This window comes from Osmerus eperlanus, chromosome 16 (genome assembly GCF_963692335.1).
Source record: "Osmerus eperlanus chromosome 16, fOsmEpe2.1, whole genome shotgun sequence".
Classification (NCBI taxonomy): domain Eukaryota; kingdom Metazoa; phylum Chordata; class Actinopteri; order Osmeriformes; family Osmeridae; genus Osmerus; species Osmerus eperlanus.
The window spans coordinates 10,386,291-10,522,697 of record NC_085033.1 but is presented as its reverse complement, the minus strand read 5'-3'; the positions used below and the strand labels follow the sequence as shown (position 1 = coordinate 10,522,697).

Here is a 136,407-nt window from a genome sequence, read left to right as displayed (position 1 = left end):
AAGACACCTGCATTGTAAGGTAGTCATGCTGTAATAGCCTACTGGTCAAATCAGTGGAAAGATCACAGTGGTTAGAGCACGACTGTAGATCAAGAGGTTGCATGTTCCAAACCCTTCCTGTACTGTGTGTTGCTTGGGATAAAAGCATCTTCTAAATTATTATTAAGATAATTATTATTATTGTCATAACATGTTTTGTGATACATGCGACAGAAAAAGTAGCATTATACTCTCAATGGCAAACACACTCAGCCACAAAATGATTAAATCCAAGTGCACAGATACCACAATGACATCATTTCATTCAATTAAATTAAAGAGTCTCTGTATGCAAATGAGCACAGTCTCTAAACAGGTCTGCATGTTAATTAGGCTGCATGCTTTGACACCTCACAGGACAATGAGTCATTGTCCTGAGTGTTTGTCAACCTACTGAGGAGTGCGATAACATTGAATATCACAGCTGGGTCATCATCAACTGTTACACTGAGGAACTTATCTGTTAGGTTCAGTGTGGCATTTCCATCTTCACAAAGGCTTTACCTAGACACAAACAGGGTCAGTTATCCCGAGGAGACAAATCCATTCGAAAGCTTTTCTGGTTCTAGAACATTTTTACAAAGAAAGGTTCATACCAAGAATCATTTTTGTCTGTTTTCTTCCTCCTATCTGAACCGTTAATTCTAAATAATAAAGAGGTCACCTCAAGCATTGTGTACCTTGTTCAGGCTGCTATGTGTACCCCTGAAAACGAACGTGAAAAGGCTCCTCTGTAATGAGTCACAGGGAGGTTGTCCACAAATGAACAGTTTCTTTTGACAAGCAGTCATCGAAATCTGTCCACTGAAAAAATGGTGGTTGTTTAGAGTTTGTTGAGCTGCTCGCCTTGAACTGCTTCCTGTGCTCGATTTGACAGTGGCAGCAATTATGTCTTACTTGAGACAGCTCTGTTTGTACACAGCTTGTCTGAAGCGGAGACTAACATTGTCATTGGATGTCACCGGGGTTTTTAACACAAGTCTGTGATTGAGTAAAAAGAGACTGAAATAAGGAAATGGGTGTGCATGTGATTGATAATAGAGTTAAATAATGTGTGACAAACAATAGTCATTAGGCCTACCTTATTAACCAGAAGTAAAAGTAGGGGATTTTTAGTTTTTCATAATTTTTTCATATATTGTGTAAACAACTGAGATGAACAGGTTGTACCTCAAGGCTTAGTCTTATTTGCTACAAGTCTTATCTTGTATCCCAGGCTGCTGTGAATGTGATTTCAGGGTGTAAAATACACAGTTCTCAAGCTGTCCTTTCTAAAACAAATGAATAGTTTATGTCGTCTCTCCATGTCTTCCTCACCCTAAGGCTAACAGTCACCCTAGTGTTAAACCCACATCTCCCAGTCTATCGCTTCCCCTACGTAAAGTTTGGTGTGTTTGTTTGGTTTGTAATACGCACCCATGATCAGGTGCTGACAAGCTTAATTAACGACCGAAATAGACATGAGGACGGAACGAGAGACAGATCTTTGTGAAACTCGTCTAAAATGTTGCTTGACAGACTTACGCACCACCCAGCAACTGTGGCTGTTTCCCGATACACACACAAAACGCTGATTTGGAACAAATATTTGGGAGATCGTGTTCATTTCCGTGTTGACTCCATGCGGTTTCGATCTCGCGTTCACTCCTGTTGTGTGGTAGCAGTACACAGCAGGACATGGTACAGTCCCAGGAGTCACCAGACGGCTGTCTACAGTGTCTCATACCATGAACTGCAGAAGAGTTTTCTCTGCATTGCAAAGATAAAGCAGAGGATTCACCAAGCCTATGGTGTTTCATGAGCAGTGTGAGTGACATCACTCAAAGCGCCCAGCATCACTCCCTATGTCTTATAATCGCTATGACCCCTGAACCCTGAGATCATCTGGTGCTTGAATTGACAGTGGCTTCTCTCTTCATTAGTCTTCATGTTATCTCTTTTACCCGTCTCTCTTTCTTTCTTTCTTTCTCTCTGTCTCTTTCTCACACTCTTCTCTCTTTCTTTTACATCCTCTCCAGCTTCTTCTCTCTTCACCCGGCTTGTGTTGTGTGGGAGTTCACATCATGTAAAGTACTATGGAAGGTCTCGTATATTGATGTGCCCTCCAAGGCAAGTGTTTATCCTAAATTAGAACATAAATAGACCGGTAGGGGATGTCTCTCTCCGGTTCAAACAGCTTGAAGCACTGAGCAGATGTTGTAGAGGTGGTTTGAAACCCTTCTCTGGTAGCCCTGCAGAAATGACCATTTGGTCTTGTGGGAGATGTGTGTGTGTTTGCACTGTAAGTCACACTCACACACATGCACACACCCACACACACACTTACACCCACACATAACGATAGCTGAGCCAGACGTTTGCTCATTTGCATTGCAATAGGGCACAACATTCCAGTTCCTGGTCACAATACAGCAGGCAAGAGAGAGAAGCCCCATGTAGGCTCCCAGCGAGTTCAACCTGCCATAAAACTGCAGTTCTCACGCTTTCTCCTCCGAGAAACACCAAATAAACACCTTCTAAACAAACTCACAAGCACACAAATAAACAGACAAAAACACAAACACACGTATACAATGCACACAAAGGCCCAACAGGAAGCCTATTTGGAAATGCTATAAAAACACACACACAAACAAATAAACACATAGGATACACACACACAACAGAGGTAGAGACATCACTGCAGTGTCAAACACCAAGGGCACCGAACCAGTGGATATGTTTAGTTTGCTGATTGTGAACAGCAAAATAACCAGACCAAACCTATCCAAACCAGTCCAAACCAGTCCAAACCAGGCTAAATCAGACAAATTAAACAAGACCAGACCAGACTGGACTAAACTATACTATTATAGAGCAGACTAGGCTAAACCAGACAAGGATGTGAACCCATACAAGATGAGAGAAGACACAGTCATTGTCTGTGTCACAATGTTGTGTTCAAGGTACGTTGGAACCCCATCTCTGGCTGCTGCTTACGTAAGAAGGACTTCCATATGGTGTGAGCGCTGGCCTGGGACAGTGGCTGCTCCGGAGAAACACATGGCCGTCCTACTGAGGAAAGCGAGAAAAACACACAACACACACACTTAATATCTATTATCTCTCCCTGTTGAGATTAGGGCATGTTGCTGCAGGGATTATGGGGGATGTGGGGTGGGGCAAGGGGGGCAGGGTAAGGGATTGTATGGGAGGGTAGCAGTTTGTAGGGGTGAGAGGGGGGAAGATGGGTGGGTGAAGGTGAGAGGGGAGGAGAGCGTGCGGGTCTAGGGCAGTTGGTATTGTGGCCCATGTTGAGTGGCAGTGGCCAAAGCTTCTGTATGAGAGGTCCAATAAGACATAGCAATGCAGATCTACAGCACTAAAGAATGGATGTTGAATTCCCTTTATTTGAAATGTCATTTGATTTCATTGTGTACAGTGATTACACACTATTGTGTACAATCATAGCTGGAGCTGAGCTTGTCGATTGGCTCCATTTAAGGAACCAAGAAGAACTCGATTGATTGCAATACCTGAATCTGTGTTATAAGCAAGCTGATGTCATTGTGTATGCAACCTTGCAGCCCACAGTATAGACTCATTTTCCCCCTATAAACAGACTGATCAATAGAAATTGATGACCAAATCATTGTAAGTTGATGACCACCGGCTCATTTCATGAAATGCTGCCTGACTGCCTGGTTGGGTGGCTAGGCTCCCTGGCACTTGCAGTAGTGGTAACTTGAGATCAGTCCAGGAAATATTGCTTTCTTCTGTGTACAGCGTTGTACTCCCTGAAACATCCATTTTGCTGCAACCAGAGAAAAACGACTTAAAAGACTCCATACAAAAAGGTAGACACCAACTCCTACATACATTTACATTTAGCAGACGCTCTTATCCAGAGCGACTTACAGTAAGTACAGGGACATTCCCCCGACGCAAGTAGAGTGAAGTGCCTTGCCCAAGGACACAACTTCATTTGGCACGGACGGGAATTGAACCAACAACCTTCTGATTAATTGCCCGACTCCCTAACCGCTCAGCCATCTGCCCCCCATGTGTAAGTCCAAAGTGATCGTTGACATGTGGATTGATCAAATGATGTGTGTCTGAATATTCTAATTAAACAAAGTGGGAGGTGGAAGCATAGCTCTTCATTAGCAAACTGCAGACTGGGTCTGTTCCTCAGATACCGCCGGGCATGAGCTGCCCTTATACTACTGCCCTTCCCCAGTGTAGAAGCCGGTCTGCCTACCTGCCTGCCTGCCTGCCTGCCTGCCAGTCTCTCTCTCTCTCTCTCTCTCTCTCTCTCTCTCTCTCTCTCTCTCTCTCTCTCTCTCTCTCTCTCTCTCTCTCTCTCTCTCTCTCTCTCTCTCTCTCTCTCTCTCTCTCTCTCTCTCTCTCTCTCTCTCTCGTGTCACGCGTGTGACAGCCTGTGGATGATGACATTCTCCTTTCTTCACCTCTAATTGGTCCTGTGGGAGTCTTCAGGACCCACTACGGGGCTGTCGGCTGTGGCAGGGCCACATGCACGCACACGCACACGCAGTCTCTCGGCTCCCCTTCCCACACACAGTCACACACTGACACCCTCACCGTCGCCCTCACAGGTGTGGCTGGTCCTGGTATAGTCAGGCCGCCAGCAAGCACTCTCATAGACACACACACACACACACACAAACCTTCACACACGACACCCTACCCAGTCCCCTGGGGGCCAGTTAAATCCCCTATGGTAGATGTGATGTATTAAAGTCAGTGAAGCAGTGTGTCCTGAAGGTCAAGGTAAGAACCACCAAGGGTGTTTTTTTTGACCTGCTGTCCACAACAGAAGAGGAGTCTGTGTCTTTAACTACAGTATACAGGATGTATTTAGATACAATACAAAATGGCTTATTCAATGGAAGCTAAAGTACACACAGAGATCCATACGTACTATACGCAGACATTTGCATTCATGATAAACACACACTTTAGGATGCCTCCAGTTTCTTTCATGTGTGAATGATGTGTAAATGAGTTAATCAAAGTCTTTTGTTGTGGGACACTTTTGTGTGTGTGTGTGTGTGTGTGTGTCCTCTATGGTGTTGCATTCAGGTGACTTCCCCCAGCAAGATGTTGTCATTGGATTTAACAGGTCACAGAGCTGTGGAGGAGCGCTCCTGGGGCTTGACTAATAGGGTTCTCCTTGTGCATGCACACACACCCTGCTCTCGCACACTGTACACACATACGCTCACGTATAAATACACACATTTTACTGCTCCAGTTGGCTAATAGCAATGTAAAGGATTTGTCCCTGGGACAAAAACCCACTCTGGGCTAAAGTCCCTTCAGTAACTTCCCACCCCTCAGTTTCAAACCTCCAAGGCATTATAAAGCTGACTGATTCTGACAGCTAATCAATACTGTCTAGTATCTGCTGTGACCTGATTCAATTAAGGCCATTCATAAAGCTAGCCTAATGGTTTTAATGGATGGAAAGGTAGAGCAGCAGTAGCCTCAGAGTGGAAAGGAGGAATGTTTTGCTTGTTTCACCATCATAATTACACTGTGATTCACTGCCTCAGCGTGTATGACTGTGTGTGTGTGTGTGTGTGTGTGTGTGTGTGTGTGTGTGTGTGTGTGTGTGTGTGTGTGTGTGTGTGTAAGCGTACATGTGCGTGTGACAGAGAGGGAGGGCCATGTTGACCCTTGTCCTTCGGGGCTGATGGAAATAAACATGTTGATTGCAGTTCAGCCAATGACAAGCATGCACGGTTGACCAAAACAGGAGATCTGGACTGAGCCTGCCCTCTTCACCCACCTGATTCTGAATTGATTGGACTGGTTCTGAAGCACTCTCAATAAAAGGATAAAGTGGATGACTCAAATGTAAATCTAAACATTGCGATGTGGGTCAACCTGCTGGTAAAACACTGAGCAGGAAATTGATTTAACCTCTGTCCTCATACTCCTGCCTCACACATAGTTTCACCACTGATGGTTTCAATGACAAGAGAGAGGCTGGGAGTCTTGGGAAGGGTATACATTATGTATGTGCATCATGTGGGCTTGAGGGTTTGAGTATGTTCGGGCTTACAGTAGTTTGATCTGGTCAGGGCAGGTACAAAGTGCTGTTAGCCACCATATAATTTGCATTCTATTATTAAGATGTTGCATAGCCCAGAGCTTTGATAGCTGAAAGCACCATAAGTCGTGTAATTGCTCTGTTAGCGGTTCTGACCTGCAAAGTGGTTCATGTGACGTGAATTCTGATTGATTCATTGATTTTTGTGTGTTTGAGTGCAAAGGCTTTTAGTGGTTGCAGATTAAAGGCTGGTTTATATCAGAGGCGGGGTGGGGGGGTCTCTGCTCCCAGGTCGTATTCACCCATTACATGACAGGAACAGTTTCTATTGATTCCTAAACTATAATTGAGTCCTTGAAGTGAAATGTTTGAAAGTTGACAAAGATATCTGAAAAACCTTTCACAGACAAGCGTCTCAAAAAGGTTTTAAATTGTTCTCATTTAAAAATGGTTGTCTGTGATTATTTTTTCATATGTGTTTTACTTTTCAGTTCAACTATAAATGAAACTATAAACCCAAAACTACCAGTTATATCAAATAAATATAACTACAAAACGTTATATATAAATCTTCTCTCTTTTTTCTTCATCAACAGGTTTCCATCCATTCAGAGGAGGGAGTATGAGGGAGGCTTCCCTGACAGAACCTAAACATCTGCACAGATAGAACACTCCACCAACACCATTGAACAGAGGAAAAAGAGAGAGAGAAAGAGAAGACGCCAAGATGAGAACGGTCTTGCTGGTCCCTCTGTGGACCACGGTGGCCCTGGCCCTAGTACTGTCTGTGCCTGTGCAGACCATGTCTCTCGTCAGCCAACCAGAGACTGATGCCAAGCCAGCGACTGGAGGGCTGGAGGTAGCAGGGGACCGCGTGGGGCCAGTCCCCCAGAATGATGAGCGCTTCAGCGAGCTTCAAGCTCTGAAGCGTGTCCGACGAGGCTGGATGTGGAACCAGTTCTTCCTCCAGGAGGAGTACACAGGAAGTGATCACCAGTATATTGGCAAGGTGGGACCTGCAAACCAGTCAAGGCGAAAACGATATGCAAATGCTGTAACATGTTTTGGGGTGATGTTTGAACAATATCAACTAAACACCTGTTGCAATGCCAACTGAAACACACAGTGGCTCATAAATACAAAACACAAGGTATCCATCAATGCCTAGGACTGTGGTAACCCTTCAATCTCAAGACCACCCATTAGGCAGATGAGAGAGGAGGAACAGTCTAGTTCATGGGATACTTTAGGCCTGTAGGGCATAACGTGTCAAACCAAAACTGAAAGAGATGCATGATTGCCTGAAGAAATGAAACAGTGCTTCACTGTGTACCCGACAGCACGAACAGCGTGAATACTATTATTTCTACCTTTTGAAAAGACCAAACAAATCGAGCTCCAACCTGAGCTTGTGAATTTGGGTTTTGGATGTCTTTATATTGGACCCCCTATGTAGTGTGTTTCATTGAGGGCAAGGTGGATGGCAGGATGGCTGGATGGGGTCTGGTGCAGGAGATGAGAGACAGGAGAGTGAGCGTGTAGCTGCAGAGGCTACAGAGGCTCTGGGCCCTCCAGCCCGGCATGTTCTCACAGTCAGACTCTCAGACCAGCCGCACACACAGTAGGTCTCGGATATGACATGATCAAAGAGGCTGGAGATATAGAGGGAAAGAGAGAGAGAGAGAGAGAGAGAGAGAGAGAGAGAGAGAGAGAGAGAGAGAGAGAGAGAGAGAGAGAGAGAGAGAGAGAGAGAGAGAGAGAGAGAGAGAGAGAGAGAGAGAGAGAGAGAGAGAAAAAGAGGGGGGGGACAAAGAGATGAAGAGTGTATGAAAAAGAGATAAGGTAGACAGGTGGAAAGAAAGAAAGAAAGATAGACAGGAATGAAAGAAAGAAAGAAAGAAAGAAAGAGCTAGGACCGAGTGTGTGTGAGCAGGGCAGGGTCTCTTTTCAGAAAGCCCTGAAGAGAATGATCCACCTTGTCACAACCCTCTTTTTCTCCACAAACCTGCCGTGTTACTGCACATATAATGAGATGTGCTCTGTCACATGCTCTGTTCCAGTGTTGCCTCTTTCCCGGGGATATATGTGACAGAGTGCGAGTGCATGTGTGGCTATGTGCATGTGCGTGTTTTTGTGCCAGATTCATACATATGTAGGAGTTTGTGACGGCGTCACTCATGGTGGTGTTGACTATAGAGATGACTGCAGTGACATTTGTACTTCGGAGCACCGATCTCGATGTGCGTGGCGGAGTATGAAAGCATAAGCTTCGTACGTGTGGCTGTAATGGCCACGGGCACAGGAATACACTGTATGATAATGAGAAGGCTCGACTGTGTGCTTGGGGGGGAGGGGGGTAAATCTATGATCTATGATCATTCTTCTTTGCCCGTGCTGAGGTGTCATGCCTCTGTTTTATTTTCTTTCAAAGACACTTCCTTCTCTATCCCCTCACCACCGTAATTTCCCTAGAGTGGGTTTGTTCTGCAACCTGCTACACTACTGCTCGATGTGCTGGTTCGTAGCTGGACCTGGCTCGGGCTTTCAGAGATAATGGATGGGAGGGTCCAGTGAGAGCTCAGGGACACATATCGACCGCTCTGATAGCTTCTCTGATTGGACAGGTGACGTATGGGTGTGATACATCTGGTGCAGTGGAAGATATAGTTAGACGACTAGAGCCAGAGGGTGGGTGTAGGTATGATGTACATACAGTCACACAGGGTTCATTTGAGAATCAAGGAGATCGCCTGTGTTTGATTAGAGTGCAGGCTGTCTCATCAGAGATCTGGTTGACTGTGTGTTGATTCTGCCCTTGTTCTTTGGATCAAACGGTTCTTAGATCAAAATCTTCTAACAGGTTCTAGCCACCCCAACCCCAAGCAGACGTGAAGGTTGCCTACAACCTTTAGCCTTTATCTCATAAAGCTAGCTCAATCTTAGCTAAATATGAATGTGCTGACTCTGTGTTGTGTTTCATGAACTATAGCTCCAGTCAGACATGGACCGGGGTGACGGCGGTGTCAAGTACATCCTGTCTGGTGAGGGCGCGGGCTCTTTGTTCGTCATTGACGAGAAAAACGGCGACCTGCACGCCACCAAGAAGCTGGACAGGGAGGAGAAGGCCTTCTACACCCTCCGGGCAACTGTGGTGAACAGGAGCACAGGTCACAAGCTGGAACCGGAGACAGAGTTTGTCGTCAAGCTCCACGACATCAACGACAATGAGCCTAAATTCGCTAAGGAGGTCTACACCGGAACAGTACCAGAGAGGTCCAACATTGGTGAGTCACTCACGATATCTCCATCTGGTTGTTTGATTTAGGTATGTGTGTCAGAAATATTATTGATTGATTAGTATTGAAGACATTTGATAAATCTCTCTCTCCCTCTCCCTCTCCCTCTCCCTCTCCCTCTCTCTCTCTCTCTCTCTCTCTCTCTCTCTCTCTCTCTCTCTCTCTCTCTCTCTCTCTCTCTCTCTCTCTCTCTCTCTCTCCCAGGCACGTCAGTAATCCAGGTGACCGCCACTGATGCTGATGACAGCATGTACGGAAACAGCGCCAAGCTGGTGTACAGCATCAGCCAAGGACACCCTTACTTCTCTGTCGATCTCACCACAGGTCAGTGGGCTTGCGTAGCGGAGGTGGTTTCGAAAGACCAGGCCGGTGTGCAGGGACAGTAACACAGTGTCAAGAGATCCAGGCCGAATGTCTTTGGCGAGGATGTATCACGCTGCACCTGTAGTTCCTCTCCTCTACAGGCCTCTCTTTTCTTCCTAATGACCTGTCTAGTGAAGAGGATGTGAGAGTGGACTGCCCCCTTGCTTTAGTGAAAAGAAAAATGAATGTCTCGATGAAAGGAATTGTGTGTCTGTGTGTACGCGTGTGTGTGTGTGTGTGTGGCAGGGAGCGGTTGATGTATTGTAATGCACTACTCAGAACCGGGCCATTAGTGCATTCCCAACCTCCATTTTCACTGTCTAAAGCAGAGCGACGACACATTTAATCATTTATAATGTGCACCCTGGAAAATCTCCTCCACTGTTCTGTGTTTTAAACAAAAGGGAGATGGCCTCAGAAAAGGCTGCCAGATTATGACAAGGCTTAGCAGCGATATGCCTGATCCCAGTTGTGACATGCCAGAGGTTGTCCCTGTCACACACACACACATTTACACACAGACAGGACTTGAAAGCCTAAGAGCTTTGGAGACGAGAAGAGATGGGTCCCCCGTGGGCTCGGGGGTTAATCTCTAAAACAGAAGCTCTTATTCACAGAAACGCTCCGACAGAAGCTATTGTACGAGGCAAAATGACCGCCTGACTGGCAGACTGCTTCGCTTCTGTCCATGTCGGGCAGTACTCAGTGTATCATGGACGCTTAGAGGAGGGAACAGCCCCCCGCTCAGCTCCGCTCACGGCTGTGTTCAAACATCCTACGTACACGTTACCTGTAAATGATCTGTTGACGTTCGTGGAGAAATGACATTGACGCTGTTAAACATGGATGTCAAACGCAATGTCGTACAATTTTTCTTAAAAAAATTAAATTAAATTAAAAAAGATACAAGAAGGAGTTCATTGTGGAACGTAGTATGGAATGAGAAAACGTACCGCTCGCAGAAGCCTGTTCTTTCGAGCTAGAGTATAGTGTCCTAGTCACAAAGAAAGGGCAATGAAAGCCTTCGCTGTAGCTTCACATACTGTAGCAGTGAGTGGTCGATGATGTGGATTCACTAAACTCTTCAGTTTGCTCGTTTTCTGTGTAGGCGTGATCAGGACAGCCTTGGGTCCTGATGACATGGACCGGGAGCAGCGCGAGCACTACCAGGTGGTGATCGAGGCCAAGGACATGGCCGGCCAGAGGGGCGGCTTGACCGGATCCACGGTGATCAACATCACTCTGACCGATGTCAACGATAACCCACCACGCTTCACACAGAGTGAGTATTAATGTTTCGCACACTGTTTTTATTGACCAGGAAAAGCCTGTATTTCCCCAGAGACCAATCACTGGGAGTACTCCCAGTACACTTTGGAATTGGCAGGATGAAACGAGGTCCTCTGGGTGTGGGCTTCAGCTGTGCTCACCCCATGGGGACGTCATTCAGAACTGTCTGCTGCACACAGTGTCATCTCTCAGCAGAAGAGGTGGTAGCTGAGTGTCCATCGAGAATGAGGACATGATTAAACAACCACAGTGCTGGCCCAGTTCACAAAGTCATTCAGTTTTTTTTTTTTTTTGTAATCCAGATTAAATCAACAGAGTACTTCTCTCCCCCTCTCTTTCCTCTCCTCTTTGACACTCTCTCACTTTCTCCCGCTTCCCACTCTAACCTTCTTTTCCTCTCATTCTGACACTGCCAATGTTTTCTCTTTCTTTATTTCCCTTTCCTCACCCTGTGTTGTCATGACTGGCTGCTGTCAATTGATTGCACCCGGGGATCTGTTGGACAGATTGCTTTGGCATTACAAAATAAGTCCCTTCATGCTAGATGGTAGAGGGAAGGCTGATCACAAACACTCACACACATACATAAACACACACACACTACAGTTTGAGGTGGGACGTGGCTGGGAGGACCATTCGCCTCTTTGTATTCAGTCCTGTCGGAGACAATATTCACACTCTTACATGTGTTCCACGGTTGTGTAACACTGCCTTTTGGTTCAGGCTTCAGAGCAGGAGTTGTCCATGGTGGTAAATCACACTGAATGTTGAACTAATGTTCTTCTGAATGTGTGCGTGTCAATGCCTCCAGGCATATACCAGTTCAGCGTTCCTGAGTCGATGAGGGCAGGGACTCCCGTGGGGAGAATCCGAGCCACAGATAAAGACATCGGCAGCAATGCCGAGATGGACTACACCGTAGTCAGCGGCGACGGCATCGACGTGTTCGACATCAGCACAGACAAAGACACACAAGAAGGAGTCATCGCTGTTGTCAAGGTAAATACCATCCGCTGCCAGTCAGCATCTAGACTACACGGACATGTGTCACGGCACAATGCCAGTGCTCCAGCATCAGTTGGGTTGGCTAACTCTGCGGCGTTCTGCAGCCCCTAGACTACGAGAGGAAGCGCTCGTACACGCTGGAGATCCAGGTGCAGAACACGCAGCTGGACTCGCGCTTCCTGTCCGTGGGCACCAAGGACATGGCGACGGTGCGCGTCAGCGTGGAGGACGTGGACGAGCCGCCGCTGTTTGAGCGGGCCAGCTACATGATGGAGGTGAAGGAGGACGCCGCCGTGGGCATGGCCCTGGGCTCGGTCAGCGCCGTGGACCCGGACGCCTACCGCAGCCCAGTCAGGTATGGAAAGAATGTTCCGGAACGTCAACTCTTCAAGTCCGACCTGCTGGCTAGCACGCGGTGCCAATCCTAGGCTAGAATTGTGGAAAGGCGTCATAGAGGAAGATGTGTGGGTGCATGTGTGTGTGTGCTTCCTAAACCCACCTGTGAACTGAGCAAATTAAATCATGGTCCCATGATCCCTAATTATCGGCTTGTTGCCACCCTCATGGGTAGTCAGGTAAAGGGCATCGAGGTGAAAGAGAACCCGTCCAGGAGCTGCCACAGGCACACTGTACTCTGTATCTAGTTGCTCTGTTGCTCTGTAGGGATCTGTCCCTCCATCTACCTGACTGACAGGGTAGGCAAAGTAGACAGAGAAAGAGAGACTAAGAGGTAGAGAGACTTTGAATAAGAGCAAATTACATATTACCACCGTAAATCGAACCCTGATGACATTCTTTGTTCTCATAGCGCTGCGGTACGAGCAAGAGCTTAGGTCAAGTGGAATCAACCCCACTCAAGGGGTTCGACTACATTCAAGAATAACTCTTGACTGCATGCTTCACGGCACACTCCGCCTCGTTCTTTCTTTCTCTCGCTCTCCCTTTCTCCTCCTCCCTCTCATTTGGGGTCTGGGCTTCTTGCAGGTATTCGATCGACAGGCGCACAGACCTGGACCGGGTCTTCAACGTCCACCCGGGGAACGGCTCCGTGTTCCTGCTCAGGTCTCTAGACCGAGAGGAGGCGGCCTGGCACAACATATCCCTCATCGCAACAGAGTTCAGTGAGTGACCTGTCCCAACGACATGCCTATGACTTCCAGCGCACTGATGAGGCGCCAACATCCTCATTAGAGTGAGGATCCAACCTGATGGTTGTGTGTTTCGGTCTCCTTTCACAGACAACCCCCGCCAGACCAGCCGGGTCCCTGTGTACGTGCGCGTGCTGGATGTCAATGACAACGCGCCCGTCTTTCCCACCATCTACGAGACATTCGTCTGCGAGAGGACCAAACCCGGCCAGGTATGGACACCTCCCCTGATGAACCCCTTACAAATGCTCTCCACGTCCATGTGACAAATGCCCGCCTACGTTTATATACTCACATGGTGCTCGTTAGTACTTGTAACAAGTGTTAACCTGGTCATTGAAGTGTGTTCCTAGTACAATACCACAAAACCATCTATTTGACCACAAATAGGGGGTACATTATTACCAAATACTACCCGGCAGGTTTGAATGCAGGCAGTCGGGTGTCTATTAGTCCTATAGCGTCTCAGGTGGCTGTGACAATAAGACATGTCCATCATTCCAGCACATGCATATGGAGATAAAGCTTGGTGATGACAGCCCACCCATCTCCTGCTGTGTGATTGGTCCCCTGGGCCCTTCTCTCTTCTTCTATGGTGTCTGATGAGCTAATCCGTCATAGAGGATGACAGGAAGCTGTCACACATCAAGGACGAGTTTGAATAGGTGGCTCATCTCCTCTCAGACTCTTTCATCCCCCCATCCATCTAAAGTCATAATTCATTTTGGAGGAAGGAATCAAGCCAACCCTGCTTCCCAGTGGAGTGCACTCGTGCGTGTGTGTTTGATTCTCTGTTCACGTTTGGGACTGTGTCCTGTAGATGAGGAGGATTTACATGAGGTGTGTCTCTGTTGTCCTGTGAGCAGAAGATCCAGACGGTGAGCGCTGTGGATGCCGACGAGCCCCAGAGTGGGAACAAGTTCTTCTTCAGCCTGTCCCCAGAGGCTAACTACCGCAGCAACTTCACCGTCAGAGACAACGGAGGTGGGTAGATCCCCCCCCCCACATACACGCTCCACATTTCACACATTTACATTTACATTTAGTCATTTAGCAGACGCTCTTATCCAGAGCGACTTACAGTAAGTACAGGGACATTCCCCCGGGGCAAGTAGGGTGAAGTGCCTTGCCCAAGGACACAACGTCAGTTGGCATGACCGGGAATCGAACTGGCAACCTTCGGATTACTAGCCCGATTCCCTCACCGCTCAGCCATCTGACTCCCTCCCTTCACACACCTAGACTTTCACACACCTGCTTATTGACATGTTCACATCACCACCTGGTGGGTTCAGTGATGTCATTGTGTTTTTGAGGGATAAAATTATATTGGGTAGCTGCCCAATGTCAGATTTTAGAAGTGCATGCCATTTGTTGTATAACTGCCTTAAAAAAGTTACAAATGCCCATCTAAATATTTTGTCAACAATGCCATGGACAACAATTTTGCAGTTATCTGAGCAATCGAGGAAGTAAATAATTTAACCATGACAACAGTCTGTCCAATGTGTCCTCCAAGTTCCACCTGACACAAATATTGTTGTCACCGAGCAGATAACACAGCAGGAATACTCACACGGAGAGGGAGCTACAGCCGCCTCGCCCAGAGCATCTACCACGTTCCCGTGGTGATGACGGACGGTGACTACCCGATGCAGAGCAGCACGGGCACGCTCACGGTGCGCGTGTGCACGTGTGACCGCGAGGGCAACATGGAGCTGTGTAATGCAGAGGCCCTGACCAGCTCAGCTGGCCTCAGCACCGGAGCCCTCATCGCCATCCTGCTCTGTGTCATCATACTGCTAAGTGAGTACAGCGTGTGTGTGTGTTTGTGTGGTGTGTGTGTGTGTGTGTGTGTGTGTGTGTGTGTGTGTGGAGCTGTCATCATCATCCTGCTGTGTGCTGAACGATGGCAAGATGGCTGGGGGTGAACATGAGTGTGTGAGGGGGTGGGTGACATGATATCTGAAAGCAGAACCATCAGGGGGTTGTTGAAACCAGCCAATGGGTGACATGAAATCTTGGCACTCACAATCAAATGGATTGCATACTTTAAATTATGAAAATGACAAGAAATACTGAAACTTTTAGTCAGACAAAAATCTCAAGGTTTTACAGATGTCATATTACGTATTTGATCTCAATCTTATTTATTATTTCCACATAGCCATGACCTCCATGAACTCAGCCAAGCGTCATATTTTACAGATTGCACACAGGAAAAAGTGCACCTTGAATATATGGAAATTAATACAATAGACCTGTCACCTTTTCTAAATTACCTACAATCCCATGGGATGCTGATCTATTCAGCAAAAGAGACTGAGAGATGGGATCTGGGTTATGCATGCATGAAGCAGCTAGTGCTCACATGGCGTGTTCACTGCAGCATGAGAGCTGAGTGACCAAATGGAACCAACTAGCCCTGAAAGGCAAAACACCCATCCAGCCTAATATACCTCAATTCTTTTCTTAACCTCTCTCTCTTTCTCTTTCTCTCTCTCATTGTCTTTGTCTCTCTCTCTCTCGCTGCCTTAGTCTCTCTGTCTCTCTATCTCTCTTTCAGTCTCTCACTCTCTCTTTGAGATATGAAGACCACTATGAATGAATGTTTGATGAAATGAATCATTCCAGTTTGCCATTTGCAGTGATCACGCTGTGCATGGGGTCGTTTTGGGCCGATAAACCTGATGTTAAGCTCCCCTCTCCCTCCCCCTCTCCGCCAGTGATCGTGGTGCTGTTCGCAGCCCTGAAGCGCCAGAGGAAACAGGAGCCGCTGATCATCTCCAAGGAGGACGTGAGGGACAACGTGGTCAGCTACAACGACGAGGGCGGCGGAGAGGAGGACACGCAGGCCTTCGACATCGGCGCCCTGCGCCACCCCGACGCCGTGGAGGAGACCAAGCAGCGTCGCGACATCATCCCCACCGACACGCTCCTGTACCCGCCCCTGCGACGCCACGCCGCCACGCTCGCCGTCCCCACGCAACGGGACAACGCCGACGTCAGGGACTTTATAAACCAGAGGGTTCTGGACAACGACAGTAACCCCACGGCCCCGCCCTACGACTCCCTCGCCACCTACGCCTACGAGGGGGCGGGCTCTGTGGCGGAGTCGTTGAGCTCATTAGGCTCCTCCTCCTCCGAGGGTGACCAGGACTATAATTACCTCAGCGACTGGGGGCCGCGCTTCAGGAAACTGGCAGACATGTACGGGGCAGAGGACAGCGACCGAGACTCCTAGCTAATGCAGTTCCAGTACAACACTCATACACACACAGACACACACACTTAAAACACCTACATACACTCTGCAGACATAGTGACTCTGGACAGGCTGAAGAGGAGGATTAAGTCAGCCGAGTATTTTTTTTACTAAGTGCCCTTCTGTTGCCCTGGAAACTGACGGCCATTGTCTTTGATGTCCGATACGTTGGGTGTTTTCAGTTTTTTTACTCTTTGTGCTAAACAGTCTTCATAGACAAAGTGATTCTCACTTGGAAGTTCTGGGTTACAGAAAAAAAACTTTTGGATTTATATCGTTTTCTGTTCTCCCAGTAAATTGCATTGAGATGAAAAAAAAATATTTGTTTCTCAGTGCTTTATGTCACTGTCAGTATTTTGCCAGATTGCTAACATTTGATGTGGATTTAATAGACATTGTGACACTGATTCAGTATTGTGAGAACAATATGTTGCTGGGCTTCACGTTTGCTTAAAAAATCTTGAGAGACACTTCTTATGCAACAGTGCTTAGTTTAGGCTGTATTACAGTAGCCCACGGATTCTGCAACACTCCTTTCTTCAACCCCCCAAACTTTTAGAGCACAACTGCAACATGTCAAACCTTTTGAAAGAAGTAGTTAAAAAGAGAAGACAGTACTGTGCATAACCAACAAATTACTATTACTGACCCCAAGTGTTTACAGGAAATCAAGGAATGCAGTATCCAACAAATACCTTGTATAGCTTTTAAACTGTATATGCTACCTTATTTAATTAGCTCACACATTGCACATTTTTGTTCTGTATTTCAACTGCTGTCACCAAGGTAAAGAACTGTAACTATTTTTATGAACAGAGACATAATTAATTTGTGTTGTTGTGTTTACACTGTTCCAACAAGCAAGTTCAAAACAAAACAAATTCATTGTTTTTACCGGTAAGGCTCTGATTTTTGCTGGGCAGCTAAAGCATGTACTGTGGCAGACAGCTCAGACGGTTGAAACGTTTGTTTTCATAGGACAGAAGGAGAAATAGTAACTGTTTCTTGGAAAGCATCATGGAAAAGGAACCACTATTAACCAGTTCCTGGACGTTAGTGAAAAGTTAGTTTTATTTTATTCATGGTCATATTCCCGTTGATTTGCATATCGTTTTTATTTTGTTCTATTTTGGTTTTGGTACCTGAACCGGTCTCTTTTCCTAGTTGGCACATCTTGTAAAGGCTTAAGTTCACAAGTTTTAGTTATTTGATTGTGTTTGGCCACGTAATGGGAAGAGGGACACATGTAAAGGTCCTCCCCGGGCTTTAAAACCCTTCCCAGGAGCACGCCTGGCGAGACCGTCATGCTACCACACATGGGCACGAGGAAGAACATCTTTTGCTGTACTTCTCAGAAAAGTCCATAATCTGACCATCGGGATATTATAATCTGCAAGAGGTTTGTAAACCGCCCAAACAGCACAGTTTAAAACTAAAAGCTTCATATTTAATTTAGCTCCCAACTGAAATTATCAACCTTCCTGCCTAGACCTTGAAGACCTTGAAGAAGTGAGTACTAAGTGTACACGTTACTGCAGGACCGTTTACTTGCATTTTAAGTGGCGATAAACCTTTTGGTTCCTTGAAAGAAAGCAGAATTAGTCATGCCATAATTAATGACAAATATTTGTATGCTGTATTGATCTATCAGAAATATGATGGTTGGAGTGGTACTGCCTTTTAAAAGGTTCAATATCAAAGAGAATTATTTCAATTGAAGCCAAAATTAGCATAAATTATTGCTTTGCCACATTAAAAGCATTGGTATGTTAGACTGTGTTGTCAGTTTGGTGCAGCAATTGGTTGGCTATCAAGGTGTTTGTCTGTAAGATGTTCTGGTGGTGAATGAAACTGTGAACCAGTCAGAGCTGCATATTGTGGCAGTGATTCAGGAGCTTAGACGATGTTCATGTAAACTGCTTTTTTATATTGTTGTTCTTTTTTTGTACCAAATATTTATAGGACACACAACAACAATGATGATGATGATTAATTGATATTCTTGAAAACAAAAGATTTACAGTTTTTTGATGTATTTTGGAGGTGTACAATTTGATGTGGGCAGTCAGAAGTCTTACTATGGTGTTTAAATGTTTAATTTTATCATAATAAACTTTTACAGTAAACCACAACAGAAGTGTGGTCCATGGTTCATGCTTTAGAGAAAAAGGAAAATGCTCTTTAAGCAGCAGCCAATTTAGACGAGTGCTCGTTTAACTAATTAGAGTAATCCATAATTTGATTTTAAAGGTGAACCATTAATCTGCCAAATCTGATTCATTTACATTTAGAGAGAGCTGATTCATTAGAGGCTGACTCTGACTCATTTACATTCAGAACCAGATGATTCATTTAGCAACTGATTGTGGATGATCATAACCTGAGCCAGATGGTGCTATTTCAGCCAATGCCTGTGTTAATTGAATCATTTTAGACCTTTGCCATTGTGTAATTTGGTATCGTTTCTCTTCTGTTGATGACCCGCCTTTTTCTCTCCCTCCATCACTGCATCCAGATGCAGCAGCTGCAGTTGTAAGTGTAATACAAGGATAGGATTGTTTTGTATTCAGAATGTTGACAATTATATACAGTAAATCTGTGATGAATAATCGAAAAATACATCCGGGTAAAATTTGAACATCCACATCACATACGCTTTCAGAGATGAGAAAAAAACATATGATAATAACAACATATAATAATAACAACATATAATAAAACAAAAATAACAATTAAACGATGATACAACATTGAATAACCCAGAGTAGAAAAGGATTAATCAAAAAATTTGCAATATAACGGAACTATGTCACCCCCATTTTGATACACTATATGGAATGTTTTAAAGCCTTTTCCTCCTAGCTATGGACGATCTTTGGACCCATCTGCCGAGAATGAAAGACTTTCAGCTAAATATACGCAACACAATGAGCTTGCTAAATGCACATGAACCTTGTACACAAGCTGTTCCAGCTGAGGAATTAGTGGAGAGATGTGACTTGTCCAGTAGGGAGTCAGGTGGCTGAGCGGTTAGGGAGTCGGGCTCGTAATCTGAAGGTTACCTGTTCGATTCCCGGCTGTGCCAAATGACGTTGTGTCCTTGGGCAAGGCACTTCACTTGCCTCGGGGGGAATGTCCCTGTACTTACTGTAAGTCGCTCTGGATAAGAGCGTCTGCTAAATGACTAAATGTAAATGTCCATGCTCATCCCAAGAGTGTCCTTCATTAGGGCTTGCTCACCACTAGTCCCACTGTTAATCTTTAATGGGACTGTGTCGCATGGGGATAAATGCTTGACGAACATACACACTAAAATAGACATACACACATGCATAAATTCCCTCATTAAGAAGCACAGAGAAGAATGTATACATCTTTCTCATTCGTTCTTTCCCCTCTCTCTCTCTCTCTCTGCTCATGCTTTGTAATCTAAAAACATGAAGTAATCTGAATACATTTTATTTTCTATAGCATTAAATCCTTGGCAATAGGATGCATGACTGTGGATCTAGATGCATTTACTTTGGTTAAATCCATCATGCATGCATCAGGTGTATATCGGGGAGTGGAAGAGACTGGAGAATGGATGGATGGTACAGCAGAATAACAAATTGATTTTGCGTCCATTGACAACAGAGCTGCATGTTTGAGTGCTGCTCCTTTGACAGAGTGTAGGAGAGCCAAGCACTCATGAAGAGGGAGAGACCACGTGTGACTACACCAACAATGTCTGGAACTGGTGAATCATTATTTCCTCATAAAGCCGTTTGATTTCAATTAGTCATGTGATCATGGCGAGAATTCCAAACCTAAAAGAAACATATTTCAAGACCAAAGACATATTTCTCGTAAATTTCTCGATTTTATTTGAAAGGCAGACTGGGCTGGTATGAGAGAGAGAAAGACAAAGAGATATTTTGGAGCTCACTTTCCACAGAGACTTGGAATTTGGCTACATTTGATTGGTTTAGCTTTCATGCATTGTGTTTCCATAGTAGCTGCAAAAGAGGGGTGTGACTTAATGTTAAGGATAAAAATAGGCCTGTGATTGATGCATTGTCCTTTCAGGTGTATGTGTGGGGTAAAGGTACATTTGACATAAATGCGTGGTGGGGGGACGGTGAAGAACACAGACAAAGGGTGGAGGCCGGGGAGGCAGAGGCCGCAGGAAGACTGAGAGCGTCTGTGTCGCACTAGCAATGCACGTGCCGGGATCCCTGCTATGTACCCCGCCCTATTAGGAAGGTGTGCCCTGACGCGTGATATGACGAGTTGCTAGTGACGCGCTAGGTCTCGCGTCTCCTGCATGAACCATCTCCGCTTGATTTTCATGAGACTACAGTATAGTGTAATGTACATTATCATCATCATAAGCTTTATTTTGGACACTTACTAGGTCAATAAATTAAAAGACAGACAAACATATAATAAAAACACAAGGTACATCATTTTCTGAGGAGGCTCAGACACCAGTGAGTCCACATATAAGAAAAGTATTGTACTGAACTTAGTACACATAAACACTCTACTTGTTAGGGAATGGATTGAGAACAACACTTCACATTCCCAGCACACTTCAGAATCATGTTTTGAAGGCAACCCTTGACGTCATCCTTACACTCTTTTTTGTTTTGGACACTGGCAAGTTCCTCGTTGACTCTGAACACCCGTTGAGGACTCTTCACTGTCCTATTTTGCTCTGTCTGGATGGTTGTATTTGTTCCAGTACATTCAGACTATTGTTTTTTGTGGATTCTACCCATCACCACTTTCAGTGTCAGTAGCTTCTGTTGTCCCTTCTTTCCTTCTCCTTCTTTACTTCTTTCAACTCATCCAACATTTTTATCTCATTCCACTCCTTGTCCATTAATACTTGGTTCTGCTGGTCTACATCTCTTTGGACAGTAACCTGGCAGTTTGCCTTCTCAACCAGGATACTTTGGAAGTTGACTATTCTGCCCTTGTCTTCACTTTGGTCTCCTCTCCTCCATCTTGTATATTCTCCTCCTGAGTTTGGTCATCTTCACTTCAAGATCCCAGTTTCCTCTCGTCATGTTTTCTTGCTCCATTTTGTCCTCATCTTTAACTTCTCTTCCTCTCCTGTCTGATAGCAGTCACAGTTAAGTTGTTGATGTTATTCATCAGTCACTACTCGGTCACAGGCCTTGAACTCTTGTTTTTCCTTATTTGCAATCTCAGAATTAGGATTGGCTATTTCTTGTTTCCATTCAACTTTGGTTTCATCTCTCTTTAGTAGCTCCAACCAATTATTTCTAGCTTCGTCTCTGGCTAACCACTTCCCTCCTCTCATCCTTCTCCTTCTCTTCCAGCACTCTCTCCCTGGTGTTGAGAGAAGCTCTCTTTACCTTCTAGCTCCTCAGCCACCCTGGCTTGTTTTCTTTGACATTGGTCAAACAAGTTTTTCATCTCTTCCTTTTCCAGCATGACCTTCTGAACAGCATCTGCCTGCGCCTTTAAGACCTCCACTTCTCTCATATTCTGCTTCATGTCCACCTTCACCTTCTCTGTGATGGCATTCTTTTGTCCCTGTTTACTTTAGCTTTAGCCATCATTTTCTCTACTTGTTCCATATTTCTCTTGAGATCTTTCATCTGTTCATTATCCATAATCTGCTCTTCTCGTCTTTTCTGTTTTTAGACAATGGCAAAGTTCCAACTGCAGTAAACATATTAACCTCCATGTAGAATTATAGGAAGAGAGGAATAGAATGGTGTTTTAATGGAGTAAGTTAGTTGCTTGGTGTTGGAAAATCCCCGTAATTTATGGAAATGTGTGTTCCACCACCCCACCAATTTCCCTCTTACACGACCAATCAAGCCTTCCAATTAGTGTAGGTGGCCCGCCTTTTGTCAATTGAACCTGTGACACCTGTGACAACACCACTTGGTTACGTATTTCGATGTCTCTAAAGCAAGTATAATATACACTGATATCAAACGAAATTCGCTGCTAATGGAGTTTAGTTACAACTGTAGACATGCATGGAGTCCATTCAATGCTAGTCAGAGAAATGCGGGACTGTTGTGCAAATCAGCAATGTAACGTTAGCATAGCAAACTAGCAAATTTTTTCAAACCTTTCAATTACGAACATGGTTGAAAATATATGTACAGGACTGTGTAGAGCACAAAACAAGACTGTCGTAATTTTTTAATCAATTATTTAAACCAAAAATATTACATTTATGGGACTCTCTCGATGACCTGGCAGCCATTGTTGCCGTTTGCGCAATATTCACATACCCCTTGGTTTCAAGTAAGGTCCTGAAAACACTTGGTTTTAAGGGGTACATACCCCTACCCCTTAGCCCTACCCCTCGATCAAAAAGAGTATTGGGATAGCCCTTACTCTCACGTGAACATGCAAAACTAAGTGGTAGGGGTAGGGGGTAGGGGTAAAACCATAGAGTTATATTACGGTAAAACAGAGAATTGGATTCGGCCTTAATCCCACTTTAGAGTTTTGTCAGTGTATGATCCTCAAAATGTTTATTCTTAGACCATTTGGTGTGTTAAAAAATATTTGAATTTCAACCGTTTTTCACGTTATGAATTGGCCATGTTTCAGAAAGCAGAGTTTGCCGGTTAAGATCTGCAAGAGCCAGGACCTTGCTGACTCGTATCTCCTCAACATTCAGACTGTCAGAAGTAGCTGACATGCAGTCAATCATCAGGAAAGCTGGATTAGGGCAGACTGTGTCCAAAGTCCATTTGGAACGAAATGATAAAGTCTCATGTATGAGTCAGAGCAGACCTGAAGCACACACACACACACACACACAGGGGCAAGCCGACACACATTCACAAAGGCAGCCCAGAGGGTGTGGGGGTACACACACAGCTTTAGGCTTCAATCCCTTGTCTGCCAGGTTCTGTCTGGCACATGGTAAGGCTGGTCCACCTAGTAAAAAGTGCATAAGAAGACTGTCACAGCGTTACTCTATGGCACATGTAGTGACAGTGTATGCAATTGCAATCCAGGAAAAGGAGTGTTTTTGTCTGTATCAGGTTCACTGTGTATGTGTGCATGTGTGTGTGAGAGAGAGAGATAGAGAGAGAGAGAGAGAGAGAGAGAGAGAGAGAGAAGAGAGAGAGAGAGAGAGAGAGAGAGATAGAGAGAGAGAAGAGAGTGAGAGAGCGAGAGAGAGAGAGAGAGAGAGAGAGAGAGAGAGAGAGGAGAGTGAGAGAGGAGAGAGAGAGAGAGAGAGAGAGAGAGAGTGAGAGGAGAGAGAGAGAGAGAAGAGTAATCATGTGGTTGTATGTGTTATCACTGTATATTGGAGTGCACAACAAGTTGCAACACTAGTCAACATGAGCATGGTTTGTGGAGTATCTGTCCTAGTCCCATTTTCGTCCGCTTTTCAACTTTTGAACTCATTCGGGATCAGTGAGCAAACCCAATTTTCTGTTTGAACACTCCAGAGCTTCTCCAAACAGGACACATTGGATGTGTGAACATCCCTCTCCCTGTCTCCCTCTCTCTCTCCCTTACTTCCGTCCTCCCACTCTCTCTCCCTCCTTTCTTACTGCGCACATTCTCTCTCCCTGCACTCACCACACCCTCGGCCCCCATCTCTATCTCTTTACCAAGAGAATTCGTTGATGTGTGGCCATTCAGACGACAGAAAAACATGCTGTGGAGAAGCCTTGTCTTGGTGTGGCTATACTGTCTACAACTGACTGTCACTGTTTAGACACCAAGGCAATGTTTTCTTGTAATTCATTACTTTTCTTCATATTTTTTGCTAGCATCTTCCATTAGATATTACTGGAGATGACTATATAATTTTTTCCCCTTTCTTTCTTTCTTTCATGAGTACAGCATCTTGGTTAATTACTTTGATGCTTGAATTGCAAATTGAGTCGTCAACATGGAATACATTTCTATATAAAGAAAATAATGGTTGTGGTGCTTGATGTGTAAGCAGAAAAGATGATCCTGTTTGGAACATCAGATCCTATTTAGCGTAGCAGAATCTAACTGTGCCCTTCTGTCATGAAACAGAACAAGCAAAATGTCGCCATGTTCCTCATGGCTGATCAAAAGATGAAAGCTTACTTTCTTTGGCTCTTCTTTGTCTAATTCACTTTTTCTCTTTTCTGTTTTCTCCATTTATATCTGCCTTATATTTAACTCTCTCCCACACACACACACACACACACACAGACTGATAATAGGAACACACTGACTAAGTAAAAACAGAAGAATCAGTGTGCTTCTATTGTGGGACGATGTTTTACGTTTGTGTGACCATTAGGTCCACTAAGTGGACATCACCTCCAAGTGCTATATTGATTGAGCAAAGAGGGCCCTTTTAAACCTATTTATAAAAATGTTTCTCCTCTTGTTCAATATCAGTCTATTTGTAGCTGTTGGTAGCTTTCTTGTACAGAGTTCATGTCTATGGGAGGATCTGAGCATTTTACATGGTAAACGATATAGAACATCTGTTGGAATGTTATAGTTGCAAATAGCCTGAATTGATCACAATTGTATGACATTTCAGAGAGTTCTTAAAAATTAAAAAATTTGATATCTGAAAAACAAAACAACTAACCTTCTATAACTATAGACTAATACTGCTTTCAAATGAAGCACACAGATCAGAGTTTTCATCTTTCTCAACAAAGGTTTCCCACTTGGAAAAATTCTTCCATTGTAACTGTTAAGTGCCCACTCAGTCTCTCCCGCTCTGAAGCAATGCTCTCTCAGAAACAGAGAAGAACAGACCTTTAACAGCTCTCCAGATCTAAAGTCTCTCTTTGTGACTCTTTTAAGAATTTGTGCTGGTCCTTCACAAAACCACTGAGCTGAAAACCACTATTCTCTGTCCCAAACAAACTCAAGAGAGCTGGCTCTCTACCTGTCTGTCTTGAGAGTTCCTAATGTGTGGGCCAGGAGGGTCCTGCTCTCTCACTCTACACGAGGCCCCATTTGTCAAAAACTTTAAGAGTCCTTGACAGAAAACTGTGCCATTGGTTGATAAGCACTTCCTAAATACTGTCATTAAGAGGACTAAGGAAAGCTATCTTCCTAACTCTTCATTTGACAATGGGGAGCGATATGATGCATGGGGGTTCATTTCTCCTTTCACTCATTTAAATCCATTGAGTCAGGAGCTATGTAGCAGAGGTGGTTTGGGGACAGGCTACCGTGGGGATGTAGCCCTGTTAAAACTCAACTGCTGCCCTCAAAGAACATCCTGTTGGTCTGATGGTAGACACTTTCATAATTTTCTTCCTATCAAAAGTGGTGGCCTTCTTTGAATCGAGACACTGAGTTAATAATATTTTTAGTTTAGTTGTTTAGTACCCGGTACATCTTACAGTACTTGGTACACCTTTCTCTACATTAAGGCTTCTGTATATATTAATTAAATTTACATTTAGTCATTTAGCAGACGCTCTTATCCAGAGCGATTTACAGTAAGTACAGGGACATTCCACCGAGGCAAGTAGGGTGAAGTGCCTTACTCAAGGACACAACATCATAAAGCACAGCCAGGAATCGAACCGGTAACCTTCTGATCAATATCCCGATTTGCTAACCGCTCAGCCATCTGACTCCCCATTAATCCCCTAATCATATACAGATACTCATCTGAATAGTTTTCATTCTATTCACTGGTTTGTGATATTCACATGCTATTCACATGCTATTCACATGCTATTCACTGGTATTCACAAGCTATTCACTGATATTCACAAGCTATTCACTGATATTCACATGCTATTCACTGGTATTAGTTTTACCTGCATACCTGTGTCTCCCTGCGGGTCACTTGTGTCAAATTGTTTTGTAAATAGTTTTGCACATATGTGTATGTAATGATCGGACTCAGGAGAAGTAGTAGCGATCCAAGTGCAGGCTTTTAATGGTAGTATAGAGTAGTCAAGCAGGCACAGGTTGTCAACAGGCAAACAGAGCAAGGCAGGCAAATCCAAAGGGTAGTCGGGTCACAGGCTTGGGTCGAACAGGGTCTGGCTGGGACATCAGAGGCTAGGCACAGAGCAGGTACGGATGTCAGGCAGGAGTCATTATCTCGGTTTCTAAGAATCCAAAGGGAAGAGCAGGAGAATGGTCGAGACAAAAACAAAGGTTCAGTACACATCAATCTAGATCATAAGTAACGCTCGGTATTGCAGGTAAAGAATCACTAACAAGACTTCACAGTGAAGAAACAGGCTAAGCTGGTATAGATAGACTGAAATATCTAATCAGGTAAAGGAGATGCAGGTGTGTGTGTGTGTGTTGAGGAAATTCAAAACTCTGGTGACTGTGATCTGGGAAGGGGAGCCACCACTGTCACAGTGTATTACACTGTGATTTAATCCTGTGTTTTACCCTGTGTATTTTTGGTATTGGGTATTTTGTTTATTTGTGTTATATATATATATTTTTTGTATTTGTATATTTAGCATTGGTAACCTGTTTTTTTTGCTGTTGTTTTTCCCTATTCCTATTTCCTCCACCTGCCTTCTGCCACGCAACAATTTCCCCCTGGGGATCAATAGAGTACCAACCTACCGAACATGAGAAGTCACTCTTACTTAGCTGGGAGATACAGATGTATTCATATCTCCCCAGTTTATTTGAACAGGGACCCACATAAACACAGTGGCATAATGACAATCAAACAAAAGTCTGTCGTGTTAAAGCAGTGTGAGTAAAACCAACACATGGTCTCAGCATGCCTCTCTTTTCTCTCTCTCTCTCTCTCTCTCTCTCTCTCTCTCTCTCTCTCTCTCTCTCTCTCTCTCTCTCTCGCTCTCTCTCTCTCTCTCTCTCTCTCTCTCTCTCTCCTTCTCTATCTCTTTATATCTCTCTCTCAGGGTGTTAATTTAACATGGTTGGTTTTCCTGTGTGACCCTCAAGGAATTAAAACCTTTCATCAAGTTCACTGTCCCATATTTACTAATGAAACAGTATGTAATGTACAACAGCGTATCTCAGCTGGCATTCTCCAAAGACAAACGACATCATTAAGATCGTCGTGATGCAAAAGAGAGAATAATATAATAGAGAAAAGAAAGCAAAGTAACCGTCCCCTGATGATGAAAGTGATATCATTAAAATGGAAACCCAAAATGAATGTGAAGGACTAAAAGAGAATGTATTTATCTCCCCCTGAGCTTAGGGGTGGTAGAAGATGGAGAAGCAGAAAGAGGGAGGGGTGAAAGGAAGCAGAAACCCATGCTGCTTTGGGAGAGGACTGGGGCCAGAGAGAGGGGAGAGTGGGTTGGAGGTTCAGATTATAGCTAGGCCATAATGTGAGCGAAGTGGAACCAAAGTCTTAATTCCAGGGGGACTTTGATCTAGAACACCTCACCCAGCCTGGGGGACTGTGGGAGTCGTAGGAGTAATTGGTTGGGTTCCATTTCACTGACGCACACCAGCAGTGAGAGTCCCACTCAGGGGGAGATTCAGATGAAACTGTTCAGTTCTCCATCTCTGAGCCAGATGAAAACCCCACTCTATCTCTCTCTTCTTTAGTGCATGCAGACATCTATTTCAAATGTAATGTATGCATTTGCACACAGTAAATGGTCTATGAACATTATATACTTCCCCATTACAAATTGTAGGAGGCAATTGCTTTATTGATTGAATGCGATGACCAAGTATTAGTTGCGATTCTGAGAAAAATGGGTGTGGAGGGATGGAGAGACTGAGAGGAGGGATGGAGGAGTGTGGGCAGAGCAGCCATTCATCATGTCAACGTTTCCCTTCTTTGTCTGTTTTACTTCACCCCAGAGAGCATTGAAACATTTTTCCTCCTCTGTTCAGCTCCATTCTCCCTCCTCCATGGACTGATTAACTAAGCACGTCTCGCACAACAAATGTGTAAAGTAAAATGTGCATGTAATGCTTTCAAAAGTTACTCGGATGTCAAAGTTTGTTTCAGAGTTTATTCAATTCCACAAACATAGCTATTCTCTCTCTCTTTCTCTCTCCACCCACCCCCAACCACCACAGAACTGTTTCCATCCCTCTATCTCTGTGTCTATCCCTCCTTCCTATACCCCTAGAAGGCAGTCTTCCTCTACCAGCCCTGTCGCTGCCGAGGAGGGGAAGATCAAAGCCTGGGCCAGCTCTAAGCAGCCCTGGAGATCAAAGTTAGGATCATCTATAAGATCCAGTTCTGTATTCTCACCTTGAATAAGCCACAGCACCATGGAGGTCTAAGAAAGAGACATAGAGATTGTGTGAGAGAGCTAGAGAGAAGACATATATAGGTAGAAGAGAGAGACAGGGAGACGGAGAACACAGTGAAACAAAGAGAAAAATGTTGAGTAAAATATGTGATTTACAGAGAGTAAAGAATGACGCCACAGACCAACTTCGAAAATTGGAAGGATGTCCATCAAGTTTACGAAATACACGTGTGATTCCCGCACTTCATATCACCCGTAGAATGTACCCTTCACATTGATGCATGGCCTTTTCTTATTGTACATCCCAGAATCTGTATGGAGGTCGTTTTCCATTCTGTGGGATTAGGGAGTGGAGACTGAGTGACTACAAAGATGGGAGCTCAGTAGGGGAGCTCAGATGGGAGCAACATGGGGTAAGACAGCATCGCCGCAGCAACGCAGACAGATTCTGTATGGGAGAGAACGTGCTGGAACAGGGAAGAGGGGATGCAGTGAAGACACAGTGTGGATGATGCCAACATGAGGCTGACATGTCGGATAGTCTAGCAGATTATGTTGGTGAGACTCTGGGGCAGCTTAGCTTCCTGCTTCTCCCTGTCACAAATCAACTGCTTAAATAGTCTGTTCTTTGGTGAGGGGCTTCTGTGTGGCTCAACTCTCTGGTTCTACCAGGGTTGGGGGGTTGATCCCGTATTGTCACAAAACATAGCAAGGGATACTCACACACACAGTAATCTCTACAGTCCCTTTGATTTTTGACCTGAATACATAATAATCTCCATATTATTACACTGCGAGCCCTTTGCATATTAGACACTATCACCTGCAGTGCGTTTACACAGTGTCATTCATCATGCACACCAACCCTGTCTGAGTGATGTCATCAACCTGTGCCATTCGCGGTCACGAGGGGGTGGGGGCGGGGAGGGGGGGGGGTGTAAATGGGCACCAGGCTCCTTGCTCCACTTAGTCTCCATCTTCAAATAATCAATCATGTGATCAGGACGATGACACACAAGGTGAAAACAGCTGGTGAAGCAGCAGGGAGGAGAGAGATAGGGAACAAAAAGCATAAGAGACTACAAAAAAAGAGAGTGGATGAGAGCAAAAGAGAGAGAAAGAGGGAAGAGAGAGAGAGAGAGAGAGAGAGAGAGAGAGAGAGAGAGAGAGAGAGAAGAGAGGGGGGGGGGAAAGCCCCCCTGTTTTAGACAGGCTTTAGAAGGTTAAGCTACAGTTGGACCCATGAGGACTGCTGAAGGGCAGAGTGAACAAGGACATCTTGAGAGAAGCAACCCTTTTTTTGGTGCAGCATTTCTGACTGACATTTACTCTCTGTGTGATTCATAGCCTGGATGGATCACACATCTCCCATGATCTCCAGGGATAACAGAGATACGGAGTTCCACACTTTTAAACAAACAAGTTGTGAGGTTATGTTGACACTTCATAACTTGAGCTGGTACTGTAGGAACAAGAATCTGGCAGAGAGCAGTCTTATCTACACAACCACACCAACCTGTTCACTGAAGAATCACTAGTGATTATGAATGAGTTATATCCTGCAACAGATATGGTGGAAAAGTTAATTTATCCCACTGTGTGTGCGTAGCTGCTCCAGGCCTTGAACACTTAAGAGCGAAGGATCATCTTCACCCGGGCCAGTAACCTCCCCTCATGTGAACAGGTTCTAAGCAGCAGTTTGAAAGCTCACAACCTCTGCAGTCTTCCATGCTGCATGACTTAACAATCCCCCAAAGATCACCACCACATGGACTGACGATGCAGAGAGTGGGCTTACTTATTTACTCTTTCCTACGCGAACATAGGAACAGACCCACATAGATACTCTTACATATGCCGAAACATACACACACTCTATGAAATATTGGTGCTACTGTACTCCAGTTACCCAACGGTTATAGGAAACACAGATTTTCATGTGCGCTTCAATTTCTTGCCCGAAAACGGGAGAAAATCCAGAATCACACACTGCTGTGCTGTCGTGTTTTGTGGAGATGTGCACTCATCCTCATCTGTCAAAATCGTCCTCCGATTTTCCTCGCTGTTCGTAGCTGCTCAACGTTGACCCTCAGCGAAGGTCGAATGTTTATTCCACCATTTGAGCAATTCCATGAAAAGGGATAGGCCTACTGAATGCCAGCGCCCTATAATGAACCATGATAAGAAGCTACAGCAGTTGGTGTACAGTATATCCTCGGGCTGACAACTGAACACAGAGAGAAAACCCCCACTGCGAAAATAATAACATCCAGAGTATCAGCCATAATCCCTTTTTCTGTTCTCTTTATTAGGGAAAAGCTTCCAACCACACAAAGCGCCACCATCTGCTATCCAATAGCAGTTACCGCTAGCACACTGTAATCCACACATCAACTGTGTACGGAAATTAGGGACATGAAGGAGAAAGAGAAGGCGGAAGAAAGAAAGAAAGAAAGAAAGAAAGAAAGGGAAAGAGAAATTGAGAGAGGGGAAGAGATAGAATGGACTCGCAATGGATAAAGATGAGGATAAGTCACTTATTCGACAGAAAGTGTTTGAACTTTTGATGAAAGTGTATGAAGGAGACATAGTGGGAAAAAATTGAGAGAGATTAAGGGAGAACAAAGGTTTGTAAAAGGTTCAGTGGTTCAGTCATAAGACTGCAGAACATTCCTTGTCAAAAAAGACATTGGATCCCCAAAACACACACACACAGGAACACACACAGGAACACACACACACAGATGTACACGTGCACTTACACGGTTTCTATTGCCAGACACATTCCTTGGAGAGAGACCTCTTGTCTGCCCCAGCGAGCATGGGTACTATCACACCAAGAAGTCAAAGGTCAACAGAACTCGAAAAGGTCAGGGTTGTCCTGTTCCACAAGCATGTCCCCCATTCCGAGGGTGAAACCCTCTCTGACTGAAAGTAAGATAAAGAATGCATTTCTGGATCCCCCATGTGTACATTAGCGAGCAAAACTGTTTGTGTTGCGGTGACACTCGAGTCATACACTCCAGATGTTTATGCACATCCATATCAGTACGTGTTTATTGACCTCCTACAGCTTTCAGATACGAAGAGACCTGCAGATAGTGAGCTCAATGTGATGTCTTGAAAATGCTACGGGTGCCACTGAGTTGGCTGACTGGAATGGTTGCAAAGTGCATAGCGTTTCTACGTGGTGTGCTAGGCATGGCATCAGGAATGCTTTTAGTCACCCTAATCAAACACTATTTTGACCCACTTATCCGTCTGTTTCGGTCTGTGTACAGGCCTGCCATACATTCAGATTGTCTGTCTGTCTCATTTCCTGCCAGTCTTATTGCATGCCTGTCTATCTGCCTCACGACCTACCTGCCTTACTGCCTCAATGTATTTCTTCTTGAGCCAGCCTGCGAGTCTGCCCCATTGCCCACCCGCCTGGTTGGTCGGTAAGCTCGGCAGTGAAAAGGCAAACCAAGGAACTGAATGACCAACAAAGCATCCAATCAAATACTGATGAAAAGAGCTCAGCCATGCACAGAGTGGCACCAGGAAGAGGAGGGGGTAGGGGACTGCATGGTCAAATGAGTGGACAGCCTGCTTTGTTTGCCCACAGTTAGTATGACAACACAGGCTTCAGTCTAAGTCTCCCAAAATGTCGCCTAGTGCGTCAAGACATACACCACATACACACACACACGCGTGTTGTTTGCGTTTCGCAGAGATGACATCTTGAAATCTTAGAATAGAACACCTCCCCGAGCATGCATACAGTAGACATCTGTGACCAACCCAATGCTTAGGACTAGCAGAAGGTTTGTACAATAATAGCCATCAATCATGGCACAATGGTGAAACTGAATTTATCTTAACATCCATGGTATGAACTGTATGCCATCTCATAGATGTGACAGGCTGCTCACACTGATATGAGAAAGAGATAATCTGCTGCTAGAGGAGGGACAGATGTTCCCCATCTTACTTCTGGTGGGACATGCTAAGCCGTAACGATGAGAATTGCCAGTGTGGAAGGGCTGTTACAACAGTCATGTAACACAAACACACACGTGTACAGGCTATGATGAGACACATCATGCTGGAACATTCTGAACAACACCAGTTGTAATCCGATGGATGAACATGATTGGATTGATGACGACATGGGCTCTAGGGTTTCGTTAAAGAGATGTTTGAACACTGTGAAGGCGTATGTTATTTCATCTTAAAGTGTTGTACTGAAAGGTACCAAAAATGACAAATGCACACATTTTATGTCATTTGGGACGAAAGGGACTGGCAAAGGACCTAAATATGAATATAAAAGTTTGTCTATTTTACTCAAATAAACACATCTCACGTTTATTTTGAAGGCATTTAGTTACTTTCATATTGAGTACAAAAACACTATATCGGATGAAGTTAATACATTTTGTATGCTGAATATTACCCGCCAAAATGGATCAAAGGGGTTAGTAAATGGTTAAGAAATAGTCTGTACTTATTTTAATGTACAGTTTCATGATGGTGACATTTTGTGGTGAACAGCGCTCTCTCCTGGTCAGATGTCTAATTATAGACAGACTTTCAAGAGCTATAAATGTGCTACAAATGTGAGAGTAAATGTCTGCACCGCTAACGATGTACAATCTGATACAATAACTGTTGAAAGTAAATCCGAATAAGCGAAAGGAGATGAAAGCAATGTCCCGTCCCTCAAAACAGACACAGATACCACAGAGGAAATGCATGCTCAACTGTGAAGAAAAGTAGGAAGTGCATATTTTGAAGGGAATTAAGAGCAGAAAACTGGGGCGCAGGATTAAAGAGCTTCCCCCTCTTCCCTTCCCCAGGCTGCTGCCACCCACTCACCTCTGGTGGCTGCATGGGGCTGAGAGCGTGACCAGCCAGCCCGCCAGCGGCCCTGGGGCGGCTAGGCAGATCTGATGATGGCAAACTAAGCCCTGGGTGAGTGGGATGATGGTACAGTGCCATCGAGAACACTGTTGAGGGGTTCTGATTGTTTCAAGAGAATTGAACTGAGTTGGAGCATTCTGTAAAGGTTCTCTCTCCTGTTCCATGTGTGAAGGTGCAAGTAAGTTCATGTTAAACTCATTAATGCTTGAGTACCATCTGCTGGCAGTTTGGTGAAGTGTGTTATACATGTGTGGATTCAAGCAGTATAGCTATGGAATAGTAGTAATAGTGAGTTACACATAAAATGCTCACCATTAGGTTTCTGCCCTCTGCCTGTTCTGTTCGTTTAAGTTATGTTGTCCCTGGTTGCGCTCAGTGGTTGTCACCGAATTCAAATAGGCTATTTTGTTTAAGTTAGAGTTAGTGAGTAGTTTATGCAAAATGTAGACTGGACAAGGTAGGGATGAAATTTTGGGAGCTTTATTAGGTTGACTGATGATTATGATTATGATTGATCTTTGATTGAAGTTGAACATAATACTTTTACACCAGGAGAACTGTACATGTTTAGAGCATATCACACAAACAGCTAAATGGAAACATGATAAACATTAGACGTATTCATTTCAGAATGTATTTTCCTTTTATATAAAAATAAAGCATGGCTAACATGGCTGCACTGTGACAACCACGTATAAAATACACAGTGGCAGTTTAAAATGGAGGCTGATAAAACAATAAAAACATAAGTAATCCCAAAAGTGACAAGTCAGTAAAAGGTTATCATAAGGAAATTGTTTGTTTTTTTAAGTCAATAAATTATTTATATTAATCTTGTATTATTTATTGTCTTTTCTTACCTCATGCGTAAAATAGGAAAAGTAAAAGAAAAGTAGTTACAACAAAAAAGGGAAGGAAAACGTTTTGGGGGCAATATTTTTACTCTGAGAATCTTTGACTTTCGTGAATCTTTGACTTTCCCTTTTGAGATTCCCTAGATTTGTGCCAATAGGCTATTGCCAATATTAACTATTTAAAAGGTGAAAACGCATGTAATGATTTGAATCCATAATTATTTGTATATTATTATATAGTTACGTATCAAATTATTTATAATAAACATTTGATTGGTCTAATATTTATTTTTTTATTGCTTTTGCCTGCTGTTGCTGTTTTGAAAGTTGAGGCATCAACAATGGAAGTGGTTGTGTGTTGTGTCATATAATATAAATAGTATAATGATATGATATATATATATATATTATCAATGTTCTCATGCCATTGTGGGGGACATATTGCAGTTTTTCTCAAAAGCTAACACACTAAAACCAGAATTTGAGACACAATTACCAAAATCAAAAAATTGTGAACCTTATCTTGCACCAATTCTGCACAAATGAAAACATTTCCTGCTTTTCAATAATTTTGCAATCCCACTTTTTGCTAAACAGTTAACAATTCTCTATATTTGGCACAATCTTTTTAGAAATATTGTTAAAACACAAGAATGCTAATGTGTTACACTAAATTATTTTGACTTTTCACATTTTAAATTATTAATATTGACACAAATCATTCTCCATAGTTTAAGTCATTTATTCATCCAAAGTCTATTTTCCAACAAATTTATTGACCCAGTATTGTTCTGTGTGGTGCTTAATGGTTCAAAAAACAGCATGTGACCTTCATTACGCAGGGCCCTTTCGCAATGGTTTCATTTGCTGTTCTATCATCAAGTCAAATTCCTCCCTCTCTCTGTTGGAGAAAAAAACAAAACAAAATTCACCCATTACCCATGATAACATCTGATTGGTTTTTCTATTGCAGTATTGTTCATAATCACCCCTCTTACCTTTTACTAAGACATGGCCCTTTGAGATACTTGTCCTCTGCTCTCTCCAGTGAAACCTTGTCCACACCAGCTATGGCATAGATGATGGCCTGGTACAAAGGAATAGCAAGGTTGACAACAACATATATTTCATCTAATGTGAACTACACTCTCACACAAATCCAATTTGGAAAATGTACCACAACCGGAATCAACCATTTTAACTACGTACAGTGCCCTCAAAATTGCTTGGGACAAAAACATGTAATTTTCTTGTGTACTCCAGTTTTAGATGTGTCACAGTTGGAAAACTGTCGCCTGGCGAAATTGTTTCTCTGGCTAATCGGTGGTTTGCATCTTGCAGTTTGGCCTCTGTATTTTTGAAGTATGTTCCTGGTGTGTCAGACAGGTGTATTTATTCATTATGATTTTTAATTGCAAGTACTTCTACCATCAACTGAGGGTCTTACCTGGCCTAACAGTCACTTTGAAATAAATACAGTCACCCTTGTTCTCTTCTCATATTCTGATATTGGCTTCCTTGACTTTCATTGGCACAATTCTGTTCCTCAGGACGAATGGCAGCAGCAGGTTATCAAAAGCCTAGAATGAAGACTAGGTGCTGATAGCTTTATTAAACCTGCACCAACATAGCAATTAAACACACCTGAGGAATCGCAAACACCCGTGAATCCTGAACGGGGGGGACTATGTATAAATTGTGTCAATTTCTACATGTTGTAATAAAGATTTATGAAAACGAACTTTTACACAACCTGAGAATGTGCCTTTTAACCCTATTGTTTGATTACAAATCTAAAACTGTAAGAGTACAGAAGAAGGTCAAGAAAAAAAAAGTTTTGTCCCAAAACATTATGGAGGCCACAGTAATTGAACACTGGGGTGGACTTCACACCAAATGGCTATCTGACAACATTCTCTAAAAGGTAGCACAAACTTAGAAGTTAGACCTCAGGGAGCAGGACGTCGAGAACAAAGCGGATGCGATCAGCGTCGGCCAGGCAGCGGGCGATGCAGGGGGCCTGGTCGTAGACCCCCTTCAGGTACAGGTACACCTGGTCCAGCTGCTCCTCGTCCTCCAGGTAGGTGTCCACTACTGTCCGGCTGGCCCGCAGGAAGGAGCGCAGCCACTTGGACTGCTGCTGTCCGCTGATCACTGCCTGGAGGAGGGGGGGGGGGGGGGGGGGGAGACAGGCAGGCATTCAGAAAATGACAGTGTGGAAACAGAAAGAGGGCGTGCAGACGCTCTTGGGAGATCAAATTATAGCATCCTGACCCCTAAGAATAACATCGGAACCCTTGGTGCAAAATGCTGGTACTGTTATGCAGGAGGATCAAGAACGACGGCCAGACGCATTCAAAACAACACGACAGGGTTTCCATGCAACCAAACAGACGGAACCCTGGGATCGCCTCCCCACCCTGCTGTACCCACCAGCAGACGCTTCTCCACCCGGCGCTGCTTGATGATGAAGTGCACCAGCTTGTCGTTGGCACGGTTGCGTGCCGCCTTTGAGCGGTCAGGCAGGAGCTTCTTGGCACCCTGTTCCTCCTGCTGCTCGCTGGAGCTCTCGTCCTCATGGTCATCCAGGACCACGTAGTCCTCCTCCATGATGAGTTTACTGGGGAAGGTGAGAGCAGAGGTGCCCTGAGGGTACATCTTCCTTACTGGGCAGCCTGTGGGGAGAGGTGGGGGACAGCATGGTGGTGTCATTGGAGATCCTATTTTGGTTTGGGCTTCACTGAGATTTGGCATGTCTGGTAGGCCTATGTCTTTTACATGGGTGTCCAACTTGCTGTTTGTGCAACAGAAACATATTTTCTTTTATGCTCTTAATGGTGTTGGGTATCCCCTGTAAAAGGGTTGCGAAGAACAAAACTTTTTATATGAGAAAAACGTTGAGACAGGACAACTTACTTATGTCATCAGCAAAGTATTCAATAAAGGAGCCAGTGAATGAGCCACATCCTGAAAAGACAGGAGCTCACATTACAGACCACATCCCAATACTGTCATATTTTTTCTGAAAGAAACTTTGATGGTGCTTGCTATAAACTTTTTACCGATACGGATTCTATAGTCGGTAATCAGCTCCCGGCACCATGTGATGGCACCCTCATACTTCTCTTTGGCTTTTTCCTGTCAAGACATGGAAGATAACTATTTGTCAATAAGATTTTTTTTAAGTGGAAAGGAAAAATAAGTTTTTAAAAAGAATAGGAAAGGATTGAGATATCACATTTACCATAAGTTGATCAGCCTCTTCACAATCAAAAGGCTTCAAGGTCTTTAGCGCCACAGAAAAACTATGAATCCAAACGGTTAGGGTTGATTGTCAATGTCAAAGTGAGGCTTAACAACAGCAAAAGAGAATGGAGTACAGTAATAATTCAATTACAACTGAAAGGTCCTACCCTTTGCGTATCCTCTTTTTGTCAAGCAGTTGATCATCAATAAAAACAATGCTTGCCTTTTTTAGCTTTCTGTTTACACGTTTCACCTAAGAAATACAATTCTTTAAAACTTTCCATTTTAAAAACCTTTCAAACAACATAAATGTGTAGAAGTTACACTCACCATTGCTGGCCAGAAAGGGTAGTTCCTAAATTTGCACCAAACACATATTCCCTCTGTTATACTTGGGGGCTCTGAAAGACAGAACAAAGATTGTCTCTATTTTGTATCAAATCAAGTTAACATGAGCAGAAACCATTCCAAACGTACTCCTCACGTTTGTCAATCTGTATCAAAAAACTGGGTAGTTCCTCTTCATCCTCCTCCTCTTCGTGTTCTTCCAGGAGAGAAAGTGAGGTCAGATGATCTTCTTGTAGACTCAGTTCAATGGACAGGTCTGAGGACAGGGTAGTTTCATCTGGATTTAACCTGACTGGATAAACAAATACAACAGTATTTGGCACAACCCCATAGATATGAAATCTTGTTTGCACCTCACTGGCTGCAACATGTATATATTCCAGTACCTTGGTCCGGTGACTTTGCCTCAGACAGGGGCTCAAGCCTGGGTCTACAGCGCTGGTAAGACTGAGAGTTGGTGGCGTTTTCATCATCTCCCCTCGTCTTCGGTCCCTTTCTGCACCTGCGTTTTGCTGGAGGGCACTCAACAGAGAAGCAGGGCTGTGCCTTTGTCCATTTCTCATTTCCCTGCGGTTTCACAGCAATCCGATTCTTCCTAGGCCGACCTCTGCCCCTGCGTGGGGGGATTACAGGCAACTCTGATGCCTGGAAAAAGTGCAGGTTATGAACAGCAGTCACTCAGAATCTACAGTACATCAAACTATATAGTTGTCATATGTGGTTCACACAAAATGTGATTATGAACAATAGATTAGTATACAAGACCTTTTCTAAAGGGGCTGTATCCGACTCCTTCCATTCACTAATAGGTAGGGAATCTTGAAATGTCCTACAAAATTCTACAGATGACAGGGGGACAGGGAGTGGGTTGATTGTAGACATGCTACGGTCTGGAGTGGAGCTGAGACAGGGCCTTGGAAACTGGCATGGTTGCTTTCTGCATCTCCTTGGTGTGCTTGGTAAGGAAAAATTGCTTTCACCTCGCAGACTAGGCATATCTGTAATTCTGGTAAATTGGTGAAGGTGTGAGGATCTTTCAGAATCATTTTTGACAAATGATTTTCTTGACGTATTCTGCCGCTTTCTTTGAGTCCCTACCAAATTGCTTGTTGGTAGTTGTTTTTTGGTTCCTTTTGATACTTTTTCAGTCTTAATGCATCTCTTGCGGGTTTTGCTTTCATGCTCTTTTGCCAAGGTATCTGTTAGTGTCCCAGTGGCTAAGTCATTTGAACACTGGGACAAATCTGAGAAAGTCAACTTTTTCCTTTTTCTTCCATTCCCTTTTTTAGTCGGTCCCGTCACAGGCTCTTTCAAGACCTTAGAAGGGCAATGTGGATTAGACTTGGGTTGGGGTAAAATATTTTTTTGCTTTGACACATGTGAATTCAGTTCTTTCTGTGGCTTTGAATGACAACTTGTATTTGACTTGTCCCCACATGCATGGCAAGTTTGAAGTCTGTTGTCAGGTAATATCCTCTTTCGGAGATTATGTCCATTGGTAGTAACCTCTGTGACAGACCTTTGTTTCTCAGGGGAAATAAGTGTTTTTGATGGGATGGGGCTTTTTGACTGAACGTTTGCTTCCAAAGCGAGATGTTGTGAAGAGAGTGCATTGCACCGACGACTGGTGCGGCGTAATCTTCCCAGGATGGTACAGGAAGGGCTGTCGTCTGAGGATATCATGTTCATGATACTTCAATGCTTCAACTATTTAAGTGGGTTTCGCTTGTCATCTTAAGCCTTGTTTGACTGTGAAGAGGAAACCAATGTTATTTTAAGAGATGATAATGGTGTATCGGTCATGTGTCATGTCAAGTCTCCTAGTTTAGTAAACTATCGTGTTTATGTTGTAATTCAATTCAGCGTAGCTAGGCTAACAACAATCTACGACAAAAACAATTGACATGTAAGAATGTAAACATCCGTGTATTTGTTGGTAAGCATACGTAATACTTAACTAGTAGTGCTACCTGGCACACAAAATATTTGGCTAACTATATAACTAGCACCCGATAAATAATGACTGTAGGGCTCGCACAAACTTAGAGCTAGCGTTTCCGTTGCTGTGTTGTAAAAATGTTGTATTAGCTAGCTAGCATAGCTAGCACTAGTGGCTAACTGTGTTGTCTTGCCCATGGCGAGCCTGCAACTGCAAGCTGATTCTAAACTCTCTGAAACTGCAAACAATCGTTTTTCTGCACTAAAAACAGCAACGGGTGAGGCAAACTTGTTTGGTCACAACGAACAATAGAAAAGATGATGCCTACTCACTTAAGTTTTCAACATTCGTCGTCGCAAAAACTTTAATTTCCGGGTTTGCCACCTGGGTTTATGGGATATGTAGTACGCTACTTTTGTAGGATGACGCTGGCCCATAACATTATTGTCAAATAGCCTAATTATGTCATTACCCTTTTGCAAAACGTTACATTGCATTATTTAATGTAGCTTAATTGTCAAAATATATTTTTATATAGGTGTGAATTAACTTTAATTTTAAGTGCCCTTCAATGCTAAACTCTTTCTATACACGTTTTCAATTAATGCACATTTATTAATTTAATTTAATTAATTAGCATAATGATAATTATTAATTGATCACATCTAAAAGTCAATGGTAGCGCTTGACCATCTAGAGACAGCTATGTTTGATGGCCATCAATCGGTTTCATTATGTCCGAATTTATAGAAAGCTAGCTAAATGACCATGCCTGTTATGAATATGATTCTTCCGTATAACGAGCCATCTACCGCAGTTTAACTTTTTTCGCTAAAGAAAAGAATGACCATCTCATTAAATCCTAGATTTGTGAATGTATGAAGGCTGTAGGTAGGCTTACACGTATTAAATAGCTTGCGTATTAAGTTTAGACTGGTATTTACATTTGAAACATGGAAAATTTTAATTCGTGTCATTATTTTTGCATCAGATGTTCACATTCAGTGTTTTAATCAAACATGTGTGATCTCACATTAAAGGGTTAACCCGGGGAAACGGAACTATTTGGCTCGTGACGCGAGTTGGCTTGCGCTGAGAATGTGGGCAGGAAACGCAAGACAAGAAGAGAGAAGTGATCACGTTTTCCAACGCCGTTGTATACGAAAAGCAACAAAATGTGCAGCAATATATATTATTAGTGTCCTGGAACAGTCGTTTTCCACGGATTCATTAGTCTTGGATATTTAGAGACAATCCTCGAAAGCTTTCACGACGAGGGATTTGACCAGAGAGAGCTGCCTTCGTTCCCTGCCTGCCTGGTTGAAAACATCGGGGCGGCCAGCGGGTGGGACTGGGATTGGAAAGAGGATTCGTGGAAAGGAGCCGTCTGCTCTCTGAAGCCATGAGGGAGTATAAAGTGGTCGTTTTGGGTTCGGGTGGAGTGGGCAAGTCAGCTTTAACTGTTCAGTTTGTGACGGGATCTTTCATCGAAAAATACGACCCAACAATAGAGGATTTCTACAGAAAGGAGATCGAGGTGGACTCGTCTCCGTCCGTGTTAGAGATACTGGACACGGCAGGAACCGAACAATTCGCCTCTATGCGAGATCTGTATATCAAAAACGGTCAGGGATTCATTCTGGTCTACAGTCTGGTCAACCAACAGAGCTTCCAAGATATCAAACCGATGAGGGATCAGATCATCCGCGTGAAAAGATACGAGCGAGTGCCCATGATCTTGGTTGGAAACAAGGTGGACTTGGAAGGCGAGAGAGAAGTCTCTTCCGGGGAGGGAAAGGCGCTGGCTCAGGAATGGAATTGCCCGTTCATGGAAACTTCTGCCAAAAATAAAGGCTCGGTGGACGAACTCTTCGCTGAAATCGTCAGACAAATGAACTATTCTGCTGTTCCTAGTGGTACTGATCAGTGTTGTTCGTGTATTCTTCTCTAAGAAAACATAAATAGCTATCTTGCTAGATATGTGAATCCGAGCGATAAGGCCTAAAAGTCAAGAGCATCGAACAAGCCCTGTTTTGAAAACTTGTTGATAACTAAAGACACGGTCTCAGTGTCTTTAGGTCATTAGTATTTGAAGCTTCCCTCAGTTGTCTTATTGCACACAAATCGACGACGAATACAACAATCGATTATGTAAATAGCCTGATAAGTGTTTACATGACAAAGTACTTGAATGTTTGATTTTTATAGCTTTGTATATGACACTTCTCTGGAAATGTGCCTCAAGGGGAATGTCTTATTGTGAAACCTAAGAGAGACACTTATTTTCTTGTCATGTTCTCTGTTTTGGAAAATGTGTGGTGATTTGATTTTTGTTGAGTTGTACTGTTACATGTCTTCTGGGTGGATCCTTCAGTATTGGACGAACATATTAGACTCCTCCCCCAGCATAACAGGGGTTGGTCACTTTTAGGGGATTCTTGTAGACTGAAGGAAAACATCCCAGAAACATAAGTAAAATGTTCTTATTTGCTTATTGTTCAATGAAACTCTAAACCCCAGCCAGTCAAGCCTTGCACAGGTGATTGGAATTACACCTGAACGTCTGAGCCCCAAAATACCATCCCTGATCAAGTTTGCTACAGCAAAACCTGAACAGCTCTACCCTCTCTCGGATGTGTGGTACAGCTAAAGAGAGAGAAAGGTGTGCATTGTAATTAAAACATTAGTGGATCTAACAATAAGACTTGCACTTCTGTTGACACTGTCCCTCTTCAGTGTTCGTAACTAAGGACCTGTAGTGTGTTATTGTCCAGACATGGGGAGACCGAGCCCCATGTCGAGTGCCTTCCGAAGAAAACAACTGACTGTGCCAACTGATGACCCCTTCTCCTTATACAGAGACTCTGAATGGCAATCACAAAAAAAATCTTTACATTTCCTTTTACTAACTTTACCTTTGTTCTCAGTTGATCGTCGTGAAAGAGGGTGTTTAAATGAAGCCTACTTCCTTTTAAATCTGTTTCATTTGGGAAGTTGATGTAGACCAACTGTTGTATTACGCCATGGTTTGGCCAGCTCTTCTGCAATGGTACTACTTTACCAGGAAAAACAAAAAACAACCCAAACCACTTACAGTATGTCTTTTAGTTCAGTGAATTGCAAGCCATGTCTGTGTTATTCTTTTTGTTTTGTTTTTTATTTTTCTAAAATGTGAAATTCTGACTCAATTGTAATTTTGACCTCTGACAAACCTTTTACCATTCAACTATCTGCTTTGGAAGACTTTTAATACATAAAGCATTTTATGTAACATGTTGGTTAGTGGCTTCTTTATTTCATTCAAAGACATTGATGCATTTGTTCATGACATTTTATCGGATCATTTTAATGCAGTACTTTATTTGTAAAATCTTTGCAGAATCCTAACACACTACTTTTTTGTAGAACCAGTAACTGATGTTTTGCCTTTAGTTAATATAAGATTAATATAAGATTAATGATGTTGTATCAGTGAAGAAAAAATATTCATTTGAACAATTAGCCTATTTTTGAATGAGCCTAGATTCAAGGTCACAGCATAAGGCATACCATGCATAATATGCACATTTCACCACATATTATTTCACTAAAATACTATACAACTTTAGGAGTATATTATTTATGTACCACTGTTTGGGTAGTGGGCAGGGCTTCCAGTAAGTGGGTGTGCTGGTTAGAGCCATTTCCCTCAACCCACAGGTCTAAATATTTTCTCGATGGTAGAGAAGGACAGAGAGTGCTTTCTCTGTCTGTAACCAACCTGAAGCACATTCAACCTAACTTTAGTGCAATGTTTTTACAAATCCTATCACATTCAGAGGTGAAGTCATCACCATATTGAGGTGAAATAAATTCACTATATTGTGGGGTCTGATCTAAATAAGCTACGACAAGGAGAAACACACCAGCCATTACTATGGACCTGTAGTGTCATTAGTATGCATTATGCAAGAGCACTAAGTGTGATAGAAACAGAGATAGAATGTGAGTAAATAGGAGTTGGTGCAAGATTGATCTGCATTTTGTCTTGTTCTCTTGTCAAGAATACCTCACAAGGACATGCAGCCAACATGGCCTCTGCCTGGAGGGCTATGATCACATGACCTGCTCTCCGCATCACCAAGACACAGCTTCCTCGATGAACTCAGTGACCCAAACATTCTGACTGATGTATTGTTACATGCCTTCGCCTGTGTCTCAGAAACCAACCTACAGATACTGCCTCTCCCCTGTGCTCTGGGGAAATCCCATGAAAACAGGTTTAGCTAAATAGCCAGCAGCTGTTGTGTATCTGATGGTATATTGTCACTTAATTATTAACCAATGGTTGGCCATTACTGTCAACAAAGGGAATCAAGGCATTATTTCAGGAATGGCTATTTCCATTCCATATTCTCTGTGTGGTGATCTGGCCTTCTGAAGAGTGACAGAATGCAGTGTGACCTGAATTTGGTGTTCCTGGTAGAGGAGATTCATGTCCCAGAGGAGCCTGCGTGGAAGCAGTCTGGGTAGAAAGGCACCGTGCCACAAACATTCTCCTTTCATGTGAATGAGAACATACCACAACTAGAACCCCACTGACCACAAAAGAAGTACTTGACATCCCCTTGTGATGATGTTATATAGCTTGTACATGTCTGCTTATCAGAAGTGTTCAGTAGCTTATTATCTGTGTGGAATCCTAGGCCAGAGGTGGGTCAGTTTGAGATTTCCTGTCTTCCTTTAGAGTCTAACCGCTGCTAGGCCTGCTGTTGGTGTGTTGTGACACTTCCTCTTAACCATGCAGAGATGGGTCACACTCAGTGAAGTGGAAAGCGTTTACTGCCTGACCTCTGAATGTGATTGGCCAGGAATCCATGACACAAACCATGTACCCCAGATCCAGAGAGTACTCTTGGTTACACGTACCCATGTAGTGTGTACGAAGGGCATGGAGGGAGAGAGGAAAGGGAAGATGAGACGGTTTCACTTGCAGTGGATATGATGGCTCCGTGTATAATTTCATTTGCGGAAAAGGGGCCAGCAAGATCATATGACCCTAACTTTGTCGTCACTGTTACCTAAACATAGCATCAATACGGTTAGGTCTCAGAGGAAACATTGTAGAGGCAGAGAGACAATCCCATTGGCACACGCACACACGAGGGACCTATCCTGGCATAGGTATGACATTGACTTAGGAATCTGCATTGGAATCACAGTCTAAATGACAAACCTGCTGTATTTTTTGTGGAAGGAGAATATTTGATCTCTAATCCCCCTGACTCATTTATTAGCTCCTAGTCTATACCATACAGTATCATGGCATTTCCTTGATAGTTACACATGTCCAAAGGTAACTGTTCACATAATCACTTAGTTCCTTCTCTCTTCACCAGTGCTATTGGGACTGGAGAGTACTAAAGGGTCTTATTGTTGGTATGTTGCTGTTGTGTGGCCATGAAGAGGAATGAACCAGAACATTCTTAAGATCTCTTGATGAAAGCTCCTGTACAGCTCATGACGACATGGAGTTGAGTTTTGTTGTTTATATTTTTAATGCTTGAGAAAACATGTGCAACTTATTGCTTGTAAAATGCATGAGAGAGTAATCCACAACATACAAAACATTACAAATGTCCTTGTTAAATGTCTGAAAAATATGTATTCATATTTATACACAACTATTTTACAATACTTAAATCTAAAATCTAAATGTGATGTTGCAACAATTTTGCATTTTAAAGTGTGACCATATCACTTCTACACTTTACCATGGCATTACTGCCTACATTTCTCCATACTCACATTACATGATCTTTATTTTCAACCAATAAGATATCTCATTCCTCAAAGCGGGAATATCAAATGACCAATGAACGTACTATGGTTATTGCTGTTGTCAAAGATCCATGTGTTTTCTCTTAGTCTTACATACACCTGGTCTCCTACATTCAGCTCCAGAGAGATGCCATTGGTTCCTGTCTCATAGCGATTTCCAGCAACGTGGTTGTACACAGTTACCATCTGTACCCCATTCTTCATCAGTCGTAACCCCATGGGTCTAGAAGATATATTGTGGCCAGAAAAACTGAAATAGTAGACTCCTCTCACTGGTGCTGTGAAGATTCCTGTAAGAAAGGGACAGAAGAGTTACATGTCTACCAATCTATCTTAGTTCAATACTGCTGTTTTTATTGAGATTGGCAAAAAAAATGAATCTAACTTGAAAATAAAACTGAGTTGTATCTACCTGTGGTTGGGTTATACGCCCCCCTGCTGTTTGTGTAGACATCTTTGTAAGTGAGTGTAATTTCGGTGTTGAATGGGCCAATATTCCCCACATTACCAATAGAGGCTGCAAAGGCCACCTTTTTTTCTGCAATACATAGATAAATAGGACAAATGAGGACTGAGATGGTTTCACAACACTGTGACACATTACTTCTGAATAGCCCGCTAACAATTCAATATTATTATTATGTTGTTGTAATGGACTGTTACTATTGTTATGTCATATTGTTGTTACCTTGCTCGCCTTTCAGGAATCTAACCTCTCTTTCACTGGCCTGCAGCCTGGCCTCCAGCGTGGTCTTGGTGGCCTCCAGCACGGTCTTGGTGGCCTCCAGCACGGTCTTAGTGGCTTTCAGCTCCTGTTTCTGATCTGCTATCAGAATGCTCATCTGTCGCAGCACAGCATGGATCTCAGAGTTGCAGGAATGCCGGCTATCTACTGTGTCTGATCCCTCAAAGAAAACTTCTCCGGCGGCTTGCACTTCATTCTCTCTGGCCTCTCCTCCCAGGTCGTTCAGTGGCAGGGTGATGGGTCTCCCACTGCTCTCAGCTGTGCCTTGGTCTTCACCCACAGATAGGTGGCACAAGGCCACCACCACAACTACTGCACTGATTTTCATTCTTCTTAGAGTCGGATTCTTCATTCTTTTTCTCACTTCTGTGTATCTTCTTCTGGTGTGTTTCAACAGTTGCCCCCTTTGAACTTTTATATCTTGGTGCCATAATCACGTTAGGCTTATCTCCTACACCCATAGCCCGTATGGGAAGGAAATATTCACAAATAACCTTGATTTTTTACAAATGCTTATCTTTTGTATCACAACAACCACTGGTTTATGGAGGCACGAGGCACTTGAAATAACAATAACATGTGCCATGTGGCATCATATACTGATAGTTGAGAACCAGCTATTTATTTTTTACTGTGTGCCATAACCAAATAGTGAAGATAAACCTTGATATCAAAAGCGCATCATCAGTTTACGGGAAACGAAAGGCCCTTATCCACGTGATGTCACCTATATTCATTCTGCACGTGCATGTTGTACCATATGAACGCGAGTATGTTAGAGACACAACAGCTAGCTGACCTGATTCTGCCTGCTGCTACACATTAAGGTCAACAGAGCCACTCATGCAAGCTTTCTGTCTGAGCAGGAATCCCTGTCTTAGAAAAGGTAGTCAAATGACAAATGCTCGAGACTGAGCAACAGGAAGCAAACTGTCTTCACTTCCTCTGTGTGCTTTTATGCAGGATGTGGTTACCACGGTGATTGTAGAGGGCAAAGACTTGAATGGCAAACACCATTTGGTTGATATTGTGACATTTCCCTGTGTTCTTGAATGGTCAGCTGTCCATCTGACAGTTTGTGATGCTCGGTAGATAGTCTTGGATGTTTAGGAGACACAAGATGATGTGAGAGTGACAAATTGAGACCAACATAACGGGTTAAATGAATAAATGAGCTGGAAGAGCCAACAAGGACCTCAGGATGAGAAAAAAGGAAGATGGTAGAATAGAGGATAGAAGGAAGGACGATGTTGCACATACGTGGTGTGATGTTCCTCTACTGATGCCATGGTGCCTGCTGCAGAGAAACAGAGTGTGGAGGACTGGATGAGTCACTCTGGGCTCTCAGGCAGTGCAGTGCAGGCCTAACATCACAACGTATTGAAGGCCTGAAATAGACCAGCGCTCTGCCTTAGTCTGCCTCTTACTCTCACTGCACTGAGTGGGTGGATGTACCATGGAGACACAGAGCTGCTTCCAGCTCTCCCTTCTCTCACACACACACACACACATACACACACGCATACACACACAGACTGTTACGTGTCACTTAAAGCATTTGATGTGGAATACCTTATGAAGCAATGTTAGACATACATGTGTATGAACATTAGAGAGTGAGGGTGGGAAGGAGGAGAGAACATCTGAGATGCTTGTAAATAGGTTTTATATTATCCTCTTTGGACTTCCTGTTCAGATATGCAGTTGGAAGGTCGACCATAGTAGCACGCAGTGTAATAAACCTCTAACTTCATTATTAATTTGGTTTGATTCGATCATAAAATCCTTAATCTTCGTTACAACACCATGAATGACTAAAAACACAGGCACACCCTGTCCCAGTTTGGACGCTATCACATGTTCTGTGACCCTTTGTGTGATTTGGATATTCCGAGCTATGAGATGCAAAGTTATTACACACATAGGAGCACAAGTCAAGGACACACACTTCCTTGTAAAAGTGTTGTAAAACAAATAACAACATCACTATTTGGTTTTACAACACGTTTGCAGGAGGCAGGAGTGTAGTGTCCTCGTCTTAGGAGAGTGGAAGAGAGAATTCCAGCTCTCTCATGGAATATGGACCGTGTTGTGTTTCTGTGTGTGTGTGTGCTCACTGGGCAGCAGATGGCAGCACATTCTTGATTGTTTCCCTCAGTCCCTTTCCACCTCTCACTCCTTCCTCCTCACCCCCCCCCCCCCCACCTCCCCCCTCCACCCTCTCTCTCTCTCTCTCTCTCTTTCTCTCTCTCTGCCTGCCTGCCTGTGTGTGTGAGTGTGTGTCTCTCTTTGATGTGGAGCCATGGGAGACGTGCGTTTCTTCTTTGACCTGGGTCCTCCTCTCCTCTCTTGGCTCGCTATGAAAGACATCGGTCTCCTCCTTCTTCCTCTCCATGGGGGCTGTGCAGAGTGCAGGAGCAGTGTGCTGTATGTGTGTCTGCGAGGGCAGGCAGCGAGCCCCAAATGAAATGCATGTCTGTGTGTGTATGTAGGTGTCTGTGTGCACGTGTGTGCGTGTGTTTATGCGGGCGGCTGTGCATGTGAGTGTGTTTATGTGTATGTGTCTGGACTCCGCGAAACCTCTTTATCCTGGGCCGACAAGGAAAGGAGAACTTCTCCCTCTCTCTACACAAACAAACACACAAACACACACACACCCATGGACTCAGCAATGGTTAGCACATCAGAGGTCGTCGTGGGCAGCGTTGCTAATGAGAGATGACGGGGCTGGCCGGTGTAAACAAACAGCCGCTACTGAAGAGGCCCGTTCCCGCTCTCTCTCTCTCTTGCTCGCTCAGTCGCTTGCCGTCCAGCCCCGCCGGTGGGGGACAAAGGGCCCTCTCATGGAGCTCTCTCATGGAGCTCTCTCATGGAGCTCTGTCATGGAGCTCTCTCATGGAGCTCTGTCATGGAGCTCTCTCATGGAGCTCTGTCATGGAGCTCTCTCATGGAGCTCTCTCAATGAGCTCTCTCATGGAGCTCTCTCATGGAGCTCTCTCATGGAGCTCTCTCATGGAGCTCTGTCATGGAGCTCTCTCATGGAGCCCTCTCATGGAGCTCTCTCATGGAGCTACTCACCGTACACCCCAACCACAACAGCCCACATCGCACACCACTCTGCATGACTCCCACTCATTCTGCCCCAGACAGAGACCCACCCAGCCTATCGTACTCCCTCCCTCCCCCCCCACGACAATGAACCGTCCATCTCCACCCAAACCCCAACCTTAGAACCGATTTGTCTCTGTTGGGAGGGAGGAAGGGTAAAATGTAGGGATGTAGCCCCATACAGGCGGTGGGCTCTTATGAAGATGTTCCCAGTGTTTTAGTTCTGCACGAACAGACTGAGGCAGGCTTCAGTATGTCAGTTTGTGTGTTTGTGCGTGCGTGTGTGTGTGTGTGTCTCTACAATATGGAGCTGAGAGAAAACTGATAAACTGTTGTGACAGTTAACCAAACTGCTCAGTCAACCTAATATCTTACCTCCTTCAGATTTGAATCTCCCTGTTCTATTCATGGCAGTCAACTTTCAGTACGCGCGCGCACCTCCATCAGTCGTGCGCGCCGCCGTTCCTGCGGAATTCAGGGGGCTGTGGTCGGACTCCGAAAGACTCCCACATAGAAAATAATGAACAACAAATTTGACGCGTGAGTAATCAAAGCTGTTTTGAATAATTAGCGTAGAATGAGCCCCCCGCTGCAAGTGCAAATGCAAAATCGCCAGGGAAACTAAGTACTGGTCCTCAGTTGCGTGGAGAAAAAGAGGTGTGTCTCTGGTCTGAAGTCTTGCAGGGTCTGGGAACACACGAGTGCTTATCATGTTTTGTCTCAATGCAGTTGACAGCTATCGTAAAAGTTATGATGCAAGACGATAGCGAAATCACCCGTTACTATCGGGGAATGCTTCGTTTTGCGGTAGTATTTATGGCGTTAAGGGCCCATGGGCCGTGCCTGAATCCTCGGCTTGCAAGTAGTTGAGAGGCAGGGGCAGGTGCGCGGATAGTCGGCTGCAAATAGTCCCTCGTGCGCTGGTGGTACTTTTCAGTTATTTTAAACCAGAGGCAGCCACTCTCGCTGATATATCCCATTCACTCAAAGTGTAGTGCGTACGTGGGTGTATTTCTTAGTGTGTGTGCAGCCTGTCATTAGGGCTTTGGCGCTGGCATTCAAAGAAAATGATTTTATACCATGCAGTGAGGCAAATGCCACACCTTGCTTTGAGCAAAAGACTCCAAACCAAATTTCGCATTTCTTTTCACTCGTTCTCCAGTACTCTATGTTGTCCTACCTCTCTACTCTCCTCCCCAGTCTAAAAGATGACGATAGTGGGGACCACGATCAGGAACACGGCTCACCGAAAGACTGTGAGAAGGAAAGACATGAGGAGGAGGAGAGGGACCAGAACCCTGCCAAAAAGAAGGTGTGTTTTATGTGTCTGTTGAATGAGTGTGTATGTGTGGAATGATGAGGATGATGATGATGAGGGTGACTCTCTATCCTCAGATAGCGGTACCAGGAGCAGGAGAACACCCTCTCCAGTACAACTACGCCTTCTGGTACTCCAGACGCACGCCCGGCCGGCCCAGCAGCACCCAGAGCTACGAACAGAACATCAAGCAGATCGGCAGCTTTGCCTCGGTCTGTCAGCCTCGCTCCCGGCCTGCCCTCTCTACACACACACGCACTGTTGTTGAAGAGGGACTTGTCTGAGTGGCCTGTTCTGTGACTCATAGTGCTGGTTTGGGCAACATGATAGTAACATATTTATAGTAGCCTATTGTCTAACCAGTGTTAGTGAATTACAGTAATGTGTTATCTAAGTTGTCAAACCAGTGTTAGTGAACTACAGTAATGTGTTATCTAAGTTGTCAAACTAGTCTTAGTGAATGATAGTAATGTGTTAACTATGTTGTCTAGTATCCAGTGTTAGTGAATGATAGTAACGTGTTAACAATGATGTCTATCCAGTGTTAGTGATAGTAATGTGTACATTGTCTGACCACTGTTTGTCTCCAGGTGGAACAGTTCTGGCGCTTCTACAGTCACATGGTCCGTCCTGGAGACTTGACTGGTCACAGTGACTTCCACCTCTTCAAGGAAGGCATCAAACCCATGTGGGAAGTGGGTACTTTACTGGATTCTACTGACTTTACTGTAGGAGTCAATTGAGTCCATTTGCCCATAAGCTTTCCCTTAGCCATGAAAAACTGAGCAGCTAAATACGTGAAACAAATCTGTGAAGAGCACGTGCACCCTCAACTGTTGTGGATGAACATTGTATACAATCACCATTTCGGTAAAGAGCGATAGATTATCATTAAGATCTGTAATGACACGAGGCTGGACATGCAAGAAGTAATTGTGAAAAGTCATTCATTAGTTGGGTTCCATTACAATGAACCTGTGTGCCTCTCCACCCCTCACCAGGACGATGCCAATAAGATGGGGGGGAAGTGGATCATCCGGCTGAGGAAGGGGCTGGCCTCGCGCTGCTGGGAGAACCTCATCCTGGCCCTGCTGGGGGAACAGTTCATGGTGGGAGAGGAGATCTGTGGAGCCGTGGTGTCGGTGCGCTTCCAGGTACGCACACACCCACAGCCAGTGGCGAAAATCTGCTAGCAATTTCGGGGGGGACAATTATATGACATTTTCTCAAGAGCAATTCCTGAGGGGGACACCAAAATTACTGCTGTAACACATAACCTACATTGTAATATGTTAAATATATATTATTAATATTATTTAAATGTCCTTATGTTTATAGTGATTTATTGGGGGGGGGGACAAGGGGGTCATGTGGGGATAGGGGGGTCATGTCCCCCCTATCCCCATGGGGATTTCCGCCTATGCCCACAGCTATGCTGACACACATAGAACCAGGCATATGGAAAAGCACGCACATGCATAAAGATATACTGGCACACGCATGCTGATATGCTCTGATTGAATCTTTTTGGTTTGCACTGCAGTCGTTTTGAACTCTTGTCCTTTCTTCCTCAGGAAGACATCATTTCCATCTGGAACAAGACGGCCAGTGACCAGGCCACCACTGCCCGCATTCGAGACACTCTGCGCAGGGTGCTCAATCTTCCCCCCAACACCATCATGGAGTACAAGACACACACAGACAGCATCAAGTATGTTTATATCTCACATTTTCTGGGCTAACACACACCGACATTCCACCAAAGGCTTTGCCAACCTCTTGAATCACTGGGTGTGTGTCCTTAGGGCCTGGGAGGACTTCCATGGGCTGGTGAACGCTAGCGGTGGTCGCTAGTTCCTGGATCTGTGGCTCTGCCGAGACTAGGTAGCTGTTTGTGTTGCCTACCAGGCATGTCTCTGTGTACCCTAACCACACGGTACACTCGTCCACAGCTTTACTAGCTGTGTCCTTTGCTGATGTCATTTGAATCATTTTCTGTTTTTCCTGTGTTTAGATGAGGGTGTGGTGTCGTATGGATGAAGATTCATGAGAAGGATACCTCTATAAGAATCAGCACTGTTATAAATGGAGAGAGAGAGAGAAAGAGCGAGGGTGAGAGAGAGGGACAGTGGCAAGAAAACCATTCCTTATTTTCCATGGTGCATGGAAACTATTGGAACTAAACTTAAAAGCTATTCAACAAGACATGGAGCCAAGCCGCCTGTTGGGGAAAGAGAGAGTGTATGTTTTTATAATCTACAAGAGACTAATGAAATCTAAGTGGATGTCTTTTTTAATGTGAGACGCAATGTCTATCATCCACCACCTGAGGGAGACATTGCAACAAACGTTTGGTGATCTGTCCAATGCTGGTTAACGGGACAGTCGATTCTACAACATATACCAACCAAACTGCTGACATGAATAGATAGTTGTGTAACCAACAATCACACTTTATTAGACTTTTAAATGTACAGCAGAAAAATGTATGGGAAGTGTTTTATTGGACTGTAAGACAAACAGGGTTGCAGTACTGTAGAAGTTATTTTATTATAGCGCAGTATTTTAACTACAATCGCCTCTGGTCATTTGAAACTAGAATCATTATTGTGTACAAAAATATATTTCTAAAAAAAAACCTGGCCTTTTGAGAGATCACATAAAGGAATCTTTGATTCCTCACCTTTGACCTGGAAGTTGAATCCAAAAGAAGTGACCCACTATCAGGCTGGATGGAGTGGAGGGTCAACTGGCCTCTTTAGAGTGGACTGCCAAGCTGCCTATATCACTGTGCCTGGCCTCAAGCCCCAACCAAACCAGAATTGTGTTCTGTCAGATTGTTTTCAACCTGTCAAACTGCCTCTTCAGATTCCACAGTAAATTCAGAGTCTGGGTATGGTGGTCCAGAATGAAGACCATGCTGTGATGTAACAAGCCCCTGGAACACTGATCTCAAATCAGCCAGCCTGACCCCCCCCCGTACAGACAGCTGACTCGACCCCAGGAAAAGGGGGCTGGTTTTGGATCAGGGCTTGAGGCTCAGTCTTTATCTCCACCCTGTTCATACTGCCTGGGATTGGGTGTGTGGTGCTGGAAGTCTGCGTGCGTGTGTGTGTGTCAAAACAAGCTAAAGTACTGTACGATCTACACCTGATGGATTATAGCAATAAATGTCAAATATGCATCTGCTGCTAAGGACTTGTGTGCTGTGTCATGTTCTAAGGCCTGCAAGGGACTTCCTGTATGTTAGCAAAAAGATCTGGATTCACAAACATACACAGAGGGGCATGGACATGTGCCTGTTTGTATTCACATGCATACACCAAGAGGCTGTGTTCAATTAATTCAATATGACGACAAAGACCGCCATGAATGATATCAAAACCAGGTCTTTCACAACTTTCACTTAGCCTTCTTACGAGGACTTTTGATAAATCTTCAGATGAGTTCCATTTTGTTGATAACTGATGCAGCAGGAATGTGGAGAGTTAGGAGGCCTTGTCGTCCTGTACTGCTGTACACAAGAAACTCCAGCAAAGCAGCTTGCTGTTCCCAGCCGCTGAGGCGACGAGAGAAGCTGTAAGAGGGATGGTCGTTGGGGGGCCTCTGCTATTCTCACGGTCCACTTTTGATGAAATGAGTTTGCTCATCTCTCACTGGATGATTTCCCAGACCACTCAACTCATCTCGAAGAACATGTGATTCTACAGAAAGAGAAGAGTCATGGAGAAGTTTGACGCCATCAGCAGGTAATCATGGAACTAATGTTACATCTAACACTAGAATATCTCCACACACAACGTATAAGTTTTAGATGGTGAGGTGGAGCAAGCTTACCAACAGGAAGGTAGTACCCAACAGAAGCAGTTTGGTGTTTGATGTCATATCCTGTGGAACTGTAGAGGTAAGACATACTTTCATGAACTCTTTATTGAACTCAGAGGTGACTTAAACGGTTGAGAGAAGTAACCAACCTTGCATTCCAAAGTATTCATGATCCATGTTGCATTCCTCATTAAACCCAGGCCACTTCTTCCATATTGTGCCAATTTTCTCCCCAATTGTTGAGATCACCTTTGAAAAATAACATCACTAGTAATGACCTTTTTCACTGACAAAGCTTTAAAAAGAATGTAACACACTGAAATTAATGAGAAAGTCAAGCCAAGAGTGTTAGGTGATGGATGGATGGATGGATGGATGGATGGATGAATGTATGGATAGAGGCATCGATGAGACCTGGAACTCCTGGTTGGCGAAGCAGCGACTGGGGCAGCAGGAGCCCTGGATCCTCAGACTGGACTTTCCTTCAGAGTCACACACTTCCAGGAGAGGAGTAAACATGCTCCATCTGCAGATTACACCAGCTGATGAACACACACACACATCTCCCTACATCCTGCACATAATACACAGAACACACACACATCTCCCTACATCCTGCACATAATACACAGAACACACACACATCTCCCTACATCCTGCATATAATACACAGAACACACACACATCTCCCTACATCCTGCACATAATACACAGAACACACACACATCTCCCTACATCCTGCACATAATACACAGAACACACCCACATCTCCATACGTCCCAACGAAGACTCCCACACACACACACACACACACACAACATACCGCAACTCCTCCCAGGACAATCAGCAATCAATCACAGAGCTAGGTTCCCATCATGCTTCATTGTTGCATCCCCAGAACTGCCTGGTGTTCATCTAAGAGTTCACAGCAGGTTCCCCTCAGGACATCAGAGAGACAACCTCCAGTACAGTTACAGCGCTGAGCCTTGATCAAACTACTGTTAATTGGAGAGAGTAATTCAGGCGTCACTGAATGCAAGCTCTGGTAAACACACAAAGGAGACCTCAGTTGACCCCCAGGGTAATACTTGGCACTGTTTGAGCGTGTGAGTGTGTGTGTGTGTCTGCAAGGGTTAGTGGAGGTGGCAGGGCCTTGATCTGTGTGGCTGTATTAGCGAATGGGAGTGACAGGAGCTACCGCTGAAGAGTGTTGAAGAGTGATTCAGTCTTTCACAACCAGATCTGGGTGGGTCTAGCCAGCCAGGCAGCTGTGGTCTAGCTCCCCCAGTTTGGCCCACACCCCGCTGGGGAGGGGAGGGAGAATCTGCCTGCTATTTACAGTACAGTCCTGGGTATCAACCATGCAAGCACAGGGCTCAGTGGGTGGGGACTGGATTGGGGTACTAGGGGGATATGCACGTCTACCTCTGTTTGACTGTGCCCACGAGCTGGTGCTGGGGAGTGTAGGCCTTCATTTCCATCAGGCAGCAGCCCAGGCAGCACGCGTCCACCCTGAAGGGCCTCTCAAAATGGAAGACCTGGCGAGCCTGGGGGTCGAAGCCTTTCAGCGAACAGGAGCGAGCCGGACCGCAGCACTGCAGACACACACAGGAACTCTCTACAGGAGAGACGGAGGGGGGGGGGGGGGGGGGGGGGGAAGATGTACTGTGTTCACGTAAACAGCTTGTCTTCTACTCCTTTTTGAGTAGAGAGGGAGGTGGATTACAGGGACAGTGTCGATGTGTTACCTTCCACAGCTACAAACAGCTGCTCTCTGCTGCCTCCGCTGGTGATGCTGTAGGTCCTGCGGGGCACGCACTGAGGACCTGGAGAAGATTCAAGGTGAACTTTGTTGTCCCACAGAGTGGAAACTTTGGTTTGTGCTTTCACCCATGCTGAGGCCAGAAAAGACAGACATTCCGTATGCAAAAGTAGGAGAAAAAAAAACCTACAGGCTATACACATGGAAAACATAGACATCAATAAGACATCTGCACCAATTGCTTGAATAAAATATAGATGTACATGACCAGATATATCACTGTACCCAATCTATGACAATCCATTGTGCTTAATTGCTCACTGTACCGACCCTTGAGATGGCTACATTATCTCTCTCTCTAGTGTACCAACCTTGCAGTTCTGGCTTGGCTGTGATGTGAAGCTGGCTGACAGAGTTAAACAGCGACAGACCCTCTACTCCAGCGCCTGCACCAGGCCACTGTTCTCCATGCAGCTGCATTCCTGGACCTCCAACCTCTCCGGCTCCCACGTGGCCATTCTCTCTTACATCCCCATGGCCCAGGCCCTGACTGTAGTCATTAGACCCCAAGGCTGGTGAGCCTTGTTGGGGTCGAGACCCAGGCAAGTCTTGGGGATCCAATCGGGGCCTCCGGCGCCCACGAAAGGCCCTAAAGAGCATCTCGATATGCTTTTCCCGCTCTAGACGCCTGAAGGGGAGTGGCTGGGCAGTCACTGCTGACATGGTCTAGAAGAGGAAATAACGGGACAGGAACTTGATTTTGATAAATTAATCAAAAGATGTCCGGACAGTCATTTATGTCATTTTTGAAGGTGCTGATTTGTGTTTAAGCACAGCATGTCTACAGACAATAAGAGTAATGATAGTGAGTAGGTTAAAGTATTACACCGAGGAGAACAAACAAGTTTCACACTCCACTGCAGTGTTTCCAGTTTAATTGTGACATGTTCTTGGCAGCAACACAATCGCAAGCTTCAGAAGATAGAGTGAACTGACACAGCTACCAGGTCCAGACTGCTTCAAATTCACCTCACAGAGTCAGAATTGCAGTTGCTCACACACACACACACACACACACATTCAGGGTCAAACATTTATACACATGCAGTTTTTACCAGGGTGTTTCAGTTTTACTCAGTTCAACAACCCTCCTCTTTTCTAACATTGATTTTGAAGTCTTAAATGCTACACAGCCTTGACTGCCATCCTCAACGTTTTAAAACACCTCCAGCTTTGTACATCAACCATGAACACAGAATGTTACAGTGAAGCCTTTAGACAATGTAGGTCAGTAGATGAGCTCAGTCAGAGAGATCTCTTACCATCTGTGGAGGGCTCCCTGGCATCGCTGAAGCAGCAACAGACTGAAGCCCCAGAGGCTTGTGAGAATGAGGGCTGCATTAGACAAGCCCCTGAGTCTCAGTGACCAGGGTGTGTGTGTGTGTGGGGGGGGGGGGGGGGGGGTTGAATGTGTCTTGTCAGAGTGCTGTTTGTCTTTGTGTGTGTGTGTAAGGGATCTCTTTCTTACCCCCATCAGTCTCTGTGGTTCTATCCCACCTCCCTGACTCTGTTTCCATACCAACCAGCCGGATCTGCCTATTGTTGGGGCAGAAAGGCACCACTCACCCATGTGATTCAGATCCTGCTCTGGGGGTGTGAGGAGGGGGGGGTTTGGGGCTTGTTATCTCCTTGAACCCCTAGATTGTTGGGGGGTAATTATAAAAATAAAAATAAATGAAAATGAAAGGTTGCAACTCAAAAATAACAGACAGGTCTGTTTTTGAAGGTTGTAACATTTATTTTTCAAAAGGGGAAAAGTACATGTGCACTGTGCACATGTGACTTTATTGGATATTAAAACCTGTAGTATCCTTGCATGACATAGCACTACACAAGATATTGGGATAAATAAAAAAAACATTAAAAAAAATCTATTTACCAATAAATCAACCAATAAATCAATCATTTAACTCATCTGAACAATCCACCCTTCACAGACTCCAGTCTGTGAAGAGTACCTGTACGTTCACATAGCCACTATCATCAAGGACTAACTCAGCTTATGATCCTAATATTTCAATACAGACCGCTGTGTACAACAAGTGGACACTGAACCGCCTTTTAGCTCAGAGCCATCCTGTGACTGGTCACAAACTCCAGCCCTTGGCCCCTAGCAGAGGTCCACAGCAGTCCTCAGACTCCTCCACCACCCTCCACCTCTTCCTCAGTGAACGACGGCTGAGCCCCACTTCTCTCCGGCCAACCATCATCAGATCAGATCTCTTCTGTGGTTTGTGTGAGACTCGACTGTTGTCCTCCATCAGGCCAGGAGGTCACGCTCCGTGCCCGTTCCCAGGGAGGGCTGTCAGGTTGCCACCCGGCTCCGACCCCGTCTCAGGCAGGTACCTCCGGGGGTCGCCGGGGAAAGGGGAGGAGGGCGGCTGGTTGAAATGACCCGTCAGGAAGATCCCGATGGTCCCCAGGAAAAACATCAGTGCCATGACGATAAAACACATTCTGTCGATCACCCGGGCGACCAGGAACCACTCCTCGTTCTCCTGCAGGGCGGGGGAAAGGGGGAGGGATGATCAGGGGGTCAATAGCGGCCAGACCATTTGTTGCAGATGCGTAATCTCTGCGTGTGTCAGCGTCGTGAGCGCGGCGTATTTACGCTCTGGAAGTCGTTGTCGTGCTTGGCGCTCTCAGCAATGTGCTGGCAGGAGGCCACACACTGCCGAAGATGTGGTGAGGCTTGTGCCAGGCTGGCGCCCAGATGCTCAGCTGACCCCTCGTCCATACCCCCGTCTATCAGGTCAAAGGTCATAAGGGTGCATGAGGAGCGTATTCTATGCAAACACGGACTCACAATGACCTTCCCCGACACACACACACACTCACGGATCTTCTCCAGTGCTGTCTTCATCAAGCCGTTCCTCTCTCGGAGTCGGCTGAACATGAGTTCCGACCGCGCCGTCTTCATAACGTATTCCTCCGCCTTGGCGATGAGGCACAGGGAGCTGCGACGCCGGCAGGGGAGCACGTCGTCACGGCTACCGGCACCGCCGCGCGTCCTCCTTCCTGTCTCCTGGCTGCTGTCGTCGGCGGGCGTCCATGGACGCATCTGCATCCGCAGCATGCGAGGCAGGATGTTGAGGAGGATCTGTGCGGACACAGTCAAAAGGTCAACCGCAAACCACAGTCAACCGAAACCCTAACCCTACATGCACACGACCAAGAGCCACAAAGGGACCTTTACCAAAATGTACATGCTGCCATGAACAGGGCTACCTACCTTCCTGACTCTATCTGTCATCTTATGGGTGTTTGGTGTCCTCAGAGACACGTTCAGAACGACCACACAGTTCATCACCACCATGGTGGTCACTGACATGACGAACATCAGATACCTGCAGAGAGGAAACAAAGAGCTACTGTAGGCTGAAACCCCCACTGACAGTCTCTGTCGATAAATGACTGAAAGACTGCAGCACACTGCTGTATTGGAAGGGTGTACGTAGTCTTACTTTCCGATGAGAGGCACTGCTTTGGAGGTTTCTGGAACCTTCTTGGCGATGAGGAAGAGAAAGACAGTCTGGCCCAGCAGAGTGGCAATTGACATGGTGCACTTCTGACCACCAGCTAACCAAATCACAACCAATCAGCCACAACCAAACCACAACCGCGTTACAACGAACCAGACAATAAGTCAACAACCAAAACTGAAGAATGAAAGTGAGCATGACTTGTCTTTTTATCTTTGTGCGTGCATGTTTGAGCGCAACCCTCACCTTTGGCAGGTAGGAAGTAGACAAGCAACCCCAGGGAGGAGAAGAGCACACAGGGAATGAGGATGTTGATGATGTAGAAGAGGGGTTTCCTCTGGATGATGAGGAAGAACACCACTTCCTGGTGCTCCAGCTCATCTCTGCTGTAGCCAGGATTGATCACCTTCTTAGCTGGCCGGTGCCTGATCACCCACTCCCCATTCTCTGTAACACATAAGGGTTGTCCTTACTGTCAGGGAATAGAGGGTCTTTACCGGTGAATGTTTTTTTCTGAAAGATAAGCTCAATTGAAGAGATTAACAGTCTTAGTAGACATGAGTTTACTGTGTGTTAGGGTCTTCCATGATACCTGTGAAGGCCTCAGGGTCGATGACCACCCACTCCACGGACTGGCCATCCTCCTCGGTGAGAACCAGCTCAATCTCGTTGGCACTGTAGGTCTGGGACCTGAGCACAGGAGAATACAGCCGTCTTATCCAGACTACACAGTTATCCATTATACAGGAGCCCCAAACATGCACACAGAGGACACAGTCATTCATTAGGGTTTACTAGACAGCAGACTGAATAGGGGACCCCAGACTGTGAGCTGGGAGAGTATTGTCCCAGCCTTGGCCCTTGGCTGACAGGCAGAGGCAGGAAAAAGACAGAATAAATCTAAATATTCAAGCAGGCTACCTTGCTTTCCTTGTGTGTGTGTGTGTGTGTGTGTGTGTGTGTGTGTGTGTGTGTGTGTGTGTGTGTGTGTATGTGTGTGTGTGTGTGTGTGTGTATGGAGCCCATGTTGTTTGGGGGGGAAAGGAGTTTGTGTGTAGAACGAGGGGTGTTATGGCAACTAAATTGACACAGCCAAGCTGAACATACATTGAAATGCTCTCTACTGCTGGTGGGTAGGACGTTCTTAAAAATAGGTTTGCTCAATGTGTTTGTTTGTGTGCGTGCGTGTGCTTGCGTGACGTGCTGCATGCTCGTACCGGAAGACCATGGTGCAGTTCTGCCAGTCGAAGGGGAAGTAATTAACGGTGATGGAACAGGCGCTACGGTAGATGGCTGGAGGTAGCCAGTACACACACCCGTCAGGGGACACCAGCGCGTTGCAGTACAACGCCACCTCAAACTGACCGTCCACACTGCACACACACAGACACACACACACACAGACACACACACAGCATTGAAAACATCCGACAGACAGATAGATGCATGTTTTCACCAAGCCACAGATAAATGTGTCAGTGTTCACTCACTTGTTCTCCAAGATGATGTCAGGCAGCCAGATGCTCTTAGAGGGGACTCTGAGTTCAGAGGTCAGGTTGCCATAGAGATCAGACCTAGGGGGTTGATCCCATCTCAGCCTGTAATCACACCATTTCTACCAATCACAGACAAGGACAAGGTTGGTTTTGTATTTGTTCAATCAAGGTGACTAACTTGTGACTCATACTTGTGCTATTGTGTTAAGTGTGTTGTGTTTTGTTTGGGTTGAGTGTTTAGTATGTGTTTGTGTTTGGTGTGTAGTGTGTGTTTGTGTTGTGGTGTGTAGTGTGTGTTTGTGTTGTGGTGTGTAGTGTGTGTTTGTGTTGTGGTGGCTTTACCATCTCTATCCACACGCTGGTTGTCAAGGCCTCCTCTTTTTCATTCTGGAGAGGGAAAGATTGATAGTTAGAATCTCTCTCTCACACGCACATACACATGCACACACACACACACACACACACACACACAGCATCAGCCCCTGTTCTTACCAGAGAGATGAGGTTGGTGAGGGTAATCTTGACAGTGACCTGTGTGATATCACCACTCTTCTCCATGGGTCGGACATTCTTGTTGTAGCCTTTCATCAGGTCCTGGAACAGCACCCCCTCCAGGTTCACCCCAGCTACAGCTGCTCAGCGGTGCACAGGGGGAGAGAGAACATGAGACACTAGCAGACGAAAGCTCTGCTGTCTGAAGTAGGGGACACCGAGAAGGAAGCATGTTAAAAAAGATACACTTGTGACAAAAATGAGCTGTGGAACTACTCAATACAGACACAGTACCACATGAAACACAGGCACCACGCTGTGGAAGTCGTACAGATAGCATGGCAGCTACGGCCACATGTCTACAGAGTTGGTCTGTTAGGGTGAAGGCTGGCAGCAACACACACCATCACAGCAACATTCACAGCTACTACCAATACTACAACCATTACCCACTTTTGCCGGTAATGGTTGTAGTTGAATAAAACTGAAGTGAATGAAACTACATGGCAAGCTTCAAATGTATGAATGTTTCTTTGCTCATAACAACTCTGATGTTTCATTTGTGTTTATCCTTGAGAACATCACAGTAAACCACTTATTAATACATATTAATGAACACATATTAATTCAATGGGCTCAAATTCACCCCAGCACACACCCAAACCCAACAGTAAAATGGCAGCATACCTACCAGATGTGGAGGAGGTGATGAGAATCCATAGGCAGGCAGCCAGATAGAGCAGAGATCCTGACTGCATCCTTGTAAGTGCCTCAACTCAGCTATGACACGATATCGCTCAACCACACCAACACACTACTCCTCAGCCTAGGTTGGCACCTGGCCTCTTGGTGGCATGTGTGTGTGTGTGTGTGTGTGTGTGTGTGTGTGTGTGTGTGTGTGTGTGTGTGTGTGTGTGTGTGTGTGTGTGTGTGTGTGTGTGTTGGGGGTGCTAGGGAGGGGTGGTCTAAGAGAATTGTTTTACGGTCCTGTGAGTATTTTTGGAGTCTGAACTTTTACATTCTTTTCCGGTTTTTCATTGTCAGCTGTCACAACACAGATATTCAAGCACACACTGCCATCCACACTGTGAACTGACATAGTTTACGGGTGCGTGTGCACTGGCGGGAAGCTACTATATTTTGGATATCACTCTGCCAAACCCTGTTGCTATGGAAGACAGGGTTTATATTCCAATATCCCCACAGAGCCCTGGCCGGCCAGACTCAACACAGGGGCCGCTTTAGATTGTCTGTAGAGGGATGAGTGTGGGCAGCTGGCCCTCTCTCTCTTCCTCTCTCTCCCATATCTTCCTTTCATCTCTCTCTCATTTCCTGCTCTCTCTCTCTTCCTCTGGCTCTGTCTCTCTTCCATTCTCTCCCTCTCTTCCTCTCTCATTTTATTTCTTTCTCTCTCACTCCATTTCTATCTTTAACAGCCACTACAGGGAAGTTGGGTTAGGCACGGTATCTCAAACTGTGATGGAAAGAATCGGCAGACGCCTCTGAAATTCACAGGCTAGGCTCATCTTACAGTCACGACAGATTGTTTTTGTTCAGGGGAGTGTTTGGGATTATTGGGTGATAATAGTTTACTGGCATGAAGAGCTTTTTGCTTTCTGCCCACACTGGCTGTTGCTCTGTTTGTTATTATACTGTAGGTCTCAGAGGGAAGAAAAAAGGTTTACTGGAGACAGTTGAAAGTTCAGTTTTGAACAGTTTCCGGGTTATTGAATATTAATAACTATGTATACATTGTCTGTCGATGTCTAACAACACAGAGCTGAGGTGAGGACAGTCGGGGACACAAGAAACAAAAAGGAAAAGGAGCTACTGCTCATTGTGTTGGGGTTAGAGGTTTATCCAGCTGTCGCTGAGATTCCTGCCCTCCCAGCCTGGCTTGCTCTGTCTTTGTCTGTTACTCTGTGGGTCCTGAGCCATTGGGCTACTGGTCTACTGTTGCTGATTCAGCCCAGCTCCAGCGCATCAGATTCAGGTTCTCATCCTTCACTTTCAGCAGGTTCCGGTGTGGTTATCTTTATGTTTGTTTTAAAGTTGGAGTATGAACACTTTGCAGGGCAGCGTTAGCTGAAAGCTAAAACTGAGATAATTGTTGTAATAAATCTGTTGAAGTGTTTGTTTACAGTTTTAGTTAGGCCTGATAAGAAATCTTATCCAACTTCAAGTCTACAGTCCAGGAACACCAAGAGAGGAGGGAGGAACAAGAACATGGTGAAAAACTGAGCAGCACCCATCCAGCCCCCAGCCCCCACCCAGCCCCCAGCGAGCCCCCACTGAGCCCCCAGCCAGCCCCCAGAACCGGTCAGCTGTTGTGTTGACAAGAACACTGTTGCTGCAAATGACTGGAGGTGGAAGAGATGAATGGGATGAATTAAATTATCTTGAAAGCATGAACAGAGGAGGCTACAATATTGGTATAATTATGTGTAACTGTGTGAGACACTGTCACAATAAATATCAGGACAACATGAATGATAATAACAATTGTATTGCTTCTTTTTTTTACAAAAATACAAAGTGTCTCTCTATACAAATAAATATGCTCAAAAGGAAGATGACAATGGACAGTATGTACAGTCTGCTCACTTAACAAGAGGCTCAACCTTTGTAGATACAGACATTGTGAATAACTTATCTTTTTATACACATAAGTTAGAAAAGGGTTGTGCCTAACTCAGTTACACACCAGCCTTGCAAGGCAACCCATGTCTGTAAGCAGTTGGGTGGATGTCAGTTTCATACATTCAGGGTTGTGTATTCAACTACAGGGTAGCTCAGGCGCCCATAGAGGGTGAAATGATGATTCGTGTTATTGTTGTTTGCAGCAAAAACTATAGCACACGCTCATAATGATGGCTGTGTAACATTGCTACAGCACTGCGATGAAGCCTTCAGCGTGGGCGAGCTATCCGCAGTTCCCACTGCAGCCCTGGTTGTTTTGAGACGTGTGTCTCGGATCCTCTTTGTGCCTCAGCAGAGTCTCTGGGTCCTCTGCTTGTCCCCCCCCTGTCAACCTGCTCTCTCTTCCCAGAAGGACTCAGAGTCTGTCATGGCTCCCAGGGTTGGCCTGCCCAGTGTCACGGGCTGAGTGTCCCAGAGACATGACTCCCTTGTCTTGTCTAGTTTGTCTGTCCATCGTGACAGAGTTACGTTTTGAGGGCGTCAAGCGCCAGGGCGATGATGCGGGGCATGCTGCGGTAGAACGACTCGTTCTCCAGCCCCACCAAGCTGTAGAAGGTCAAAGGTCGTCCGCCCACCATAGCCCTGACCCGAGCCTCGTACAGGCCCCGGTCGTTCTTGGAACTCAGGTCCACCAGCACCTGTGTGGAAGGGGAAGGGGGGAGAAGGGCTATCACGATCAAGACTACAGAACACATATACATGAATTCAAATCCAAATCTCTTCTCCACCTTCATTCCATTGCCCTTTTTATGCTCACCTCTTGGAAGTTCATGCGCAGGTTCTTTGTTGGGATGCCCAGGACCCAGCGGTACGAGTCTCTGACCCGACTGACATGCTGTGTGGACTCTGATACTCCAGTACAGGCTACAATAAACACATTGAAAACATTACTACCGGGCTGGTCACCCACGTCATGAGAACCTGTCTGGGAGTACATCATGTGATTTAGGCCACAGAGAAGTTTCAAGGGACGTACCTTTACCGCCAGTCCCTGGTGTCTGCCTCTTGTGCAGACTTCTGCGCTTCCTGAGGGACGGACGAACAGGAAAGGAAACGGGAATGGAGGTCGTCGCAATGTCCTCGGAGGCCACTTCGGGCGAGGTGGCGGATTGATCAGGAGCTGTCAGGGAGGTCAGCCCCGTCCTGACCCTGCCCTCCTCCGCTGAGCCGAAAGGAGTGAGACCAGAGGAGATGCCCTGCTGGCTCGGGCGCCGGCCTCTCTGCTGCACGGGGGGATTCTCAGTCTGGGACCCCAGCTTACGCAGTTCCTCCAGCAGAGCCGCCAGGACAGATTCGGATTCCCGAGCCTCCTGGGGGGAGGGGCTCCTTGGGCCGCTGGTGGGCGCCTCCCCTGCCGGAGGGGCGGGGTCCCTCTGGGGGTCGTCTACGTCCAGGGCCAGCCGAGGGGGGGCAGCTCGGGAGTCCAGTTTGGAGCGCAGGGCTGAGATGATGGACTGATACTCTCTCTCCAGCTCCGACACAGACGATTCCTCCGCCTGGAAAGGGCAGCAGAGGGGGGGTCACATTCAGGTTAGGTCGTCATCAACACTACTTTAGAGACAGACCATACAATAGACAGTTGGTGAAAACAGCTCTGTGGTTCTGCCACGGTACTGTAACAGAGTAAAGCACTAGTAAGGGAGCCATACCTGGAAAAACAGTCTCTCCTCCTGACTTGGGTGCTTGGAGTCTCTCTGCTGGTCCAGCTCCTCGGCCAGGCCTCTGAGGTAGTTCTCCCAGTCATCCACCAGGGGGCCCACCTCACCAAACAGCCCAGGAAGAGGAGGATCCTGCTCATCTGACCACACAGCACCCCCTAGCTGTTCTTTAAGAAACAACACCCCTGTTACACTACAGTATGGTAGACTGCACACAATGTATACATGTAATATACCAAAGGATATTCACTAAATATGGCACAGAGAAATATGTGAATTGAAATGCAAAGCGTGCAGGACAGTGAGCCTAGAGGGAGGGTGAGCCAGGAAGTTGAGCGTTGAGAGAAGGAATGACAAAGCACCTAGTGAGGGTCCCAGACAGCAGAAAGCAGGCAGCTTGGTACCTGCTAGGCTCGCGAGGTCACGTCTCTCCCGGATGTGTGCGTGCGTGTGGGGGAACGCGCTGCTGTAGATGTGCTCCACCAGCTGGGGCAGAGTCTGGGTGAAGAAGGTGAGGTCCACCTTGTCCCTGATGTAGTCCTCAGCCCTCTGGAGGAGATCCAGCAGAGTCTGCAGGAAGGAGCGTAGCTCTGGAGAGGAGAGGAGACACTGTTAGATGTAAATATCTCTTACAGGAAAACCTTCAGCCGTGTTTTTTATGCCACTATGTGAACACTTACGACATTTCTTGAAGCGGTTGTGACACTTGTCCTCAGCGATGCGACTGCAGGCTGCGGTACCCTGGCCAGGGGGACAGGTGTGGGTGTAGAAACGACACAGCGACATGAACTCTGACCTCTGCTGCTCCTCCGACAGCTCAGATGTCTTCAACAGCTCCGGGCAAGTTGGCTCGCGGCTCCCAAAGGACTCTGGGAGAAATTGGAAGAGCAGCCGATATCAGAATTCGAATTGATCAAATCAGAATTTGTCATGTTGCACGAAAATAGATCCTTGATTTTGATTGGATTTCCAGTAGATTGTAACCTACTCTGTATCTCTGCCTGTATCCAGTCAGAGAAAGCAGACACACGGGTGTAGACCCCAGGCTTGCCCTTCTCTCCACAGCCATCCCCCCAGGAAGTGATGCCGTGGACCTGGAAGCGGCCAGACATCCGGTCCTGATAGATGAGAGGGCCTCCTGAGTCCCCCTACAGGACAGACACGGAACCACATTCATCAAAACCTTGAACAGAAACATTCGAATGACAACGGCTTCTTTGCAGGTTTGTTATTGTTCGTGGGAGGTAAATGGGAATGTAGAAACTAAACACATGTTACAGGTTATCGGGAAACACTGAGATAAGCAACAGAACACTACATCACTCAACACCATTTCTAGAACCTGTCATCAGTGGTAGATGTGGTCAGCTTCCAGTCTCATGTCTAGGTACTGTACATGGCTCTAGCTAAGCTGGTTTCCTACCTGGCATGAGTCAATGCCGCCAGAGAGATAGCCGGCACACAGCATGGTGTTGGTGACCAGCTCCTTGCCCAGGGTGCTCTTACACGTGCTCTGAGGGAGCAGAGGAACCTTGGCCTCCATCACCACATCAGCAGAAGGCCCATCTAGGGAACACACACACACTCGTTTTTTTACAATCACGTCTCTGCATTATAAATACATGCATCGTATGTATGTTCTAAAAACTAGAAAATGCTTCAACCAGAGAATTCTTGTGAGTCATCGACACACAGATTGCAGGGTGGTTTGAATACAGAGGCAGTCTGACCTACACAGTCAAACAGACAAGCTGGCTTTTCTTTCCGTTATGTCTCTTACCTTCATAGAGGGAGCCCCAGCCAGCCACCAGACAGGGGCTGCCCGTCGGGGGCTCCAGGCCAGAAGGAAGACACACGGGGGTCACATGGTCCGACAAGATCACCGGAGAGGTCAGCTCTACCAGGGCTATGTCGTTGTTGAACGTCTTTGGGTTGAACTGGAGAGAGCGGAGACAGAGGGAGTCAAAAGATAGTGTTGGACTGGCATAACCTCCTCCACATCCCAAGTCTGGGTTTGGAGTTGGAAGGAAGAACAAATGATAGCAGGAGGACACCCACACACATGCAGTCATGATGCTCTACCTTGGGGTGGGGGATGATGCGGTTAACCTTGAGCACCTGTTCATCAGGGTCAGCCTTTGTGATGTCAAACTCTCCCACCACAGCTGTCCAGTAGCTTTCACTGCGGCTGCTGGAGGGAAAACAGCACGTGCCCGGTCAGCAATGTCCACGCCAAGGGGTACAGTTAAATACAATATCATGATAGGAATTCTAAGGGGATGAATAGCAGCATGTCAGCCCTTATGAACACAGTCCTATACATGCATGGACACACTCATCGACTCCCACGTACACACGCTCACCCAGCAAAGCAGTGAGCCGCGGTCACCACCCAGGAGCTGTCCACCAGCACCCCCCCGCACATCAGACCTCCGTCCAGCTGCAGGTTGACCAGCCAGGGCCAGCTGCCAGGGGGTGCCGGGGACCCCCCCACGATCCTGGAGCGAGGCTGGGTCACGTTCTGCACCCCCGAAACCCTCTGACCGCACACTGCTGCTGGGACAGACGGAGAGATGGCAGGACAGAGGTGGACGGGGGGGGTCAGTAAAGACAGCTCGCTCCTGTTATGTCACACGGATGCATTCAAAGTAAGGCTTCTTAGCTAGCTGAAACCTTTTTCAAGCCATTTTGTGTACATACGCACACCACTGTGGGGTGTGCCTGTGCGGTTGTATGTTATTCCTCACCCAGTTTGTGGGTGAGGATGTGCACCCCCAACACTGTGTGTGTGTGTGTGTGTGTGAGTGTGTGTGTGCCCCCTCACCTTGTGTGCGTGTCTGCGTGGCAGGCTCCAGGTTCTGCATGGTGTTCAGAAGGCTGCACTGGAGCACACGGGCACTGCAGCTCTCGCCCATGATCCTCACGCACCCCTCCCTGTCCTGGTCGCTCTGCGGACAGCGCCGACGGTAGAACCCGCAGGCCTGGCTCAGCAGCCAGCTCCGCTCACCCTCTTCCGGAACCTTCTGGGCCTTGGTGATGATGTCACAGCTGGGCTCGGACAGAGCATTGTGTGGTGATGCTGGGGGGGGGGGGGGGGGGGGGGTGAGAGGATGAGAGCCAGGTTAGCACAGTCACGTAATGACAAAGGTCTCTAGAAAGGTCACCTCGTTTAGAAAATCATTCCATGCTCTGTAGACCTCTGTATCTGGTACACTTAAGAGACTCGTAGGTCTGACAATAGCAAATGCATTGTTCGCTCGTTAATAGATCGTTGGATAGAGAGAGATACACAGATTTAGATAGAGATATAGAAAGACAGAAAGTTCAAAAATCAAGAGAGAGAGAGAGAGAGAGAGAGAGAGAGAGAGAGAGAGAGAGAGAGAGAGAGAGAGAGAGAGAGAGAGAGAGAGAGAGAGAGAGAGAGAGAGAGAGAGAGGTAGTCAGGTGTGTCCTTACTGCAGGAGCCGGAGCGCTGTCCGCAGTCCTGAAACAGACAGGGCACACAGTCCCTGCAGCCGGCCTCGGCACGACTCCTCTCCGAGGAGGCCAGCTCCAGAGCTGACAGGGCGCTGCTCAGAGCCGCCTCCAGGACCACAGTGCCCCGGTCCGACAGAGCTGCAGGAGCCGAGGAACCCCCGGGGAGACGAGGGAGGAGAGATGAGAAGGAAGAGAGGAAGAGGAGAGAAGTCCAGGAGATCCAAACAAACAGAAAGGGAGACAAAAGAAGGGTGTCAGTGAGGATAACTTGCACACAGTGTACCTGTTCGACAACCATTAAGTCATACATTGTTCTGGTGGAAGGTCTTCAGGGTAACTGAGCTCATAGAGCGGACAGTGAGGCCGCAACCCCCACGCTCAGATTGCCCTCGCACGCAACCACAACACGGCGACAACGGAAGGCTAGCAGGGAGACGCGACTCGAGGGAGGACATTTTGAGGTCTCACTCACGAATGATGCTCGACTGTGGGAACTGTGTGTGTGTGTGTGTTTGTATGAGTGGATGGAGCCGGTTGGTATGTGTGTATGTGTGTAGTCCCCTTTTTTTTTCTCATGCTGCTCTTTGAGCTCATTGGCAGCGAGCTCACGCTCGGAGCGCTGGTGAAGCTTTCTACAGACGCACATCAAACGCCCCGACGACCCCGTAGCACCCCCCCGCCCCCCCCCCCGCCCCCCCTCTGTGCCGCGCCACATCACAGGGCCTGCCGCTAACGATGAGGATTGAAGACTTAATTAGAGGCTCCGGGGCTGAGCAGAGCGGGCACAGCTTGGCGGGGCAGCGCTGGGTACACAGCCTGGGTACACAGCCTGGCAGGACTGGATGGATCGAGCTGGAGCCTTTGGTCCAAGCCCACCACCCTGCCCATGACCATCATCCCCACCAACCTTAACAACACTGGAGTCAGCCGTCCTACCTCAGAGGACCTGGGTACCAGACTCTTTCTCTTCCTTCATGTAATATCTAGTGACCCTGACTGGACCTCAACACATGGAACGTGACCGCATCCTATTCACAGCTGGACTAAAGCTTTGTTGTCTTAAGTTTCCATAACACAGACTTGATTTCAGGATAACTACCTGTTGGTCCAGTTTAGACTAATATTAATAATTTTGAAAGACAATGGCGAGCCTGAGAACTTTACAGGCCTGACTGAGCATCGACATCTACACTCAACAGAAGGAACTGATATTGTGGTGAAGCTTTTATTTTAAGTTCCTGTTGAGAATGTTGCCTTCGAGGCCAAATAAAAACCAAGCTTTCAAACATTTGCCTTGGTGTTCGAACAGGAATGACACGCACAACACATGTAGCTGCCTGAAAAGGAACATGAAGCTAAACCTCAGTTCTCCTCACCTTCACAGTCTGCGAGGAAGTGAGCCTGGGGGCCTTGTCTTACCTTTGAGGGCGCTCTGAGGCATCCTGTAGACCTCTCTCCCCGGAGGAGCTCCCAGGAGGCAATCCAGCATCACCAGCAGCATAGACACCAGCAACATGCTGTCAGACCATCAGTTGCAGACGTAACCAACGACAACCAGCGAGGGAAGGAGCAGCAGCAGCAGCTGATGTGGAGACGGTAGCAGGGCTGATCACGGTGTGTGTGTGTGTGTGTGTGTGAATATATCCAAGTCCTATTGTCTGGAGGCTCTCTGCACTCACTGACTGTTCTCCAGTACTTCCTGGCTCTCTCCCGCACGTCGGTCATCGGTCTGCAAACTTACTCAGAGGAACAATAGGTGCCTTGGGTTTGCTCTGTGGTATATATAGAGTCCCCAGGGGAACACCAGAGGAGGAGGGGAGGGTTGGAGAGGGAGGAGAGGAGGGAGGGATGCTCCCATAGCCAATACACAAACAGCTGAATTCATTAAGACTGTGACAGCAAATCGGGCGCAACTTGCCAAGGCTGGATATTACAAAGAGGTTTGGTGCTGCGAAAGACGAGAGAGGGGGAGAGAGAGAGAGAGAGAGAGAGAGATAGAGAGAGAGAGAGAGAGAAAGGGGAGGTCGCCAAGGAGGGGGGTGTTTGAATGCATTAACATTAGAGGAAGAAGGAAAGACTTCTGAGTATGGTCTAATGTGATATATATATATGGGAAAGGAGGGAGGGAGAGAGGGAGGGATGGAGAAGAGAGGTATAGGATATGTCAGAGAGAGATGATGGTGGAGGGACAATGTGGGCATATGAGTGAAAAAGAGAGATAGAAAGAGGGAGAAGGAAAGAGGAACGTCTGCCATTCTCCCTGCCCGTCAAAGAGGGCTTTGTCCCTGGTGTCTCTCAGAGGATGCCCACATCAAAGCTGCCCCCCTTGACCACTTGGCCGCCGCCCCCCTTGATCACTTACAGGCTTTTATCTCCCCCATTAAAATATTGTCAGTTCACATCACTTTTGTCTATCTCAGCTCAACTCCCCTTTCGTTATATAAAGATATTGTAATATTGTGTTGGTGTATAACTTTTTTTTCCTCCTTCTTCAAACAAACAAACGTTTGTACCGTATGTTTGTTACCGTTTCCAGATTAAAAACACAAACACAAACACAGGTAATAAAATATGGAATCCAAAAAATCTGTTAAAGGGAGATTGGATTGAAAAAAGCAAAAAAGCTTTGAATATATTGTTTTGCCTCCAATCAGTCAATAATCAGTATTATTATACTCTTCTTATTTACAGTTAAATAGTTTCTTTTTTTCCTATTAATATTTCCTATTTTATGAAGACCACATTTCTGATTTTAATTGTCACATTTACTTGTCGCTATCATTTACTGTCCCTTTTCTTTTGGGATTCTATCATAGTATGTCGTAGAATATATACAATGATGTTCTCACGAACAATGTTTCTTACAAAGGGATATTGAATAGATATGGAATGTCTGAACTATTAATATAGACTGCTTCCCTGAGGGAAACATTTCAAAACATCCCAAAATAACATCTTATTCCTCTGATGTTTTTTCTGTGAATGCAATTTTCTCTGTGAATGAACACAATGAAAGTGGTGGTGTACTGTTCTTACAAGGAGATATAAATCCAACTTCTTCCACATGAAGAAAAATACTTACAGAAACAGGATCAGGAGTGTTTGTCTGCAGGCCCACCGCCAGGCGTGGCTTCCCTCAGACCACAAGGGGAACAAACATACGTTAAGTACAAACACAATGTTCTCTCCAGCCACAGGCTGGTGGACAGGAACATGGTCACACCCCAGTTGCCCACAGAGCAAGCAGTTCTCCCTGGCCTAGGCCAGCATGGAGGCCCTCCAGAGTCATCTCCCCGCCCACCAAGCTGAAGGATGAAAGGCCAGCGGCTCCTGGCCGGACACAATCAAAGAGAGCCGGCCAGCCCCAGCACTGCCCACTGCTGACGGCAAGGATCACACTGCCAACAACATACGTGTGAGTGTGTGTGTCCGTTTGTGTGTTGCCCTGGGTTTGTCTGATTGAGAGCTGAAGCAAAAAGAAGTTTGAGCGTGGGTAACTTTGCCAACGTCAAAGGGGCCTGCCTTTGATGTAGTAGAGAGAGAGAGAGAGAGAGAGAGAGAGAGAGAGAGAGAGAGAGAGAGAGAGAGAGGTGATACCTCAAAGAGGAAGAGAGAAAACCAGGAATGTGCCGAGCAAGATGGAAACGATGGAACATTTCTGAGTGTCCTGTGTGTGTGTTGTGCCCCAGGCCCCCTCCCTGCACCCGCGAGGCACAAAGGCCCCTGAGATCTGTAAGGCAGCTCAGGCAGAGCGGAGCGGGGATGGCATGGGACAAACGGGCGGCTCGCTTTCATCCCATCCCTCCATCTGCCTTTGATGTCCTTTGATTAATCTGCGCTCTCTTCCCATCCACCCATCTAGTCAGTGGGCATAGTGTGGCGGCCTTATCTCCCTCTCCACTGCTCTGCCACTCAGTCAAGACTCAGCGAGTATTCAGCAAGGCCATACACATTTTGACATGACTACCAGAGCAACATAACAGTTCTACACAATCTATCCATTTAGTCTAGAGACAGAAGGGCAGACAGGGACCGTACTGCAGTGTTGTTTGGTTACCAGGGACGTGAAGATTTCCCAGGAGGGTTCACTACTTGGGATGGGGTGATGCACATTTGCCCCAAAGGGAGCAGAGCAGGAGGGTTCACTACTTGGGATGGGGTGACGCACATTTGCCCCAAAGGGAGCAGAGCAGGAGGGTTCACTACTTGGGATGGGGTGACGCACATTTGCCCCAAAGGGAGCAGAGCAGGAGGGTTCACTACTTGGGATGGGGTGACACACATTTGCCCCAAAGGGAGCAGAGCAGGAGGGTTCACTACTTGGGATGGGGTGACACACATTTGCCCCAAAGGGAGCAGAGCAGGAGGGTTCACTACTTGGGATGGGGTGATGCACATTTGCCCCAAAGGGAGCAGAGTGTGGCTGGGTGGGGGTTGGTTCTCCAACTCCTTGCCAGGGGGCTTGACAAGCTGGTTACATAAAGTAACCGCACAATGCTCAACACACAATCACGTCACAATGAGGACCTTAACAACAATCGTGTTGGATAACACCCAGGTATTGTGTGCGATTATGAAACCATTATATCTCCCATTGTCTAAGCCAGAAAACAATTGAAATCTAGGTCAGTGGGGTACGCAAGAGAGAAGGGGTTCCCAACATTTCAGCACAGACAGACACTTTAACCCCCCGAGAAAACTCAAGCAGAAAGAGCTCGTCTGCCCAGGGATGTGTTGGTTCATTGTTAGACATCTCATTAATTAGATCGAACATTAGGTTGACTATCAACTGTTCAATAGTTGGAAAATGGGTTAGAAAAGGATTATGTCAGCATATTTCAAATGTCATTTCATGAAACTCAAGGGGTGCAACCAAACTGAAATCTGTGTTCTTACTGAATATAGTCCATCGCAAACCAAAAAATAAAAGTTTGATTAGAATAATGTCTGTGATATAAAATATCGTAGTAATATAGCATAAATTAAAGTAACAAATATATATCCCAAATATATATAGCAAAAGTGACAAACACTGACTGACAAATTTGCAGATGTTTTATTTTATAAAAAGGTCAATACATAGTTTAAGGAGCCATCCAGAGTGATCAGTTCTAAAAAGGTGGGGGAGGTGTACTCAGGGGGAGGTGTGCTCAGGGAAAGGCCCTCTGTGTCTCTGGGCCAGAGGCTTGGCCTGTGACTGGGGACGAGTCTGGGACTGGATTGGGGCCTAAGGATGCAGTTCTGGAAGTCAGTTCCTCGGGGGGACTGGGTTCTTGCCCTTGGAGAACATATCAAGGGAGGGCTGTCTGCGCTGCTCGGCCCCCAAGCTTGACCCTACCTTGGCCCCCTCCCCCTCCTGCTCCACGATGGACTCCATGGGTTGGATGGAGGTGGAGGGGTTGGCCTGGATTAGTCTGCGGATGTCTCCTATCTGAGGAAGAACAAGCACACAACTGACCCATCACTCTCCTATCCTCCCTAAACCCACCCCTCCCTCAATCCTTCCTCAACCTCATCTCCCACCCTCATTCCCCATCTCACCTCAGTCTGTATCTGCTGCAGGGCTTGGAGGTGGTTCTTCCTGCACTGGCTCACTCTAACCACCTCTTTTTCAATGGAGTCAGAGATACTCTCACAGCTACAGCACCTGTATCCACACACACAAACACACACACACACACACACAAAGGATGTGAATGACATAAGAAAAATCAACCTTGAGTAAGGAGCACAATCAGTCTCAGGGCCTGCGCCTTCCTCCCTGCTCTCACCACTGCTGTAGTGTGTCAGCGATGTAGGCCGCCCCTTCCACAGGGAGGTCTCTCCCGATACAGCCGTCCACCTCCAGCTGCTGCCTCACCTGGTCCAGCTTCCCTTGGATGACCTCTGCGTACACCGCTTCAATCACCAGGTCCTCCAGCTCCCGCACACTGGCTACCTCCAGGTCTCTCAGCAGCACAGAGTAAGGGATCATCTAACACGAAGGGGGGGGGGGGGGGGGGGGGATTGTAGAAGTGAATACTTTTATTGGAGTAATTAGCTTGCATTTTAACTTAATACTAAGAGTTTGGGTTACTACAGTCAAGACGCATCATCAAGGGCAAAAGATATGCCTGGTCGCAAGCACCAGAACATAACGCATAAAAAAAAAAAACATCTACTAATAAGGATTTTATGCAGAACGGTAGTGGATGTCCTATAGCTACCTGCGTATTTGCTGCGAGGCTTACAATAGTCAGTTGTCTCAGCTTGTTCTTCTGAGCCTCAGAAAGAGGAGGTAAGGAACTTTTCAATGCTGGAAGGATACCACACACAGTACAAAACAGCTTTGATGGACCATTTAAAATAATTATCATCACATGCCAGTGTGGCAGTGCTACTATAAGATGCAAAAGAAATCTGACAATAAGCCATTTAGGCTACTGTATGTTAATGTACTGTGTCATTTAATAGGCTTTGAGTAACATACAAATTAATAATCAATAATATAGCGACCACAGCAGAAAAACAAAATAGCATCAGGCAGAGAAAATCAAGCAGTAGTCTACCTTTGTAATCATGGTATGTGCCGTAGGCAAACATGTTCAACAATTGTGAATAGCCATCGTTTGGACCTTCAGATAGCTGAAAAGAAGAATTTCAGCTTGCAAATAGTGACACCTAGTGTTGTGTGTGTTTTGTAATGTTTAGTAACTAACGAGATATAAAGGAACTTTACCTTTTGAATGCATGGAAGCTGTAACAATTCCCCGAACACATAGACCCCCGGGGCCTCCAGCACTTGGTTTATTAGGGCAATCAGAGCAGGTCCTTTAGCGTTTTTGGCAAGCAAAATGAACTGCTCAACCTGGTTACAGTGTGTCTGCTCCCCTGCCATCTGAAGAGATAAACACAATTAAGTAGGCTATATTCGTTTTTTCAACTGTGACATTAGCCTAGCTTGCTAGCTACCGTCAACATAATAAAAGTTTCTAGACTACACATTGGCTAGTTTACTTAACTTGCCAGATAGCTATATCTCACTGTTAAACTCCCAGCACTGTAAAATGACCTGAAAAGTATATCTCAATACCGTTCTATATCTAGCTATTTCTAAGTTCACGTTAAATACTCCGTTGACAACTCACTTGGGCTTTTTTGCTGTTGTCAAACGTCAACCAATCAATTGGTGGTTTTGTATTACGTAGGGCCAAGGCCAATTCAATCCTAATCAAGTCTAAACAGTTGACTAGTTGAACGTGCTGATGCTGACTAGACTAATAATAGGCGTGCCAGGTTACTTCTGAAAAGGCATGAGAAACGTGCATACCATTAAAATTTCTTAATCACAGGGGTCATGGTAAAAAAAAAAAGAAAAGACCAACAGTTGCTAATTTAAAAGATTTATTTAGAATATACAGTCAGATGCAAATAAGAAAGTAGCACATCGTTCTTATTGAAATTGCACCTGTTAATTTCCGCCAAGATACATTTCCATAGCCTTGATGACTCATTGCCAAGTCGACTCTGACTAGCTGAGCTCAGAAATTGTTCTCCACCATATGGCTTGTCACCTCCTGGAGGGTCGCATCACTTTTCCCTTGATGCTCCGGATCAGAACACCTGGTGCAATTCCCTGTATGCAGTGATTACACCGACCTATTTGACGAATAGGCCTAATTCGTCCAACTATTGAAGTTTGCAGATGATATTCCTCCTCACCACAAACATTCCCAATGCATCTCCATACCTAGGTTTACAAGTCATGTCCTTCCAATTTGTCATGTGTATTATTTGTGTGTAAGGTCTATGATTAACCGATAAATGAGGATTACACAGATAATGTAAGGTACTATTATTTATTTAAATCTTTTTCAGTTTTGGTCACTAGATGGTGCTAAAGACAAGACTTGGATTCAACAGGTGAACAAATGTTTTGTAAAATACATTTCGGTTGTCTCTTCTCATGTTAATTTTAAGTACATGGATGAAGGAAGTCATAGAGGATCCAACTGATGGTCTGACCTGTTACAGTTTTTCCACAGTTGTGCCTGGAATTTACAGCATCTCTGCCACACACTCAATACAAATATCCATCCACAATGGCTACACACACACACACACACACACACACACACACACACACACATACACACACACACACACACACAAACAAACACAGATGATTATAATAATTGTAAGCTTTTAGATTATCTGATGTGCAGGCCTAAAGTAAACAATCCCTTGACTAAGGGAGGAAAATGCAATATCATATTTGTCCAAAGGAGGATATGGAAAATATGTCGGCCTGAATAGTAAATCTCTCTCAGCATTTGGCATAGCCTCAGCCGGGCTTGTGTCCACTGACTGATTTGGATTCCCGATGCCGGAGAATCTGTCTTCACAAGGGAACACTGAAGACGGGCTGTTCATCACCTTAATGGAAGAGTATTGATTGTGGTGCAACAGCACGAAATGCGTCTGCAATAGTAATGAACTTTCAGAGAAATCACTGATGAAAAGGCAACTGGGGATATCCTGGAAGTCGGGAACAGGGCAAGGTCTACATTGATTGCTGGTCTCTTGGTCTCTCTCTGTGTGTGTGTGTGTGTGTGTGTGTGTGCATGTGTGTGTGTCTTAGTCATGTGTTACTATGTGCCATCACGGTGTGTGTATGTCCATTTGTACACTGACATTTGTGTCTGTCATGTTTCATGTCTGCACGTACTGTCTGTGTCTGTCCATGACATCTCCATTGTACGAGCATGCACTGCAGATCAGTATAATCTCTTTATTCACTGACCTCAAGCTGGGTGTAGACTCGACAGCTGTCGTTGTGTGAAAGGACGGTAGACAAGGATTTGTAGGCAGTCTTAGTGTGTAAAATGTGTGTCTGTGTGTACTATGTATGTGTGTGCACCGTGTAAAATGTGTGTCTGTGTGTACTATGTATGTGTGTGCACCGTGTAAAATGTGTGTGGGCGTATATGTAGAATGTGCATGTGTATTTTGAAGGTACTGGGGCGTAATACTCTCTTAGCCTGCATTCCATCTCTATCAGAATCCTCTCAGCGATTAGCGATAGAAAGCATCTGTCAGTCACACTGACTGGTTTGTTTACTGTCAAAACATATTCTTTCATGTATTAAGGCTGAAAAAAAATCTCATTACCCTACGTGGCACGGCGTTCCATGTGTGGTGCCTTGATCCAGTGTTTCAGACGGCATCCTCTCCTGTGGGAAAGAGACACCATGATTCTGTCAAATATCCCAAAGAAATTCAGACATAGAGGTAGATAGATGACGCAAGTGTGATTATTCCTTTTTGCGTCAAAATACTTGTAATTGTTTGGAATAGATCTTTTTGCGATGGGTTAGACGCACCAACAAAACATTTGTGGCCCATTAGTGTCTGTGTAGAAGAGGCCCCCATGCTTCTCCAGACCGATGTTAATTATACTGATGTGGTTCGACATGGATCCGTGAAGCTGCCCCACAGGGAAACCAGGAGATTGTTAAACATGTATATATGTCTGTGTACACAAACATACACTCACAAGCATGCATAAACACACAAAGAAACCACACACATGCATGCTTGTACTGATGCACACAAAAGCACACTGACATTAAATGGGTCAGCTGCTATGCCATGTCCACTTCACTAAGGTTGATGCAGCTAAAATGTTTGCATAAAGATCGAAAGAGTCAAAGAGATGGGAATTTTTTAACTACGCCTAATATTCCACACAGAATACACACACAGGCCTGAGCTTGATACCAACACAATGTGGCACGTGATTATTCAAAGCTCATATGATTATAGAGACACCTGACAGTTTCATCAGGAAAAAAAACATGTTGTCATGACAACATGATGCCATTAACCTACACTCTGAATAGGTATGGATAGGAAATGGAAGCGAACCCTGGTTAAAATTCATTGGACCATATCCTTACAAATTCCATTTCCTGGACAGTGAAATTGAATGCAGCCTTAGCAGTTGATGGTTGTGCATATAAAGATCTTGAATAAACACTGACATGATGTGACATCCTTGATTATATAGAAATAGATGGATTTAAACAGGCATTTGTCTTCCCTGTGCTCCGTATATGATCAGGCATGTTATGACAGGCAAAAGGTCACTGCAACAGAGCATGTTCTTCAAAGTAGTGCTAAGAAAGCCGAGTCGCTCTCCATGGTATTGAAATTGTTCGTTCATATTCTATAAACCTAGCCTGATCTCTGTTGGCCTGAAATAAAACGTTTTTGACTCATCACTTTTATGCAAATACTGTCTGCGTGAAGAACAAATTAAGCGATTGTTTGAAAACTGATTAGGATGATGTTACCAATCAAAATAAACGATAGCTTAATTAAGGATGGCGTTGTGCAAAACAGAAACAGGACGTGTGCAAGTGTGAGTGACAAGGCACGTGTGCGAAAGAGAGAGAAGAGGAAGAGAGAGAAAGAGAGAGTTACGATCAACCGACAGTTGAATCCATGATACAGGGAGGAGTGAGAGGGTCGATTTGGCATAGGAAAACTAAAAAGTAGGGTGGTCATCCTCATTCAAAAGTCATTGATATTGACGTGGAATGTTGTTAGAAAAAAATATTACCATCGAGGGACAATAGCGCAAGACTGGATAGCTTGACTGGATTAACACTGCTGAGTCGACCACGGAACTGCCGCGGCATGATGACTTAAAGGTCTAGCCCAAATGTTGTTTTTTTGCTTTTTCGATCAATTAAACACGTGAACCAAATTTATATTTCCAGGTGAGAGAAGACAGCACCGCCTACGCTCTGCAAGTGCCCATATTTCAGACTCAAGTTTTATTTTTGAAAGGTAAGCTAAAGTCAGAGTCCATTATTGTGCCATGTAGACTATTGATAAATATACTTATATTTTAAATCGTAGTATGGCAGTTTAAAAAAATCTCTTATTTCCACATAGTTTGGTATTCCAGAGCTTATGGATACAATGTGTCTAGATCCTATTTACTTTTATAGACTTGATATCAATTAAACATGAGCGCAAATGACAGCAATTGTCTGTGTAGGGCAATATTTGATCACACTTAATTTTCATCTAATTGGAAAACTGTTACTATTGCATTTCCTCATGTCATAAAATGAGCTTGCGGAGTTAGCCTATACTCTACTGGATTGCGCGCGCTTTGCCAATTGGTATTCTGCACATGAGGCTTTGGAGCCGAGTTGGGCTCGCGTCATGTAGCGGATTCGTTTGTTTTACTCAGCTACATCTCCGGCACGGCCAGATTCCGTGCAGCAGACAACGATAAATAGCCTACTCATAACCTGAAGCTTTAATTGTGGCAGGCGAAGACAACGAACACCTTACTCTTTTCCTTTTGATTTCATAGTGTATCCTTTCTAGTGAATAATTTAAACAAATAATAATAAAAACTGCATCCAAAGGTATACAATTGAACAATGCAATGAACTGTGGCCTAGAACAATAGACCTAATTACATCAGTAAGAAGATGTACAGTAGTCTTGATAGATATCCTATTTCTGATGATCTATTGACCCAAGAGCTGTGACATTTCTTGCAGCAAAATAGGTCTCTGATTCATATGTTGATTTGGACAACTGCATGTGCTTACCTCTGTGTGTGACAATTTGCAGGAGATCCATACTCCTAAACATAATAAGTATACTGTACCTTTGTTAGTCTGTTATGCCTGGTGTCCAGGGCCAGTATTTCAGTCAAATTTTTCCTTTGGGAGCAGTGGCATGGAGTTATTAGACTGCTGCTGCCTTTGAGACTCATTCTGCCTGGGGGGCCTGTGAGCCCTGCAAACACACACACACACACATAAAGAGTCACACACACACTAAAAGTGAGAGAGACCCTGATTATACCCTCTGTATGTGTTTCAAAAAATCAATTGTAGTGAGGCTCTGCTGCACAGACCAGTGGTGGAAATATAAGGAAATCAATGCAGGTTTATTAACTGAGCTGGGCATCTCTTCCCAAACACAGACACTGATTCACATCTGTGTGTGTGTTTGTGGGCATACATGTGTTTTCTCATTTGTCTGTTTGTGGTGGTGGAGGTGTGTGTGAGGGCGGCTGATCCTATCCTTCAAAGTCATTGTGTCATGGTTGGTTTACAGTGGCCTCACTCTATTTGTGGACAGGGGCGCATTGAGAGAGGTAATTTAGCACCTGTCAGTCAGAGGGGAAGGACAAATGATGAGAGACGAAGGAGGTCAGAATGGTAAAGGGAGAGTGGAAATGACACAGGGATGGAGGTAGACCAATAGGAAAGGAAAGAGTGAATGATAGACATGGAGTGAGAAAGGTGAGAAAGGGTGATTGAGAGAGAAAGCGGGGTAAATGACAGCCTCTATTTCTGGGGGCTGTTACCCTAACACTAGCTGTAAGACCTTGATGGTCTTCAGGCGCCAAACATCACAGCCGTTTCCATAACAACGTGATAAGACAGGCTCTGTTGAAATGAACATTGGGTCCAGATTTGAACTTTTCCCCTCCAGCTTTTTCGGTCTCATTTTCTCTTTCTTTGACACACACATCACTCAAATTCTTGGAACACCATGCATGCCAAAAGTGTTTGGCATACATTTTTTGATGAGTAAGGTAACAGTTTTGATGATTATAGCCCAGAGATCCAGTATACTAATATAAACTCTTCCTGTTTCACTTCACTATACATTTTATACACTCAATGACAATGGTTATCACCATGTCATGAAATATACATGTGTTAGTGTCGTAAGGGATATGGTAATATGGATCACAGTTGGGTTTCAAAATGATTACATTGTTAAAACCCCTGTGAATAAACACAGCCCCATAATGTCCCAGAAAAACAACATAAACATTCACTGTTGCCATCCCCACCTGCTATAAACACTGCTAATACTCAATGTCCCTGTTGGGGGTCTCATATCGACAAGTTCACATGCAATCTACAAACAATAAGGTCATGCACTTCTCATTTCTCATTTAAAAGATACAAAAACAGTAAACTATATAAACAAAGATTTGTTGATGACCCCTTTTTTCTACACCAAACTAAATAGTTACCACAGTAAACATCCACGCTCTAGAGCTGCTTACCTAACGAGCATCTGATTCTGCAGATTATGCGTGTTTTGAGAGAGGATTACATCAAATGAAATTAACAAGTTGGCCTCTCACGAGATAAATCTCATGTAGACCAAGGAAAATGTCACACAAAGCCAGTGGAACTGGGAGTTATTGTGGAAAAGGCCAACCGTGAGTGTGAACACATGCATACAACATGTACAGTTTGTAATGTTGAGACCAAGTCACATGTGAACTGTGCTGATGGCTCGATGCTTCATAATGCGTGACAGATGCTTCTCTACTTAAAACAATGGCTTTCGACAGCTGCAGCGACATCAAAATGAGGTGAAAGATATGCCTAGACTTTGGTTAAGGTGGCGGGGCTGTCACTAAGATGGATGCTAAGGTTTGTTTAGGAAAGACAAATGAGAAACATTATGTTCGTCTCAATTCTATTTGAAGACATACCTCTGAGTCTTACGAAATGAGCATCCTGAAACCAACTGTCAGTAAATCCCTATATTCCCTTTCACAGCAGTGATTACAACAGAATGATTTATGCATTCCAATGCTCAAAAAACCTTCTGACTGCTTCTAAGCTATATTGGAATATTGCAATGCTGTCTTTAAATGATGAAGTCTTTCTGGTGAATCCAGAGGAAATCCCCTCTGGCTATGTAGACCCAGGCACATGAAGTAGTAGAAGTAGCTCAATGCTTCATGCTATAATTAAAGACTCAGATTGCTTTTGAGCTTAGTGAAGAAAAAACTGTTTTTAGATCAAATGATTATTGCCCTTTTAATCTTTGGAGCTTTGTTTTGAAAAAAGGGAATTTAGAGGATAGGGGTTCAAACAAATGTTAAATTCTCTGTTATACAATGTGGGTGTGCTGTATGTGTATATATGTGTCTGTATGTGTGCAAATGTGTGTGTATGTCTGAGTGAGAGAGAGAAAAGAAGAGAGAGGCCCTTAAGGAAACCGACACGTCTCTTATATTTAATGAACAGAAACCCACAAAAGAAACAGCAGACATTCACTGAATAGACCAATTGACATGTAAAGTAGAGACCTTGTTGATAAATTGGTTAATTCTTAATCACCTCTTCTCATAATCCAAAGTCTGTGATGATATGCTAACATCCAGTTTCCCTGAAGGCCTCATCATGGGTCTGTATCACTCAGGGGTACGCTAACGAAGGCAAACTTTGATCTCTGCTGTATTTTCCTCCTCTCCTCCTCCCAGGTTCTCTGTTGTTTCCCAGGGCTCCTCACGTGCACCAGGGAGCACACGCGGGTGTGTGTGTGTGAGAGAGAGAGAGAGAGAGAGAGAGAGAGAGAGAGGGAGAGAGAGAGAGAGAGAGAGAGGGAGAGAGAGAGAGAGAGAGAGAGAGAGAGAGAGAGAGAGAGAGAGAGAGAGAGAGAGAGAGAGAGAGAGAGAGAGGGAGAGTGAGACGATGGTTGTCCTCCGGTTCCCCAGGCTGGCTCTGGCCCTGCTGGCCCTGCTGCCCCTCCCCTCGCTGGGCTGCCCCTCCAGCTGTCGCTGCTACAGCCTCACTGTGGAGTGTGGATCTCTGGGAGTCAAAGAGATCCCACAGGGGATCCCTGCATTCACTCAGGTCAGTTAGCCTATCCCACGGTTCATACTAAGAGTTTAGGATGACACTAGCTGACCACAGCTATTATGTTCGATCGCTTGATTTCCTTGGAGTCCCTCCCATTACATAAATCAAAGTTGAATAATTTTTAATTTGTATAGCCCTTTGTTACAAGCAATGTCACAGAGGGCTTCAAATGCATCCTGATAAACCAAAACAACTGCTCAGTTAATTGATGAGATCCATGCAAACCACGGGCTAATGTCCTGATAGTGAGTTAATGAACGATTTCTTCCGAAAAGCAATTGCTTGCACAATAATCCTCTATTTAGAAGCCCTCAGCCGTTATGCTAATGTTGTCTCAGGGTCAGACCCCCAGCATTACTGCAGGATCATGCATATTCATTAGGAGACGACTGCGTAAATTGTTCTGTTGACCTCTGTAACTCATTCTATACAAATTGAGCCTCTTCTCTGCTGGGTTTGAAACTGTGATATCATCAACAAATAGAGCATGATAAAGGATGGAATACATTATGCATTTTACACAACAATTCCCATTAACAGGTTGCATTATCTAAGTAGCACTCTTCTTCAAAAGCTCAACAATAACATGTTTACTTGTGGCTTAAGCAGGTATGATAATGCGTTAACCAGAGAATAGTCTTACATTGTCTCAATGTAATTCTCCCCCCCCCCTCCAGACCATCTTCCTCCAGGACAATGCCATCGTCCAGGTCCGTCTGCAGGACCTGTCCAGGCTGGGCTTTCTTCACTACCTGTACCTCCAGAACAACAGCATCTCAGCCCTGGAGCATGGGGCCTTCCTCAGCCAGGGACAGCTGCTGGAGCTGGCCCTCAATGGGAACCTCATCCACCTGGTCACAGCAGACATGTTCAGGGGCCTGGAGCACCTTCGGATCCTCTACCTGGCTGGGAACCAGATCACGCTGCTTCAGGACCACACCTTCAGAGGCCTGCAGGTTAGACTGTCTGGCTGGGATCATGAGGTTGATGATGTGGATGATGATTATCATTATCATTATCAATATGACAATTGTTATGATGATGATCAAGATGATGATAATGATAATGAATAATGTGCCCCTCATTATTTTTCTTTTAAATACATCAGGCCGCTATTAATAAATGATGTGAATACACTGAGGTCGGGGTAAAAAGACAGTGTGAAGCTCAATGTGAGCCTCGAATCCCAGCCCCAGGGGATTGGGCTGAATGACTGGCTTCCTCAGAGCACTTCCTCTGTGCTAGAATGTAATGCCAAGCACCATGACAGTGACGGGACGTGAGCACGTGTTGAGGTCATGAGGAGGGAGAGATCAGGGTGACAGGGACAGCTGCTGACTCTCCATCCCCTTCCTGGCTGTCTGTGTCCCCTCACAGCGTCTGCAGGAGTTGCACCTGCAGGAGAACAGTATCGAGGTGCTGGAGGACGAGGCTCTGTCTGGCCTGTCCTCCCTGGCCCTCCTGGACCTGGGCAGGAACCGCCTCCGCACCCTGGGCCCCGCCTCCCTCAGACCTCTGGTCAGCCTGCAGGTGCTGCGTGTCACAGGTGCGAGGGGCCAGTTTAGGGCCTGTTACTAGTGGCTAGGGTTTGACTGTTCGTTTTAGATTCTGACATCTGATAGAATACATGATCAGATAAAAAGAGACAAAAATCCTAAACCTCTGCTCTACTCTTCTCCGCTCTCCCAGAGAACCCGTGGCGCTGTGACTGTGCTCTGGCTTGGCTGCGTACTTGGATTAACGAGGAGGGCCAGCGTCTGCTAAGCTCGGCCGAGCGGCGCCTGCTCTGTGCGGAGCCGCCTCGCCTCTCCCACCTCAGCCTGGTGGAGGTGGCGGCCAACAGCCTGGTGTGCATCCCCCCCGTGGTGCAAATGGAGCCCAGCCATCTGACTGTGAGGCTGGGGGAGAGCCTGCGGGTTTCCTGTCAGGCCTCGGGCTACCCCCAGCCCCAGGTCACCTGGAGGAAGGCCGCCCACAGCAAGGCCCAGCTCTCCCCCCGAGGCCTGTTGCAGGAGCAAGGGCCTGAGGCAGACTTGTTTCGGTTTGGGGCTGGGGGGCCGGTGACCGCCCGGCCCAGAGCGAGGAAGTCGAGGGATGGAGCTGATGGAGGAGCTGTCCATGGGATGGTGCGAGGGACTGAGGAAGGTGGAGAGCGGGACAGCTTTGACCCAGATATGGGCAGCGGGATGTTGTTCCTTAGCAACGTAACAGTGGCGCATGCCGGCCGCTATGAGTGCGAGGCTTGGAACCCTGGGGGAGTGGCCAGGGTGACCTTTCACCTGGCTGTCAATATGTCCTCCTCGTCTTCCTATTCTGCCTTCTGGCCTCGTCTGCACTCATCCCCTCCCTCTTCCTCTTCCTCCATCTACCACCCAGAGGTTGTGGATGTGAGCCAGGAGCCTCTGTATGAGCTAGAAAGCATGGACTTCAATGCCTTGGGCTCAGCCACCCAGACAGCGATCGCCATGGGCATCTCATTGTTGGCGCTCACCGCTCTTCTCCTCCTCGTCATGATCTACGCCCGCCACCAGCAGCGCAGGAAAGAGGAGGGCGGGGGCTTCTGCGGCAGCAAGGAGGAGAGCATCCTGTATGTCAACGACTACTCCGACGGCCCCACCACCTTCGCCCAGCTGGAGGAGTACCGCGACGAGCAGGGCCACGAGATGTTCGTTCTCAACCGTGCTAAGCCTGTCTTGTCGCCGGAGCCAGCCTTCACCATGCTGAGTGGCTTTGGCCACGGGGGGCTGAAGGAGGCTCTGTTGGAGCACCAGGAGCTGCAAGTGCAGACACTGAGCAGGTTAGGGGGGATGGGGCCACGAAGGAACCCTGCCGAGGGAGGTGAGGGTCCCCCCGTAGACCCGGAGGGAATGCTCATCAATCAGAGTCTGCTGTTTGACACGCAGGTTGCCTACGAGATCCACTGTTGAGAGCTGATTGGCTAAAGGAGGAGCAGGTGTTAGTTGTGCTCGATTGAGGCGATGAATTCCTGGAGAGAGAGACATTGTGCCAAGTGTTTCAATGTGTTATCCAGCCCTGAGGCTGTATGGAGGTCTCATGCTGGACTGGTTGATTAGCGATCATGGAGGACTATGGAGAGACATGTATTTTGTATTTCCACTGAAAACATACTACTGTAGAAATATTTAGCAAATACACATTATCTACATTAGAGATTTGGACATATTAGACATGGATTGCACAACAACATTGTTGTCATTGTTGTCAATTGTCATATTTAGTGGAACATTGTAAACAAAACCATAAATGAACAGTAGGTATTGTGAGGTCTTTGGAAAAGTGATATACTATTTTGTACCCATGTACTGTATAATTCTGTTTGTGTTACTGTTCTCTCATTTCTAAATGTGTTGTTCTTCACCGTAAAGTACTGAGCGTACTGTACTGGAGTGTACTGGACTGGAGTGTACTGGACTGGAGTGTACTGGACTGGAGTGTACTGGAATGTATTGTTCCATTTCTCAAAAAACGAAAAAAGAAATGTGTATAATTACACAATGCTGTCAATCAATACAATGAAAGCACTGGTCCATAAATGAGTGGCTGTGAGGGGTAAGATTTATATTAATGCAACAGTATATCTTTAATACTTTTTGTATTCCTGATTTCCATATATACAGGTGAATTCCTGTCTGGTATATTCCTTATTAGTATTTTCTTAAATACTGTTACATAAATTCATTTTCCAAGCACTATTCCTGTAATTATGTGTTTTCATAATTAGATTTATTAGATTCAACCCGTTGACGTTGAAGTTGATGAAGTTCAGAAAACAACTATTTAAATATTTCAGGAAGAAAATACGATTTTATGTTTTTTCCTTCTTCGCTAATGCTACAAAACATTCACATCGTAATCCTTTAGTCCAAACTGATGCTTCTACTCCCTTCATCTGCGCTCAATGGTTGTCATGGTTACTTGGGAGTTGGTATAGTAACAAGGTCAACACATGAATCCTTGGGGGACCCAGCAGATTGTAGTCCAGATTTATGCATTATCTAGAGCCCTATTGGAGCCGGTTGTATTCATACACAATAGTACCCCTGAGCTAGTCTAAACTAGTCATTACATGAACAGGGAGTTCAGGTGGCTGAGCGGTTAGGGGATCGGGCTAGTAAACAGAAGGTTGCCGGTTTGATTCCCCGCTGTGCAAAAATGACGTTGTGTCCTTGGGCAAGGCACTTCACCCTACTTGCCTCGGGGGAATGTCCCTGTACTTACTGTATGTCGCTCTGGATAAGAGCGTCTGCTAAAAATGACTAAATGTTTTAAAAAAATGTAACGTTTGAGGAAGAATAAACTCCATTATCTCCAATCTGATAATCAAAAAAGCAACAATTAGGTTTAAACATAGCTCATAAAGAATTCATTATTCACACTCCAGGTATAAATGGATACTCATTCCAATGCCTATTGGATTCACAAACCCTTTTAACTTGTTACAAGGCAAGTCTTTTATACATTTAAATGCATAACAGACTGAAAATGTAGGTGATTTTGGCTACTGGGCAAGGTGAGGGGAGAAAACAAGCATTCTATGATAAAAATGTAATTCCAGACATACCTCTAGTGGTGAGGACTTTCTCCTCCATGATCTCTTTATCAACTAGAGCACAAGGTACTGCTGTGAGGTCCTGAAACGAAGGAAGCTGGAGGTTTGTGGTTTTGAGCAGGAATCTGATATATTGGGGAGCAACAGCAAGAACCCTTTTTATTTTGTCCTCTACAGCTGCAGTGTCTGTAAAGATATCTTCTACCAGCCAGCTCAAGTTAACCTTGGAATTATAAGGTGTGCTGTTACTCACCACCCAGAACTGATACACTTTTGAACTAGGAACCTTCTGTTCGTTAAGGGTCCAACCATGAGCTAGTCCCAAATGTTTACTCAAACACCCAGTGGGTTTCACAAGACTACCGTATTTGACCCAAGGCAGTTTTATCTCTACAATTCTTTATGGATGATTAAGTGGGTTATTTAGGCTGCAAGGCCAACAAACACCTCACACACCTAGCGTAGATAACCTTGTCGCAAGCACGCCCACTCCACACATGAACACATACACAGTTATTTATTTTATCCACAAGCACAAGGTTATTTTGTGAAGTATATGTGGGTAAGAAGATTCTCAGACAGTCAATAATCCACCCAACACTCTGTTTATTGGGGGCGATGGTGTATACTGTGGGGCCTTGGGGGTCAAGAAGAGACAAGACATTGAAGGCGGTTTTATAAAAGCAATATAAAGTAGCAAAAGATTTATTTTCTTGAAAGGTAATCTAAATGTAAATTATATATAAAAAGTCGTTCGAAAACATAAAGACCCACACGTACGTTCATAACATTGTTTAAAAGGCTGTTAGAAATCATAAGATGCCCTTATTTGCACTTGGCGGTTTCCAACTCATATCATCATCATCATTGTTATTATCTACAGTACAATCTAACAACGTTTTGATTGATCCAAAACTAGATTGGAGTCAGAATACTTGGTGTGATCCAGAGTTGAGAAACACAACCGAGGCATTCTGCCAGTCTCCATCCCCTGGATGTTCCTGTGAGAGATCAATGAAAAAGGATCAATTTGTCATTTCAACCACTTACCCATTGTTTTGTTTGGGTTTGACTGTGAAGTAGAGATGCAATCAACATCTTTAGGGGCAGACACAGACAACAAACTGAAGGACTTACACTGAGTCTTGCTTTGATTTCCATGGCCCGTCTTTGTCTCTGTGTCTTCCCTGGGAATGAGACAGAGAGTGTCATGGTTACCAAAAGTATAATTAAGTGTGTCCAAAAGCTGTTTCCCCTTCCACATAAGAAATATTGAGGTAGTCAGGACAGAGGGAACAGAACAGGCCTTCCTTACTGTAGTGGTTCCACAACTTATAGGACAACATCACCAGGGCCACCAGGATCACAATGACAGCACACACCATCAGAGGAGATTCCATGAAGTGCCTACAACACAGCCACAACTCAGAGGAAGACCCCAACAAACACAACAGACTGAGAGGCAATAGTTAGCAGGGGGTTTAGAATAGTGTGGAGAACACATCAACTGTTATTTGGAGAAGCCATGTGAGTATTAGATGCACAACTGTATTTGCTCAACATTGTCACTGAATATGTACCTCTGATAGTCCCAGTCCTTAGCGATGGGTTTGGGTGGGGGAACATATGTATACTGAGAGGTTGACTGGGGCTGGCTGGTAGGGGATGTCTTCACAGACACTGCAGCTGTAGAGGAGCTTTCCATGGCTCTCCAAGCTATCATGTGGGACATTCACCACATTGAATTCGCAACAAGCGCAAAATACCATCGTGAAAACAGACTTTTACTGATTCACTTCATAAACAGCAACTTTTAAATCCAATCTTACACATACTGGTGGTTACTCGAGGGGTGACCATGATGTGAACAGACATCTGTTGCTGTGCAGCAGCACACCAGTACCAGCCAGAGTCTCTCTTCTGCAGGTTCTTGAGGGTGACGGAGAAACTTCCTTTCTTGTCGTCACTGATCACCACCAACTTGTCCTCGTAGATCCCGGACTCAGCATCTGTCACCAGACACGAGCTCCAGTCCCCACTTCGGCACCACTTCTTCTCACTGTCTCTGTTACAACACCAAGACAGCGACTGGGTGTGGATATCACGGTACATGTGCTGATGTTAAACCAAATAGTAGCCAAAATATATCTCGGATTTGGTGTACAATTTGGTATATGTATTATATATACAAAAACTGACACCAAATTGTAGTTTTTCTGTAGAGAGAACAATTTACTGTCAACACTAAAGTACTACAATGAAAGTAAAGCTGCATTACCTGTATTTTTCACTGTACTGACATTCAACAGTGACACTGGTCCCTTCCTCCCCACTCAACCTGCTGTTGACCACTGACATACCTGTACAACCAAGCCAATGCTTTCAAAACACACCAGCACACATTTTGGCCTACACCAATGCAAGAAATTCCAACTAGAAGTACTTTTTCTGATAAGTGATTTGCTATAGTGTCATAGTTATACTTAACCCGAAACAACTTGTTAGGGTCCAATTACTCACCATGAACAACATCGACATGCAGGGAGGCCGCAACATCAGCGCTCCATATGCCTCCCACCTCCACCCCGCACCAGTACCACCCAGAGTCATCCTCCTTCAGCTCCCTCATGGTCACAGTGAACACAAGCTGAACTGGGTCATCAAATATGGCCACCTGCTCTTCAGAGGCAGAGGACCGAGGGGTGTCTGTGCGGGCCAGGCTAGTGCAGATCTCCCTCATTCGACCCCTGCACCAGTATTTGACATAACCGGCATACTGGGGTTCATAGTGGCAGGGGATAGTGACGGAACGGCCCCCAAGCACGGCCAGGTCTCCCACAGTGGTTATGCATAGAGAGACTACCGGAGGGGAAGAGGGGAAAAAAACAGGTATTAATAAACTGAATCATGTGGTTGATTTTTCAGATATGAGCTAATGCAGGTCAAATATAGCATAGTTGCGTATGCCTTTTCTATAATAAAGAAAGGGAACAGAGTGTTGGTCAATCTAAGGGGCCCTGGGTAACACTGGAGGAACTTCTGGTTTCGTTTTCTTTAAATATAATTTTTTTGCACTTGCACATGCCATCATTTTTAATAGGTTAAACAAAACGATACACGGACAAAAATACAATACTTAATTCTCATTAGCTAGATTGACAATAAAAACCTTACATTGTTTTATACAGCCTCCTTTTAGAAGACTTTAATATAGTTTTACACATAAAAGTTTCACAACAAACGATACTTGACCCATCCAAGACATACAGGCTATACATTCCATATCAGTTATCATTGTTTTTGCCTTGGAAAGAGAATAAACTCGTCTGCCGCTGAAAATGTGAGCATTTCACTGAACTTTGGCACACTTTTTGTGTGGGAGAGATGAGTGGGAGTAAGGAAAAGACAACATAGTAAGGAGTTCCAGAACATATGGCGCTTCAAAATCGACCTATCCAAACATCATGTTCTTCATCAATCGTGTGTAATGACAGAACAACAAAGGTCTGCTGAAGTCTTGCACATTCTCACCTGAATATAAAGACCTGACTTGTCTGGTGTCTAAATAAGTATCCCGCAAAACAAAACATTCTTAAAATATAACATCGAAACTTCGTCTCATCCTACCTGGAAGACACGAGAGCAGGGCTAGAATAAAGGATAGACGCATGTTCCAGTGTCAGAAGTTGCGGTTCAACTTGAAGTTGGTCTTCTCTAGTCTGAGGGACGCTGCGTTCCGCAATCCCACTAATTCCCTTGAGTCACATGACCATAGAAGATGGAATCCAGATGTTGAGCATGTTACCAGCTCGGTGGATGATGATGACTCATAGCCTACATACGAAATACAAACCCCTAGCCGTTGCCCAGGCTGGTTCAACTCCGGCTGTCCATACAATTCCTCATGTCTTGCTTGGACTCATGTCAATTTGTCAAAGTTGTCATGACTAGTGCATATATATCTCAACATTTGCTTCTAGTTTTAATGATTTCATTATTGAAGATTTTGTAACATTACAATGTGTCATACAAAAAAAAAGGTTTTGTGGTTAAATAGCTGAATAGTATGAGTTTGGAAACAGCAACCTACCTTGGCAACTTCCACATATTCAACTGGGACAGTACATAGCAGTGTTCGATATTCCTAAATGTTGCGGGTATAAGGGAAAGCGATTCTTGATGTGTGTTTTAATAGTGCTTAAGAGCCAAACTGACTGCCCAAACAACGTATATACAATAGTTGTTATTTACTTGACTAATCCAGTCCATCAGTTGAGAAAGTAGGTGCAACATCCAAAATATATTTTCACAGCATTATGTTCAACTTGAAATCTCTCAGCTGGTGCATGTTTAACCCTTGTGCTGCCTTCGGGTCACATGACCCAAAGGTTCATAACGAACCATCGTTGTGTTTACCCAATTTTACCCAATACAAAAAACAAATAAAAATAATTTTCTTTTAACCTTTGCAATGTGGGGGGTCTGAGACAACCCGACGGTTAAAAGAAAATGCTTCACTTTGTTTTTGTATGCGGTAAAGTTGTCGCAATACGACGGTGGGTCACAATGACTGATGGGTCAGAATGACCCGAAGATAACACAAGGGTTAACACATATTTAGTAATTTAGTCACATATCTCAAAAGATACCACATAAAACAACCAAGAACACAATATTCTGTTTATTTTATTTGAGCCTGTCTCACGTGCAAAAGGGGAATGCTTAACAGATTGGAAAAAGTAATTAAAAAAACATCTCTACACATCAGTAGGAAAGATTTGTAGTTTCACTTTCTGCCACTTTTGCATCTAATTACAGAGTGGGGGTGGGATCAATTAAGCAAATTATTGGCACAGTTGAAGAGGAGCTCCAATGTCTTGAATGGTGATCTTCTGGAAATGTACTTTCATCTGTAAGAAAATGAAATGGTTTTATGATTGAAACAAACACTCGGGTTATGGTTACATAGTAGATTGCCTTTCCTTTTCATGAATCAACAGAACTGTGAGCAATGCAGTGTCTACACTACCTCTACACAAACCTGCTGAATGGGGCCAGGTGGAATGGTTTTCTGGGGTTCATCAACCAATGAAATTCATCACAACAAGATGAAGCACGGTGTGAGCAAATAGGAAGTCAGCGAATGCCCTCTCTGGGGAGACGGACAGGAAGTCCCCTTTGTTCTGAGGGTTGATCTGGATACGCAGACACACTGAGGAAGAACGGGCAGACAGAGTAAATACAATGCAACACCATTAATATTGCTAACATATAGAATAATTGTTCACAGCATTATAAAATAGATACAGGACTGTGGACTTTGAGTAGAAACGTACATCTATGTTGTGTAGTACCCAATTATGTAATGATAAGGACATTATTGTATTTGGCATATTTTAGAGATTGCCAGAGCTGTGTGCAATAAACACGAGACACCTGTCAGCTAAATCATTCAGTGTTATGTGGGCTGAAACAAATGAATGCACTATGTGAATCGAAGGAAGGTTACGACACATAATAATTTGTCCCTCTAGCAAAGTCACCGAACATTGTTGATTGACTTCAAGCAAGGCCAAGCCAACTACCTTGCTACTAGCCTCTACAATCGGCGCTAGCTTAGCATCCAGCCTGCAGCGACCTCTTCAATGCCCCATTCAAAAAGGACAAAAATATCACAACATGCATATGTAATGAGTGCCAAATGAAAGTTGAATATAGCTACATTACCTGCGAGAATGAAAGATCCGACGCACGATATGAAGCCTGACAAAAAACTGTTAAATGGGAAGGTCCCGACAAGCAGACAGTACAGGAACTGCAAGGCTCCTGTGAGTAAGATGTACAGGAGATATGAGTCTACTACTTTCAGCTTATTCGGCGTGGTCGTGGTGTACTCTTCCAAGAACCGAGAGACAACCGATAGAACTGAATTAGACATGACTTCGTTTTGGTTTAGCTAGCTAGATTACAATTAGCTAACCGATGTAGTTAAATTGTGCTCTTTTCCTTGTTAGAATGAAATGACGTGTCCACCCCGCAAGGAAGTTGACGGAAGATCCTGTGTGTTACATAGAATACAGTCCGAATTTCATCCTGGTTGAAGTCAGCTGATCTGGGAGCGAACTTGTTACACAACTCCACTATAGCCCAAAAGGAGATGTTCAGCTTTACACAAATCCTGCTACTGTACCTCAAAGCGTGATAACCGATGTGTTACTATTGACGTATGTTTCGCTATTATAGTTTGTATTTAGTTATCGGAGTATGTCATGGTATGGATTCGACTACAGCTCAAATGCAAAACGAGACTGAGACAGAGTAAGTACGATGATGGTTATAAAACCAATTTACCCTCCAGCAGTCACCCAGTTAGCCTACTGCTTCGGAAAATCTTATTTGAGTTAGAATATCAGACATTTTATACAACCCAAAATTGTATTTTGGTCTGTAAATAATGTTTTCAATCATTTATATGAATATAACAGCCTACATATTGTGGCGTGTTATAAGAACATTGGAATTCAGTGGAACTTATTTTGTTTGTGACATGCATCAGCCACTCTAGGGTCGCATGACATTAGCAACTAGTTACTGAAAATGTATCGTATTTGTGTGTTCATTCAAGAACAGTGCACCAGTGACATACTGAGGGAGCCAGTTATTGTGAGTGACACAGCACTTTTTGCATCGCGTGTGAAGTATACAAGTGCATGGTTGTACTTATACTGCCCCCTTCAGAGCCAATTAGGCGTATTACCGTAATTAATAGTACGTATGGTAGCTCATACACGGGTGTGATTAGCTCACTATAACCCCAGTTCTTCTCTTAAATATTGATCCAATATGGTCCTTCACCAGTGGTTGACAACAATTTGGTCCAACTGTTCCATTGTGTGTGAAAGTTGTATGTAGAATGAATCACAAGCCGGTATTCAAATGTGCTTGCCTTGTATGATAAGTAAGATAGAGCATTCATGTTCAAACTTTATCGCCGACCTTTACCCTATTATCCCAGCTTGCTCTGAATTGCATCTGCAGCATTCATCTTACAGCCATAATAATAATGTCATATTCTTCTTCTTATTTCTGCCACCGCCGGTGTGTGAATGTGTGAATGAGAGGCAAATATGTAAGCGCTTTGGGTGCCACTAAGGTACAAAAATAGCGCAATATAAATGCAGTCCATTTATTTTCTCTCCCCGCCTGTCTCACCCTCCCTTTTGTCTTCTCTCATTTTCTGTGTGTGTCTTCTCTCTGTGTCCTCTCTCTCCAGGCAGAACTCAGGGTGGGCTTGGTGGCCCTCCTGGCGTCCCACCTCCATGTCCCTCCTGAAGAGCACAGAGGCCAAGATCCTTGCCTGTAAATACGTTTCTCCTCGTTTTCTACAACAAATATTCATGTAGCAACTGCAGTTCACTGAACAATAGTCTCTGTTATAAATGTGACATGTGTCTGTAGGATCACTGACAATTGTCCGAACATATTGTTAACACTCTTTTCTAGTGAAATCCCAAACCATGCTTGTTAGGATTGATGCATTGTTTGATAGCCGAGTTTATACAGATGGACACTGTGTGGACTTGGTTGTTTATGTTTGTTTTGGTCTGTCCTGTATAGGTATTCAAAATGACGTGTGGGCCAGGTTTGTGACCTTACCCAACCAGAACAGGATATGGACCCTCACAGTAACTAACAAGACAATCCGCAAACCAGTTGAGCAAGGTATTCTTAACAGCTGCTGAAAGGATGAAGCCCTCATTGATGTTTAGTCAAATGCAAGTGTTAAATCAGTAGTAAGTGTTTCCTGGTCTCTCCCAGCTCATAAGACTCCAATAGTGATGGTCCATGGGTTTGGTGGAGGTGTGGGCCTGTGGATCAGGAACCTGGATGCCCTGAGCCGGTCCCGGCCGGTCTATGCCTTCGACCTCCTGGGCTTCGGCCGCAGCTCACGGCCCTCCTTTCAGTCTGACGCCACGCTGGCAGAGGAGCAGTTTGTTGAATCCATAGAGCAATGGAGGCAAAGCGTAGGCCTGGAGAACATGATCCTGCTGGGCCACAGCCTGGGGGGATACCTGGTCACCTCCTATGCTCTGCAGTACCCCTCCAGGTGAGTGGTCGAGGCTCATCTTCATCACTGAGGGTGAAAGGATCTTTGTGGATGATCGCCATGCTGTAGAGGAGATGCACACTGGCTTCTTGCTGTGTTACATACTGTAATACAATGACTGAGAGATCTTTTGTCGGTCTGCCTTTGTCAGGGTGAGTCACCTGATCCTGGTGGATCCTTGGGGTCTTCCTGAACGACCCCAGCCTGAAGAGCAGAGCCAAGCGGGACAGGGGTCAGAGGTCAAGAGGCCAGCCCCCCCTCGCTGGGTGAAGGCTGTTGCCTCTGTCTTCTCTCTGTTCAACCCTCTTGCAGTTATCAGAGCTGCTGGGCCATGGGGTGAGAGATATATTGAGGAGAATGTATTGCTACGCTATCCATGATCAAGAAATGTTTCTTGTGTCTGCTTTTTATTAGCATTTTGCTTTCCCCTCCTATTAATCTGGTCTTTTCTCTATCTATTTTTGATCCTTTCCTCAGGTCCGGGCTTGGTGAATAGATTTCGTCCAGACTTCAAGAGGAAATTTGAGGACATGTTCAACGATGACACTATGACTGAGTACATCTACCACTGTAACGCCCAGACCCCTAGGTAAAGACCCCCACTTCAAGCGGCTCCTTATTATACTGGATCTGAACACGCGTACACACAGAATACATATTTCTTCTCCCTTTTCACCCCTGCCCTGTGTCTCAGTGGGGAAGTGGGTTTCAGAGCGATGTCGGGGTCTCTAGGCTGGGCCAAGGAGCCCATGCTGCAGAGGGTCCACCTGCTGCCCCCCTGCCTGTGTGTCAGCATGCTGTACGGATCACGCTCCTGGATGGACAGCTCTTCTGGGGACAAGATGGTCCAGATCAGGGGCCAGAGCCATACTCGCGTAGTGGTGAGTATGGGACATGAGTTATCAAGTGGATTATTATATCTGTTTTGAGAATTGAATACAAATAATATGAATGAGACTGTAAGTTTGGGGCGCATTAATACCTTGTACCTCATATATATTGTTTTGTCTATCTCTCCTCAGTTGGTGAATGACGCTTCTCATCACATCTATGCTGATCAACCCGAAGAGTTCAACAAATTGGTCCAGAATATTTGTGACTCCATAGACTGAGTACGGTTGTGTGGGTGTATGTGTGTGTGTGTGTGTAAATGGTTAGACTGAATGTGGGATCTTGTTTGATTTTGTTTTGCACATGGTATCGGCCAAAAGTAGTTTCAGTGCTACCGTTACACAACCTACATGAGTTGGGTTTGGAAGATGGAACTCTTTAAGTGACTATATTTTTGACTGTAGTTGGTATTCTACAGCTCTGCACTGAAAGATCTGTGTACACCTCGACATTAAGCTCTTATTCAGATAGCCTTTTATTATATTGTATACAACACATGGTCAGTTAGGGAAACTAGCAGCCTGTTTTTTAATATAATTGTGTTGTTGTTGCATTAATCAGATGTTTAATTATATGCTACAATCAGTATGCAATATGGGTTTGGGGATAAAACATTATTGTGAGGTATACATATATGTGTATAAGGCCAATGCCATCAAAGCATGCTTTGATCATGTGCCTTGGTTTGTCATTAATAATAAATACATGATTGTTACATATTTTCTGTCTCTACCTGTAATCTGTCTAGTTCCTTTTGACAGTTATGTTTTGCATATTATACTACAGGTATTATGCCACATAGTTGAATGCTGTGTATGGCACTGGTTATTTTCCTGACCACTAGAGGACAGTAAAACTACTTACATTTTGGAGTGCATGCAGATCATTTGACGTCTGATTTAGACATCTTACCATATTAACTACAAACTCACATGATCCTACACGCAATCCTACAATTTATTGAACAAACACGCTTAATAGGGTGACTGGTAGGTGCTTGTGAAATCAAAGATGTTGCTTGCACAATATCATTTCTATGCTCCCTTGATGTGTATAATGATAGGCTACACGTAAAGGAACATTAGGTTAATGTTCTGAATGAAGGTACTGTACTGAAGAAATAATTTTGCAGGTAGGTACAAGCCCCAGGTAAATGGATTACCAGTATGTCATCTTTTTACATTGACATTTTTACACCTTATTGGCCAGTAGGGGCTGGTCTGTTCCCTAGGTTACGTCATGTAAATCACTCAGGACTTTTTTCACACTGTATTTCTTTTAGTAACAACACAACCATTAGAATACAAAACATAAATATGTAGATAAATTAGTAATAAAATATAATAAAACTAGTTATTAGTTTTCTAATTTTCTCATTCTATTTTAATTATAGAAGTTATTAAATGTTGCTCTTAAATCAAGAATAAAGAAAAGTTAAAAAAGACAATGGTAAATTACCATTATGCATAAATTATGATAGCATTTTAGAACACTTGACAAGTACACCTTAATACTGACACTCTTAATCTTACAACACTGATAAACAGGACATTCAAATACTATGTACGCATTCGTCTTATTTGATAAAACTTAATTAAGGTTATCTTCATTTAAGCCATGTAAGAACATTTTGTCAACATATTAGTCTATCTTCAAATGTTTGGTCAGGCTACAGACATTCAAAAACATGTACATTTTAAGAACACAGTTGAATATAACAGCTAATAGGTATCAATACAATCAACAGCAATATTAATCATTGATTCTTTTTCAGAGGATTACAGTAAGAAAGCACAGTTCTGTTTTAGAGCAAGGCACAAAAACGACAAATGTCATGTTCCCAGTTGCTATAGAAACACATTTTCTTTTTCACCCAAAATCAGTTAAAAGTTTCTCTGAGGATTTATTATAAAATCCCCACTGACTTAGACTACGATACACCACTCACATTGTTCTGTCAAACACCAGAAACAACAGATGCAAGTCATGGTGTACAGACTAAAGTCAATTTCCTTGTCATCATCACCCTTCCTGTCATGATTGTTTTAGGCACGGACTGAAGTAAAGGTTTAATACCACTATGAGGAACAGTCTACACAGACCGACAGATGGACGGACGGACACACAGCATCAAATCGACTGCCTCCTCTTGCTGGTTACTGGGCCTGCACGAGGATGTCGGCCACACCATGCACCTGGGTGAGCTGTCTGCAGTCCAGAGAGGCCACCAGCTTCTTGAGGCCAGGCTGGTTGGGGATGAAGTGCTCAGTCACCGTCACTGTGGCCAGGCCTCCCACATCACTGATGAGGGAGAGGGGTCAGAGATAAGTCACTTATTTTTTTATCCACTAACTAGTAAGGTTAAAATATGCAGTTGTAACATGTGGGAGAAGAAAAGAAACAAAAAGATCAGCCAAAGAAAGAAAGATCAGGATGGAGAGATGGTAGGATAGTGCCATAGCTGTCTCACCCCACGATGACCTCGTGACCCTTCTGCAGGCCCAGCCCCTCCACGCGGAACACCACGCCCTTCAACGTACGAGGCAGCGGATTGGTGAACGTGATCTTGGCAGACATCGTCTTACCCACCGTGGCTTCTCCAATAGGCTGAGAGAACAAAGATAAGAGCACGACTTTTACTACTTGTATGTCACATTTCGTGTGATTTGGCTGTGGTGCCAAACATCTGAAATGAACGACTGCTGTTGCATGAAATGGATATGTTGAAATAGGCATAGGAGAATATGATGCAGAAGTGCACCCAATTCTTCCATATATTTGATGTGAAATCCTACTGACTAGGCTAATGCTGATGCTAACTGACCTTGATCTCGAGGTCGGGGGTGCGGAGTCTGAAGCTGGTCTGTGTAGCCAGCACCTGCTGAGTCTCGGCGACCCGTCCAGACAAGGTCAGCATCAGGGCAGCCTGGTCGACTAGCTGGTCCTGGTAAAGCTGGTAGGGCAACACCCAATCAATGCTCTGCTCTGTAAAGAGATGTGAAGGTTCAGAACACTGTATACTCTGACCATCATCATGATCATCATCATCATAACGGTCATCGCCAACGCTAACCTTCGTTCGGGTTAAGTTTCACGGGCAATTGATCCTTCTTCACGGTTCCCTTCAGCACACCGGTGTAGTACATGACTGCCACCTGGCTGTGGAGGGTGGTATTCCGTGGTTGAGAGCTCATGTTCTTCACCTTGATAATTAGCTTGGCGTCAGATCCCATGCGTGGCCCCTCCCCCTCCATCTCCACCACCAGACTCACATCCTCCGCCCTCGGGGAGGAGTAGGTGTCAGGCTTGCTGCCGTAGCGACTGGCTGTCTCCACGGTAATACGCTCCTCTTCAGAGTCTTCGGCGTGTTTGTACAGGTGTGTGATGTCGTATCGTTCGTCGGATCCCACGGCCTTGGTGCTGATGCAGTGTCCCACGGCTTTCTTCTCGCTGTGGATCTGGGTGAAGGTGCCATTTAGGTTCCTCTGCCAGTAGATCTTATCACTGTTCACCTGTCGAGGAGGCAGACACACCCGCACACAAACACCCATTCCAACACAAACACACACATTCCAACACAAACACACACATTCCAACACAAACGAGATAAACAGGGTGAGGTTTGCCTAACAATGCTGGCTGGAAATGACATGAGGCTAAGTTGATCATAGATACTTATCCTTAACAAAGTTCAGAGAAAACATTCTATTCAGTATGTGGGTAATTCCAGTAAGAACTGCAGGCACAGCCCTGACACAGCAAGCACCATGCTTCAGCCAAGTAAGCTGCAAAGAACTACCGACAAAATCCAAACAGACGAGTCCAAGCTCCTACAGTAGAGACCCACGTCACTCACCTCAGCAAAGACGAAGGGCGTGTCGTGCTTGAGGTAGACCTGGCCGGTGCGGATGGCGGTGACGGAGGCGGGCCCACAGCGGAAGGTGCCCTGGCTGGTCTCCTGGGGGGTGGAGTCCACGGCCTGCCAGCCACCCATGCCTGGGGGGAGGTCAGGTCTGGCCATCCAACAGTCATTCCACACATGGAAGTTCCTGTAGAGACGGGGTGGGGAGGGGTGAAAATGCTGCCTGGAGGAAGATTTGTGGGGAGGTAGATCTGGAGCTTTAGAGCAAAGGGTTTGAATAGCAAACCAAAATATCTCAATGCCTGGCCTAGACTGAAGACTAGATGCCTATTTGCATGTGCTCATAAGGTCTGGAGTTTTTCTTGACGGGCAACCAATTATTGTCGATGATAAGGAGAAGTGTTCTGATTGTGACTTGTTATATTAGTATCGTACCAGACAGAGTCAGAGTTGAGGAAGTCCAGTGACTCCATGTTCTCATCAAAGAAGACGTCTGTTGTGAGGGAGACATCAGTGTCGTGGGCTGACTGGAAGTTGGTCACACTGCGGGATGGTATGCCTAGACACCTGAGCACTGAGGCAGGAGGAGAGTGGGGCGAGAGGGGAGGACAGATTGGTGATTTATTCATTCTTATCTCCAACCAATAGAAAGGAGTGAGATGAGAGGCCTGCAGGGCCCAGTGTTTGCCAGAGGGACAGCAACATGTGTTTCTATCTGAGACTAAACTGGCAGGTATGTGAGGAATACTGCCAGGGTATTCTGAAGAGATATGAGCTCTGAGGCTCTATAGAAGCTCCACCAATGTGCTGGGGTCAGCCTGTGTGCGTGTGTGTGTGTGTGTGTGTGTGTGTGTGTGTGTGTGTGTGTGTGTGTGTGTGAGGGTTAGGGTTATGGCTGTCCTGCATGAATGAAGTTGTTCTGTTCCACAAGACACAGCTAATAAGAAAAGCATAATGAACTTATTGGATAGCACACACTCACTCTCAAGCATGGCACACACAGACACACAATCATGACACAATCACACACACGGAAAACGCATGACACACCAATCCAGAGAGACTTTCCCACACCTTCATATTCCCAAAACAGGCACACCTCAAACAACTTCCACAACATTACGGTATTACAGACACACATACCTGTGGTTGTGACTCCAGAGAAGACCCAGCACTGCCCGTATTTCACTGGATTTCCCCCCTCCTTGTGGTACTTCCTCAGGATGTCCACACTCCCACTCCAGGCAGTTGGGGAAACTCCGTCAGCATAGTCCCCTGACCAGTTCCCTTCCAGAACCCCAAAGTCATCCTGGGCGTTGATCTGCAGAACAGAAGAAACCAGAGATAACACCAGCCTACGATTCGAAACATAGCTTGGGCTTCTCCTTCCTTTGTTTGAAGTCCAGTAATCACATCCACCCACAGCATGGTCTAAATGACAACATGAAAGACTGGAAAAGTCCACGGAAACAGGGTCAAAAAGACCAGCTAGAGGAGCATGAGGACTGACCATGGCAGATATGACTCGAACCACGTTGACTGCATCTGCTCTGCCGGAGGGGGCCATGCCACTCTTCTCCAGGATAAAGAGACAGGCCTCCAGGATTCCTTCTTGACTCTGAGCCACATACAGAGACAGTTCCAGATGAGGTCATCAAAATGCTCCTGGGGCTTTACCCACATTTGATATCATTTGATATTTGCTCTCTCTTTCTCGGTGTGAGGTGGTGTACCTGTCCGAAGTTCCATGTGCGAGCGCCTATCTGGTTCTCAGTGCCGTAGTAGATCCTTCCTGTATCATTGAGCACATACTCCTTCCTCTCCGACTCGTCATCCAGGAACACTGTGTCATCTGAAAGGACACAAATAATGAGCTACATGTACCTGAAAGCATACACACTTACTGAACATGAGCACGCTCAGATGCTCAGATGCTTGGGACTTTACCCAATACAGCATCAAGCTGACTCAATCTGGATTCATTCTCATTGTAGTCACAGTTGCACTTTCCAAGCAACTTATTGTGAAATCATGCTTCCTTTTAAACAACGTATGTTAAAGGGCAGGGATGTCTTAAGCAACACAATTCCCGGAATGTACAGTGATGTCACACATTTAGAGGAAATGTGTGACATCGTCATAGCAAGCCAATCTCAGCAAGGGGTGGGAATAGTCTGAAAATCTGTTTCAGTTTTTTGTCTGTCTGTATATTCTTTACGGACACATGGTCATTATTATCAGTGAAACACTGTGAGACAGAGGCCAGCTGTAGGGGGGATTAGGGGAGGGGGATAGAGGTCAAATGATATACTGGGAAGGAGTAGTTGTGCTGGGACAGGGTAGAAAGTGGAAGGAAGAGGGACGTGAGGAATGCACAGAGGAAGGAAGGAGGGAGAGAGAGAGAGAGAGAGAGAGAGAGAGAGAGAGAGAGAGAGAGAGAGAGAGAGAGAGAGAGAGAGAGAGAGAGGGAAAGTTATGGTTAGAACATGAAGGGAGGGGTTAAAACATGGAGAGAGGAGGGTGTGTAGAGTTTTCACAGGAAAAAGGGATGAGAATTAAAGTTCCTGACAGGATTCAGCAGCTGAGATAGCTGGCTGGGTCTACATTCTGACGAAACGTCTCTGGAATGCGGGGAAAGAGAGGGCCAAAATCAGAGGAAAGGAGGAAGAGACAGAGAAAGGAGTCGGCGGGTTAAAGAAAGAAAGGGAGAAAAGAGAGAGGAGGAAAAGATTGCCACCAGCTGCAGGATTACAGTCATATAGCCCTAAGGCGGTTTGTACAGTAATTGTGGATTTCTTACTTTTATGAGAAGGAAGGAAAGATTGCGAAAGGGAAGGGAGATTTGACTTGCTGCCAATACAACACACAACCAAGAACAGACTGTACTGCAGCAACATGTACTCTATTAAACCAACCTTCCCTGCAGTCCTCCAACGTAAGCATGTTTGAATCAATACAATGACAGAATTGTTTCATTTATCAATCCATGTAAAGCCAAATATTCACCCCTCAAACCATTGCTGTCAGCACCACCTAGAACACTTGAGAGTGGAGACACACAGACACACAAGCATCCCAACTAAATAGTTGGTACCACACTGACTAAAGAGTAACACTACTGTTGTGCAGTCAGAGAACCAAACCCTCTGGCCAGACAGGGTCAGGTTGTGACTATCTGACAGACAGCCACACATTACTGGGCAGTGAACGTGGCTTGCCACCTAGGTGCAAAGCTACTCTTGCAGCTATATGAGCAAGCCACAGTCTAAGCAAAGTCACATATGCAGAGTCCCATGCTCTGGCAGATTGATCCTGTGCGTAGTTACTATTATGTTTCTACAAGATGTTGGTGGAATGTTGTTAGAGGACAGAACATTAGATAACAATTCATACCACACTTTTTTTTTTGTTTATGTGTCAGTCTGTGTCTATCCGTGCGTGCAAACGTGTGTGCAATGTGCATCTGTCTGCCTGACTCTCTACCTTCCCTCCGTGCCTCTCCACCCTCCCTCCATCCTTCTCCACCTTCCTCCCATCCCTCCACCCTTCCTCCGTGCTCACCTTCACACCAGGGATTGAACAGCATGACGATCTGCTTGTTGGAGTCATGGGTGGTGGCTGCCTCTTCATTCTTCAGGCTCGTTGTCACTGCAAGCCCATAAAGGCCAATCACAGCCTTTGGTGATGAGTTGACGGACAGCTTAACCCTGTTCCCATTCTGCTCCACAATCTTGGCCTCCCAACAGTCATCCTGCAGCTCTTCCACCAATGGGATGATGACGTGGGTGCCCTTGGAAACCAGGGGGAGGGGCCCTGTGGGAGATCAATGTTACATTACAGTTGCAATAACTTTGACAAACATAACGCCATACACATTAGTTACATTAACTATAAATGCACTACTACTATTCTCTAACCGCTCAGCCACCTAACTCCCATAATTTTAGTTACTTACGTATGTTACTCTTTGAAGCACAGTTGACAGATGACAGTAGTGTTATGGTTTCTTTATCAAAGTCAAACAACAATAATGTGGCTTATCTGATTGACACTGTGCCATGCCAATCTATCCAGGGATTTTACACATCCAGACATACAAAGTAAAAACAGTGCAGGTTGCTTGTAAGGTGGTGAAGAAGCACAGAGATTTAACAGATGTACTTGGCTCACACACATACACACAAATACACACTAGTCCCAGGTCCCATTCTTCAAATAGCCATGTGAATGACTATTTATACAGTGAGTGAATGAGTGTGTGTGTGTTTGTGTGTTCGTGCCAGCGTGCTTGTGTGGAAGGTGGGGGTCGGGGCATGAATGTGAGGGTGTGAACATTTTGTGAGTGTGTATTAGTGTATCAATGCGTATCTGGGTATTTGTGTAAGTTAACTTCAACAAAACTGTAGTATTCCAACAGACTGGTCCGAGATAGATAGAATAACAGCCAACTGCTAAACTACTGTGGGAGGCATGAGATAAACCACGTTATACACACTACTCTATTTTATAGTCTGTTACCACAGAATGTGACAGATCCACCACTGAGGGTTAACCACAAATCCCTCCTTTTATTTCTAGTCCATTCAGCAGAATGTGCTCTAAGTAAACAGAGAAGGCATGATAGACTATAAAATACAAATGACAATCTTTTATTTATTTTCATTTACCATGGCTCTGGAGAGTATTTGTGTGTATAACCATGTCTATGACAGGCATCAAAAAATGCCAGTTTTAAATAGGATATCAATCAGATCTTTTTATGAATGATTGGTAATAATGTTAATACCATACTGTAGAGCTCGTAAAATCAAGTTCAATAAAGCTTTGTAAGATATTCTTTAGGCACACATTTTTGTCAATATCGTCTAATGCTCAACAAAATAGTTTCTACTGGTTTTGTTCTGGGCTGCAGGGTTTTAGAGCGCTCCCTTTAGAGGCCCCATCTACCATGAGCTAAGAGGAGAGTAGAGTTTATCAAGATAGCATTGTTTCATCTGACCTCAAGTCAATTCCACCCCCCTTCCCCTGCCAATCCCACCCCTTGCTGAAAGGAAATAGATCAAAATATGCTCAGCCTGTTTGCAGAGGAACAGAGAGCACTGCCCATAGTACTGTAGCCTCCATCTGAAGCTACACTCTATATTCCCTTTACTGACCGTCACAGGTTATGCTAATATGAGTAGGCAGATCCAGAAATCTGGGAAGATTTATTGTTATATTCTTGAAAGGACTAAAGGAGAACTGCAAAAGGAAATTAAATGAATATGATACAGATGGGAGAGGATAATCACAGTTGAGTACATTCTAGACCATAACTGTGGGATTGGGTATCCCACAGATATATTCTAGAACTGTTATCGTCTAGAACTGAGTCCATGTCAGCTTTCTCACCAGTTCCTTCTCCTCCTTCAGACCCTTAATTTCTAAAGGAGTTGGGGAACACAATAACAACTTTGTCTGTGTGTGGCATAGTAACACTGAAGGCCTGAATGCCTGGAGTCATAAATATCCTTAATGGGCTCTGCTGGTCTCTTCCACTGTGGAGCTAATTAATTCTGGTGGTACTGGGAAAACCTGTCTTCCTGTAACAAAGGACTTCACCTTCTTCCATCACTGTCAGAAAATGTGTCTGGGGTGAGGCTTGATATGTGCGTGTGTAGGGTGTGTGTGCGCACTCCCTCCAAATATGTTAGATATGTTCATGATCTCCCTGTTTCACAGCTGCTTATGTTCCCTCCCTCCACCCAGAGAGTGTGGGCCAGCTGGCTGTTATATGCCTGTTACAGTACTCAACAGAGGAAGGGACAGGATCTCGCTCTGGATAAGAGCGTCTGCTAAACGACTAAATGTAATCTCAAAGATCAGGATCCAACTGTGCAGTACCCGACACAACACAACAAACACCTACTGTTTCAACCAAAACTGACCATCTCCCCAGACCGTACCCCTTCACACACACACACACACACACACACACATGCGCACAAATGCAGATGTCTCACCAGTTCTGAGATCCAGGTGGAGCTTGTCTGTGTTGTGGTTGAAGGGTCGGGTGAGGTCCAGCTCCATCTGGAAGGTCTGGCCACGGCGGATGATCAGATCACTGCTGTGGAACAGGTCAGTGTGATGCTCACGACGGTTTGGACCAGTCTTAGTGCTCAGGAGGTCCACTGAGCGGACGGAAAACTTCAACTCTGAGAGAGAGAGAGAGAGAGAGAGAGAGAGAGAGAGAGAGAGAGAGAGACAGAGAGAGTCAGTCGATATAGGGCCAATTATTCTCCTTCGGAAATTTGGTGCTTCCTCAAAAGCAAAAGAAGAAGCCTACTTACCGCCCAGTTCATTGTCTCCAGCGTGGGGCTGGGGGGGGTCCGGGGTCGGCAGGGGGGGCTTCTCACCATCAACCGTCACCACTGTGTCTGTGGTGTCATCAGAGGTCTGTCGTCGACAGCAGCACGGGCACATCTTATGGAACCACCTGCTGCAGGCCCCCTCTTCTTCATGCTTAGACTCTGCGTCCTTGTCCCGGGCAGGATCATCCACGCTGGGGGCAACGCCATGGAAACGCCCCACATCCGAACCATCTCTAGCTGTCAACCGTTCGCCTGGCATTCTGAAAGAAAGGAATGGATGGAGAGAGAGAGAGAGACAGAGGGAGAGAGAGAGAGAGAGAGAGAGAGAGAGAGAGAGAGAGAGAGAGAGAGAGAGAGAGAGAGAGAGAGAGAGAGAGAGAGAGAGAGAGAGAGAGAGAGAGAGAGAGAGGGGGGGGGGAAGTTATGGTTAGAACAGTTATGGTTAAAGAGTGGGGCTGAGAGGACGGTGTGGTGTAGTGGTGGTAGAAAGTAAGAGATAAAGATACACAGTTCAACTTAAGGGTGGGGTGTTTTGAGAGGTGTGACCTTTTGTTCACACCTCTCTCCCTCTCAGAGAGAGAGAGAGAGAGAGAGAGAGAGAGAGAGAGAGAGAGAGAGAGAGAGAGAGAGAGAGAGAGAGAGAGAGAGAGAGAGAGAGGAGAGAGAGAGGGGGAGAGAAGCAGACAGTCAGTTGATGAGTTGCTAAACTATGTAACAAAATATGTGCATTATTAGGTGCACAATGGCCTGTGTTTGCAATTTGACCAGACAGCAACTTTTCTTCAAGAAGATGGTAACAGAATTCCACATTCTCAATTCCACATTTTTCTACTACTCAATAGTCACTGTGTTTTCTTCATTCTCCCCCCTCATTTCCTTCCTAGGTCCCTGAGACCAGCATCCACATTGTCTCATGTTTTCTTAAAAATGTTTCCCACAATTACTGCATTCCCCAAGTGCTCTTTCCACAACCTTGTGCTTCTCCAAAAGCATGCTGGGAGTGTTCAACCTTCGTCCCCAAAAACCAAACAGCAGAAGACCCTATCACACACCCCTCCCTGCTTATGCAGCAGTCTGGAACTCATCATCTCCACCCACCACAGCTGCCTAGGTTTCTGTGTGTGTAAGTGTGTGTGTGTGTGTGTGTGCAGTCTGTAGGACCTTTGGAGCACCCTGGATTCCTGCTCTCTAAACATATATGTGGGTTCAGGGTCAAATGTCAAAAGAGGCCAGGGCTCAGGATGCATAGTAAGAGAAGTGCCGAAACCCCCATCCTGGGTCTTCATCTGTACCGGCTTCCTCAGTCTCTAATAATAAAACTAAGCCAAAAGTATTATTAAATGAAGGAGAAGTTAGTTTGTGCTTTGTCTTCTTTGGTAAACACTTTACTTCATGTTGTGAAGCTGCAGTAATAAACGTAACCAAGGAGGAAAGTACTGCCGTAAACATTCTTTACACTCAAGGGTATAGCTTCATGAAGTTATCCAGCTGATACTGAGTGAACTAAACAATGTGTGTGTGTGTGTGTACGTGTATTTGTGTGTTCTTGTCTTCAAAACCTAGCTCATCAGACGCCCTTCCCTGGACTTTCTCACATTACTCTTTTATTAAATTATTATTATTAAATGCTCCCAACCCTGTAGGTGTACCCAGCCTTAATCATTGTCACACGTTAACATACTAGCAAAATATTGTGTCATTATGACATAAGAACAACATTTAACATGTATTTCCCGTTTTCCCTTCACTATATTGTTAAATGTACAAGATCAAATATCTTACTACCCTAACATTTGGTAGTTAACCTTCTGTTACCTCACACACTCATCAAGGAGTGTTCTTCCAAACCACTTCCCCATCTCCCCATTCTCTCTGTCACAGTATTCCTTGTCTTCACTCATGTCTCTTCCCAATCAGCAAATATTGCAGTCTTCCCTCCCCTCCCATACACTCTCTTCCACTACAAGAGTGTTTGTCTTGGCAACTTTGCTAACATTTCTGGAATGCAAACTTGACACTAAGATAAAGAACTTAGATGGCATTCAGTTGACTTTCCCAATAAAAAACACTCCTACTTTTAATAGTATGTCTGGTCTAGGCTTGGTCACATAAAACACCCATATAGTAAAATCATGAAAATAATTGCCAGATGTGTATGACGTCAGTACCTTTATTTAATGAAATGTGTGTACTTAACACAATAATTGTAAAAGCAAAGAGAAGAGGACAGGAGCAGGAGAATTAGAGATTGACATAAGAACTCAAATAAATTTGCGCTGTGATAAGCAGGTCATATCGTTATACGTTGTTTGAGGTAATAGCCTATGTGTTTAATTTTGAGAACCCCTAATTGAGCCTGGTAGCATTCGTCCACACACACACACACACACACACACACACACACACACACACACACACACACACACACACACACACACACACACATACCAGACACTTGTTTTGATACAACCCGTGGCTGTTAATGTGATAACATTATTGGCTATGTATTTACTTTGTCAAATCTATTTCATCAACGATTAATGCAACAATTGTAGCCTCTGTGTCATTTTACACCTACGGTGATTTCACATTAACAAAACATTTTTAGAACTACGGCGTTTTCACACTAACAAAATATCAAGGCGTTGAAACATTCGGTTGATGTTGTACACTATATATTAACTAAGAAATCAGATCCTTACCTTTTACTGTGCGTCTCTCGCTTTGGGTCACTTACGGCTTGAAAACTTGAGGAACACTTATGAAGGATTCAGAGACTGTTGACGTTAGGCTACTGTGTAGTTTAAACTGTGTGTAAAATTGTCTCAATGCACGCACCTTTTTGGATGAGGTTTTATATTAGGTTGAGCAATGTAGCCTGTACTTGACACGCCCTCTCTCTCTCTCCGTCCCAGTCCCTCAGTTTTTAAATACACTCTAGAAGACCGTCCATAAAAGCGCATGCGTGCTTTTAGGCGATTCGCGTGAGTTCAGCATGACAAAATTGTCCAACCTCCCGCATGTTATCTGTGGCACAACACCAAGCAAGTCCGGAAAGAGAGAGAGGGAACGCAAGAGAGAGAGGGAATGCGAGAGAGAGAGATAGAGAGAGAGTGAGAGTGAGAGTGAGAGTGAGAGTGAGAGTGAGAGTGAGAGTGAGAGTGAGAGTGAGAGTGAGAGTGAGAGAGAGAGAGAGAGAGAGAGAGAGAGAGAGAGAGAGAGAGAGAGAGAGAGAGAGAGAGAGAGAGAGAGAGAGAGAGAGAGAGAGTGTGGGGTGTTTTGAGAGGTGTGACCTTGTGTTCACCCTTGTGTTCACCCTTCATCCTAGATAACCCCCAAACCATCTCCACGCATGAACTTACACCCTGTTGCATTCCAAGAGGGTACGTTAGTCACTTCCCTGAAAAACTTTCGGTTCTCTATGACTACACCCACTTGGTGGTAGCACACTGAAGGGGCAGCAAGCAGAGTGTGCTGGGGACAGATCCTCTTTTATAGCCCCATGAGGAGGGCCAGTCATAATGAACATAATGGTTGAGTGAATGGAGAACAACGCATTCTTAACAAATATGTGTTAAACATTTTAGATTTTTTTGTGATTTTTTATATTTGTCCGTGGTTATGTCCAGAGTCTTGTGTCATGAAAGTTTCTGAATGAAAGACACCCGATGACATGACTGTTTCTATCATGTTTCCTACGCAGCTAGTCTATGGAAAGGAAAGTGTGACTGGGAAGGCCTGTGGTTTGCAGCATCCTTCGGCAGTACCAAACAGACGTCAGATCACACCTTGTCTAAACCTGTCCTGGCCTTACCTGTTTCCACATTCAGGTTAAACTGTTATTAATAAGGGTGTGATCTGAGTTTCACTGGAAGAAAGGTGTCTTAAGATTACAAAACATCAAGACATCAAGCCTCTATTGAATGCATTGTCATGTTTGTATCCACCCTGTCCACCCTGTCCGGAAGTACAACGGTACTTAGGAATGGTTCGCTTGACCCGATGTTAGTTTCCTCAAGGATCACAATGACTCTTGCTCAGAGACTTGTTGCTCTTGTGGTTAGTGGTAACTGATTAAAAAATTTTGTACTCGCTGTGATATATTGTTTTTATTATTGTTTTTTTTTTTTTCACAGGTACACTTGCACGTATAGCGGTTCATGTTGTTTAATTGTAACTTGTTTAACTACATGCTCTTATGGTTCTTCCCTTTGGCACTTACTTTGGTTGTTCACAATGTGTGCTTCATGTTTTGGCTACTCGCAATGTTTTGTGGCTATCTTGTTGTTATGATCAGTGACCTATGCACTTTGTAAAGCTCTCTCTTGGAAGTCGCTTTGGATAAAAGCGTCTGCTAAATGAATAAATGTAAATGTAAATGTCCAGACCCATGCAGCTGTGGTAAGCTGAAGAGCAGGTGTCACCTGTCTGTTAGTAAGCTAACTGAGTTATTCTGACTTCTACAAAAACCGATGGGGATTGCTGGCAGAAATATTAGAATATATGCGTAAATGTTCATTGAACCCTTCCTGTGTTTGAAGAGACAAGCTTTCTGTCCAGATCTCGAGGGAATACATTTCATTACTTCCCCGTAGGATACCTGTATGCTTCTCATCATACACCATCGTGCAAATCATTGCAGCTCAAGCCACTGGAAGCTTGTTGGTTTTAAATTATATGGAGGAGTGCACAAAATAGGAGTAAAGTCACGTGAGAAACTCTGATGGAAATAACCATAATTCCACTGTCGTGTAAACATCTGTTACAGCTGGAGTAAGTGGGTGAGAGATGATTAGAGGCAGAAAAAAGACCGTGGATTTTTTGGGGGGAATATGGCCATTTTAACAGTAGTAGACATTGATTGAACAGGACTTTTGAAATTGTGAACCGCTATTAAAAAGAAAATTAGCCTATTGTTTTATTTTTAGGTGTGAATAACTACCCGGAAGGGTGTGGAGAGTTACTCACTTGCCAAAAAAAGGTAATTGCAAAATGTACATGATGTGATACAATGACATAATGAATATCTGTGTGTGAGTCACGGGGAGCTGGTTAGAGTGAAGATTTTGCCCAAACGCCCATATTCGCCCACACTTCCTGTGACGACATATTCGTACTGTGCCGAATACGACAGCACTTTGACGTCATTATTCTGCGACACAACACAGTCTCCCTTCAAATTAACATGTGAGTTGAGCTAACACGGCTTGAGTGTAGCAAATTACGAGACAGTATAAACAGAATAATTTGATATTGTACACATACATGTACACGTTGGTGTACAACTGACATAGTGGAAAGTATGTTATTATCGACATTTAACTAACGCTTCCTAGCTAAACTTCTCTTTGGCTTACTTATCAACTTAAACTCGATAGCTTGTAGCTAACGGAATTCAACAAAAGATGTTCATGATAAATCGTTTATTTCAAATTACGGGGGACAAATCCTAAATTTGCATGGAGAGATAGCATTGCTCCCTGCCTTTGAAATACCTACGTTAGTTTTTTTTTTTTCCAACCCTAAACTGTAAAAGTTATCAATGTTGGCCAAGATGGAAGAAAATGAGCCACGGAAAGAGGGAGGAAAGAAGAGAAAGCACCGGAAAGGAGAAGAAGGGGATAGAAAGAGAAGAGGAGATTGCGATGGAGGTGGTGATGGAGATGCAAGGAAGCGGTTGGATCCTCTTAGTGTGGGCTACTTTCGTAGAGTTGGAGAGAGGCTCACAGAAGGGTTCGCAGAGAACGAGGAAAAAGGTGAGATGTCTTTGGACGTGTGGATGATGGGGACAAAGTTATAAGTCTCATTAAAACCATAGGCATTGTATATTATATGAAGCTATTTAAACATTTGGAAGTATGTGGACTCACTTTCACCATTCTTTCTCCTTTTTGCAGTAATGTTTGTTGAGAACGTACTGACAGAGGTGAAAGGGAAAGCTGCTGTAGTTGCTATGGATGTGACGGGAAGTGTCACTCTCCAACGGCTTCTCCCATTGGCCACTTCTCGCCAGGTAGGAGAGGTGCTGGCTGAACTGGGCGGAGAATCCGGATCAAAGTTCAAGACTGTGTCATGTGACAAATGTGGTGGTCACGTTGTGGAGAGTGCGCTCAGACAGATGCCCAGGTGTACTGGTGAGTCTGGTGTGTAATAGAGATGGCTTTAGTTTCTAGTGGTTTCTCAACAGTGTTATATCTCTTTCCTGAGATTTCTTCCTATCGCTTGTAAGGGGGGATGTAAATAGCTAAAATGTTGCATTTAGTTACATGCATTTTTGAGACATTGTTAATTACTTATAATTCAGCAGACCTCAGCCCACCTCAGAAGGACCAGACATCAACCACAGAGGAAGAAGATGAGGGGGGTTGTGGGATGCTGGAGGCACAGGTACTCTCTCTGAGTCGTATGGTGACAGAGAACAGTGCAGAGTTCATCAAAGACATGTATGGCTCACACGTTGCTCGCACACTCATACATGTGCTGGGAGGCTGCCTTGGTCCAGCCCGTACTGAAACCCGCCCAGGTACGGAATCACACACACACACTCAGGAAGACGCTTACACACAACTATTACCTTAAAATTCCTTCTTATATGGGATTTTGTTTGTGTTTCAGGTGCGAAGGAAAGGAATTCCGTTGTTCAACTGACAGACTTTGAGGCTCCCACTTCATTTTGGTGGGAGTTGAAAAGCTTGTCGTCCTCATTGATGAGCAGTGTCAAATGTGAGACGCTTACTTTCATTTTACTGAACCTTTATTTTTACACGCTGTTAGGCAGAGTGTAGTCAGATAGAAAACAGCTTTTTACAATGTTGTTCTGCATGTTCTGAATAAGAATGTCGTTCTACACAATTTTTCCAGTGAGTGTGACCGATGCTGTGGCCAGTGCAGTGTTCCAGACCCTGTTGACTGTGTGCCACCGAAAACGTCCAATACTTTGCAAGCAACTCCTGAAAGGCCTTATGGGATACTTGACGTCCCTAAGCTCCGCTCCTGGAGTTAGGTCAGTAGCAGTTACACTTGAAGTCGTGGACATCACATGTTGAGCACAAGTAGCATTCAATTTCTCTATTAGTAAACCCAGCACAATGAAAGACAATGTTTAATGTTTGTATTCACCTCTATCTCTTTCTGTATTAGTCCTCTCTTGGTCTTTATGAAGGACCACGCATCTAGTCGCCTCCTTGAGACAGTCATCCAGCTATCCCACAAGACCCTGCTCCGTGATCTCTACAAGAACCACTTCAAGGGGCAGCTGGTCACCCTAGCGATACACCCAATCGCCAACTTCCCTATACAGAGATTCACTGCGGCCTCAACAAAATACAAAATGGTGTGGTGTATGTCTGTCAACACTTATTGTTGGGATGGATATCAATCAGTCGGTATATCAAAGCATATAGTGCTACACATTTATGATGGCAAATGCTTAAAGATGAGCTCTAAACTCTGTGGCGCTCTCCCCTCAGTTCCTGAAGGTGTTTGATGAGCTCATGGAGGGTATGGAGGCAGTCCTGGCCGCAGGTCACATGGGGGTTATAGTGCAGCTGACTGAGAGCTGTGTAGAGAGAGAGGAGAAACAGGCGCAGATGATGCGCTGCCTGCTCACAGTAAGTGGCCAGACCAAGTGGGACTTTAAACAACGTGTCCAACTGCCTTATATTTTATGTATATCTAAATGTTGAACTTCAAATTGAGATAAATAAGACTAAAGTCCCTGCAAGTACTATAAATGAAGTTATCCATAGCGTTGGCTTAACTTTTACATATTGTTTAAGTGTAAACAAGATGCTTTTGCCTTCTCCACATGTAATATAGTAAAATCGCTGGCTGTGAGCAGTCACCATTTTACTCTCTCTTACTTATGTCTTTTCTTACCTACCAGGCCTTCCACTGTACAGAACCTGCTTCCAGACAAACTAGCTGCCTCCCCCTCTTCATGTCTCTGCTGACCTACGAGGTGTACTACCACTCTGAGACAGCAGAGGGCGAGATAGACACAGAGGTAATAATAGATCACTTTTAGAGACAAGCATATACTCAACGATGGAGAAAGAAGATATTATCTGAAGCTTTAAATTCACCCCTCTGAACAAAAGTGTTATTGCCCAGATTTATGTAACTGCATGTATGTTCCTTCTTAAAATGTTATTTTGGTATCATGTGTATTGTTGTTAATGTTTTGAACTCATCAATACGGAGTTCAACATATCCTTCTGTTATGTGTCTTCTCTAGCGCCCTTTATCGTCTATATGCTACCATGGCTCCCTTCTCGTCCAGTCTCTGGCTAAATTCAAAGACCGCTCCTTGCTCCTCGGCAGTTTGCGGTCCCTGACCCCGGCTGACCTCCTGATTCTTGGAACCCACCAGTTTGGCAGCCATGTCCTCCAGGTCCTCATAACCACGTCTAGTGATAAGGGGAGGGGAAAGATACTGAGGAGATTGGAGGTATGAAGATCGACAACAGTATATCCTCTTTAGAGTAGCTCTCACTGATCATTTTGACTGTTTTGTTACTGTCACATAGTGGTGTCCATGTCTCTTATACCTGGTTATTTGCTTGTACTACATATGGATTATTTGTCTACCATGTTCCAGGGCCAGTTTGTGCAGATGGCTTGCTCCAGGTTAGGCAGCAGGGTGCTAGAAGCTGTATGGAACAGCTCCAGTGTCAGTCAGAGGCAGAGCATCGCACAGGAACTAGGTAAGACCGCTTAGCCAATCAGAACGTTTGACCTTTCACATACGCTGGGTCACATGATGGTTAAAACTGGTTTGTCACTGTGTCTTACCTTTGTTGTCTTTGTTTTTCTTTGTGTATTTCCTCTCATTGTTGTTTCTCTCTCATTCAGTACCCTCTGAGACAAGGCTAAGGTCTGACCAGTTTGCAAGACATGTTTGGGCCAAGTTTTCCCTGACATCCTTTGTTAGGAGGCACAAGCAGTGGCAGGAAGGACAAACTGGCGAATCAAAGAAGAGGAAACTTTTTAGCGACATTCTGGATTGATGCAGTTGCTTTTAAGGGACCAAATGACAAAATACAATGTGACTGTAAGATTAACAGGGCTGATATCTCACATCATAAAAAGTTCCACAATGGCATTTTATTTCAATTTGAATTTAGTGCGACTGACACAAAATACTGTTTGTGTAAAAAACATGAATCCCCTGGGGGAAATTTGTAAATGCATACCACAAGATGGCAGTGTAATGACAAAGAATAAAACAATGACGTCTTCTCAATTTACAGCAGTTTAAGTCAATTCTTGCAATACTGCCTCTATGCAAGCAGCAAACACATACCAACAGATGGATCCACATTCACCATATTAATGTGGATGACAAATGTATTTACAGTACTGTGTTAGGGGTCGATAGTTTTCAATCATGACAAATGTGCATCACGCATGCATCCTCACCTAAAAGCTTGTTTGTGTACATTCTTAAGTCATAACAGTGACTCAGGCCCTTTTCATTTCCATATCTGAAACATCCGTCCATGTTTTTATATGGTTACATAATGGGGCCAGTGTGAATGGAATGAGTTTATTTGATTAGTTTATCAGTTTGTACCGTTTATCCCACAGTAAGTTACATTCATCCCAAGTTTGGATCAATAATAATAGCTATAACCCATTTTCCGGAACGTACTATTCACACTTGGGATTTTCTTCTTGCCACTTGACTGGCTATTAATTCACATTAAGGGGATATAGTGGTCATTTTAGTGGGCTTTCAGATCATATTGAGATTGATTTCCCTCTCCCCCTACACACATTATACTCCCTGGTTCCAGTCTATTATTTTGGTTGTTTAGAAAACAATTCATACACAAACCTCAGCTACACAAAAACATTTTTCTAAATTCTTTTTGAATAAGCCAGGGCCATTTTTGGCACGTATCATTCTTCATCTCAGTACTGCTGTGTCTGTCTGATCCTTGGAGGCTTTTATTGGTGTTTATTGGTGTGCATTTATAATGTGCTTAATGCACTAGGGAACTGCCTCAGAACAGTGACCTTTGGGGTACAACGAGATGTTTCTCCATGATGCTAAATCACATGGAATCCCCGGGGATCCGCTTGCTTCACACAATGCCACTCAATGTCTCCGTGCCATAAGTACACAGCAATTAATGCTGCTTCATATGCATGGCTGTTAACGCCTTCCCACGTCCATACACACTGACACACACACGTAAAAACCTTTTCTGTATTGCTAGTTCGAATTTGCCCATATCCAGACTTGACATCATGATATTTGTTTAGAATTATCATCACTACTCTTTCCCCAGTTTGATGAAGTCATTTCTGTCTGGTATTTGAAAATAATGATCTCCAATATAGGTGCCTGGAGCCCTCCCTCCTGTCTCCCCACCTCTCAGGCTGGATTCCCAGCAGATGAGTCAGCGTAAGACAAAAAGAGAGGAGGCATCTGTCACGATCTGAGCCTGATTAGGTGTTCGGTGAGAAATCATCTCTTACATTCTTCTATCCAGCATTTCATCAGTGTGTACAGTCCTATTTGAAGGACTCACTGGAGAGGTGGGCGATACGTGTACAGTATGTGGTGTGATAGTAACTCTGTATTATGGCTATGGAGAGAGGATTTTCCGTGCGGCATGTGGACAGTACATGTATGGAATGTGCAGGGGCAGTTTGATGATTGTGGAGTGTGTGCTGGCTTTTCCATCCTCAGTCCAGTTAATTTATGTGATGAGAGTCCTTATTCTGTTTCTACCAGACCTCCCCTCTCAGACTATTTCTGCAACAACCTAGTCCCTCCACCCCACACTCCAAAACATCAAAACAAATAGAAGACAATCGAGATGCCAAAGGACTGTGGGACTCCTTGTCTCCTTGACAACAGTATCCAAGCAACCATCACTCTTCAAAGCATTCCTCCAACCTCATCACTCCCCCAACCCCTCTGTCCCTTTCCTTGTCTTCCATATCTCTGTCTGAAGGGTTCACCTGTCTCCACTCAAGACGGATAGCCTCGATCGACATCAGTGGCTAACTCTCTCTCTCTCTTTCACACACACACACACCCACACACACACACACACACACACACACTAAGGAGGCTAGGGGAATATCTTCTACCTTGAACGGGAAGATGGTGGTTATTTTTGTCATTGGTATAACTAGGGTAAAGCAGAAAACAAACTAGGAAACAGGGACACTCCCGTGCTCTCCCTGTGGTGATTTCAGGTACAGGTCTGTACTTAAGGGAAGGAAAACCATGTTCTATTTAACACCATCAAAGTTAGGATGAATATAGTTTTTCCTCTTGGCTGGAAAGCCTATTTATCATCCAGGAGTTCTTACACCCACACAATATTGAAGTTGCTAGTTTGCCGCAACTGACACAGCAGTAAGTTCAAAGTAGGACAGAGACAAGCATCTGCCCCCAATAGCCACTTTATTCTCTTTCCAGAAAATGCTATCAGTGATCCACAGCTTTTGTGTAGCTGATTCTACCATCTTCTTAGAAATGTGGACCATGTTTTATTCATCAATGTCTTAATTGAATAAGGACATGACACTCATCCAAGGACGTTAAACAAAATTAATTTATTCTCGTTTGAAAGACAAGAGTAACAGTGACAAAGGAGTGAGCCAGTGTGTAACTGTTAAGTTAGTGATGTTTCCAAGACATCCAAACAACGTTTCCAAGACATCCAAACAACGTTTCCAGAACGTCTCTTCTAGCCTGTGTGGCCGGCCGCCACAGAATCGCTGGAGCTCATAGGAATATGATTTTGCATTATATGAACATACAATGTCAGTGGGTACAAAAAATAAGCATAAACAGGTCAAACATAAAACAGCCACAGGTAGTTAAGTTTTTCAATCTCTTTCTCCTCTTCATGGCTCTGATCTTTTCCTTCATGTGTTCCTGTGGCCCGGTGTGCTCCGACTCATTCAACCAGGAAATATACGTTCCATCCAAATATTGCTTACATCTATTTGTTCTGAGCGATATTGACCGGCTTCTACATTCTGCACTAAATGCATTTAAAGGGATATTATTGAGGGCTGTTAAGGAATACTTAATCAATGTAAATGTCGGGAAAGTCATTCTATTCGGAAGGATTGATATGGGTTGCAAGGTTTGGTTCACTGACACTTTAAAAACCGAGCACCTTCATCAGTGTCAATACGATCGATGCATTCCTGCTCAGCCACGAAGATGACCGTAGAAATCGATGGCTGTTCAAAAAAGGGATTGTGTAGTTTCATGACATCTGATTAGGTCCTGAGGCCACTGTATCAAAAGTGCATGGATGAAGCTTCTTCTAAGGGGCCTATAAGATCACATGAAAGGTAAGGTACACTGTTGGCCAATGAGATGTTGGCAATCCAAACCAGTGTTTTTACATGAACCTAAGGGGGATCTCTCTTATCTCTGCATTCTAATCATCGTAACAGCATGCTTTTAAACTGGGACTACATTAGGTCTACATTAGATCACTATCAGTCTACTTTATGTGTGTGTGCCTTTCGGGTGCGTTATCATTTCGTGACTTAAAAAAAAAAAACGTTAAACGCAAAAGTAACCACGCCGGTAAGTACTGTATGTTCTCTAGACGCAATTTCTCTCATCTCTCTCTTTTTCCTCTTGTTCTCACATTTGATAATGAGATGTCTTGTATCTATTTCAACCAGCCTTTCTAATGACCTCGCTTCTCTTCCCCAGGTAGAGCCTTAACGCTCACCGCCTCCTCCTCTGCTCTCTCTCTCTCTCTCTCTCTCTCACTCGTTTATTCTTCTGCTCTCTATCTTCTCGACCCCTCTATCACCGTTCTTGTCCTTTGGTTGCACCCCCTCTCTCTCTCCGTGTCATCACACCCCTCTCCCTCCACCCCCCCCTTGCTGCCACCCTCCCCCTCTATTTGCTCCCTCCACCTCCTTTCACACACAACCCATCCCCCAACCCCATCCCCATCTCTCTCTCTTTCTCTTTCTCTCTGTCTGCCGAACATGCATGTCGTCACAGTGCACTGAGGTCATGACAGGAGCGTGATTTCTGCCGGAGGATCTTGCTGCCCCTGTGCCTGCTCATCTCCCTATACCGGCCCCTGTCCCTGTCCCGGTCCCTGCCGTAGGAACGTGGCACCAGCCCGGACAGGAAGCGCTTGGCCCTGCTGGTCAGGCTCTCCCGCCGGCCGGCCCCGGGGTCCCCCTCCGTCCAGCCGGGGCCCACGCAGTCCCCCCTGGCCGCTCGCACCGAGGCCTCCAGCAGCTCTGTGGTGCCGTGGTCCAGAGAGGCCGACACTTCCAGGTACAGACAGTCAAACATCATGGCACTGGAGTGGGCCTCTGGAGGAGAGATGGGCAGCGGGAGAGAGAGAGGGAGAAAAGACAAAAAGAGGGAAGATTAGAGAAAGCCAGATGTGGGGAGGGGGGCAGAGAGAGAGAGGTTAAAGGATGGGATTGTGGTAGAGAGAGGGTTTTAACAATGATGCCATGTTTAGTGGCATCAGACAAATCCCTCTTACGATCGAGTTGAGCTTACCCTAAAACCTCTAACAGCTGATTAAATGAAGGGCCCATAACCTTTTAAGAGCGGAGGGAGATTAAATTAAATTGTGGTGCGACGGGAGAAAGGTTCAGCCAAATAGAGGCTGAAGCTGATTGCAGCGAGATTAGTATAGCAACATGAAATACTAAACAAACATCAGATCAATGTCAGAGAGATATTCAGTCAACCGAATGTCAATGTTAGATCAACATGGTGAATGGAGCCGGCACTGGCTGAAGGGTGAGGTGTATTGGTTCTTGTACTGCATATGACAACATGGACACCGCTGTTTGTGCTCAAATAATATGGCTGAGGGTAAAGCAAGATAGAGAAGGAGAAGTAGAGAGAAAGAGCGAGAGAGAAAGAGAGAGGGTGCTTGGAGGAAGATGAAGTCAGCAAGGTAGGAGAGTGGAGGGGGAGGTGGGGTAAAGATCTAGAATACAGGGGGGAGGGAGAGATAAGGACAAAGAGAGGAGAAAGAAATGAAATGCTGACTAAGCAGGACAAGACAGAGAAGATATTCATCAAGAACTCTCAGTTGTTACAGAACAACTCACCCTCACTTAGCCAATGAATGAGAATACATCTACTTTGTGTGTGTATGGGTGCGTTATTGTGAGTGTTACTGAAAGTGAGAAACATTTGCATGTGTGTGTGCGTGCGTGCGTGCGTGCGTGTGTGTGTGTGTGTGGAGAGGAGAGACACCCAGAATATGTCTTTGCATGTGTGTGTGCGACAGAGAGAGAGAATAAAGTGTCCCTACCTTGCCATGAATATACCAAACCTATTCAAACCAAGCATGAGGTACAAACAAGAGCGATACATCTCCATTAAGCAGATTGGATAAGGAACTTCCGTACCCAGGCTCAAATATCATCCATGGGGTTTTATAGCAGACAGAGGGTCTGTCAGTATGTCAGGCTAGGAGCATTTCCATATCGATGGTCACATTACAGTATTGCTGCTCATAGACCAGTGGAAATATGCTGAGCACAGCGCTAAACCGTATCCTGCCATCCTTCCTCTAGCCCTCGCCACCTCTCCTTCTCGTTTCTTTTTATCCCTGCAAGCCAGACTCATGAGTAAGAAAAACAAACACCACACCACACAAGAAAAACACCCACAAACACCATACTACAAGAACCAACAGCACCCTACCGGTCTGTGGAGCCAGACAACCAAAACCCAACTAAAACCCAGCCATATGCCCCAAATCTCAAAAGCACTCAGCTCACACCAACCCATCGGATGTCACACCCACGCTATGCATCATGGACATCCCTGGACCCCACCCTCTCCCTCCCTGCCTCTCTCCCTCCCTCTCTCTCTCCTCTGTTTTCCTCTTATCACAGCTCCCCACACACAGCACAGTGTCTGCCACACCAAGCAGGGGAAGAGGAAGTGGTGTAAACCTGTGTGTGTGTGTAACTGTCATCAAGGGATTGTCACCGTGTTCTTGATTTGTATGTGTATACAGGTGTGTGCATATGTGTGTGTATCGTTTTGTGTGTGTGTGTGTCTTTAGGTGTGTGTATGTGTTCAGGATTGTGTCAGTGTGTGCATAGGTGTAAGTAAGTGTGTGCATTCATGTATGTGTGCATAGGTTTGTTTGAGCGTGTGCATATGTTAGCGAGCTGGCAGTGGCGCATATAAACACCCACCCCTACGCCCACACTCCCACACACCCACACACATATAAAGATGGTGACACCATCCGCCCCCTGACAGGGAGAGATAATCCAAATAGAGATGTTCCATCCAAAAAAACAACAGAGGAAAGAGGTGAGTGCTAGAGTAGCTTTTAAAGAGGATTAGGTAGGAGGGAAAGCTGCCCTCCCCAAATCCTCAATAAAAACAGGTAGACACGTCCCTGAATGCAACAGCTGCAGCCTTAAAAAAACTGTACCTTTAATGTAGCCTTTTGTCTTTAGCTTGTTGTTCTACGTCTGAGATTGTTAGCGATGTTCAACTGTTATGCAAGTTTGTTTTCTCGAGTTATGGGATTTAAGAGAACCTCTCTGGTGCATTATATCTAAACGAGAACAGGCACACAAAAACAGAAAGGTAGCCAATGTAATTCCTCTGAGCCTCGGAAAGAGAGCTTTTAAATCTGTCCAATAATCTAACAAATATCACATTGAGCAATATATGTATTTATTTGGAACCATTCAAATGCCATATCTTGCCATTCAGCAGCCAAGAAAATATTCTACCAATAAAACTGTATACTGTAAATATACTAGTTATTCTGATAACATAATTCAAATCAAACAAAAAATCATTGAGTGTTTGGACAGTTGTGTGTGTGGGCTGTGTGTGTGTGTGCATGTGTGTACAAAGTGTATAGAGTATGTGTGCTACAGTGCAGAGGATGTCCTACCCTCTGTGGTGATCTCACGGGACCGAACAAGGTCACTCTTGTTGCCCACAAGGATGATGGGAGTCTGAGGCAGCGACTCCCTGAGGAGGAGGCGGAGCTGGGCTGTACGGTGGAAGCTTCGTCTGTCCGTCACGGAGAAGACCAGGATAACCACTTCACACTGCAGTGTGGACAGGTCCTACACACACACCACACACACCACACACACACACGTACACAGGAAGATACAAGAGTGACTCTCGCACACTGCCATTCACGAGTAAACAAACATTATTGGCAGTGAAACAGGTCCGAGGAACTGTGGGGATGACGCAACTGTTTTGTTTGATGATTAAGAGATATATGAAATAACCAACAATACATATTATTATAATAACACAACAATGGAGTCACAATTTAAACCTGAATATTCAGAGTGTTTGCCATCCAAACTCAGAGGCCAGAAAGCCCAGCTGACAGGCCCTGCTCTCCTTGGAGAGTTTGCATTTTAATACAGCCCTCTGCGCCCTTGAATTTCATGTTTCCCTTTGAGATCCTGACCCTTCTAACAGCAGCCACTCAGTCCTCCTGTTGTGGAGCTGGATCACAGTCTATTAGTGTTGTGGAGTGTCTGGCTGGCCCTGGCGGGGTCTGTCAGCTGTGGCCCTGGAGAGACGCTTTACCCTCCCTGACACTAAACACTCTCACAGACAGGGGAGAATTCACTGTCCTCTCCCATAGAAACCTTAGCAGTTATTTCTTTAACATTGTGACATCTAATCCAATTCCCTCACCCTCAAGTGTTATGGTGAAATAGTATTCAACCAAGTCTATTTGAATTGCACTGAACGCTGTCGAAGATGTCCAGAAACTGAAAAGCTATAAGGAATTCTGAAGACGTTAACTGCCAAAACAACGCATGTCAGACCATGCAACCCAAATACTCCCCCGCTCGTGTTATCCAAGTCTGCATGCCTGTTTGCTTGTGCGTGCGTTGGTGTGTTTGCGTGTGCATGTGTGTTTTTGTGTGTGTGAGTGGATGTGCCCTACATCCACAACGCCGAGGGTGAATTTCAGCTCCCCTGGAGCGAGGGAGATGCCTCAAACTATCCTCAGCCAAACACAAGCCAATGGGACGGGAGCCCACAGCGGGGCATTTATGGTTGCAGGAACACACAATCAAGCGCACACACACTCTTCTCTCCATCCATCTCTGGCGAGGAGAGGAGGCAGCTAGCAGCACGGAAGTCAGCTTGGCCACCTGTCAGCAGCTGAGAGAGGGGGAGGAGATGGAGGGGGGGGGGAGGAGGGGGGGGGGGTGGGAGCTGGGGGAGGAAACCCACTAATCTTAGTAAGCAGGGAAAGACACGGTGTCGGAGAAGATGGATGGCCTGCGTGGTGACTGAATGCTCTCAGGGGTAACTGGGTAACACTCTATGAGAGACAGAAGCAGACAGAGAGAGATGGAGAGAGGCATGGCAACTCGAGACTGTCCCCGTCCCTCTCCTTCCCTCGTCGATGACTCTCTGTTGTTCACTGCAGCGCAGGCCATCTGTCACTAGCTACCCCTCCCCTCACACACACACACACACACACACACATGGCTGTGAACACACACGCAAAGCACTCACGTTTATGCATGCTCTGAAGGTACTGCTAGGTTGGGAGAGTCAGTTAATGTGTCATCCACTGAATCTTTGATGTAGATCGTGTGTTTACAAAACTAAACAAACAGCAATTTGTGAACATCAGATTCTAGTTCTAAGTAGCACAGCAAAGTATTACTGGATATTCCGAACCCATTTACTGTAATCTGTCCTTCCATTGCCTGCTGTGTATCTCTCTAATCACGCAGTAATGCTTCATTGTAGAAATGTGTAGGGTTTGTGATTCTGATCTGAACTTTGAACTCAAAACAAAATGTATTTGCACCAAAGATTTACATTTTACATAATGGAGACGAGTTATGTGAGATCACAGGAAAGCAGCTTACAGCTCTAACATGGAAAACTACACAACACAACTACAACCCCCCCACCGCTCCCCGGCCCACAGGCCCCCCCGCCCCTCCTGCCCCTCGGCACATCCATGTACTGGCATCGTTAAGGCATCTGGGGCTTTTTCACTGTGATTTTCACAAAAACAATTCTGTGCTGAAAAATCCCCTGGACTCGCTACATGGGATTGGACTGAGACCTGAATGCCCTAGAATCACATACATACTCACGCAAACATTCACACACACACTCTCTCTACCTCACTGTCTGTTTATCGCTCTGTGTCTCTCTCACACACACATGCACTTATTTCTGGAACAAAATAAAGTGAGATTAGGAGGAGAAATGAGGGCAACCCTTTGCCACGAGAGACCAGTGTGACAGAATGAGGGGGTCAAATGGATGATAAATGGAAAGAGGGAGGGGGGAGGGAGAGAGAGAGAGCGAAATAAGGACAGACCCTCGGACTCTACTCTGGGTGAGAAGTCAAAATCTGATAATAGGATGAAGGAGCTTAGCGGTGCTCTGAGGACTGCTGACTAGGTCCGTTTGGTTCCTCCACCGCCACTCCCGTCGGGACAGACATAACAGAGGCCATCTGGCCACACACACACAGATGCACACACACACAGATGCACACACACACACTTACACACCACAGCCTGACAGTTCTGAGGCCTGACACACAAGGTCACAGTGTGATGTCACCACAACACACAGAATTCTAGAATACCCATCCTCGCCCCCAAACATCACATAACATTCCTTCATTAAAAATACAGCCAAACAGTCACACCAATTGACCACCTGTTCATTCATTCACATCACCCTACATATCTTACATACAAATAGCCTTGCTAACGTAAACAGATATGCAGCAGCCTCACAAACATTACCCACAAGGCCTTGGTCTCTAAAGATAAAATGGCCATAGCCACAGTTGGTTGGCCTATTTCCTCCAGGCCTCATGGTGCACCTCATGTTCCTACTATAAATATTTTACTTTGGAGTTATCAAATAAACATGGCCAGCAACAACATTATATATGGAGCTCTTGCTGGGTTTGATGTAGCCATACAAAGATCAGGCATTCAATTTACAGCCTGTATTCCAGTCAGACAGGTGTCAGCCACCTATCCTCACTTTAATGGAGAGTGGGACGACAACGCCAAGGGCCATAAATAACCAAAGCCCACCCCATGACCCTCAAAAGTCAGGAGGTGATTGGATAAATGATGGATAGCAAACAAATAGGTCAATAGCATGGCATTTACAGTAGATATGACATTGTGGGCTTCTTGGGTCATGGCCAAGCATGCTGCTGTGGCTATTTTAAGAAAACTGGATGACTTATTTAAACCAATCTTCTGCCTGACGTCAACACTCCCTAGGCAGGCGGAGGAGAAGAGACGCTCAGAGCGTTGGGGTTTTTCTATGCGTGTCTACGTCCGAATGTCTGAGTGTATGTATGTGTGCGCGTGTGTGTGACGTGCTTCATAAAGCTGTGGGGCCTGCCTATGGTGGTGGTTGAATCTCATTCCACTGTAGCTGTTTGGAGAGAGAGAGACGTCTAGAGAGAGAGAGAGAGAGAGAGAGAGAGAGAGAGAGAGGAGAGAGAGAGAGAGAGAGGAGAGAGAGAGAGAGAGGAGAGAGAGAGAGAGAGAGAGAGAGAGAGAGAGGAGAGAGAGAGAGAGAGAGGAGAGAGAGAGAGAGAGAGAGAGAGAGAGAGAGAGAGAGAGAGAGAGTGAGTGAGAGGAGAGAGAGAGAGAGAGAGAGAGAGAGAGAGGAGAGAGAGAGAGAGAGAGAGAGAGAGAGAGAGAGAGAGAGAGAGAGACGTCTAGAGAGAGAGAGGGCCAAAGCAGAGTTGCAGGTGTGAATCTGTATGGGATCCAAAGAAAAAGAACAAATCTGTGTTTGATAGGATGATGGTGTTCAATGTGTTTCAGTCTCCAGCTGGAGCCTGTGAGGCAGGCCAAGCTAACAGGGGAGGGGCCGGAAGCCTTGGCTGTCATGGTCTGATCCACGCTGGGTTAGATGGGGATGTGGGAAAAGGGGGATGGGAAAGGCCCGCTGGTTTCCGTGGTAACGCTGGGTCGACAGGACGGGACGTCCGGACAACAGAGGGCCAGCTAGCTAGCCAGGGTCAACGGTCATGGGATATGGGCCGATTGTGTAGCATCGGCGAACTAGGCTGGGAGTGGAGGATTGGGGGTTGTCTTCATGTTTGTGTGGTGTGCACGTGCGTGTGTATGTGTATGTATGTGTGTTTATGGATGTGTATGTGTGTATGTATGTGTGTGTGTGTGTGTGTGTGCGTGCGTGTGTGTGTATGTGTGTGTGTGTGTGCGTGCGTGTGTGTGATGTAGTGTGTGTGTGTGTGTGTGTGCATGTGTGTGTGTTAGTGTGTATGTGTGTGTTAGTGTGTGTGTGTGTGTGTGTGTGTGTGTGTGTGGGTGTGTGTGTGTGTGTGAGGGCTATTAGAGGGTAGAGGCGGAGCAGTTGCAGGCTCTTCTCTCCCTGCTGATGGTTTGGAGCTTCTCCAAACCCCCCGCTGTCCTGCTTTGTGTTGCCAGGGCGTAATACCACAGCTAGTATTAGCACGCACACAATAACACATGTAATTGACTTTCAGAGAGATTTAACAACAGAAAAGGGGCCGTTCTGGGGAAGCAAGGGGGGGTCCGCCAACAAGCAAGGGATGGGAGGGATGGAGGGGAGAGACAGAGGAAAAGACAACAAAAAAAAACAGTGGGAGAGAGAGAGCGTGAGGTATGGAGCGCAGGAAGAGATGGAAGGAGGACAAAAGATCAGAAGAAGGCTGTTGGGGCTGAAAGAGAGAAAGCAAGAACGAGAACACGGAGACAGAGCGAGAGGGAGAGAACGCGAAAAGAAGGGCCGCAAAAAATATATAATCGAAAAAATATATATATCGAAAAGTGGAGTTGACACCACGAAAGCTGGCAAGCAGACTTGACTGGAGTTTCCCCGTCAAGTACATGCTATAGGTTTAAATTATTCAGCTGAGGAGAACCATGCCTGTATGCTCTTTGGACATCTGGAGCAGAGCTCAACCATCTCTGACTCAGTGGGGAGTTTGCTCCCCACTGAGTCAATCTACAATCATTCACACATTATTAATAGCAAACTCTCATCATGACTGACTGGGTTTTGATTTCTCATGATAATCCCAATACCAGCATGGAGCAGAATCAGACCAGCTGTTCCTTCCCAAATAAAACCCATTTATAATAACCATGATGGGTAAGTCTGCATAGACAGATCAAGGCTAGTTTTCCCATACAGTACAGTTAACAGTGCGTATTGCTGAGGCTTTGTCACATTCCTCATACCTGCTGTCAGACGAAACTACAGGAGAATGGAAACAATAGGAACTTTTCTATTTGAGAGAAAGGGCAAATGGAAGCCAGGTTGATGCCTCAGGGCAAATGCATACACAGACGCACACAAACAATAACCCAAACAGAATGCTCTATCTCTCTCACACTGTCTCTCACTCTCTCTACACACACAGCCTCTGTCTCTCTCTCACTCTCTCTACACACACAGCCTCTGTCTCTCTCTTCATTCTCTCTACACACACACAGCCACATCATCTCTTGCTGACATTTTAAAGAATTCTGAGAAGGAATGTAATCAGTGAGATACTGGTGAGAATTAATAAGAGGTCTGAGACACGGATCCACAGACAAATCAAGAGAGGACTGGTAACATGTAAATGGATCGACTGTCAGAGCTGAAGAGACAGAACGCGTGTGCTAGAGTCTGTAATAAAGCAGCTCACCTGTTTCCAGTTGTCATAAACGAGGATTTTGCTGTCCTCATCGTCAACTGTCACTGTACGTTCGTAGCCTTCCCCTGGAAATACACAAGCTTGTCACATACACACACACACATGGTCCGACACCATGCTAAATGCATGTCAACATCCCACCCGTGGTTTGAAGAAAACACTGTTAATCATTTCATATAAACTGTGCATGTATTACAGTACATTGCACAATTATATTTAAAGGAAAATCTGTGTGGTCCAGTTAGTGAGCATGGTGATTTCAACTCTGGGGTAGTGGGTTTAATTCCCTAAGGGAAAACACAGTGTAGCTATCCACATGACTGGATTGAAATTGGTGTTGATAAGAGCATCTGCCCATAGGCACATATATCAGGATTAATGTTCTGCTAGTCTCCAGGGTGTGCGTGCGTGTGTGTGTGTGTGTGTGTGTGTGTGTGTGTGTGTGTGTGCGTGTGCGTGTGTGTGTGCGTGTGTGTGTTCAGTGTGGTAGTCATCAGTGTCATGGCAGTGTGCCCATCACTCTGCTATGAGAGGCAGTGATTGACTGGCCATTGACAACTGCTTATTACCATGAACATTTAAGGCCGTTTGATGACAGGCAGGCGGGCAGACAGACAGACAGACAGGATGGCCATTGGGATGGAGTGATCTCATTGCTGTCATCTTGAGGTCTTGAGAGCCCTTCTCAGAAATGTGTACATCGGCATTGAAGTGTCAGTGGGATGGTACTTGACATAATGTAAATGGACCCCTCCCCCCTGCTCACTTCAAACATAAACACACACTTACAACACACACAAAATACACAACACACAAAAGACTTTACCACAAGCTTGTGTTTCAGAGTCCACAGACAATGATCTGTCCGACAGTCCAGCGAGGGACAGAGCCAGTGACGACTTTCCAACCCCATTCTGTCCAATCAGTACGATCCTCAGAGCACCCCCATAATGACCCCCCTCCACTGCCTGACAAAAGGATTCAACTCGGGGAACAGTGTCACTGATTGGCAGAGTGGCAGGTCCTTCCAGGCCTGGTATCCAATCGCAGTCCTCCGACACAGCCTCTTCCCGCCTCAGCTGGTGCTTGATAGGCAGAGGTGTGCTTCCTCTTCTGAGAGGGGGCGCGGTGGTGAGAAACATACTGTACTGAGGGAGACAGGGAGTCAGGTGGTTAGCACACGCCCCACTGGATATGACCCATATGAGCATGGTGCTTCTGGGAGAGCAGAGCGTCCCTTTAATGTGACAAAAAGTCGTGAAACACGTGTTTCCTGCTGTACGTGCACACATTGAGTATTCAATGCTTCATCACTGCATTCAGTGAGGACATCTCTTCTCGGGTGTCAACAGATGGATAGCGATTTAGGGTGACAGGCAGGCAAAGGACAATTTCTCCTCAATAAAAGATTTTTGAGAGCGTTTTTAGTAGGCCTACAAGGTCAGAGAGAGAAGACCTCCATTAATATTAATACAGCAATTAGTCTAGATGCGGCACTGGCAGTAACAGAAGCAGGTGTGCCTGTGGCTTATAGAGATGCACCCTCACTGACACACAGCAAGCTAGTAGCTCTCACAGCACTACAAGACAGAGCCACAGCACTAATTACACTAATTGAAAGGGTGTAATTCAGTAATCAGTAATCATGGTCTATATTTTCTAGGAGACACAAGGGAGGAATAAAGAAAGATGTGGAGTGGTCCTGTGACAAGGTTGAGGCAGCGTGTCATCGGCTTCTGTGTCTGACTAGTGAGAAACTAGAGCAAACATTACACACTACTGCTTACATTTCGTACTGTACTACAGCCAAGGCTTGGCTGTCGATGGCTTTGCTATTTTGTTAGGTTCTTTTGTGCATAATGACTGCTGAATGCTCACTGCAACTAGACTACAGCAGAGATTCCGCTACAGCTGTTCACACCTCGGCTGAAAGGTGGCAATTCTAAATTTAGAGTAATTATATCGAAGCTGCATGAAATAATGAGCACCAACTATTTAATCGCATCTCACGTACAATCAATAATAGCTTATTATCCTTGTGAACAAAACGCATTCATAGTTAGTGTACACCGTAAGAACATAAGAAAAAAGGACTTATTAGTTGTGAGCATAGACAAAGTAGATTCTACCTACAGCGGTTCTCCCACTAAAGAGGGTGTGTTCTCAACACCGGTGTGAGTGCTAATATCCATGATCTTGTGCGAGGTGAGTACAACAAACAATTGCCTCTTCTCTTACCTGGTCTGTCATCGTTATGAATTTTTCGTCAACGTTTTGAGAAAGGAAGTCCTTATCTGCGACCACCACCACCCATATCAAGTCATCTGCGCTCGCTGCCGTACGTTCTCTTTCCTCTATACATTCACCACGAGAATTATAGATAGAACAAAAAACACGCTCCAGATCATTTTAAACATTCTAGATTTCCAGACACGTAATTTCTTCCGAATGCTTCTCTTTTTGTCTGCTACCTCGAAGTGTAGTTCATGTGAATTGAATGTGGTGTATATGTTACACCTGTGTCTGTAATGGATAGGCGACTCCTCCTAGGCTACACAAGCGATCTGCCCGCCTCTTCATCCCCCCTCTCCTCCCAACGCCCAAGAGAATGCGCTCCAGCGTGCAGCCTACTGTACCTGATCTCTCTCTCTCTCTCTCTCTCTCTCTCTCTCTCTCTCTCTCTCTCTCTCTCTCTCTCTCTCTCTCTCTCTCTCTCTCTTATTCGCTTTCTTGCTATAATTTTCTGTCTGCAACAATAACTTTAATCTTTAATGTGCAGAAAAATCAGACCATCCATGGCCGTTTTTGAAAATCCCCATTAACCAGCCTGCATTAAATTCACCGTTACGAAACGATCAGCACCTTTTCAAAACATAGACTTTTTTGAGGACAAAGTAGATCGTTTTTGATGCTAGAGGCAACGCCAGCCGCTAGGGGGAGGCGTTGTTTTTTGAGGGGAAATTATAATTGCCATTTGGTTGCTCTGGTCTCTCTTGCTGCTCTAAAACAGATATAGGCCTATGTTTGACAGTCCTCTGCCTCTTTAGTAAGGCCGGTCCAGACAGCATGTTGCAGTTTAGAAAGTGAGTCTGGACAGGAAGACAAGCTTCTCTCAGTGGGGCCTATGGAGCCATGGTGTCTAATCTAGAGACTTAAAGAAGTCTCATCAGGACATCAGAGCCAGCCAGCCAGCGCATGGTCGTGTGTGAGAGAATCACAGTGAGGGCAGATGAGAGATAACTGTGCTCATTAGCCCAAAGCTCTGATAACAAATGTCTGCTTCGTCTGTTACATATTCATAAGCCGCTCTGGGTATCAATATTCCATTGGATGTGGGAAATTAGTTAGAAAGGGGTTGAGGGGTCAAGTTGATAGATGAAATGGAGCAGATTCATGGCTCAACCAAAATGACTCATGAAAACGGTCCATGGCGTTCTTTCTGTTGAAGCCTGTTTTATTTCTAGGCTCAGACAAAGTGTTTTTTTGTGGTAATCATGGTATTTCATGTTGTTGTTGATGAGTATGTTTACTGTCAGTGCCTCTTGGTTTAAACTCCAGTGGAGGATTAAACGCACGCCTGTCTCAAACCGAATCTCGTAAAACGGTTCCACACAAACTGCTGAAGAAACAAAGCCATTATCTAATCAGCCCCAGGCTCAAGTGATTCCAACCTCCCAATGAATTTTAATCACAGGCCATGCGGTACTTGAATATGAATACTTCAAAAACCCCACAACAAAAATCCAATTACAGTCCCAGAGTCTGTCAGCTCAAATGTAATGCTCCTTATTTTGTGAAATCAAACCACACCAAATGTAGATTGTTTGCTACTAGTTAACGTTTTATTTTCTCTCCATTCGTTAAAAAAGAGCAATCCATTAACCCATAGATGACAAAAGACATCTGTTTGATCATCAGACCATGAAAATGTGTCTCTGTCTTTCCACACTTGCCAGAAGTGAATAAGTTTGAGAGCCCCTCTTCTCAAGGTCACACAGTTGTTGAGATGACCGGTCCAGTCCAAGGCTTCACTGTGGGAAATTAGAAGTCGTGTCTTTTCTGGTTTCAAAGGTCCCAGAAATAGATTTACAAGGACTGGATGTCCTGGTAATCTGATGGATTAGATTTAATAACAAAACCCAATGGAGGCTTTGAGACGAAGGGAGAGGAATACAATAGAATGTGAGAAAGTCTTTCTCACTACACATGAACATACTACACACTATACTCTACACACCACCCTCACAATATATCCTCATTATCACCTGCTCTTCTTTGCACCTCTGGCCTTGTTCTGTAAGAGCTCCAGGGGGATTTGAATCATGTGTTTGTGAGCAGGGCATGTCTGTATCTATTGGTTAGCATAGGTCTCAGAAGCGTAATGGGCTGTAATAGATGTTTGCTGGTTCCCTCTCTCGAGGTCGGGCCTGTTCTAATGGAGTCTGGAGTGGCCAAATGATTGCTGACCTGGATTTTTTAAGGATATACATTCTCAGGTGAACTTTATGTATAATGCATGAACGTATCGTCTAATAAAGGCTGCTGGAAAGGATGTTTCACAAGCATCAATGGTCTAATTCTCATGTCCATTGTACTTAACACATCATTTGGTTATATAAATTTCATGCACGCAATAGTCTATGTAAACTAAGTGCTGACTAACTTAACTGCTCTACGATGAAGGAGTGTCATATCCTTTGCCATAGCCTTTTCACCAATTTACACTGACTCAACTCACCACCCTCTACGTTCAGAGTGAGAATTCTCTCAGTACTGCTACTTCAGCAGAGCAGTGAGGTGTAATATTCAGGCCGCTTGACAAGACCAAACTCACTGTGGCCTGAATTTGTGGTTGGCTGGGGGATACATACAGGAAGTAGAAAACTAATTTACTGTGTAGAACAGCGGCTGTTGACAGAAGCGTGCAGGTGCTGCTCTTTGAGTTCCATATCATTCCACCTTGTGAAAAACAACACAAATCTTGTGTTGTTTTTTCCCCTGAAAGGTTATCCGATTTTATTCCTGACACAATCTTGCCGGCTTAATCGCCTCTCTCTCTCTCTCTCTCTCTCTCTCTCTCTCTCTCTCTCTCTCTCTCATCTCTCTCTCTCATCTCTCTCTCTCTCTCTCTCTCTCATCTCTCTCTCTCTCTCTCTCTCTCTCTCTCTCTCTCTCTCTCTCTCTCTCTGTATCTAGATGTTAGGATGCAGTGTTGCTAAGTGATTCTGACAGCTTGATCAGAAACATGAGCTTGTGAACCTAGGATTTTATGGCATGGTACATTACATTTACGACCCTATCCACCTCACACACACATGAAGACACCGAATGACTGCCTTTCAGATCTTTCAAAGACTGATCACTAATCATTTATAATGTCTTCATATACTGTTGACTCCAAATATTAACAGTGATTGTGCATCATTTAGATATCCAACACATTTGTAATAATGATAATCTGACCATTTTGACTTTCACGCCTTACATTTTTTACACAAATATCAGTACTTTCTACTTCTTAGCTTGGCTTCAATTGTGATGTTCCATACTAGCAAAGAATTCATGTATACCTGTTGCCTCGCCAAAGCAAAGCAGATGTGCATATGTCTGTGTTTGTTTGCGTGGATTTCTGGCTGTTAGCCACCGGCATGTGTCACGGTGTGATGTATGGCGTTGTGGATGAGAGGCAGGGGTAGACTGGACCGCGGCAGGCACAGAGGCGGGGCTGGACCAACACGTCTGACAATAGCAGGGCCCCTCAAGCGTTTGCAGCTGGACGGTAGCAGGTTGCGGAGCTGACGGACAGCTGTTCGGGTGAACAGGAAGTAGAGAGGCGGGTTCCAGCAAGGGGCAAAACACACCAGCAAAATAGCAGACAGGGAGGCCACCTCCCAAAGTATTGAGACTTCATTCACGGGTTCATGGGTTGGGGAGGGGGTTGGGAGGAATGGATAGGGGGAAGGGGGAGGGGGAGTTGGAGGTGAGGTAAAGCCATGAAAGGGCACCAAATTGACAAATTCTAAGACATAGTAAGGCAGCCAACTGATGGCAAAGACCAGAGTGGATCCAACCAAGAGTGCTGTAGCTTTCTTGTTGCGGCGGTCTGAAATCAGGGTGCCACGGCAACTGTGCAGGTGTGCTATGATGTGGCTGCAGTTTCGTCCAATGCAGACTAAGGGCACTATATAGTAGACCAGGAAGGCAGGGATGACAAAGGCCAGCCGTTGGCACAGCCCTATCGACCAGCTGCAGCCACCATTATAGTGGATGTAGGTAACCTTGGGCAAGGCCATGGTGATGGATACCAGCCAGATCAAGGCCAGTGCCCCAGCCCTGGAGGAGAGAGGGAAAGGAAGAACGTTTGTGAGGT

The 136,407-nt window shown here is 45.1% G+C and overlaps 16 protein-coding genes across 24 annotated transcripts in view; 6 read left to right on the top strand and 10 right to left on the bottom strand.

Annotated features, from left to right (window-relative positions):
• The window catches only part of LOC134036382 (cadherin-6-like), a 19,101-nt gene extending 1,928 nt beyond the window's left edge, over positions 1–17,173 (top strand). Inside the window, exons 2-12 of the mRNA XM_062481308.1 lie at positions 6,691–7,103; positions 9,084–9,378; positions 9,595–9,714; positions 10,862–11,035; positions 11,855–12,042; positions 12,153–12,403; positions 13,033–13,169; positions 13,287–13,408; positions 14,063–14,180; positions 14,751–15,002; positions 15,923–17,173. Coding sequence (XP_062337292.1) covers positions 6,822–7,103; positions 9,084–9,378; positions 9,595–9,714; positions 10,862–11,035; positions 11,855–12,042; positions 12,153–12,403; positions 13,033–13,169; positions 13,287–13,408; positions 14,063–14,180; positions 14,751–15,002; positions 15,923–16,440 — 2,457 coding nt within the window. The 5' untranslated portion in view covers positions 6,691–6,821 and the 3' untranslated portion in view covers positions 16,441–17,173. The remainder of the gene's footprint in view (positions 1–6,690; positions 7,104–9,083; positions 9,379–9,594; positions 9,715–10,861; positions 11,036–11,854; positions 12,043–12,152; positions 12,404–13,032; positions 13,170–13,286; positions 13,409–14,062; positions 14,181–14,750; positions 15,003–15,922) is intronic.
• Positions 17,174–34,006: 16,833 nt separating this feature from the next.
• Positions 34,007–40,280, bottom strand: LOC134036556 (PWWP domain-containing DNA repair factor 3A-like). 3 transcript variants are annotated; one of them, XM_062481552.1, is made up of 13 exons: positions 40,262–40,280; positions 38,756–39,739; positions 38,377–38,635; positions 38,127–38,282; positions 37,973–38,043; positions 37,810–37,895; positions 37,641–37,701; positions 37,459–37,534; positions 37,313–37,363; positions 36,830–37,071; positions 36,345–36,554; positions 35,395–35,483; positions 34,007–35,297 (listed from the first exon to the last, which is right to left on the bottom strand). In XM_062481552.1, exons 2-13 carry the CDS (start codon positions 39,677–39,679, stop codon positions 35,231–35,233), a joined length of 2,292 nt encoding a protein of 763 aa, XP_062337536.1. In that variant the 5' UTR covers positions 39,680–39,739; positions 40,262–40,280; the 3' UTR covers positions 34,007–35,230. The 3 variants fall into 3 exon arrangements, with proteins under 3 accessions (XP_062337536.1, XP_062337537.1, XP_062337538.1); XM_062481553.1 differs by having other exon boundaries at positions 38,127–38,246; XM_062481554.1 differs by lacking the exons at positions 34,007–35,297; positions 35,395–35,483 and having other exon boundaries at positions 36,414–36,550.
• A 701-nt stretch (positions 40,281–40,981) lies between these two features.
• On the top strand, positions 40,982–43,200 carry LOC134036506 (ras-related protein Rap-2b-like). The gene has a single exon (XM_062481491.1). It carries the CDS (start codon positions 41,332–41,334, stop codon positions 41,878–41,880), a length of 549 nt encoding a protein of 182 aa, XP_062337475.1. The 5' UTR covers positions 40,982–41,331; the 3' UTR covers positions 41,881–43,200.
• Positions 43,201–50,008: 6,808 nt separating this feature from the next.
• Positions 50,009–53,636, top strand: eif4e2 (eukaryotic translation initiation factor 4E family member 2). Of its 2 annotated transcripts, XM_062481333.1 has the most exons (8): positions 50,009–50,142; positions 50,803–50,914; positions 50,998–51,132; positions 51,511–51,615; positions 51,922–52,074; positions 52,495–52,631; positions 52,726–52,804; positions 52,935–53,636. In XM_062481333.1, the coding sequence occupies exons 1-7, from the start codon at positions 50,123–50,125 to the stop codon at positions 52,772–52,774; spliced, it is 711 nt and encodes a 236-aa protein (XP_062337317.1). In that variant the 5' UTR covers positions 50,009–50,122; the 3' UTR covers positions 52,775–52,804; positions 52,935–53,636. The 2 variants fall into 2 exon arrangements, with proteins under 2 accessions (XP_062337317.1, XP_062337316.1); XM_062481332.1 differs by lacking the exon at positions 50,009–50,142 and having other exon boundaries at positions 50,765–50,914.
• An 875-nt stretch (positions 53,637–54,511) lies between these two features.
• Positions 54,512–57,943, bottom strand: LOC134036763 (phospholipid scramblase family member 5). The gene is made up of 8 exons (XM_062481840.1): positions 57,830–57,943; positions 56,879–57,233; positions 56,494–56,571; positions 56,171–56,363; positions 55,160–55,271; positions 54,895–54,994; positions 54,758–54,816; positions 54,512–54,624 (listed from the first exon to the last, which is right to left on the bottom strand). Exons 1-8 carry the CDS (start codon positions 57,851–57,853, stop codon positions 54,598–54,600), a joined length of 948 nt encoding a protein of 315 aa, XP_062337824.1. The 5' UTR covers positions 57,854–57,943; the 3' UTR covers positions 54,512–54,597.
• Positions 57,944–58,522: 579 nt separating this feature from the next.
• On the bottom strand, positions 58,523–62,795 carry chrng (cholinergic receptor, nicotinic, gamma). The gene is made up of 12 exons (XM_062481569.1): positions 62,729–62,795; positions 62,038–62,177; positions 61,888–61,932; positions 61,540–61,664; positions 61,267–61,422; positions 60,642–60,739; positions 60,296–60,496; positions 60,032–60,146; positions 59,800–59,914; positions 59,406–59,667; positions 59,179–59,312; positions 58,523–59,065 (listed from the first exon to the last, which is right to left on the bottom strand). Exons 1-12 carry the CDS (start codon positions 62,793–62,795, stop codon positions 58,841–58,843), a joined length of 1,683 nt encoding a protein of 560 aa, XP_062337553.1. The 3' UTR covers positions 58,523–58,840.
• Positions 62,796–64,539: 1,744 nt separating this feature from the next.
• prss56 (serine protease 56) lies at positions 64,540–71,577 on the bottom strand. Its single transcript, XM_062481568.1, has 14 exons — positions 71,292–71,577; positions 69,852–70,010; positions 69,220–69,474; positions 68,759–68,948; positions 68,478–68,586; positions 68,176–68,332; positions 67,819–67,961; positions 67,384–67,543; positions 67,076–67,264; positions 66,800–66,985; positions 66,387–66,562; positions 65,714–66,233; positions 65,495–65,601; positions 64,540–65,375 (listed from the first exon to the last, which is right to left on the bottom strand). The coding sequence occupies exons 1-14, from the start codon at positions 71,386–71,388 to the stop codon at positions 65,202–65,204; spliced, it is 2,622 nt and encodes an 873-aa protein (XP_062337552.1). The 5' UTR covers positions 71,389–71,577; the 3' UTR covers positions 64,540–65,201.
• A 3,438-nt stretch (positions 71,578–75,015) lies between these two features.
• On the bottom strand, positions 75,016–77,004 carry LOC134036420 (COP9 signalosome complex subunit 7b-like). 2 transcript variants are annotated; one of them, XM_062481367.1, is made up of 7 exons: positions 77,000–77,004; positions 76,591–76,749; positions 76,421–76,496; positions 76,079–76,167; positions 75,644–75,846; positions 75,414–75,519; positions 75,016–75,303 (listed from the first exon to the last, which is right to left on the bottom strand). In XM_062481367.1, exons 2-7 carry the CDS (start codon positions 76,747–76,749, stop codon positions 75,121–75,123), a joined length of 816 nt encoding a protein of 271 aa, XP_062337351.1. In that variant the 5' UTR covers positions 77,000–77,004; the 3' UTR covers positions 75,016–75,120. The 2 variants fall into 2 exon arrangements, with proteins under 2 accessions (XP_062337351.1, XP_062337352.1); XM_062481368.1 differs by lacking the exon at positions 77,000–77,004 and having other exon boundaries at positions 76,103–76,167; positions 76,591–76,971.
• A 3,317-nt stretch (positions 77,005–80,321) lies between these two features.
• On the top strand, positions 80,322–88,275 carry lrrc24 (leucine rich repeat containing 24). The gene is made up of 5 exons (XM_062481218.1): positions 80,322–80,705; positions 84,184–84,556; positions 85,240–85,518; positions 85,940–86,108; positions 86,252–88,275. The coding sequence occupies exons 2-5, from the start codon at positions 84,395–84,397 to the stop codon at positions 87,487–87,489; spliced, it is 1,848 nt and encodes a 615-aa protein (XP_062337202.1). The 5' UTR covers positions 80,322–80,705; positions 84,184–84,394; the 3' UTR covers positions 87,490–88,275.
• Positions 88,276–89,716: 1,441 nt separating this feature from the next.
• On the bottom strand, positions 89,717–92,949 carry pigr (polymeric immunoglobulin receptor). 2 transcript variants are annotated; one of them, XM_062482101.1, is made up of 8 exons: positions 92,760–92,949; positions 91,653–91,991; positions 91,411–91,492; positions 90,962–91,197; positions 90,713–90,848; positions 90,448–90,539; positions 90,270–90,319; positions 89,717–90,133 (listed from the first exon to the last, which is right to left on the bottom strand). In XM_062482101.1, the coding sequence occupies exons 1-8, from the start codon at positions 92,800–92,802 to the stop codon at positions 90,059–90,061; spliced, it is 1,053 nt and encodes a 350-aa protein (XP_062338085.1). In that variant the 5' UTR covers positions 92,803–92,949; the 3' UTR covers positions 89,717–90,058. The 2 variants fall into 2 exon arrangements, with proteins under 2 accessions (XP_062338085.1, XP_062338086.1); XM_062482102.1 differs by having other exon boundaries at positions 90,968–91,197.
• An 849-nt stretch (positions 92,950–93,798) lies between these two features.
• On the bottom strand, positions 93,799–95,194 carry dad1 (defender against cell death 1). The gene is made up of 3 exons (XM_062482103.1): positions 94,860–95,194; positions 94,174–94,344; positions 93,799–94,042 (listed from the first exon to the last, which is right to left on the bottom strand). Exons 1-2 carry the CDS (start codon positions 95,068–95,070, stop codon positions 94,214–94,216), a joined length of 342 nt encoding a protein of 113 aa, XP_062338087.1. The 5' UTR covers positions 95,071–95,194; the 3' UTR covers positions 93,799–94,042; positions 94,174–94,213.
• Positions 95,195–95,215: 21 nt separating this feature from the next.
• Positions 95,216–98,849, top strand: abhd4 (abhydrolase domain containing 4, N-acyl phospholipase B). Of its 2 annotated transcripts, XM_062482100.1 has the most exons (9): positions 95,216–95,450; positions 95,758–95,795; positions 96,406–96,491; positions 96,750–96,854; positions 96,951–97,239; positions 97,391–97,575; positions 97,717–97,828; positions 97,934–98,120; positions 98,262–98,849. In XM_062482100.1, the coding sequence occupies exons 3-9, from the start codon at positions 96,452–96,454 to the stop codon at positions 98,349–98,351; spliced, it is 1,008 nt and encodes a 335-aa protein (XP_062338084.1). In that variant the 5' UTR covers positions 95,216–95,450; positions 95,758–95,795; positions 96,406–96,451; the 3' UTR covers positions 98,352–98,849. The 2 variants fall into 2 exon arrangements, with proteins under 2 accessions (XP_062338084.1, XP_062338083.1); XM_062482099.1 differs by lacking the exon at positions 95,758–95,795 and having other exon boundaries at positions 95,218–95,450.
• Positions 98,850–99,500: 651 nt separating this feature from the next.
• Positions 99,501–111,352, bottom strand: tgm1l1 (transglutaminase 1 like 1). The gene is made up of 13 exons (XM_062482098.1): positions 111,045–111,352; positions 108,322–108,602; positions 107,995–108,186; positions 105,554–105,805; positions 103,726–103,844; positions 103,503–103,610; positions 103,136–103,313; positions 102,428–102,566; positions 101,987–102,179; positions 101,204–101,642; positions 100,955–101,115; positions 100,601–100,737; positions 99,501–100,431 (listed from the first exon to the last, which is right to left on the bottom strand). The coding sequence occupies exons 2-13, from the start codon at positions 108,599–108,601 to the stop codon at positions 100,287–100,289; spliced, it is 2,343 nt and encodes a 780-aa protein (XP_062338082.1). The 5' UTR covers position 108,602; positions 111,045–111,352; the 3' UTR covers positions 99,501–100,286.
• A 2,146-nt stretch (positions 111,353–113,498) lies between these two features.
• On the top strand, positions 113,499–117,590 carry LOC134036804 (nucleolar protein 9). 3 transcript variants are annotated; one of them, XM_062481904.1, is made up of 11 exons: positions 113,499–114,098; positions 114,240–114,476; positions 114,650–114,865; positions 114,958–115,065; positions 115,204–115,345; positions 115,483–115,675; positions 115,812–115,952; positions 116,228–116,347; positions 116,579–116,791; positions 116,942–117,047; positions 117,196–117,590. In XM_062481904.1, the coding sequence occupies exons 1-11, from the start codon at positions 113,885–113,887 to the stop codon at positions 117,348–117,350; spliced, it is 1,845 nt and encodes a 614-aa protein (XP_062337888.1). In that variant the 5' UTR covers positions 113,499–113,884; the 3' UTR covers positions 117,351–117,590. The 3 variants fall into 3 exon arrangements, with proteins under 3 accessions (XP_062337888.1, XP_062337887.1, XP_062337886.1); XM_062481903.1 differs by having other exon boundaries at positions 114,647–114,865; XM_062481902.1 differs by having other exon boundaries at positions 114,240–114,485.
• Positions 117,591–121,259: 3,669 nt separating this feature from the next.
• Positions 121,260–132,608, bottom strand: rem2 (RAS (RAD and GEM)-like GTP binding 2). The gene is made up of 5 exons (XM_062481232.1): positions 132,276–132,608; positions 130,864–131,185; positions 130,029–130,102; positions 124,251–124,428; positions 121,260–121,668 (listed from the first exon to the last, which is right to left on the bottom strand). Exons 1-5 carry the CDS (start codon positions 132,285–132,287, stop codon positions 121,340–121,342), a joined length of 915 nt encoding a protein of 304 aa, XP_062337216.1. The 5' UTR covers positions 132,288–132,608; the 3' UTR covers positions 121,260–121,339.
• A 3,065-nt stretch (positions 132,609–135,673) lies between these two features.
• The window catches only part of si:ch211-119o8.4 (galanin receptor 2a), a 1,719-nt gene continuing 985 nt past the window's right edge, over positions 135,674–136,407 (bottom strand). Inside the window, exon 2 of the mRNA XM_062481566.1 lies at positions 135,674–136,370. Coding sequence (XP_062337550.1) covers positions 135,674–136,370 — 697 coding nt within the window. The remainder of the gene's footprint in view (positions 136,371–136,407) is intronic.

What these genes read in the sequence shown, in the direction of transcription:
- LOC134036556 (XM_062481552.1), bottom strand. Translation starts at nt 39,679, where the DNA reads ATGAACATGATATCCTCAGACGACAGCCCTTCCTGTACCATCCTGGGA. An exon ending in ATACTTTGCTGATGACATAA is followed by an intron (nt 37,072 to 37,312) that starts GTAAGTTGTCCT and finishes CTCTCCCCACAG; the next exon opens with GCTGCCCAGTAAGGAAGATG. An exon ending in GGGCCATGTCTTAGTAAAAG is followed by an intron (nt 35,298 to 35,394) that starts GTAAGAGGGGTG and finishes TTTCTCCAACAG; the next exon opens with AGAGAGGGAGGAATTTGACT.
- LOC134036506 (XM_062481491.1), top strand. Translation starts at nt 41,332, where the DNA reads ATGAGGGAGTATAAAGTGGTCGTTTTGGGTTCGGGTGGAGTGGGCAAG.
- eif4e2 (XM_062481332.1), top strand. Translation starts at nt 50,771, where the DNA reads ATGTTGTCCTACCTCTCTACTCTCCTCCCCAGTCTAAAAGATGACGAT. An exon ending in GCATCAAACCCATGTGGGAA is followed by an intron (nt 51,616 to 51,921) that starts GTGGGTACTTTA and finishes ACCCCTCACCAG; the next exon opens with GACGATGCCAATAAGATGGG. An exon ending in TGGTGTCGGTGCGCTTCCAG is followed by an intron (nt 52,075 to 52,494) that starts GTACGCACACAC and finishes TTTCTTCCTCAG; the next exon opens with GAAGACATCATTTCCATCTG.
- LOC134036763 (XM_062481840.1), bottom strand. Translation starts at nt 57,853, where the DNA reads ATGCCAGGGAGCCCTCCACAGATG. An exon ending in GCTGTTTGTAGCTGTGGAAG is followed by an intron (nt 56,364 to 56,493) that starts GTAACACATCGA and finishes TCTCTCCTGTAG; the next exon opens with AGAGTTCCTGTGTGTGTCTG. An exon ending in TGAATACTTTGGAATGCAAG is followed by an intron (nt 54,817 to 54,894) that starts GTTGGTTACTTC and finishes TTACCTCTACAG; the next exon opens with TTCCACAGGATATGACATCA.
- chrng (XM_062481569.1), bottom strand. Translation starts at nt 62,795, where the DNA reads ATGCAGTCAGGATCTCTGCTCTATCTGGCTGCCTGCCTATGGATTCTC. An exon ending in TCACCAACCTCATCTCTCTG is followed by an intron (nt 61,933 to 62,037) that starts GTAAGAACAGGG and finishes TTCCCTCTCCAG; the next exon opens with AATGAAAAAGAGGAGGCCTT. An exon ending in GACAGCACTGGAGAAGATCC is followed by an intron (nt 59,313 to 59,405) that starts GTGAGTGTGTGT and finishes TTGACCTGATAG; the next exon opens with ACGGGGGTATGGACGAGGGG.
- prss56 (XM_062481568.1), bottom strand. Translation starts at nt 71,388, where the DNA reads ATGTTGCTGGTGTCTATGCTGCTGGTGATGCTGGATTGCCTCCTGGGA. An exon ending in GATACAGGCAGAGATACAGA is followed by an intron (nt 67,265 to 67,383) that starts GTAGGTTACAAT and finishes AATTTCTCCCAG; the next exon opens with AGTCCTTTGGGAGCCGCGAG. An exon ending in TGACCTCGCGAGCCTAGCAG is followed by an intron (nt 66,563 to 66,799) that starts GTACCAAGCTGC and finishes TGTTTCTTAAAG; the next exon opens with AACAGCTAGGGGGTGCTGTG.
- LOC134036420 (XM_062481367.1), bottom strand. Translation starts at nt 76,749, where the DNA reads ATGGCAGGGGAGCAGACACACTGTAACCAGGTTGAGCAGTTCATTTTG. An exon ending in CACATACCATGATTACAAAG is followed by an intron (nt 76,168 to 76,420) that starts GTAGACTACTGC and finishes GTATCCTTCCAG; the next exon opens with CATTGAAAAGTTCCTTACCT. An exon ending in TGCAGCAGATACAGACTGAG is followed by an intron (nt 75,304 to 75,413) that starts GTGAGATGGGGA and finishes GTTCTTCCTCAG; the next exon opens with ATAGGAGACATCCGCAGACT.
- lrrc24 (XM_062481218.1), top strand. Translation starts at nt 84,395, where the DNA reads ATGGTTGTCCTCCGGTTCCCCAGGCTGGCTCTGGCCCTGCTGGCCCTG. An exon ending in GGATCCCTGCATTCACTCAG is followed by an intron (nt 84,557 to 85,239) that starts GTCAGTTAGCCT and finishes CCCCCCCTCCAG; the next exon opens with ACCATCTTCCTCCAGGACAA. An exon ending in GCAGGTGCTGCGTGTCACAG is followed by an intron (nt 86,109 to 86,251) that starts GTGCGAGGGGCC and finishes CCGCTCTCCCAG; the next exon opens with AGAACCCGTGGCGCTGTGAC.
- pigr (XM_062482101.1), bottom strand. Translation starts at nt 92,802, where the DNA reads ATGCGTCTATCCTTTATTCTAGCCCTGCTCTCGTGTCTTCCAG. An exon ending in GCATGTCGATGTTGTTCATG is followed by an intron (nt 91,493 to 91,652) that starts GTGAGTAATTGG and finishes TTGGTTGTACAG; the next exon opens with GTATGTCAGTGGTCAACAGC. An exon ending in TCGAGTAACCACCAGTATGT is followed by an intron (nt 90,849 to 90,961) that starts GTAAGATTGGAT and finishes CCCACATGATAG; the next exon opens with CTTGGAGAGCCATGGAAAGC.
- dad1 (XM_062482103.1), bottom strand. Translation starts at nt 95,070, where the DNA reads ATGTCTAATTCAGTTCTATCGGTTGTCTCTCGGTTCTTGGAAGAGTAC. An exon ending in CGGATCTTTCATTCTCGCAG is followed by an intron (nt 94,345 to 94,859) that starts GTAATGTAGCTA and finishes GTTCTTCCTCAG; the next exon opens with TGTGTCTGCGTATCCAGATC.
- abhd4 (XM_062482099.1), top strand. Translation starts at nt 95,359, where the DNA reads ATGTTTCGCTATTATAGTTTGTATTTAGTTATCGGAGTATGTCATGGT. An exon ending in CAAAACGAGACTGAGACAGA is followed by an intron (nt 95,451 to 96,405) that starts GTAAGTACGATG and finishes CTCTCTCTCCAG; the next exon opens with GCAGAACTCAGGGTGGGCTT. An exon ending in AGAGGCCAAGATCCTTGCCT is followed by an intron (nt 96,492 to 96,749) that starts GTAAATACGTTT and finishes TGTCCTGTATAG; the next exon opens with GTATTCAAAATGACGTGTGG.
- tgm1l1 (XM_062482098.1), bottom strand. Translation starts at nt 108,601, where the DNA reads ATGCCAGGCGAACGGTTGACAGCTAGAGATGGTTCGGATGTGGGGCGT. An exon ending in GCACATGGAACTTCGGACAG is followed by an intron (nt 103,611 to 103,725) that starts GTACACCACCTC and finishes TATGTGGCTCAG; the next exon opens with AGTCAAGAAGGAATCCTGGA. An exon ending in GAAACTTAACCCGAACGAAG is followed by an intron (nt 101,116 to 101,203) that starts GTTAGCGTTGGC and finishes ATCTCTTTACAG; the next exon opens with AGCAGAGCATTGATTGGGTG.
- LOC134036804 (XM_062481902.1), top strand. Translation starts at nt 113,885, where the DNA reads ATGTTGGCCAAGATGGAAGAAAATGAGCCACGGAAAGAGGGAGGAAAG. An exon ending in CCGTACTGAAACCCGCCCAG is followed by an intron (nt 114,866 to 114,957) that starts GTACGGAATCAC and finishes TTTGTGTTTCAG; the next exon opens with GTGCGAAGGAAAGGAATTCC. An exon ending in AGCTCCGCTCCTGGAGTTAG is followed by an intron (nt 115,346 to 115,482) that starts GTCAGTAGCAGT and finishes TTTCTGTATTAG; the next exon opens with TCCTCTCTTGGTCTTTATGA.
- rem2 (XM_062481232.1), bottom strand. An exon ending in CTCTGAAACACAAGCTTGTG is followed by an intron (nt 130,103 to 130,863) that starts GTAAAGTCTTTT and finishes GTGTATTTCCAG; the next exon opens with GGGAAGGCTACGAACGTACA. An exon ending in TTTATGACAACTGGAAACAG is followed by an intron (nt 124,429 to 130,028) that starts GTGAGCTGCTTT and finishes GTGTGTGTGTAG; the next exon opens with GACCTGTCCACACTGCAGTG.